Below are 107022 nucleotides of genomic sequence, written 5' to 3'. Positions count from 1 at the left end.
ACTAATCTCGTTCTTTGCATGGAGTCGTTACTGAGCAATGATTGAACAAATACTGCTCTTTTTTTTTCTCCAGCTGTTTGTTAAGTTGTGTCTTAACCACTGGCAGCTAGAGAAATCCTCTCTACCTCTGGCTAGGTGGCATGTCCCTGCCTCGAGGGCCCCAGCCTTCCCTCCAACACAGCAATTGCCCTGATTCTCTCCTGATCAATACCCTTGTCTTTCCCCCACCGTTGTTTGCTGCCTCTTTGAAGGCAAAGACTGCATTCCAGTCAATGACAGAGCCCTTGGGACATGCGGGTTGTTTCTCGAGTGCTCTTCGGATGAATGAAAGAATGACTGAACAACAGCGAGATGACTGGCAGGATGAGTGAGGTCTTGTTAGAGGCCAGCCTTGTTCTTCCTAGAGCCAAGCTGTGTCTTATTCTCCTGTCTTCCCCCAAACAGCACATAGCATGGAGTCCTGGGTACTGTTATCCCCAGGGGCCCTTATAGGCAATTTCTGGTGCCTTTCATCTTCACCTCTTTATGTGACAAAAGTGACAATTCATATGGCCACGTGCCTGGTGACTTGGGACGCTAACACAGAGAAAGGGCAGCTTGTCTTCCTTTTTCAGTTTTCTGGGTGGCAACTGGTGTTCTTTGCAACACACATGGGTGAGAGACTGAAAATTCTAAAGGGAGACTTTAGTACCTTCTTCTGCCCTAAATACGGAAGTGGTGAGCGCATATATGTGTGCGTACCCTGTGTGATGTATCTGGATGAGTGTGCGTCTGTAAGTGCGTGTGTGTGTGTGTGTATGTGTGTGCGTGCGTGCATGTGTGTGTAGAGGTGCACAGTCATCTGTGAGCTTTGGGAGTTTTATCCTAAAGGAGCAGGTATCTTTAAAGCACGTTTAACCTCTTTTACAATGATTTCCTTGAAAAAAAATAAGTTGAACAACTCAAGAGATGACGAATGAACTTACTTGCTGTAGTTTGTTATAAAACACTTTTAAAAATTTTAAGAATATATAAGGCTTCGAAATAGCTCTATTACTTGAGAAAAATAACCCTAACTATTATTAGTAGGTCAATCCATAAAGAATGATATCTCACCATTTCTAACTACCATGAGTAGCAAATTCGTTTGGTTTAATTTAATATAAAACTGTGAGTCATTGTTTAGGTGGATTCAGAATCAGAACCATGTTGCACATGGCATCGAAGAAAATGAGATCTGTATTATGGGGTTCGACACAGGGCATGCCTTTCAAATAAATGAACTTCAATAGATTATAATTTGCATTCATACTGAGTGCTGTACCATTAACCTCTTGATATACTCAACGGGAATTCTGAAGTTTCATGACTAATGAGCACTTTAAACTTGGAATGCCAATTCTGTTCAGTAGGTCTAAGATGAATGCTTTGGCCACCTGAACAGATTCTAGCTGATGATCACTTAGACAATTTCCTCATTTTCTGACAACGAATAAATTTTTGATGCACATGTCTTGACCCAATAAACTAATATTGCTTTGATGCAGCGACTCAGTATTTTGTCTGTATATTGACCAAATTTGACCTGGTAGAATGTCCTTAGGACTTACCTTGGAACAAAATTGTATCCATTGAGATCACCGCTGGTGAATACACCCACCGATGCCAGCCTGCTAGGTCAAAAAGCCATATGGTAGTAACAACACACGGGAGAGTAAAATCAGCTTTTGAACTTGAAGTCACCTTCCAGGGACCAGACTGCATGTGCCACATGCATTCGTCCACCAGCCCTAACGTGTGAGTGGTTCCCAGCTGTGCTCAGACTTCCTTTGGAACCCCCCAAAAGGAAAACTGCACTCTGTCATTTAAATCTTTGATGAAGAGAACAATGACATAACCCCAACCTAGTCATGAGAAAAATACTAGACAGATTCCAAATGGCGGGCATTCCCCAAACACCTAGCCAGTACCACTGAAAACCCTCAAGGTCATCAAAAGCAAGGGACATGTGAGAAACTGTCACAGCCAAGAAGAGGCTAAGATGCTATGACTATTAAAAGTCATGTGGTACCTTGGATGGAGCCCATTAGGAATTGAAAACTAATATCCACACCAAAAACTGCACAGGAATGTTTGTTTGCAACAGCTTTCTTCATAACACCCAAAGCTTAAAGCAACTGAGATGTCCTTTAGGAGGTGAATGAATAAGGAAGTGGTGTTTCATCGAGACAGCGAACCATTACCCAGTGCTAAAAAAAGAAATGAGCTATCAAAGCTCAAAAAGACATGAAAGAACCTTAAAATCATACGCTGCATGAAAGAAGCCAGTCTGAAAAGACTGCATACTGTACGAGTCCAACCATATGACCTTCCAGAAAAGGCAAAACCATGGAGACAAGAAAAAGATGAGTGATCACCAGGGATTAGGAAAGAGGGAGGCTGGAAGGGTGGAGTGCAGGAGATCTTTAGGAAGATGAACGTACTCCGTATGAGACAGTAGTGAGGGGTATATGTCACTAGACACTTGCGAAAACGCACAGATAGCATAACACCGAGAGTGAGCTATTAGAAAAACGATGGGCTTTGGGCATGTGTGAGGCGTCAAGGAAGGCGCGCCAACCGTGAGAACTGTACCACTCTGGTGGGGGGTGGTGACAGTGTGGGCAGCTGTGCGAGTGAGCAACGGGGCACAGATGGGAATTCTCTGTACTTTCCACTCGATTTTTACGGGAACCGAAAACTGCTCTCAAAAGTCAAGTCTGTTAATGATTTAAAAAAGAACACCAGGTCAAAAGCAAGGAGGTCTAAACACAGTGTGGACTTCAGTAAGACTATCCCAACATTGGTGCCATCGTTTTAAAAGTGGCGTTATGATGTCAGAGGTTAGCAATAATGGGTCCAATATTTAAATACTAATGTTGTTTAGTATCTAAATATATACAAAAGAATGAGAAGCTAAGAGGGAGAAAGAGGAGTTTATAATTTAACAAAAATGGATACCTTACCTTGTTTCTAATAAAAATATTAGAAGCGGCCTTCATTTCATTCCGCTCTAATTGTGTGTCAGGCAGGAGCTTCGGTCACCCAAGCTCAGCTCCACATCTGTACCACGAGAATCCAGGCTGGACTTCCCTCTAGGGATTCTTGTGATAAAAGGGGTGAGTCTGGATGCAGTCAGTTCTAGGAGTCAGTGATGCCCTCGATCCTGGGGCAGAGGGGTTGGTAGAAGCCTGCTGTGGACAGTCATGCTGGGGCCCCATACCCTTTCCAGTTCCCCAGGGCCCTGGAACCCAAGTCAAGCATTTTCTCAGTATACTGAGGTGTGAAATAACGGAAGGAAACAACCGTAGCACAGGCCGGTACAAGGTAAGCACTCATCGGGGATGATAGCCCATCGCTCTCCGTGAACACCCACGAGAGGGCCAGGGGCGTAGAGAGACGATGACATTTGACCTGGGCGCTGAAGGATGAGGCAGCATGTGCTTGGCAAAGCGGGACTAGAAGAGCATCCCGAGTAAGGAGAACAGCAGGAGCGAAGGCAGGACGTGGCAGGTGCACCAAGTGATGAGAAAATGCCTTAGTGTGGCCAGATTGAAGTGCGTGCGTGCATGTGTGTGTGTGTGCGTGTGTCTGGAAATGAGTTTGGAATGACACGCTGAGCCAACAGTGAAAGGCGTAAATAGCCTGACCTAACACTATGCCCCACTGCTTGGAATAGAAAGATCAGGAAAGAAGTTGGGATGAGATCTCGTGGGATCCATATTTCCTGCCAAAGCTTAGAGAAACACTTCACAGAAAAGATCCTGGAGTCCACGTGTTTCCTTTAAATATGCTTTGTGTTCAGACCTACATTCTTCCTCCAGGGGAAAAAAAAAAATCTGGCCATGTTCTGAGGATCAAGATGAATTTCTCATTTTTTTTTTTAAAGGCAACTTTGGTCTATATCTCCCCGTGAAACAGAGCAGCTTTATCTTGCCTATGTCCAAATAATTTCCTGAAATGCCACATTGTGAGTGCCTGTTTATGGAGGTTGTGGTTCTCTAAGGCAGGGATCAGGACGATGGGGATGGATCTCTTTATGAGGCAGTTTTATAGGAAGCCTACAGTTTGGGGAAATGGACGTCTCCGATGGAATTCATGAAAGATCCTTTGAACCTTTGAGTGAACCAGTCAATATCCATAGCTCTGCCACCTTGAAACAGATAGATCTCGAATGGAATCCAACCACAGCTGTGACTTTTGGTGTCTTTCCCGTGGGCCAGGACAGAATTTCTAGAAAATTTAAATTCGATGCCAGCCCAATTCCATATATACACATCTGGATATTGGGGCATCTCTTAAGAGTTCAAGAACTCTCCACTGATATTTTTTTTAAATGTATATACAAAAGAATTGTGAAGTCTGAAAACACTGACCCTCATGTCAACATAGTCTCAGTCGGAGTTGAGTGTTGGACCCTTCGGTGGCAGGATCCACCCAGGTTGCTACCGTCACCATTGCTTCCTTATTTTCCCAAAGGTGCGAGTCACTTGCCACTTACTACCATTCTGGTACTATTGCTTTCCGTATGGCTGAGTTAGGAAAAAATAACAATTTCTCGTGCTCAGATATGAGAAGTGCGGTAACAAAACATAGTGAGGTCCTTCTTTGTGGAAATGAGTCTCCTTTTATCTGCTTAATATGAATACACACACAAAAATGACTGTTTTTAAAGAAGACGACTTAAGTTCTGCTCTGCTTCCCTCTGTCAATAGCTCAGCCGCATGAATAATTTAGTATAAAACCCTAAATGAGGGACCGTTATTGTCAGCAATCTGCAGATGGACAAATAGAGATTCAGAGTAGTCAGGTGACAGCTCAGCGAACGCTGAACCCAGGATTTCACCTGGGTCATTCTGGGACAAGACTCTGCCCGTGGAAGGTTGACCAGAGTGAGGTTCCCACGTGTGACCGGAAGGTGAATATTTTCAGCAGAAATCCCCAGATCAGGAGCTTCTTCTCTACCAGCCTTTCAGAGCCCATGGGTTCCTCTGCCCACACAGTAATTTCATGTGCCTCAGTGAAAACAAGGACTCAAAAACCGAGATGGCTTCTCCAGCTCAGTCACTCATTCACCCAAGGCTTACTAAGAGTGGCAGATAGGAAGAGATCAGACAATGGATGTGAGGAGTCCCGGCCTTAACCTCTGGGCTCCTCACCTTCCTAGCTCTGTGACCTTGGGCAAACTCAATAGCTCCATGATCCAATCTTCCATCTGCAAAATGGGATGGATCCCAGCTTACTGCATCATGGAGAATGGAGAGCTTTAGGTAAAATGGACCTAGCACAGTCTTTGGCAGCTGTGATCATTTTTGTTTTGTTTATAACTTCCCCCACAGATGTTCCTGCCGGGGTCCTCAATCCATGAAGGAGAGTCTTTGCAAGGCTGAGCTGTCCTCCCAAACTGGCTGTAGGGGGGGGGGGGTGGCGGGGAGGGAAAAGCTTGAAGGAAGCAGCTCTAATGCTTCCCCCCACCCACAGGATTACACCAAACACCTTCCTTGCAGGAACTGGCTCCCTCCGAAAGGGCGGGGCTGGGAGGCGTGTGAACAGAGCCTCACAGACTGGTATGTGCATTATACAAACCCTGTTGGCATGGGCGCCTATAAAAAGGGCCTTTGCTGCCTTGCACTGCAGACGGGACAGCGAGACAGCGGAGAGCCTGCAAGCTCGCCCTGCCATCTGGGATTGCGCTGGACCTGCATCTTCGGGACAAGGTAAGAGCCTGGGTCTCCTAAGGGTGTCCTTGTCTGCCCCACTTCCAGCTCCCCGAAGGACCTCAGGTTCCTGGGGTCTGGATCCTGTCAGGGACATATGGAGGCTGAGTCATTCCACGGGGAACGAGTGGGTCTCCATCTGGTATACCCAGCCTCTTGTCCCTTCTTCATTCAGAAGCCCACACGCCCGTGACTGTCTACCTCGTCCTCAATGTTAATTAAAAACAAAAGGTCAAACGCCCTGGGTGGGTGGAAATGAGATCAGGGCCATTTCCTAGGCTTGCCTCTTTTTAAACAAAATTCAGTATTTTCTTTTAAAATGGAGCACTGATAACATGAATTCCTTTATCACGAATTAAGCTAAGCCAAATCCTCAGTTGTTCATAATGCTTTTTTTTTTTTTTTTTTTTTTGCCAATATTTTTGAAAAGCAGAGTAAGGGGAAGGCAAGAAGTGACCAACGAGGCGTGTCATCAAGGCCCAGACACAGAAGTTCTGGCTGCCTGTCCCAGCTTCGTCCCAGCCCATCGTGGGATCTCAAGCAATTTATTTACGGGTCTGAACCTTAACTGCCACATCCGTTACCTGGGAGAGATTTATTATTACCCGCCAGGCAGGGCTCCTGCGTGGATTAATCAGATGAGACTCAAATATTGGTCAAGTGTGTTTTTGTTGTCCACCTGAAAAAATATGGGCAGGTTAGTGTAGTATTTAAGGTCATCCTATTTAGTCAATGATTTATTTGTAAAAACACTGATTGAGGGCATTCTATATGCCCAGCACTGTGCCATGACAGTCTAAATGCTCTGGTGGGAATTAGCCCCTACCCAGCCCGGTCCACTTTGCCCAGTCGGATTGGACGTTCACGCCTTTCCTTGGGCTCTTACTGCGTCCCAAATGTCCCTTCTCACAAACCCATCCATCGCAGAGTGTGCAAACCCCATGCACGTTTCACCTTGAGTCAAACACCACTTCTCACGTCACTTGCCATGACCTTTCTCATAGTGCGGTTTTCTGAGTCCATGCAGGACTGTGCGACAGAAATCCAGCACGCTGGAACCAGAGGAGAATGAGCGATTGTCTTTTTTCAACACCTTGATTTTCAGATAAAGGAACTGAGGCCCAGAGGGTGGATAATAACTTGTTCGAGATCAAGTTGGGGTCACAATTAGGACAGACTTCTGGTCAATACTATTTAGAATCCCCAAAGAGTTGCCTCTAATGTTTAAGATGTAGGGCTTATTTACCTTGATAAATGCAACATTTAGTCTAGTGCTTGGCCTGTAGTAGGTGCTCCATAGGTGCTTGGAGTAAAGAAGCGAGTAAACGAGGAAGTAAGAGTTGGCAAGGATCAGAGAGTGGTGAAGGGATGAATGAAGAGTAGAGAGTTTTTGACACCGAAGACTCAAGTCAGGCAGAAATGTGAAGACAGGCCGCTCTTGAGTAATTCAAGAAGCAGCCGGGCTCCCGACCCCGCTCCTGAGCAGGCAGGCGCGTGCCAGGGCGGAGGGAGGATCGGCCCGCAGCCCTGCGCTGCTGAACCGCTGCCGGTGCTGACGCACCTGCCTTTTTTGTCAACCAGGTTCCTACCAATCTGAAGACATGAGAATCCATAGCCTCACCCTGCTGGCCTTCCTCCTCCTGGCTGCTCAGGCGCTCTTGGTGGGGAGCGAAAAGGAAGTAAAGAACAGACGAGTCAGCGGAGCCACCACAGATAAAACGCATACTCTGGGCAAGTCCCACATTGAGGAGGAAAGCCAGCCGCCCAAGCACCTGATCAAAGGCAAGTTTGTCGCCCAAGACCAGGCCAGCTGCAGATGGGTGGTGACTGAGAAGGAGGAGGGCGTGGTGCTGAAGGTCGAGTGCGCTCGACAGGGTGAGAAGTTTTCCTGCTTCTTTACGGGCAATCCGACCTCATGCCTGGAGTTGACCCAAAAGAGCATCTATTGGAAACAAATTGTCCGGAACCTGCGCTCTCAGAAGGTCATCTGTGGGGACTCCGAGGGCATCCTGATGACCAAAGTGTGCAGAAAGAAGTTTCCAGAATCTAATCTCAAGCTGGTGAACTCCACACTGATTAGGAAGAAACCCAGCCAGGAATCAATGGAACCCTCTCCCACAGAGCAGAGCATGGTCAACGAGGCCTCCATCACGGAGCCTAACAAGTTCAAACAGTTTGCCCCCGAAGAGAAGGTCGTGGTCAAAGACAATGCCCTCTCTGGCCCAGCAGAGGACAAGACCATGGCCGCCAACAATCCCACGCGTGTGGAGGATCCAGACATGGTAAACCAGAGGAAGGTGGCCCTGGAGTACTGGAGTACTTTCTGCGAATTCTTCATCACCCTGATTCAGGGCATTTCATGCTAATGAGGTCAAAAGGGAACAGAGTCCATTAGAAGGGGTCATGTCCAAGCCCTCCGTTGTACTAGAAAACTCTCCAAGTTCCCCGTAAGATGGGCGTTTGTGCCATGGGCATGCGGCAGAATATGTAAACAGATTTTGTAATTTTTGCTTTTGTGTTCTGGAATTTCCTTCATATTCATTCCCTTCGGTGTGATTTTCAGAGGTCGTTTGCCTCAGTGTCTCCACGGCCCGCAAAACTGTGTGTATCTGAGCAGCAACGACCAGTCTTTGGGGTGAACGAGCCAGAGGGGTGATTTCAGTGCGATACACTCTCTGCTGAATTAACAAGAATAATAAAGCTCTGTGCAATTTTCACAAATATGTTCGACCACTGTTTGCTTTCTCTAGGTCTAGTTCTAATGAAATCATAAACAAGTCCCATATGTCAGTGCGAAAAAAATAAATAAAATCTAAAGAATGACTTCTTGTGCCCCACCCATCCCAAGTCATCCCGTAAGGTGACCCACTCCAGAATCCATACCTTCATCCATTGGTCTGTGTTGTTTGGAGATTACTGAGGTGATTTCAAGTGCGACCCCTGGGCATAGCATGATTCAGACACCTGTTAGCGTCTCATGGGTAGTAGGAGGGGAGGCGGGATTTGAACTCGGGATGTCTGTAAGCCAAGTCCCCAGGTGAAACGAACACCTCCCATTGACTCAAGTCAGAGCTGGCCACTGTATGCAGGAGCCCTGACCTTGAGGAGCTCATTTCTGGCCAGGATGAGAGGGGCTGGAGTGAGCACAGTGCCCTGTGATAAAGACTCCAATGGAAAGGGTGGGAGGAGGGCAGCATGAAAAATCAGGCAGAGGAGGCAGAAACTTCCGGAAGATCTCAGGATAAGTTTCAGGAAGGAGGTGACCCTGAAGCTGGAATATGGAGAGAGCACCTTTAGGTAGGAAATGGAAGAGAACGAAGGACCATCAGGCAGATAACAGCGTGTATCAAAGCAAAGATATGAGAAAATCAGAGAAGACGGGAGAGGCCGTGTGGCTGGAATGTGGCGAGACACAGGGTGATACCGCTGTCAGTCATTTACATGTTAGTATGAAAGATCTGAAAGTGTTTTAATTCAAGAGTTGGGGAGAGAAGATGAACTACCCCCCAATGCCTTGTCACAGTTCCGCAAAGAACAAAACACGAGAGGCTACAGTTGGTAAAACCACGGTTCTTAGAGCCTCTCTAGAGCTGGCGGCAGGGAGGAAAGGGCATGGGGCGGAAGGACAGAAGTTCACGCCCGTTGTCCTGCCAGCACCTACCCTGAGCGTTGTCTGTGGCCGGTTCAGAACACGACGACCTCAGAGCACCTTCGACTGTCATCACTAACATCATCAGCACACCACCCCTCGCTCGTTACGTCCAGATACCGTGCTCACCTTTCCCCGTGGAGTATGCGTGGACTCATTCATTCTCTCATACACTTAACACATCGTTTCTTGGGCACGGACCCTGCCAGGCTCTGTTCTAGGAGCTTGGGGATACAGCGATCCACAAGAGATGGACGGATGCTCTGTCTCCGTGGAACTACTGGCCCGGAAAGTGACGATAAACTCACGAATATGCAAGTGTAAAAGAGAAAAAGTGAAGGACGAGAAGAGGATAGAAGGGATGGAGGATGCCCAGTCTTGGAAGAGATGCTTCCGGGGGCCTCTCTGTGGAGGTGACTTTTGAGTCTAGACCTAAACGAAGAGAGGAACCAAGCCAGGCGACTCTCTGGGGTAAGGATGTTCTAAACAGTGGGAGCATTCAGTGCACATGCCCTGAAATTAATTAATAAGCATTGCACTCCTACTATGTGCCAGGCATGGATTTAGGGGAAGGAAATACAGCAAACAAAAAATGGGGGGGGGGGGCGGAAATCCCTCTTTTCATGGTGCATACTTGGCATGTCCAGAAGTATCAACGATCGCAGTGTCATTGCAGGACGGGGCCCAGGACCTGACCTGCGAACCCTGCCCCCACCCCCAGAAAAACAGAACCAACATCCCAGACCCTCCTGCGGTCCCCCTGGCCACACCAAGGGAATGACATTTTCCTTTAAAGTCTGCAGAGATTGTCAGCCTTCTGCTCCCCTCCCCAACTCAGACATCTCCACTCTACACAGTCCTGGAAATAGAAAAACATTTCCAGGGACCATTAAATAATAACCCTGCCCTGGTCTGGATGGTAAATGTTGGAGAACTGACCAGACCCGACTCAATGGGAAGTCTTCTCAGGATCTCTTCCATGGAGCTGATGGTTCTTCTACGTCACTCACAGCCTCTGGCCACGGGCAGAACTGGAGGAGGTTTGTATCCTACATGGTGGAGTCAACTGGAACGGGACTGGGGGTCTGTCTGCCGCTTCTCAGCCAAGGTCTCTGGCTCAGTTATTTAACTCTTCTGAACTCCGATGGGCTCATCCTGACAATGAGGGAAATGAAACCACATTTAAGGGGTGTCATGAGATACACATTGGTCAGTAAATCTAGAGCACCTAGAGCTCCACCTAGTGCTTACATAGTAGGTGCCCGACACAAAGCCCAGAGCACCAGACCCGTTATGGAAGCTCAAAACTCTTACGTAAACTCTTTAAAGTGTGAGCGCGCGCTCTCTCTCTCTCTCTCTCTCTCTCTCTCTCTCTCTCTCTCTCTCTCTCTCTCTCTCTCATACAATAAGCAAAGAGGGACAAGCATTACTGATCACCTATTATACGCCAGGGGCTTTGCCCACTCTCCTATTTACTCCTGCCTGATAGATGTCATTGTCCTCATTTTCTAGGTAAGAAAACTGAGGCTCTGAGAAGCTGATCCACTTGCCAGGGTCACGAAGACACAAGAGGCACAGCCTGTAAGTGAGAAACCCAGGCCTGGAGGTCCCCAAGCTCTGTCTGCCTCTGAAGCTCATAATTTTCTTCATTTTGATAAGAAGAAAGTGACATTTGTAGTTTTTTGGACATGAAGCAAACCATAAGACAACGGGGTGTTCTTTGAAAGTTCCAGACGCTAAACCTGCCGTTCCTGCTCAGTCTTCTGTCATAGTCACGACCTAAGGGGATGTTTTAAGAACAAAGTAAAAATATATGTAAAGACAAAGCTGACTATATGTTAGTCACTCTCCAGTTTGGCACTCCATATTTTATCTCTCCATATTTTATCAAAATGGAGGAGCCAGCTTGTGTGCGCACGTGTGTGTGTGTGTGTGTGTGTGTGTGTGTGTGTTCTTAAGATACAATCCTCCCTTGATAGCAAGAGACAGGAAGCTCTCAGGTAGGTAAGAGGTCCTGCGGGATGGCAACTCTGCCTCTGTGGGAGCCACTCAGGAGTGGGAATGTCTCGTGTTCCTTAAACAACTACATCTCAGCAGAAGGAGGACCCCTTCCCTGCCACGGCCGGGCTCTGTGTGGTAACTCACACCCACACCAGTGCTGGCTTGAATCTCTGGAGCCCAACACATCTCGCCTGGCCTCCCTCCCATCCATCTCCTTCCCCAGCCTCCCTCCTAAATTGCTTTTGGCAGAACCACCGCAGGAGGTACACGTTTCTGGGGGCCGAAGCATCTGACTCAAATATGAAGCCCGCCATCCTCTGGGGTGTCGGCCTTCATGACACCGTCATGCTCACCTTGAAATCTCTCACTCAAAAACAGTGCATCGACAATAATGAAAGAATACCTCTAGAAGCCCTGAGGAGTGAGGGATCGGGATGTGGTGTGGGGAGAAGTATCTAGAGAAAGGCCGTTCTGGGAATCGGTGAGTTTGAGGTGGGTTATCCAGGGGGAGTTTTCATCAGATAGTTGGTATGTGGTTAATGACACAGCAAAGGCAGTCTCCGTTGGGTCTATCACGATAGCCCCGGCCCTTAGGGCACAGTCTAGCATGCAACAGATCCTCAGTAAATATCAGTGGAGTAAATAAAAGAGGAGAGAGATTATGGCAAAGATTAGGAGCTTCAGAGTAAAAGGAAAATCAACTTGAGTCTCTACTTGTATTACTTGAGACAAGCTATTTTTCTGTCAAAGCCTCAGGTTTCGCTTCTTAAAATGTGCCTAAGAGTGTCCATCCATTAAAAATTAGACATGATTAAATTAAACTCTGAAGCATGGTCCTTACACAGTGGATTCTCATCAAGATTTTGTTATAAGCGAATGAATGAATGGATGAGTCAAGCAGTTGAGAGAGCAGGTCATTTTCTAGAAAGGGGACATGAGACTCTAGACATACAGCCAGCTTTGCCAAATAAGCTACCGAATCCCTCCAAAGTCTGTGTTCGTCCTCTGTAAACACGCCATGTCCTAGGGTCCTTCTGATGGCTGGAGAAGAAGCCAGGCGCTGTGTGCACTGTCCGGAGCACAGAGGGGCTGAGGAAAGCCGACCTGTCCTCACAGGTCCCTCGGGTCGCTTCCTCTTTGCAGACTCGGTCCACTTATGACACTCACCTAGTGTTTGAGTGGGAGAGCACCCAGAGCTCCTCCGGTGACTCCGCCAGAGCCTAGGGGAGGAATTGGGCACAGTGATGGAAAGGGACGTGGCCCGAGTCACTCGCTCAATAAGAGAGAGACAAAGCAGGGCCAGGCCAAGCTCAGGGAAGGACGCGGGAGGCATGAGGCCGGGCAGCGACCTGCGGGGACGTCCGGCGTGACTGGAGAGAGACGTACTCCCCTGAGAAACAGTGAAAAACGGGTGGCTGATTGATTAAATGTCCGGTGCTTGTGCAATTCCAAGGCGGGGGAAAGAATGCGAGCCGGAATGCGTAGGGAGGAGGCTGTGTGCGCACGCTGGGCTCTGAGCGGGGCGAGAGGAGGAGCCGGAGCGGGGGGTTTATAACCAGAGGTGAGAGCGGGCGTGGCGGACGCAGGGGACGAAGAGGAAAGCCTGACCGTGGACAAGAGACGCGGTTAACTGACCTCCGCCCAGCCCCTCCGGTGGGCCTGCCGGGGCCTCCGCCCTTCCCACACCTACGGGCCACACCGTTGTTCGTTGCCATTGTTTGTCGTTGTTACCACTTTATATAGATGGAGAAATCGAGAGTCCCTGGGATTCGGCAAAGCTGGCGTTTGAAGCAGGAGTGACAGCAAAGCTCTCGTGCTTTTCGCTCCGCCTCGGTGTCTTCTCGGAGGAAGCAAGCGGGGCTGCCCTGGGGACAAGGTCTGCCCTGGGGACAAGGTCTGTCTCCGGAACCCGCGGGACCCTGGTTCCAGCCCTGCACAGCCGAACGCCCCGGGCGAGTGATGCGCGCCTCGCCCTCCCGCCCTCCTCTGCTGTGCGCAACGGCTCCTGATCCGTAGCGAGAACAGCAGTTCCTACCACGTGCCCGTCTGAGATCAGCCACTGGGGTTTCCTCCGCGGGGCTCTGGCCTCAGGAGCCCTGTCGATAGGGTCTCGTTGCCACGGCGGCCATGCAGGAAAAGGAGGACGGCAAAGCCTCGTGGGCTTCCATCCAACGACACACACGTTCATGTGCACGTCTTTGGCCAGTGCAAATCCAGTGCCCGCACTGCAGCTCAGGGGGGTGGGAAAGGGCCCTTTTCACTCTCTCCCTCAGGGGTGGACAGGGGGGGTTTCGGTGGGGGGGGGGCTCCAGTGACTTCAGGACAGACAAAGCAACAGAGGGGAGACCCGGCTAGCTTCCACTCGGCCAGACACGAAAGAGATTTGTCGCTCTTCTAGGGATGTTTTGTATCGGAAATTATAGTTATTTTTCATAAAAAATGTTTCAGTCAACATGTTGTGGGTTTATGATTGTTTTAAAACAATTGTTTTCGATTTGATCAGTTTTAATTTTGAATACAGTAAATATTGATAGCTCTAAGTGCTGTGGGTCAGAAGTTTGCCACTTGTGGGCAAGGAGTTCTTAACCTCTCTGGTCCTCAGTTTCCCCATCTATGATACTGGAATAAAAACAGCCCCTACTTCTTAGAGTTGTGAGAATGTGGCAACGTGCAGGGTTTAGGGGTCCCTTGGAGGCCGCCATCTCTGTCAGGAAACATTTATCTTTCCTTCTAAATTCACTTTCTCCCGCCCCAGGCTGACTTGGTCACCCACTTGTCTGCTGCCAGCACTTGGCCGGTACTTCACACGCTTGCCTAAAGCATCTGGCGAAGGGAGGCCCCGGGCCCGCCCATCACGCCCCTCCCACCCCTACCCCACCCGCCCACCCCACCCCCACCCCCACCCCACCCAGGGCCCGCTCCACTGCCGCCTGATGTCGCCCCATTCTCCAGGGCCAATCAGGGCAGCCGCGGCCCTCGCCAGGTACCTGGTTCACACCTGCTCCAGAGAGGAGCGCAGCCGGCAGGGAGCAGGCAGGCGCTCTCTCGCCCGGCCCCCACCTCCTCTCCCTGCGCTCTTCACCAGCCTGCTGAGCCTTGACCCCCCCCCTCCCGCCCCCCACCTTTGCCCATCCCATTCCTCCTGACAGGCCCCTCCCCTTTAAAGGCAGGTACCCTAATTCCTAAGACGGGGGAAGGGGGGACGGGAGCCAATCACATGAGGGCATTTCTCAAGGGGTTGGCCTTGGGCCAGCTTTTTATTTTTTTGTTTTTATCCTAGTTTTTTTCTGCTTCGCTGGCAAAGATTGTCACAGGGAGGCAACTGCACAGAAGACGAGATGGAAACCGGGGGGTGTGGGGACAGGGGAAGGGAGGTGGGCGTCAAGGGCCTGAGGCGTGACTGCCGGGCCACCCGGACCGACCGACCGAGTCCACCCTGAGAGTCCTCAGGGCCAGGCGCTTCATCTGACCTTGAGACCCTCCCTTAAGCTGACGTTAGGGGGAGCCGTTATGTCTCTGCGAAATATCAGTACTTAAGCAAGCTCCCCTTACTTAGAACAGGGCGAGCACCCTGCTAAAATGCTTTTGACATAATTATTCTGTTTCATCTCTCCTGAGAGGTTTCCATCATTGCCTGCAGTTTTCAGAGGAGGACATTTAGGTCCCAGGAGGCTGATTCACAGACGGCGAGGAGCAGGGGCGGGCAGCGCGGCTCCTGCTGTGACCGCTCCGCTCTGCCCCCTCCCTCCCTCCCTCCCCGGGGTATCAGCCTGCAGGAGCCGAGGGCCCGAGCAGGACATTCTAGTTTCCCTGGCGGAAGACAAAAATAAGATGAGGGATAATACCCATTTCGATGGTTAACTGTGCCTCCCATGTTACCTTCATAGAAACTCATCAGACAATCCCGTGATTTCTTTATTCACTCATTCGACAAATATGTTGTCAGCCCTTCTGTGAGCTGGGCACCCTATTAAGGCAATGATCGGACATAAATCCCCGCCCCCTCCCCCCGTGGAGCTGACGTTCTAGTGGGGTGGGGGAGGCAGGGGGAAGGGAGGTAGACAAGAAACAATCAATGTAAGAAAATAATTTCATTATATAGCAAAATGAGTGCTGTGAGAAAAAGCAGAACGTGATAGGGATTGAGGGTGTCTGAAAGACGGGGGTGTTTGCAGTTATAAATAGTGTTTTCAGGGTAGGAGTCATTGGCGAGGCAGCGAGGGGGTGCGAGCTTGCTGCTGTCTTAGGAAAGACGCTTTCTAGGAAGTGGAAAAATGGTAAGATATAAGGGCTGAAGGCGGGCAGGTCATGTCCTATAAGAGCTTGTAGGTCATTATAAAGACTGGCTTTCACTCTGGGTGCCATGGGGGGGTCGTTGGAGGAGTGACATGATCGAACTTCCATCTTATCAGGGTCACCCTACCCCCCATCCTGAGAACAGCACGCAAGGGGTCATGGGTAGAAGCAGGATACCAGGTAAGAGGCATTCGTGGCAACCTGGGTGACAGACGGTGGTGGCCAAGGACCAAGGTGGGAGCATGAAGATGAGGAGAAGGACTTGGATTTTGGGTCTCCTTCGAAGACAGAGTCAACAGGATCCAGTGATGGGCTGGCCTTGGGTCATGAACAAGGGGATTCAAGGCCACTCGAAGGTTTGATCGAACTGAAAGAACGAAGTTGCCATCACTTGAGACGGGGCATGCTGTGGAAGAAACGGTGGTGGCGAGGGTGAGTTCACGTCCGTTTCTCAGCCGTCGTGCAAACCGCACTCGATGTGGGGGCTTTTCCCCGGCCCGGCGTGCTGTTTCGCTGTGTTAGCTGGACTTCCGCGACACCAGATGCCCCCACCTTCCCTTTCTACCAGCTGGTAAATTTCTACTTATCTTTACAATCTTAGAGAAATGGCACCTTGTTATAAATCCTCTGATGACGCTAAGCGCACAGTTGTCAGGCCTCCCCGCTCTGAGCAATCTTAGCCCCTACGGTATATGCTGCCCAGCGTGACCCTTGATTATAGGCTGCCATTTGTGGTTCACTGCCCCTTAAGGTTTGCTAGCTGTCATTCTTAAAAGTCAAGGCTAACCTGTTCTCCTTTGCACCCGACACACAGAGCTTGGCTCTGAATGGGACTTGATCAGAGCTTATGGATTGAGCTATTGTGAATGATCAGTGTCACGTCAGATAAGCATCACAGATCTGGGACCGTGGAGGCAGCACTTCTCTAGTTCAAAGGTCTTGTCACCAGATGAGAAATTCGAGTCTCAGAGAGAGGAAGTGACCGGCCCAAGGTCTTTTGGGGAACTAGAGAGCCCGGGCTAGGATAGAGTCGCTCCGATTTTTAGATTGGTGCTGTTTCCCGCACATTCATAAACTGGACCTCGGGCAACTGACGTCTCCTAAAACAGACTCCGAAATGATATTCTAATCGATCAAGAGTGAATATAAAAGAAATGTTTTGAAGCAGACATTCTCACACGCTGCTGGTGATAACATCATTGCCATGGCCTCTTTGAAAAGCAATTTGGCAACATCTAATCTAACTTGTAAGTGAATAAACCCTTTAACTCAGCAAATCTATTTCTAGATATTTACTTTATAATAGACTCAGAAGTGTGGGAAATGACATCTATCCAAGATTAGTCATTTCATCAAGGTGTGATGAATAATCATTATAGCAGCAAAATCAAGAAACAGCCTGAAAATACATTAATAAGGAAAAGGTGAGATAAATCATAGTTATCCTTGTAAGGTGTGTAATTGTGAGAAGGAATACAGCAGATCTTCCGTGCTGATGCAAAATGAAGTCCCAGGGTAAAAGGCAACTGTAGAACAGTGTGTACCAGATGGTCTCATTTGTTGAAGAAAAATATGAGCAGGTCCACAGAAATGTTTGCACGTACATAATATATTTCTGGAAGGATACACAGGAAGTTGATAACAGCAATGGTTTCTGAGGAGAACTGTGGAGGGAGGCTTATCTGTTATACATATTTGAATTTTTCAGTTTTTCTATTACCCTTTTAATTAATAAAAATAGTTAACAAAATTTATTCATACAATTTAAATACTAAATGTCGTCCCCCCAATTACTAAGCCTTGTCACCCCTTTTGTTTCTTGTGGATAACCCAGATGAATAAGCCCACTGTCCCCCAAGGAAGGAAATGTATCAAGAACCATTTGCCTGAGGAAGCCCACCCATTCTGACTGTTACCTGCATGTTCGTTCTTGCTGATGACTGTTGAGAAATTGGGAAATGACTCTGAGACCTAGGTGTTCTTGAGAAGACAGAAGGGAATCAAGAAAACAAGCTTCCACCTATTTTCTCTCACCTGGAAGGCTGGGTCCCAGCCTTGGGCAAGGGTGATTCACTCACTTCTGCGTGAGGAGAGGGGGCCTAATATGGCAGCCACTGGCTGTGACCCGATCAATCAGAACCTCTGGGGCGAGGCGCTGGCAGCTATATTTTTCATCCCCTCTACCCCCACCCCACGACACAGCTTCACGAACTGCTTCCCTCTCCAATTCACATTTAAACCCCCTGGAATTTAGCTTCGCTATTTGAGGAACGGTTTCCTAACGAGACTCTTCATATGATGACCAAGTATCACCTATGAAGTTCTGGTAAGCAGGATACTGGCCCCCTAAAGATGTCCATGTTCTAATTCCTGGATTCTTTGTGTACATTTTCTTACGTGGCAAAAGGGGTTTTGCAGATTAAGGTAAGGAATTTGAGGCAGGGAGGGTACCCCGAATATCCAGGTGGGCATAATCTGATCACCTGACCCCTTAAAAGAGGAGAAACTTCAGAGGGAGAGGTGACTGCAGGCGACTGGTCAGAGAGAGGCAGTGCTGCTGGCTCTGAAGATGGAGGAGGGGGCCACAGCCAGGGAAAGGGGGCGGCCTCTGCAAGATGAAGAAAGAAACACATTCTGTTTTGGAGTTTCCAGAAAGGAATGAGGCCTTGCCAACACCTCGATTTTAGACCAGCGAGACCTGTGTTAGAATTCCGACCTCCGGAACTGTAAGAGAATAGATTCGTGTTGTTCTAAGCCTCTCGATATGTAATGATAACTTGTTAGGGAAGCCAAAAGAAACTAAATCATGAGTATTCTGGGGAAAAGTGTTTAATGTAACTCTCACCGAGTATCTGTCTGTTCTTCGTCCAGATCGCAGGAAATACAGGGACAAAAGGAGCAACTTAAATGACACCAGAATATAGGAATATAGCACGTTCTCGAAGACCAGTGGCCTAGAGGATTAAAACGCAATGTCAAAGCTAAAACATCCAGCAGAGGCAGCTTCGCATTAAAATAGGAGAAAAAGATATACACAAAAGTAAGCGTAATATTTAATGAGATCTTGGTTCAGAAAAGAGGTGGAGGAAAAGGTATAAAAGATATTTTTGAGACAAATGGAGAAGTTTTATTATAGCCCGTATATTAGATTATTATTCATAATAGTCTTAGGTGTGACAATGGAATGCAGCCAGTAAGATAATATTATTGCTGAGAAATAGTTGCCAGAATATTTAGGGGTAAAGCATCATAGTGTCTGCAGCTTAATTTCAAATAGTTCTGGGGGAAAAAAAATGAGTGAGGGAGTAAGGAAGGGGAGAAAAGTAGAGTAAAGGAAGAGAAAGAAATAATGTATATATGACAAAATGTTAACTGCCGATCAGTCTGGGTGGAGGGTTTCTGTGTACAATGAGTTAATTGTATATCTTTCCGGTGCGGGGTGGGTGCCTCTCACTGTGGTCCCAGAACTCTGCTCGGCCAGGGGCTAACAGAGAAGCCTCTCCACGTGGGGCCAGCCTTTGCCTTCTCGGTCCTGCTCAACCATCTGCTGTAATTTTGCCGGACATGAAGCCCTCTTTGTACCTTCTCATTTAAGTGAGTTCCCTTTAAACGTAATAGTTTTCCTTGAACGTGCTCCTATTTACTATGTACTAAAACGACATCTGTATCTGAAGAGACATTGGAAAACAAATACTTGGCAATCTATAGAGCCAAGTAGCCTCTGGACAAGTGAACCTAAAAGTGTTCACTTAGCCACAAGTAGTGAAATGGATGTGATATCTCACCTTTACCTGTTTAAATCACGCCTATCCATTTAAAGCAAATAGAGTGACTGCGGGACCATGCACACCCTATCAATGGTGCCTTATAATTCTAGAACCATTTCTAGAAGTCCTTTCTCAGAATTCCATCAGGATCCAGATTTTTGGCCATAGTCAGCCATTTATATGCCTGTAGAGTCTTGTCTCACTTTTCTGTTTCTTTGAGCCCAGTGTGATCACCTCTTTTCAGCAAACTGGGAATGAAACTTACAAAAGTGAAGTTCATCCAGTATGTTCAAAAGAATGAGCTAGTAGTATGTGGAATATAGTAACATATAGAAGAAAATAATTCGTAGAGAAAAAAAAAATGTACTAACCAATTCACGCCCCACTTGCTGACATATATTGACAGAATCCCACAGTGTTAACAAATAGAAAGTCCTAAGAAATAAAAGCTAAGATGGACCCGCAGCTTCTCTGGCATGTGACACGGTTCAGTGGGTGCTACAGAGGGGTTCTCAGACGCCCTGCTGGCCCCAGGCGCTCATTACTCATCCCCCAGCTGCCGGAAGTGCCAGCCGCTAATGGTTCTCAGCTGAGCACCCCTAGAATTGCTCTGGACTGCGGAGATCCAGCTCTCCCAAAGTCAAAACAACCCGCATCTAATCACTGGTCAATATTCTGGCCCTTGTCTCAAGGGGAGACCACCCAAAGGTCTGTCTCTGGGATTAGTTGAGGCCTTTGCTGAGACTACACAGCAACCTACTTTCTCTTTTTGCCCAATCCTGATTCTTTTGCCTCCTCCCCACTGAAATATGGATCTTAAGAGCACCCTGATAAACTTCTCTTTTCTCAAATCTCCTTCTCAAAGTCTGTTTCCCAGGGAATCTGACCTATGACACGCTTAGGCCTTAGACTGTTTCAAAGGAGATGATCTACCAACCTGTTTGAAGTCTTGAAAGCATTTCACTGTTTTGAAACAGAAAACTCACTTTGGCTTATAATTTTGAGGTATATATCAATAAGCTGGTTACAAGACGTCGCACGCTATGATTGCAATTAAAAACATATTTATAAGCGCATACATTTCATAATAATAAAAACTCGAGAACGTAGTCAGTGAGCTAATACTTTGTGGATGCCTGCTTTTTGCCAGGCACTAAGTTTGGCATTATACCAAAAATATGAAAATGACAATTATCTCTGGGTGATGGAATTAGAAGTGATTTTTGTTTTCTTTTTATTATTTTTACCATATTTCCCAAATTTTGTTTTGTGATTCTATATACAAAGTTATAAAAAGTGTCTTATAAGTTGACCTTACATAAATAAATTTTCACTATATCAAGTATTTTAATAAACATTTGCTCAATTTTTATGTTACATATAACCCAAAGTTCTTTCTGCTTGAAAAGCCCAAGGCCTATAAAAGTAAGATGCGCTAAGCTGGCCGAAGTTGGAAAGCAAATTTTAAATTTCAAGATTTGGGATATGCAGAATTGTCATCAATTCTCCAGTACTGAAAAAAATAGCTTAAGTATTTTCTGAATAATTTGCATTTTAAAGCTGAAAAGGGGGAATTTTGAGGTACTTCCTACTGACCTCAGATAGATTACATGACAAAAGGAACAAAGTTTTCCCAGAATTGAGTCTTGGACAGAAAGCACCCTAGACATCGAGAAAGGCAGAGTCTGAACTTGAGAGTTTGGGACCAAATCCTAAACACCCTGATATTCTTTATTACTCCAATGTAGACTCTGTCATCCTAAGATTACATCCACTATTATTATTTTGCCACATGCTTATTAGAATACATTCTTAATTAACTACATTTGGTCTTCAATTCAGAGAGAAAAATCAATATATTGTCGCTCTCAGGCTAAAAGGACAAAATGTAGGTCAAATATTTTAGAATATTACTCCTTCCTTCAAAACATTTGTTTCGCTTTTTTTATTTCTTGGCTCAAATAAGTACATTTTATGACCTCTGGCAAAAACATTTGACTGAATTTAAACATGCATACCTGAAGGTTAACTGGAATGTGGATATATTTTTACATAAACTTTTCCGGTTTCTAATGAATTTCTGCCAAGCCAAGATCAAGGGTGAGTTGTAAAGATAAATTGAGATCTTGTAAATAATTAGTCTGTCCATTGTGGTGAGTCCACGCCAAATCACATCCAGAGCGGCCCTGTCTGATCCAATTGAAAAAGGTGTAAAAGCCGGGAGAGTTAATCCCTTTAAATGGTGTTCCCAATTTTCTCTGCTCTTGGAACAAACAAAAATAAGCAAGGACTTCCGGGAATTAGCAGTATTCATCATTTTCAAGGAAATCATAGAGTATTTATTAGAAAATTGTTTAAGTTGTGTTGCTGTTATTAAAGGTGGTAATCGTTGCTATGAATTCCTGGAAGCTAGCTGGGTATCGGATGGCATGTGATAGGGAAGGGGAGGCCCTGGATGCTTTCGTCCCTCAGATCGTGAAGACAAGGAGAGGTCACCTTCTTTGATTCTAATGGGTATCTACATGGTCCTCCCTTTTATAAGGTCTATGAGGTTCCCCAGTCTATCCTACAGGCTACTTCTAGGCTAATATTTCTAAAGCAACATCCTTTTTCACACTTATTTGCTGATGGGTGACTTATTGACTCTATACTTTGAGGATCATAGAATTTTGGAGCAAGAATGATCTTAGCAATCATTTTTTTTCTAGCTCCCTCATTATAGAGATGAGAACATTGAAGCCTAGAGAAGAGAAGTGACTTACCCAAGGCAACAGAGCACTTTCTCCATCATATCTCAATGGCTTTCTGAAGGCAATCTTCACTTATCTACCACCATGCAAAGATGTCTAAAGCATCAGACTCATTTTCCTTATGGGTTGGAAATATTCCTACCATTGAAGAAATAGTATGTGGGAAGAAAAAAAAAACCCTGCGCCAGAAGGGTCCTGATGTCCCACTGGGAAGCCTGGGAACTAGTTACAGAGAGTTGGAAGACAGAACTGACTTGGCTGATCTCTTAATGAAATGTGCTTCCGGCAGATGCCTAGAGAGCCAGCGCCTGCCTGTGTGGGAGGGAGGGAGGCCGCTCTGACTGCTTTCTTTCTCTTCGAGCTTTGCAGAATGCTCTGATTCCTCATTCGCTCTGGACTCATCTTGAGATGGGGCTAACTTAGGGATCAGGTGAAAATTAACAAGGAAAAGGACCACCGAGAGTTCCCTGGGTCTGCATCCTCTCCACACCAAACCTCCTATTCCACTGCCTCGGTCTCCCAGGTGTTAAGGTCTCCCTGAGGGGAACGTAACCATGAGACAAGATGAAACAACCCAGAGGGGAAAAGAAAGGGCCAGTCTGCCCGCGCCCTTTCCCCACTAGCCCAAGATAAATTCATTCATTCACCCAGTTATTGCCCGTGATTACTTACTGAGTCCTGCTGGGTTCCAGGAAGACAGAAGTGAATGATGATGACTGTCACGATGTAATGGTTACTGTTTTCAGAGCGCTTACTCTTTCGGATGCTCTACTGAGCTTTTTCATTTTATTGTCCCCTTCGGTCCTCACAGTGGTGACTCCATGGTAAGTGCTATTAGGGCCATTTCACAGTGGAAGACACTGAGCCTCGGGGAGAGCATACCCCACAGCCAGAAAGAGGGGTTGCTGGACTTTAAAAGTCACAAAGCCTAAGTCGTGAGGCCACATTTTTAACCACTGTCCCTGCCCTTAAGGAGATCATATAGTAATGGGTACAGATGTATAAATAAATAATTCACACTTACTCCCTCATCCATGCAGAAATTCAGCGGGCACTGATCAAACACCTACTATATGCGAGGCAGTGTACTAGGCTCCACGGATACGAAATCCAGGGAGAGGCCATGGCCTCAGAGTTACAGGGGCCAGAGGCAAGGTTTGTCCTCTCTGGTTCCCTGAAGGGCTCCATTCCCAGCACTGCATTTGCCTTTCTCCCTGACTAGACTCAGCTACATGATGCCAAGGATGTGCCTCACCCGTCTCTGTCTACAGCCCCAAGCACCATGCCTGGCACACAGAAAATGCCTGGTAAATATTCACTGGACACAGTGCAGCAGAGCTTGAGATGGGGTAAGAAAACAATGCCCTGGTTCAGCAATGACCTGGGGACAGATCGTTCGCGATGCAGTCCGTGTAGAGACAATTTGGGTGACAATATCTACTTGTGGATCTGCCTGAGTATTTGCATTGGAGCTCTGGGTTCCGCAGTTGGCTCCCTTGATCCTGGAATCTGTCAGAAACGTGGGTCTTACCTTTTTCAAATAGTAGCATTAATATCCAGAACAGTAAAATATCAGAACTGGGTAAAGAGATGAATTTTGGAGTCAGACAGACTTGGGTTTGAATGTCAGCTCTGCCTCTAGTGTATAAGTTGTTTAACTTCTCAGAGCTTCGGTTTCCTCATCTGTAAAGTGGGGATAGTCACCGATTTCACTGGATCATTGTGACGATTAAATGGTGTGATGGTTAATTATATGTGTCAACTTGGCTTGGCCACAGTGCTCAGATATTTGAGCCAAACACTATTTTGGAGATTTTGAGATGATTTTTTTTTGTAAATTTGATTAACATTTAAATTAGTGGACTTAGAGTAAAGCAGATTGCTTTCCAGAATGTGGCTGAGCTTCATCCAATCAGTTGAAGGTCTGAAGAGAACAAAGACTGACCTCCCTGAGCAGGAAGGAATTTCGCCAGCAGATGACCTTCAACCTTGAACTGCATCGTCAGCAACCTTGGGTCTCAAGTTTTCTGGCACACTCTGAAGATTTTAGGCTTGCCAGCCCACACAATCACATAAGCTCAGAATACAACCAAAAGGATTTGTATATACATCCTATTGGTTTTGTTTCTCTGGAGAATCCCAGCCAATATGACAAGTACACTTGATAGGATTCATGACAAGTCCCTGACATATCACAGGTGCTCGGTGGGTATTAGCTTCATTCCCTGTTCCCCAACGCCCACTTCATGGTACAGGTAGGAAGGTGGTGGCCTAACAGGTACCAGGACTTGTTCGCTATCCCAATGTAACCTTAAGAAGTTCTGAGACGATGAACCAGATAATCGGCTTTGAGCATCACAATTTAAGAGACCATTTGGTTTTCTACATATAGTCCTTTAAGAGACTTCAGAGTTCATCTGATCCAAAAATCACAAGGCGTTGGCCTAAGGGCCACATACTGGTATATTGCGTTTTTTTTTTTTGTTTTGTGTTGTTTTGTTTTGTTTTGTTTAACTTAAGATTTGGAAAATATTACATAAGTCTGGATTCTTGGCTTTTTTTTTTTTTTTTTTTTTTTTTTGAGGACTGGACGATCAGATGACCTCAGGCCTACACACCTGCCCAGCAACATGGGACTGGAGGTGAGGTGTCGCTACCGTCCCACACAGAACACAGGCCACCCTTCGTGTTACCTGTCGACCCCTGCACACATCTGAGTCTGTGATTCCCTGTGTTCTTCCTCTCCTTCAATTCCGAGAAGTGGGTACGAAGACCCAGAGCATATTTGCGCAAGGTCGCGGAGCTGGGACTGGCAGAATTGGATCTAACTCTGGGATTTCTTGCTTCCCAGGCAACGTGGAATATCCTCTGTGCCAAATGAGTGCAAATATCTCTATGGACAAATTAGATGACTCCAAGGGGCCTTTCGTTTTCTCATAGGCTCATTTAGTTTAGTATTAGTTTAGTAGTCCGATCAAGGTCAGTGTCAGAAATGAACACAGTGTCTTAAGATGGAACGGAAAGGTTTTGTATGGACTTGTCTTATTTATCCCTGTGATTTTAAGCACAATTCTGGGGTCAGACCAAACCTGGCTCTGCCATTACCTTGGGCAAGTTCTCAACTTTTTAAAACCAGTTGTACACATCACATAGTGTGATGGCGACGGTTAAATGAAAAATTCGTGTGAAGTGCTCGATGCAGCGTCTGGAACATGCCAAGCATTCAACAAACGTTGTTGAATTAGAACATCAAAGGAATTAAAATAAACATGGCAAAGTAGATATGTAGCTAAATGATTTTGCATCTGCAAATATGTATGAGTTCATGGTGACCTTACCAGCTCACATCCTGCATCTTCTCCCACGTGAGCTCCACGGACTCATTTGGTCTAAACTACAAAACACGAAATATGTCAATACGAACTATAAATTAAAGTACCAAATTTATTTTTGGTTACTTTCACCCTTAGAGTACACCGCAATAATAGTGCATAGAGTGTTTTGTTCAAACAAGATTTGAGTTAATTCCTTGTGTCTGGATGGTCAAGTTATCGATACAATTGGGCTAATTTGCTGCTGTTTGTATTGATTTTTTTTAAGATCTGCTTTATTTCATCCTTTATGCTTTAATTTTGATCTTAAATATGTTATACTTAAGTTTCAACCAATAAGCTCTATGTTATTGGAAATTAATGAAAAAGATAGAATGCTCATCTTCAACAATCTTAGAATCAGGAAATGACAGAGGCGTGTAAACAGACCATGACTGTAAACTGTGTCCTCGAGATGTGGACTGGGAGCTAACAAAGTCCCTGCCCCCTCAGACCTTACATTCTAGTGAGGGAGACAGAAAATAAATAAGGATCTACTTAAATACTGGGTCACGTGGTCCTAAGCGGGAGGAGAGGCAGCCAGGCAGAGGCAGAAGTGGGGAGAGTCAGACTCCGCCCTGCACTAACTCAGGCACTTTGGTCAAGCTGCCCCTTGGTTTCCTCATCTATAAAATGCACATAACGATAGGGCCCGCCTCATCCGGATTTTCGTGAGAGTGGAGTGGGATAGGTTGCAAGTGCTTAGGCTCGTATTCAGCACACAGGAAGCACCATGAAAGTTCTAGATTAATAACTGTGGGGGAAAACCATGCAAAGCAGGGGCAGAAAGCTCTAAGAAGCGTGGAGGGGTACGAGGTAAGGTGGCCAGGAAAGACTCCCCAGAAAAGGAGACCCGTTAAGGCAAGCCGTGAGGAGGGACGTGAACTCATCATGCAGATATCCAGGGAGGTGTCGGGGGCCCAGGGACCAGGCGGCACAAGGCCCCGGATGGGAAAAGTCGAGCTGCGAGGAGGTCTGTGTGGCCGGAGCAGATGAACGAAGGAGGCAGAGGAGACGATAACGGCGGAGAGGCGTGGGATCCGGGCAGACCCAGCGGCCTGGCATCTGTTTTGGGCTCTTGCTCCGAGTGCACGGAGGATCCACTGGAGAGTGTTGACCTGGGGAGTGACATGGTCTGTTTTGCGTTCCAAAAACACCATTCTGGCCGCTCTGGGGAGGATGCCCCACAAAGGGGCAGAAGCAGGAAACCAGACCAGGAGGCTTGTGTAAGACGAGGGAAGTTAGGGGTTTGCCCAGGGTGGTGAGATGTGGTCAGATTCTGGATACATTTTGGGGGTTGAGCCAATGGGGTTTTCTGTTGGATGTGGGGTTGAGAGAGGGGTCGAGGAGTGCAATTAAAGAAGTCCCGGATGCCACGGAGGCATGAAAGCCTTCTGGAGAAAGCAGGCAGACGGGGAGACCCTCGGGGCAGGACTCAGGAAGGAGAAGCAGCTGAAATGTAGGGTCTGAGACAGAGGACGATTCCATTTAAATAGCAGCCCCTGCATTCAGAGTTACGAACCCCATTTTCCACGCGCGCGCTCTGCAGAGAAGGCAGGGCACGACTTGCCCACGGTTCCCGAGCGCCTCAGTAAACGCCAGAGCCGGGATTCGAACCTGGTCCCAGCGTCCACACCAGGTTCCCCCACCGCCCCCCCACACTGCTTTCGCTTTCTACCCGGACAGCTGGGCCTGAGACCTCTACAGCGCATGACTCGGAGCCCCTTCTCGAGTTTGAAACTTGGCCTTGCTTCTCCTTTCTAGGGAATCAGGTGACATCCATGTCGTAACTCAGACACATGTCTTTCTACAAATAGATTTAAACATCGATAGCTTTGCTTATAAATCCCCCCGATTTGACATTGGATGCATTAAAAACCTAAGGATTTACTACAGCCTCATAACCAAACACGAGCTACATTTATCGGCATAATCAGATGCCAGGCCTCACATTGGTTAACGCCTCAAACCACCGAGGCTCAGGATTTTTTTTTTTGGTAAGCAAGGAAAAGGAGTCCTTGAGTTACAAATATCTTATACATACACCTTATACACACAAGCAGGCCAGGCATGCACTGGGGTGGAGGGTCCCCTCTCACTGAGTGGCAGACCATTACAGTGACTGTCTGGGAGGGAGCAGTGCTTTGATACCTGAAGCCAAGGATGAGGTGGGATCCTCACAACACACCTGGGAGCCAGGCACCATGCCTTCTACTTTACCGCTGAGAAACAAACTCTGAGAAATGAAGCAACATGTTGATTTTCTCTATATATTTACATGTATTTAAATAACTCAGTAGTACAAATAATTGATTGCTTTATTTAAAAAAACTATAGAAAATATCTGGGTTAACACTACATTCATAAAACGACTTTTTAGTGACATCATACTCTGTGTTCACTCTAACATTTTACTTTATACAGTTTTCACTTGCCATATGTAACATTTGTCCAGTTCATATGATCACTTGCCTTTTCAAAAAGCCACAAAAACAGAGTCCCTCTGTACAGTCCGGCTTCTGCCTGACGCTCGAATCGCTGACTTAGGAATTTTTTTAAGGAGAAACGGGAGGCCCAGGAGGTCGGCGCTGCCCCCGCCACACCTGCTGCATCCAGGAGTGTGCAGCCGTGGGTCGAGCTTGTTCTCAGCAAGAGCTAAAGTCGCCTTCTTTAGTTCCAACCACACTTTCGTGGCGGTGAGTTTATAATCCTTATTCGAGTGGCGAGAAAACTCAAGTTCAGGGACGTTAGATATTTCCTTTGAGATCACAGCGATGCCAAAATATGAACCCATCGATGCCTGACTCCAAAATATACGCTGCTTTCAACAAACCCTGTGGGTTCCCTCGAGGAGTCTCAAATTAATGTATTAATTTTTCATTCAATGCATTTGTATTTTAAAAAACCTAGAAAACCACCAGATGTTTGAAAATTAAGCAACACATTTCTAAACAACAATTTCAGAAAATATTTTTCACTGAACGATAATGAAAAGAGACATATCAAAACTTAAGAGCTACAGCTAACGCAATACTCAGAGGAAAACTGACAGTACTAGATATAGGAAAAGGAAATGGGCTGAAAAATCAATGATCTAAATTTCCATTTCAAGAGGGTGACTTCAAAAATCCAAAGAAGTTATAAAGGAATGTCTGTATCTCTAACAATAAAGAGAACAGAAAGCAGTTAGAGGAAATCAACAAAGCTAAAAGTTGGTTCCTTGAAAGAGTAACAGAAATAATAATCCCCAAGGGAAAAAGGAGAAAATGAACCAACTGAACTCCCAGTATCAGGAACAAACACATATTGTAGCTACATACGTAAGACATTCAGACACGAGAAGCAGGAGGAAAGGGAAGAGGAGGAAAAATCTGCTTCGAAGCCATCCCGAAAAACCACATTCCAAATTCCGCTGTATTCAACTAAATCCAACATGCATTTGTTGGAAGAGAAGATAAGGCACCGTTAGTTTGGCCTAGAAAGAGTCGGACAGAGCTGACTTCGAAATGAGCCTCTGCCTTGAACTAAATGTATGATTTAGGCAAATGATGAAACGCCTCTAAGCTTCCACATCCTCGTCTAACGAATGGGAGATGATGGTATCCACCTCACAGAACTGTTAGAAGGATTAGAGGTAAAGCACCAAGTACATGGGTAGCTTCTATCTTGCAGAATATTTTTCCCAACATGACCCACAACCATGGCATTACAGTTTATATACAGGAAAGGCACAAAGTTACATCCTGAGGTCAGGTTATTCATTTGAAAATGTGCCGTTTTCTGGAAAGCTTCGGCATCTGCCATTTTCTTGACTGGCCTTTTCCAATGAGAGAGGTTTGGGTGTGACCCTTCTTCAACAGAAAATATGTGACCAACATAAAAACGCCATATGAAAACGAAAAGGAAATAACATAAAATTTTCATTTTATGCGATAATTTTTTCTTGACTATTAGGCGTTCGAAATAAAAACTATGCGAATAGCATGTCATTTCAAGACGTTAGGAGAAAAAGCTTCCGTCCTTGGCATTGACATGATGTCAGGGGATCACTCAAATCCTCAGCTTTCCACCGGTGCGTCCCCTGAGTCACGCACGGCAATCTGTATCGGAAGGGCTCAGAACTCAGGAACCACCATGCCCATTGGTTCAAATTCAACTGCAAGATGAATGCTTAGGATTTTTCACACAATGAAGAAACACGATAGGCCTATGACGAGAAAGCAAAAAGAGATTCAACCAGGCATCACACCTATGGTTGAAGTCGCCGATGAAAGAAGACCCTTTGTTAGCAGCCCCGGTGTGTGTGGACCCCTTAGCACCCACTCAAGTTCCTCTTCCAGCGGGGCTGACAACATGAAGAACGGTCAAGTCCAGGAGTGAAGGGCTTAAAGTGGGGCCCCGTTTCGTTTCGTTTCACGTGTAAAGCCATGAAAAGAAATACCGAGAAGGGACGTTCGATGATATCATGGGCAGATGAAAATGAACATTTGGCTCTGACATGGCACAGATATGGGCTCTAAGTGTCAGTTTGGCGATCAAGAAACAGCAGAAGCAGCAACTTGGGATGAGGGACCCCGATTTTCTTCAGTAGACTGGGAACACCTCCGGGTTAGGCTAGGGGGAGGAACAGAGGTCACCATAGGTCACCACCCCAGATCAGCATCAAGACCCAGGGGAAGATGCCAGCACAGGGCAGGATGGCCGTTGCTTTTCCAGGAAGAAATCTACTACTTGAGGTACTCTGGCAGGTGAATTTAATACCCCTTCTGTGTAAAATCAGTTTCAGATGTTTTATGGAGGAATCCTCGCATGAGTCCCTGGGGAAGAAAGAAGCAAGTGTTAACATAACAAGATCTCGTAAGCATTTCCCAAGGCCCTGAGTTTCTCTTAGGTAGCAGGCCTTGCACGAGGTCCTGAGAGAAGGAGGTGAAGCAGAGATCACTTCTCAGAGCTCATGGGTCGGCAGGGATGCCGAAGCTGTAAACTGGGTACATGCTCGTCGTGGAGATAAAATTGAGGTTCTGTTGGGATGCGCTGAATGTAGAGTGAGGTCCCACTGACCACCCAAGCCAGTCTTCCCTCAGTGTGGTCTTGTGCCTGTGGATTATTTTGTGGATGGATTCCTAAAATAGCCCTGAGACTACATGGGTACCAAGTAGTGACACGTACCAAGAGCTGTGAGATTTTTCTTCTTCACTGTTATGCACCACCGAGGCTTGTAGTATAGAAACCTTTCCTGGATTCAAATTATGGATTTCCACACGTCCAAAGGTGCTAAGATAGATGAGATGAAGAACATTATTAACTCCAAACTCAACCGTTGGGACATCCAGAGCCCCCCATGAGGAGCTAGCAGGTGGGGTGCCATGAGTAGGAACCCGCCCTTTTGAACCAACCCATGATTTGCATTCAGAACAGCCAAGTTTACCCTTGCAGCATGAGCCAAGATGAATAAGATCATCAAAACAAGAGTCTTGATCTGTACATTAACGTTCATTCTTCTTTAAATTTATTTATTTTAATTAGTTTCAAGTATACAGAACATTGGTTAGACATCTATATAGTTCATAAAACGATCCCCCCAATAGCTCCCTCCCTCCCCTGGCCCTCCACCTGGCCATCATATTAATGCTGACTGCATTCCCTATGCCGTGCTCCCCGTCCCCGTGACCATCTATCAACTACTAATTTATATTTCTTTAACTCTTTGCCCCATTCTCCCAGCCTCCCCCATCCCCCTTCCCTCTGTCCGTCACCAAATTGTCCACTATATTTGCGAGTCTGTTTTTGATTAGTTTGTTCTTCGCGTTCCTCGGATCGACATTAACTCTTTGTGTACTTGCTATTGCCAGAGTGGGCCTTAGACCAACATAATGACACCACCTCAGTCTCGAATTCTTCCCCAATATCTCTGACAGCTGCTGTTCCTGTTGCAAGTGGTTAGATTCCTAGTATCGGATTAGAAAATCCTGGAATGTTACCACTTTCACCCCGAAGCCCATAAGATTGAGATCAGAGGAAGACGAAAGGACAAATGCTTTGTAGAACTAAATACTGAAACAGGAGAGAGGAAATTTAACTTGGGGCACATGGGGCACATTAATATATGCTCCCTCCTCTCCGTCCAGCCTCATCCAGGGAAAGGTTGGAGGGCAAAGAACCGAAAAGATGATCCGCGCCGTAAACACTGTGAGTATGGAAGGCAATGAGGAGTGGGAGGCATTGGTGTGGCCGGATTCAGTGCTGCGCATTAAATGGGAGATCGCAGCTGAGAGTCGTCGAGCACGGTCCCCGTCGGGTGCAGCGCTCGGCATCTTTCATGCATTATTATCTCAGTTCGCCTTTATGTCACCATCACCTTTGCAGGCACAGACTACAGGGGCTCAGCGAGGCCAGGTGCCCTGCCCCGGGTCATGGCCTCGCATGCGCCACGTTTGAGCTCGACACTAAATTGCTGACGAAGCTTGCGAAGAGGTGACGAAGGTCAAGAGCAGGGCACGGCTCCTGATACTCCCAGTGGTAGTTTTACTGCTGAACTGGGATTCGTTGTTCACGGAGGACAGAGGAGTCGGGACAGATCTCCAGGGACGGTGAGGATGCAGGTAGGGAGGAGGAGGAGGGCTCCGGCCACGTGGGGGAACAGCATGAACAATGGCAGGAAATGGGCGGGATGGAGCATAATGGGAGACAGAGAGGAGGAAATTACCCCCCCCCCCCCCCGCCGGCCTCAGAAAGTCAAGAGGGAGTGCTGGAGACTGCACAGGGCCATCAGCACCTTAGGTCTCTAATGCAACAGAGAAACCAGACAAATGCACTGACTTGGGGGGGGGGGGAAATCTGTCCACGAAATACAAAAATGTTACCGTTTTTAGCACAAATCTTCAGTACCGACTTTAAACATGAGAAGTATATTTTTCTATGGATGAAATACCTCCATGCTACCACTTGCGAATAGAATGCAAAGAAACAAGTACCTGTTTTCATTAAAGATGGGACTGCGGGACGCATTGAGCATCACCTGGACTACACCGCAGGCATTTCCTGCAAACTTAAAAAAAAAGAAGCCCACAATTCCTCCACATGCAAACTTAATCGCCGCACCCCAGCAGCTCCGCCCCAAACAGCCCTGAGCCTTCGCTGGTGAAGGGGGACATAGCCTGTATGGTTCTAGCTTGGTAATGCCAGCTCTATGTGATTTCCATCCCAGACCACTGGAGGGATTATGCTTCACATGGGAGTTCTGGAAGCAGTTGCCACAACCTGTGTTTGAACGATGCCCTTCGACCTCGTTGCTGCTACGGGGGTGGCTCAGAGGTCAGAAGTCCAGATGCGTAAGAGAAACGCCGCTGGGGGAAGAGGCTGAAAGGGCTTCCTTGGTGCCGCGCAGTGTACACATGGCACATTTCATTTAGGGAGCGGGTGGGTGACTTGGGGGAAGGGACATGGGGACACCAAGAAAGGGGAAACTGGGAGAGAAGGTGATGCTGAGGTCTGTACAGACACAAAGAGAAATGAGGAATGGAAGGATGGATGGATGGATGGATGGAAGGATGGATGGATGGAAGGATGGATGGATGGAGGGATGGATGGAGGGATGGATGGATGGAGGGATGGATGGAGGGATGGATGGATGGAGGGATGGATGGATGGATGGATGGAGGGAGGGAGGGATGGATGGATGGATGGATGGATGGATGGATGGAGGGAGGGATGGAGGGAGGGATGGATGGATGGATGGATATTATTGTGCAGGGTTCTACTTCCTCATGCAACACACATTCAGCTGAATTCTTTGCTAGAAACTGAGGAGAACACAGTGAACCAAAAAAGTCACCTACCTGTTTCCTCCAGAAGGTCCATCTACTGGGACCATCTCCAGCCCCCTTCTCACATTATCCAACTATCTTATGTAATGAAGATGAGCTCAGTGTGGATTTAGCGTTGATATTAAAAGCTCTTGGAGAGCTGTGAGCCTGGCTGTCCTGCTCGTCACTCAGCCCTGGAGGCTCAAAGCTAGTGCATGGCACAGAGTGGGTGCTCAGTGAAAATCCGTGGAAGGAGGAGGGGAGGGAGAGAAGAAGCAAGAAGCCCAAGCGCTCAGTGATGGAGATTAGGAAGGAAATAGAAAAGGCATTAAGACCAGACAACAAAAGCTTAGTCTCGAAGGATGAATAGGATTTCACCTGGTAAAGGCTGAGGCAGCTACGAACAGAAAGGCCAAGGGTCCTGGGAGAACAGTGGTGTTTGGGGAAAAACTTTGGCGGCTTCTGGACTTAGATAGATTAGTTCATGGAGGGCCATGAATGCTTTGCCAAGAAATCTGGCCTTTAGTCTATAACAAGTTAGCACTTGTTAGTCACAAGTGCTAACTCAATGACATGCTTACAGGGTGGCAAGCTCTGACCTCGCGATATTATGTAATGCTTAAGAGCCCCTACAGAGGAAGTATTGGGTCAATTTGCCCAACGGGCACCTCACTCGGAAGTGAGCAAGTGAGATGGAGACTCAAACACTGTCCCTATCGTCAGAGAAAGAAGGAATGTAGGCTGATCAAAGAAGGCTGCCTACATACATACAGCTGTGAGAGTGTGGCCGGCGTCAGTCCCAGCACAGCTCACGAGGCAGGGCGCCTTCGATCGCTTGCACTGCTGTCGGCGAGGACGGTGTGGGGACCGTCTGAAACGTGACGTGGCTCTACAAGGTTTTAGCACAGCGCTGCCCAGAGCATACCAGAGAGGGATAAGGCAAAACAGAAACTTTTCTCAGAAAGGGCAAACAAAAAACAACGATGAGCAACTATACAGTGCCTTCGACTTTTCAAAGCACAGAGGAGGCGCTACTCAACAAACGCGTGTGAAAGGATTGCTTTCCGAGTCAGTTGATGGGACCGTAGCATCGTGTTTAAACACTGCAGTGACCCTGCGGGACGGGCCTTATCTCTCCCCGTTTGGCAGATGAAGAATCCGAAGATCAAGAGGGACGCTTAGAGACTCTGTCTATGTTTAAACAGTCCCCTTACTTCAAATCCCAGGCTGTTGCCTTGTGTCTTCGACAGTTAACCCGCATCTCCTTAAAGTGGGTTGTGGTCTCTCTCCCTACCAGCCCCCCTGCCCTTGAATGAGTCACTTAATCTCCTGAGTCTTTGTTTCCTCATCTGTAACCTAGGGACTTGTACCGTCTCACAAGGCCTCCTGTGAAGACTAAAGGGGGACGACATAGGTAAGGAATCTGGCCCAGGACTTGTCATAAATATGAACTTAAATGTGACTTCCCACTGCATCCAGCTCCTCGGATGTCTACATGTAATTTTTGAGAACTACAAGTAGTATAGTTTCACTTCCTCTCTCTTTTCCTTCATTTCTTTCTCCCTTCTTTTCTTTCTCTTTTTTCCAAGTCCACTTACAAAGAAGCAACTTATTAGAAAAGTAAACATGCACAAAGGCAGCTTAGAGTCAAGTCAGGAATAACAGAGAGAAGGGGGGCGGGGGAGGGGGCGGGGAGAAGAGAGTATTTCCCAGCCTGGATTCTGCATCTGGAATCAGACGACTGAGGTCAAACTCCCAGATCTGCCGCTTACTTGCTGTGTACATTTAGTGGAATGCCTGTTTACCTGCGCCTCATCTGTACAATGGGTGTGATACTCACGGTACCTACTTCATAGGGTTCTTGTGAGGACGAAGGTTTTAACCTGTATAAAAACCTGAGGACCATGCCTAGCACATAGGAAGTGGTCTGTAAATGCAGATTATTACGACTGTTCCAGGAATCTGAGACTGGTCAATACCTGGGTCAGAGGATTCGACCAAGCCAGAGATTCCCAGCAGCCAAAGCCCACAGACCCTCCATGAATGTTCTAAAATTATACATAAAAATCTTGGCGTGTGCTTAGAACCGCTTTTCTCACGAAAGATGGCCAAACTCTTGCTCCAAACGGATCTGTGATCCAGGGAGAATTAAAGCCGACCGCTGACTGGATGACCCCTTAAGTTCTCTGATCTCCGAAGTTCTAGAATGTCACGTCTGGTGCTCACCCTTTTAGACGCGGTGTCCCAGAAGATGGACATGGTGGTTCTGGCACAGTCTTTCCTCCAATCTGGGCAAGACTGATAGTTCATTTCTGAAAGACGGAGTTTATAGACAATCATCAAAGTGGAAAAGAAAGGGTCTAATTAAGCTCTGTTCTTCTCGAGTCGTTCCATCTCCACGGAGCCATTTTCCGATGGCATCGCTGCCAAGACAAAGGGTGGAGAACGGACACATCTCGACCTAATTTAACTAAGTGCCCCCTGAACCTCATCCAGGTCCTTACCTTCCCCTCCAAAGCCCAGACAGGAACACAGCGGCCAGCTGTGAGTCATCATTCTGGGAAATTACGGCAAAAGCTCATCTGACAGAGACAAGCCGCCATCATTATTCCCGCGGCCAGGAAAAGTCGGAGATGAACCTGGGTCCTCCGGGACCGCTGTCCCCAACCACCCCTCTGCTTCCTGCCAGCTCTCTTCTGTTGACGGCTTCCCTCCCGTCCCCCCAAAGTCCCCACACCCATCGGCTCCGCTGGCCTCTGAGTCTTTCTACACTCTCGCCATCAAAACAGACTCAGCCATTCATGAGAGACAACAGGATCCATACTTCCTGCGTAACTTCTTTCGAAGTTGACGTACAATTAACAAATAAGATCGTAAGATATTTAAAGTGCAAAATGTGATGATTTGCTGTGCATGTATACGTGGGGAGAAGATTCTCCCACGTGGAGTTAATTGGCACCCCCGTCACCTCACACATTTATCTTCGTGTGCGTGTGCATCTGTGAGAGGACATACAGGTTCTACTCTCAACACATTTCAATTATACGATACGGTGTTGTCAACTACAGTCACCATGTTATATTAGATTCATGCTGCAACTGAAAATTTGCACCCTTTACCCACCTCTCCCTATTTACTCCACCCCTGGCAGCTCCTTTTCTACAGTTTCTATGAGTTCAACTTTTTTTTAGATTCCACATTTAAGTGACACCATGCGGTGATTGTCTTTCCATGTCTAGCTTATTTTACTCAGCATAATGCCCTTGAGATTCATTGGCATCGTTGAAAATGACAGGATTTCCTTCTTCAAGGCTGAGTAATATTCTTCTGTGTGTATACGTGTGTGTGTGTGTGTGTGTGTATTGGTGCAGTTTCTTTATCCATTCCATTTGACTGCACAAACATTTGAGTGTTAGGTAAAGAAATAAATCCCTGCTTTCAGAGACCACATGACCAAACGTAATTAAGTAAATCACAGAAAGATCAGCTCTGGCAGGGGGTGGTGTGCCGCACCGTTATGAAAGGTTGATGTTGAGCTTGATTTTGAAGGATGAATAGGAGTCTTCAGACAGAAGGAAGGTGCTCCATGCTGAGAGACCAAGCACAAAGACACAGAGCTGTGAAACGGCTTCCTGAGTTTAGACTAGTACCAGTAGAGCAGAAGCCACGAGGAAGGGAGTGATGGAGGGTGAGGCATGTGAAGGACAGAGGCCAAGCTGTGCTAAGGAATTTAGACGGTCTTAGAGGCACAAGTGAGCTATTTAGGTTTTAGGTTAGAGACAGAAATGACCCTAACGCGCTGGCCAGAGGGCTGCTGGCCTAGAGAGGGAAGGCGTGATCAGCAAGACCTTTACAACAGTCTGGGCAAGAAGGAGGGTGAGCCAGCGTGCTGGGCTCCCGTGGAAGGAGCGTCTTGGAAAACAAAGCAGGGAAACATGGGTTGATCTAAAGAATACTATTTTATATCTGCCAGGTGACTCAGCGGCAGGTGGCACCTGGGGCTCTTCCTTCTACACTGACCTGTTTCTTAGCAGAGCTCAGGGCTCCTGCACCCCACGTGCCCCTGGACGGTCCTGAACAGCCCAGACCCTCACCGGAGGAGCCTGCGTCTCCACACCACTTGAGGCCATCAGCCATGTAACCCAGCAGCGTGTTCTCCAGGGTAAACATCTCCGGCTGGCTCTTTATGTACTGGTGCACCAACTCACCGGTGCCACTCCAAAAGAGAGTCTAAGGAAGAGTAAACACAACCTATTCAGTCAAAACAACACCACCACCACCAACGAATCCACACATTCTTTAATGAAAGACAAACATGGGAAATATTAGAGTAAATCACACAAAGTCAGGGTGTTGAGTGTCTCACGGCGTTCCGTGTGTCAGTGAGAGAGGACGCACGTGCGTGTGTGTGTGCGTGTGTGTGTGTGTGTGTTCTAGGTCACAATGTAAAAGGAACTTAATATTCTGGGTTGCAGTAAAAAAAAGTCTGAAAGCCACCGATTAGAATCTTATACTAAACAAAGGTCAGATCACGTCTGGAGAAGGCGTTAGGAAGTTACAGGATTCTGAAAGCTGTCTGCAAAATAATTTTGTCTATGTGCTATTTTGGGGGAGAAGTGTTTCTTTGCTTCTTAAAGAGCTCCATAACTTCCTTTCCCAAAACTCCCCCTAGCCCCACAAAAATAAAAATAGAAAAGAAAAGAACAAATACAGTGGGTTTTTCCAGGGTCTCTTGGAAAGGTCAAAAAGTCAAGTTTCGGAACATTCCTCTGCCCCACGGGTCTATTAATTCAGCAGCGGAGGTGACAGAGGGCGTGGCTGGCGGCCGGGCCTAGCGTCAGCCTGTTTTACGAAGCCTGGCACCACTACTTATTAGGCGCTGACGTAGGTCAGCCACAGCATCACTGAGCCTCGCTTTCCCCATCTGTAAAATGGCAACAAGAATGACCGCGAGGAACTCCTCCGATGCTGCGGAAATCAAAGGAGACAACGCAGACGAAGTGCTTAGTCCCCTGGCAGAGACACAGGCATTCATTCGCCTTGGTGGTAATTTACCAAGGGGTCCTCCTGTGTAGGACCCTGTGCTCGGTGCACCGAGAAGGAGCTCAACATAACCCCGGCTCTCATGGCGGCGTGAGAGGCTGTAACGTGGCTTAACGGGCCGCGTGAAGGTGACTGGAGGCACACCGAATCCCCACCTCGGATGCTGACTTTAGAGAAGATGGACTCCATTACAGGCTTCTCCCAGCACCATCCACGCATGAAAACCCAAGATTTCTCGGGGCCCGAATCTGGTGCCATTAACAAGTCAACCGGTCACTTTCAAGACTTGAGCAATCGCGGGTCACCTAAACGCGACTAAGCCCAGCTTTCCCAACTGGGAAATGGAGATTCTGACAGCAGCCTGCCTATTGCACAGGATGGCGGAGGGCGCCTAACAGGGTGAGGTTAAGAGAGCCCGGTGTAAGCAGACCAAGGCACTCTGTCCGCAAATGTGAATCGTCGTCGCCGTTGTTGTGACCATCGTCATCAGCCGCAGCAGTCAGAGGACAGTTCTGCGGTGAGATGAGGTTCGGGTATTTTTGTTTGGGTTGGATTTGGTCTCACGTCGGGTTTGTTTCGCCTGACTTTCGACCACGTGCCCTTTTCTCTTTCCGTATCCCCATTTCTCTCTCTTACCTCCCTTCCCCAGATGTCCCAAGTCCTAACGATATCCTGGCCCCCCCCAGTCACCCCACAGACTCCACCCCCACCAACGCGCGCCTCCATCCGAATGTCCAGAGTTTTCCTCTTCCCTCGTCCTGGTTAATATTGGGCCCTGCGACCTCTTCCCTTTCGGCCTCCATTTTAAAATAGAGACTTGACCCCGTTACCTTGTCACAAGGTACAGTTTGATCTGTCAACTTCATCAGAGGTTCATAGTCTTCCTCTGTGCTCCTGCACGGGTCCTTCGACAGCACCGCGTCCATGAACGCCTCCACTATCTTTTGGCAGTCTTTCGCACTGCGTGATAAAACATGAAAAGTAAAAGAAAGTGTGGATGATTAGATTTCAAACATATTTTTGAAGCATAATTACCCCCCCAAAAAAATCCCATGTAGGAAGAATTTCCTGAATGCCACGTCGTTCCTATTTATCGTCTCATCTAAGCATTACGACGTTCGAACGAGTGAGCGCCGCGCTCCGGGCCCTCGTGGAGCTAACTCTCTAGTTAGAGAGACAGAAACAGGACACAAATAGGACAATAAGGTAACAAAATAAGTGCAGATAAGGATCGGCGTGCCAGAAACCAACGGGGATCCTCGGGACAGCGCCAGGGTCGGGAGCTGGACTTGGAGATGTGAAGACAACGCTCCTCTTCGCTCCCTTCCTAGCCTGTCCCCCTGTCCCCTGCAGAGCCTAAGCAAAATGCATCATTCCAAAGGGTCTTCTGCCTTCCTGGCTCAGACCTGCTTCCCCCACAAGCCAAGGAATCAGAGAACACTGGCATGGCCCGGTCCCTTCCACGGACGCCACCGACTCCTCTGCTCTTTTGGGGACAGGGAACAGGGGAAAGCCACTCTGTTTAGGGTAGGGATGAAGGCCCTGAGTTGGGCTCTACCAGTTATGCTCTGTGTCCTTGGGAAAGTCACTCAAGCCCTCTCTGCCTCGTTTTCCTCATCTGCAAAGCATCACTACCACAGACGTTCTGGGATTCAACATGTTCAGATCCTTTGGAACATGGCCCAGCACAAAACAGGGGCTCTGTCGATATTGGCATCATGCCTCCTTCCTTTGTTTTGTGTCCCTTGCTCGGGCCTTCCTGGCCGCGTCGTGCATCAGCAGCAGAGGTGGGTGTGGCCCGTGCCTCAGTGGCTAACTTAGCAATGTGGCTCATCCCAGCAGTGCCCCGAAGGGCATGCATAGTCAGTATGCCCCATACCTGAGGCGGTGAGACACACAGGCGCTCAGGGTCGGATCCAGGGTGACACCCCCACTTCTTCCCTTGGCCACAGGCAATATGAGTTTCTCCTTGCTCTCAGTTTTGGATGGGCGCACACTCTCACCTTAGTAAGAATCAGCCTAGAAAATGTAACCGCTTTGACAGAAAACAATCACAGAGCAAAATTCCAGACCAGTCACCCACTAGCTAAGTGGGCCGAGTCATAATAACAACAATAATTATAACGACAATGACAGGTAGCAGTTATCGAGGGCTTACTATGTGCCTCACAGTCATGTCTCATTGACCCTCGTAACACTTCCACAAATAAGTATATCAGGATTTGAGTTAATAAGACCTAAAATAGCAGGGACTTAAATAGGATAGAATTCCGCTTCCTGCTCATACATCAATCTGGAGAGGCCAGTATTGGGGACTGGTGTGACATTCCGCATGTCAAAGTGGCTGCTCCAGGTCCGGCCATCATGACTACGTTCCAGTCTGCAGCAAAGAGCAGAGAAAAGAAAAACGAAGAGAAAGGAGAAGGAAGAGGAGAGGGGCGTGGCGGCAGCAAAGGGCCGCCTTTAAATGACAGGCAGTAGAAGATGTTCTTACTATTTGCCCTTATCTCGTGTGCCAAAAATGCAATCGCATGGCCACACCTAGCTGCAAAGGCAAGACGAGAAACATAACCTTTCATCCTGACAGCCATTACACACATGAGGTTGAGGTTTTAATTCCAGAGAAGAAGGGGCCACCCTGCAGGTAGATGCCACCATTTTCCCGTTTTACCCATGAGGGGGAAACGTTCAGGTTAGGAATTTAAGCAACTTGCATGGGGCGACGCAATCTGTAAGTGCTCAAGCAGGACTGGAGCCGAGTCCGTGAGGCCGCGGTCAGGCTCCCGACACACTGCTACAGTATCGCCTTACGAGGCGGGCTAGTCAACACCTCCGGCCTCGGTTTCCCCATCTATAAAAGGGAGGTGATACCACTTCATTCACGGCAGACTTGTGAGGATAAAATGGGGTACCACATGACATGCGCCTGGCTCCCCGGAGAGTTCCCTTCATGGATGCCCCTCCCTTCCCCAACGGGCACAGGACATTTCAACCGCGCCCTGCCTGACTTCCAAAGCTGTGCCAGAAAACCACTATCCACCTGGCTTTCTTCAAACATTAAATATTTTTTTAAAAAAAATATTTAATAGTCAGCATCTGAGGTGGAGATTCAGTGCGCCTCCCATCGCCTTTGTGCAGCCCGTCTTGGGAGGTTCGGAGAAAAGGATTTGGTGGCTATTCCACTTTAGGGGGCGAGGTTTTAATTCCAGTCGTTTAATGCAGTGAGTTTCACAGGAAGTTCCTGCTCCGGATTCCAGCTCCCTCTGAAAAGCCTTCTGCCTCGGCCCTCAGCAGCCTCTGCAGCCTCTGCAGGACTCGAGGTGGACAAAGTGTGGAGGGAAGACATCTCTCTGAGATGGAAGAACGAGAGAAATTTCCAGAACAAAAGACCTGGCAAGAAAGAGACATTCACATGCACTGATACCTACCTAACATACCAGATGCTCTCATGAGCGTATTCTCATTGAACCACCAAAAACTTGATCAAGTCTCACAGAGAACTCACAAACCTCTGACACTGTGTTCATGCCTCCTAGGTTGAGGCTCTAGTCAAGAAACATTAACTTAAGAGTTCAAGAAAACTCTTAAAAAGTGAACAGAGCTCCTTGTGTAGAAAGAGCGGAGTTCCAGAATTTTAGAGAAACAGACTTTGGAAGAGTTTGTAACTCGACTGTCTTCTCTTTCTCTGTCTTGGAGATCAGAGCCTCTCGTGTACCCCACAAATAAGAGAGAATGGGGAAAGGCAATGAGAAGTTTGGGGCAGGTTTTATGAAGGTACTTTTCATCCTCTAACTCAAAAGTAAACATTTTACCCTGAATGTGTAAGTCAGCATTTTTACTGGCATAAATATGTATGTGTGTGTGTGTACATATATACACGTATATAAGTAAATATGTACAGAGATTAGGACAGCAGTATACAGAGATGTCTGAGGTCCTCATTCATACATTTCATCACAGAAATGGGCCTCAAATTCACAAGTCTGGCTCTAAAAGCAAGAGCCCTAGATTTAGCTCTTTCCAAATCTTCATTTTTATCCCCCGGGGTAGAGCGCAGTTCCATCACATCAAAAGATCGCCAAGCAAAAGCTGTGTGGAGCACGTGGGCTGGTTTCCAGAAAACAGAGGACCTTAGGAATTCCCGTGTCCAGGAGAGACGGACGCGGACCTCTCCGACTGAAGAAGCCGCATGCTAGAAGTAAGAGATTGTTTTTCTTCACCAGTTCCTCCATTCCAAAGTTAGAGGCTGTCGAATGTCACCTGGTCCTGTGGGTCATAGTTCTGGCCACATTTGATGGCCACCTGGGAAGCTTTGGAGAAGATACTACATCTGGACTCCAGACACAGCAGGTTAGGACGGGGACAGTGGAAAGAGAGCGGAATTTTCCAAAGCTTCTGTCCCCACCCCTGCCCCCAGGCCCCCGACACTGTCCTTTTCCTTCCCGTCTCAGCGAAGGTGAGTATCTTAGCCATCTCAAGGAAGGGGAGTCTTACAGGAATTTTCTCTTTGTGACTGGCTTCTTTCGCCTAGCGTAATGTCCTCTGGGTCCTTCCGTGCCGTGGCACGTGCCGGAATGCCCTTCCTTCTGAAGGCTGAATCGCAGTCCATCATAGGTGCATACCACATGCGCGTATCCGTCCACCCATCGTGGACACCTGGGCTGCTTCCCCCACTGCTTTCTTTCCACAAATACCTACCCGGGACCTGCTAGCGCCTGACAATAGGCACAGGGCTCTACAGAGAAGTGCGCACCGTGTCTATCCTGAAGACACTCAGAATACGGGGCGGAGAGAAAACAAAATTAATTACAATCGGAGTGCTGGTGACCTGCCCAAAGCACCAAAACTTGAAAACAAATAGATGAATGTTTTCTAATTTTATACTATGGAGGAGAGAAATAGCATAAAACAAACAAACAAACAAACAAACACCACCCTGACTAAATGTCCATCAGTGTCCTCGTTTGGAAAAAGATTTTTTGTTTGTTTGCATCCCCAGTTGCTGTGACATGGAAAATCTGTCTTATGTGTATAATTGCTATGGGTTTCTACCTGACCACTTACTGGCTCTGCTTCCTCCTTCGGTGGGTTCCAGAACAATTAGAAATGTGTAGCCAATAAGAAAAGGATGTCTCCACCCAGTGGGATATAAAACAGCATGTGGGCAACGTTTGTACAGAGCTTGAAATAGCTCGGGGAATGTTTATGTGACGATAAGTGAAAAAAATAGACCTCGAACGACAGGAAATAAAAAAAAGGATGAGCATCGTCACACTGGTAACTGGGGTTGTCTCCGGGAGGAGGAATAAAGGGGAATCGTCCTACATCTTTCTGTAACTGCATCATTCTGTTTACAACAAAAATAGATTCATATATTATCTAAGTAATCTAAAAAGGGGGAGGTAACGTTTTTAATTAAAGATATAGTACGATCACAACCAATCTTTTAAAACTGAAACAACAACAAAAAAAAACCCACGGTAATCAAACCATGTTATCAAAACGGTTTTATCTGGTTGCTAGGAGTGCGAGAATTGCTTTGTGAACTTCTCTTCCATGTATTTCGAATTTTTCTATAAGAATCAGGACTATAACGAAAATTGTTTTCTTATCAAGTTGCTTGAGCAATTGGACCAAATGTCCGAGAATCGCGGAAGGCCCAGCATGGCGACGCCTCAGGCCCGAGCCCTCCTAGTCGTCACCCGTCACCCGTCATTTTCATGACCGCCCCCACCTCTCTTGGCTAAAAGTGTCTATTCTCATCCCTCCTCCCGGACAGTAACCAGGCAACACTCAGTGTCGGTGCCTCCGCCTCACTTCTCAAGGCCCAAGGATGTGCAATCAGGGGTGAATTGGGGGCAGGGGGTGGTTAGGGCCACAGACTTCTTCCATGGGGCTCTGTTCCCACTTCGAAGGCTTCCTTGCCTCCCTGAGCAAGACTGCATTGTCGAACCACACTGGAGGCATCACAGATGGTACCCGGAATCAAACTTCACGAGAAATGTCAAGGAGATGGGTAACGGAGAGGCTCGGCCAAAGCAAGGAAAGCCCGGCCCGCCCTGCGTGGCCCCCGCGGTCCTTCCTGCCGGCCTGTATGGGACACACCCTTTCTGGTCCAGAGTAATAGATAAGATCCCTAAGTGGTCTCTGGTAGGGTTCCTCATACTGCTGGAGGGATAGAAGCCAGGAAATGTCTTCATTTTATTCCCCAGAGAGCACTGCAGTTTGCATGATTTTCCAGGGCATCGGGTCTCGCAGATTCCGAATTCATTTTTTATAAGCAACCCTTTAACCAAAGACCTTCTGCTAAGGGTACCCAAGAGCTAGGTGTTTTTCTTACAGCAAATATCATTAGCGATCTACGCAGAGGTCAAGTCGACTAGGAGACTAGACCAGCTCACTTGCCTTTCTTTCTTTTCCCCGGATTATCCCTCTTCCCAGATTAAGTAAAGGCATCACAATGGTCCAGCTGCTCTCGCTCCTTCCCCGCTGGGATCTGGAGCACACAGGTGGTATGTGGAGGTGTCAATAACAAAGCAGAGAAACGCAGGCCCGGACACTCAGACTCTGTCCCGGCTCGCAGGGAGCCTTGATGTTCTTCCATTGAACATAATTCAAGGACACTGACATCATGTGACCACAATAGACCACGATGTGAGCAGACAAAAACAATGTGCAGACCACAAACAAACAAACAGACCAAACATCCTTTCATTATAACTGAGCGACCGCTGCTTCTTTACCAATTACAGTCTCATCTTTGTTTCTTCCCTCCAGCCTCGGGGGTACAATTTATTAAGACACTGTCTGTTAGAATGACCCCCAGCCCTTCTGCTTCCTGGAAGCATCCACATAAAGCCAGCCTCCATGAACCTTCCCCCAAATCCCATAAGACAAGCCCACATCCTGTAAGCCCTCTCTCGCATCTTCGAACAGGACCCTCCCCTACCCCCACGGGTCCCCAGAGTGAGTGCTCTCACTCTCCTTGCAAAGGGCCAGAAACCCGTCTTATTCAACTGCAGTGTGCTCCTGGTGGTCTCGGGTTGGGGGCTACCAACGGTAACCGGCGAGCTTGGACGAGACGTGAAGAATCAAAGGCTTGTGGAAATCGGCAAGCCTTAGTCAGTGCTCCAGCTCGCTGGCCGGAAGCTTCTGAAAGACCCAGCTTCTGAAAGTTCTGATGTTGAGCTGGAATCTTAGTCTGAGAGCAGTTTGCTGCTTGCAGTGTGGGCTGGGCACAAATGTCAGGATTCAAGGTCAATGGCATGTCCTCCCCCTTCCTACCACTCTGTTCCTTTCAAAAGATCCCAGATGGCTGCTCACTTACCCCATCTCCCACGAGTCATCCTCTCTCACTTCTCAGCCCTTTCTCCCTACCTCTGGCCTACCCAGGTGGGTTGTCTCCAGGTGCCAGAGGCAGGAAGTAGTAACGGGAGGAAGGAGGAGTGCTTGCCAGGTGCCGATGCTTAAATCTCACTCTAGACCTCTGGGGTGGGCGCTATCACCCCCATTTTAGGGATCCTGAACCTCAGAGTGTTTTGTAACTTGCCCGAAACCAATTAGCCAGTGGCAGAGCTGGTTTACACGCCTCACTGCGCTCTGTCTACTAAACAATGCTGCCCCCTGCAGGAAATATAAAATCGTGGCCCTATCCCCAGAACGAGGTTGGAACTAGCAAAAATGATGCTTCACGGGAGGTTGTCATTTCCCTGGATTGCACGAAAAGCGTTAAGGCCAGCATCGGGCATGGTTGTTCCCAGGTGACAAGATAGAGTGAATGGGGTCAGAGGGGAGGGAACAAGGCAGAAAGGGTTGCCTCATGCCATAAAGTCTTAGGCTAAGGTGAAACAGCAGATCTGTTTGGCGGTCGAATCCATTTTGCATGGGTTCAGCCCACCTCGGGGCTCACAATGCTGGGCTGTCGCTTCTCTCTAAGCCTACCCCATCCCCCCAAGTAGTCGCATTTCTAATCCCCGCCAGTAAAGCCACATCGCCTTCATAACGCGATGCTCGCCCGGGGAAGCTCCCCCACCCTACATCCTCCTTCCTAACAGCACCTGGATCTCGAGTGGTGAGTACACCTGTTCCATGCGTTTTCCCGCTGTCAAGCCCTAGAGCGCCGGGCTGCCTTGGCCCAAAGAGAATAAGCAGGTTAACTCAGTTATTTCTCAAACTTGAGGCTCCTGGAGCCTGTTCTGAAGGTGAGGAGTGCCACCTGGTGGGAGAAGTGAGCTAGGGGTGAGATTCGCTGAGGCACTTATTTTCTAAGCAGCCTTAGATTCAGAAGACTCTTCAGGCCAAAGGAAAGCTTAGGAATCATGAATTCATTACTATGGCAAATATTTATTCAGAATTTACTATGCGATAGACACATGTATGAACAGAACAAAGGTCCCTATCCTTGTGGGAGTTTAGGTTCTCTCAGGGCAAGACGAACAATACACAAAAAACAATAAATAAAGTCTAGAGCGCCCCAGGAATTTTTAAGTTTTGGGGGGCACAAAGTAAAAACGGAGTATCATAAGGGCGTCCAGAGGGATACAGAAGGAGGTGGCAATGTTCGGTGTTAAGCGGGGTGAACAGTAGGTGACATCTGAGCAAGGAAGGGAAGGAAGCAAAGGGCTTGGTCAGAGAGACAACCAAGGGAAGGGCGTTCCGGGCAGAAGGAACAGCCACAAAGGCCCTGACGCCTGACGTATCCAAGAAACGACAAAGAAGCCGATGTGATTGGAACGGACGAAAATGAGGTCAGAAAGACGACGTCAGACTGGGCGGGGCTTCATAAGCCATCGTGAGGATTTTGGCTTCTACTCATGCACTGAGGAGCTACAGAGGGTTCTGAGCACAGGAGGTACGTGATGTTACTTAAGTTTCCAAGGATTTCTCTGGTTGCTTTGTTGTATATAGTCCGAAAGGGGACAAGGATAAGGGCAGGTAGACCAGCAACCTAGGCGAGTGCTACTGGTGACCTGGACCACAGTAGTGGCCGTGGAGATGGTGAGAAGTGACAGATTTTGGATGCGCTGTAAATTTCTGAGTGTGCTGAGTGTGGAGTGTTAGAGAAATAGGGCATCCGTGATCACGTCAAGGTTTGGAGTCCGGGACGCTAGAAGGATGTGGGATGCAGAAGGCTTTGGGCGGACATGGCATCGGTCTGGGAGGCCAGTTTGGGGCATGTGGAGATAACGTCTATGAAACACGCTAGTGAAGCTGTGGAACAAACAGATGGACACATGAGTTTGAAGTTCAAGAGAAATAAAGTTATGAGATGATATGAGGTCAGCACCCAAAAGACAAAGAAGAGAAGGTGACCAAGGACTGAGCTCTGAGACAGTTGAGCTCTGACAGGTAAGAGATTGGGAGGAAGAACCAGCAAAGACCGGAATGGTATAACCCGGGACATAGGACCAAAAGCAGAAGAACAGGTCATGCTGGCTGCCAACTGAAGAAAGCAGATGACACAGGAGGAAGGGGTCAACTGTGTCACAGGCTCTTGATCAATCAAGGAATATGAAGGCTGAGAACTGGCATCGGAATTATCGCTAAGGAAGTCACATCAAGAGCTGTTTTCATTTCCAAGAGAAATGGGGAGAGGAGGGTTACCTATCTTTTTCGTTATCGATTCCTAGGTTGTTTTTTTTCTTTCATGTCAGGTAGTGTATTTTGTGAATTCGCTTAGGGAAAGATCTTGGAGAATACTGCCTCTATTTAAACATATTGTAAATATGTTGTTAAGAAAGAAATACCACGGAATTTGTCCTTTTGTGCTTCAAGCCTGAGCGCGTCTTCTCCTGTAACAGTAAGCGAGCCAGTTCCTTAATAAGCACCTATTGAAATGAAAATTATCCTGAAACTGTAAAGCAAAACGAATTGGCAAAAGAAACTTAATGCCGAGGTTCGAATCATTCCGTGACAGTTTCTAGTAAGCCCTTACTTCAACTTCTTGTACTCATTACTATCATATCCAAATGTTATAAGCATGAACTTGTAAAGGATGTTTATGTTAATAAAATATGACTTTAGAGTTTACGTTTTCATTCTTTCTTTCAATAAGTCCAGAACACATCCTATGTGCCAGGCAGAGTATTAGGTAGACTCTAAGGATACAGCAGTTAATAAGAAACACACGGTTGCCGGCCTAAGCTTTCAGTCCTCGGGGTATCAGTTACTCACGAAGCAATAACAATAATATGAATCGTGAGATAGCTAAGGGAAGGCATCACACTGGGACCCACTCCTGGGTAAGGTTGGATCCTTTTGGAGTTACAGCTAAGAAAAACATGCACATGCCTGTCACGTGATGATCATGTGATCTCGGGCTCTCTCTTACCTCAAACTGTTCCCTTCTGCTTTTGACCGGCTATGTGCAGAAACTGTCCTTCTCTCCATTCCTCAAACACATTGAGCTTGTTTCTCTCTTAAACTCGTGGACACGATATCCACATTCAAAACTTAAAACATTCCTGTACGCTGTAATATTTTTCGATTTTTTAGAAATTATATATACGCGTGAGATGAGGATAAAGGCGGGCTCTGATCCAGTATCGCTGGGGTCCAAGTGCACATCAACAGAGACATTTGGACATAGAGACAATACAGGCAGAAGGAAGACAGGGAAAGTCACTATTTAGAATTCCACTTCAGAGTTAAGCGATTTTATATTTTTTTCTGTATTTTTGTATTTCCCGCCTGGTGTTCTACAACGGGCACGTTTCACTTTTATAATGAGAAAAAAAATAAGAGACATTGAAAGGAAAAAGAATGTTTTTCTCTGGCTCTATTTATTCTTCAGATTTACAACCTCCGTTTTCATTTTCTTGTCTTCAAGAGGAAGATTCTTATTATCCCCTTGTTCCAGAGTGGATAGTTAGATATTTACCAGTGATATTTTGCTGAGAAAGGTAATCCCTATCCCCACTCAGATCAACTACAAAAACATGTGAATATAATTACTCCTCCCCTTCGAAACCGAGTCTTTAAAACACATGCACATAAGCAGAGAGAGAGAGAGAGAGAGAGAGAATCGATTCTTGATCTCATCTATCATTCAGTTTCCTGCCTTGTTCTCAGCATCCTGTATCTATTCTTTCTACCATCTTTAATTTAAAGAAAACTTTGTCTTGGTAATTTTCTGACATTTCTAAGGGATTCCTTTAATGACAAGAAAAAAAAAATGCCTGACCATTTCTAAACTCATTTATTGCAAAAAAAAAAAAAAAAAAAAAAAAAATCTCTCATGCGATCTCTGCTTACCTGAGTCACTGTGTAAACCAGCGCTCACCAATCTCTCTGCATCTGCCTGCCTTCTACATAGTGAACAGGCTACACTCTAGTATACCCAGAATCTCCCATTTCTACTAACTTGGTTACTGACCATATTTACAAATATGTTGATTTTTTAACATTATATAATTTAATTAAATTGTACATAAATAACTTGGATACATGGAAAAAGGAAAACTATTTTTATTAAGTTGAATGTCTTATAACAATGATCACGGGTGGATTACTTAAAAAATGTTACTAAATTTGACACTGGTAAACCAATTGTAGAAGACCACAAGAAACTGTAGAAATCTACAAGTATCCTTTACATAGATGACTTCTCAGCCGACTTTAAAGAAGTTGCCTCTCAAACGAGCCCCAATTTTTTCCATCTTAAAGCCCACCTTATCCATCCAGCCATTTCTGTTCTTGCCAGCAACACTCTTTGTAAGAGTTGTCTATGTACACAGTCTCCAATTCTTCTCTTCTAATTTTTTTTTCTTGAATCCATTTTGGATGGACTTTCCTTACTAGCAGTCCTCTAAAACGGATCTTGTCAAAGATGTCAGTCCTTCAGTCAATTTTTCAGTCTTCGTCTTCCTGGACTAGTCGAAATCGCTTGAAATTGCTGATTACACTTCTTCCTTGTGAAACATCGTCCCTGGAATTTCTACATGCTCTCGAATTCCACAATTTTATCTCCAGCCCATACCTCTCCCTGCCATGAGCCAATTTCCTATTCAACATCTCGATGGCAATCGACGTTGCAAAATACAAGCAAAACCAAACTGCTCATGCATTTCCCAACTTGCTTCACTCTGGTCTTTCCATTTTTTGTAAATAGCAGTTCACTTTTCTAGTAGCTCAGCCCCAAATTCTTGGAATCCTTGTTATTACTTCTTTTTCTTTCACACTGCATTCACAAGTCCATAGCAAGCCGTATGGGATCTGCCTTCCAAATGTATCCAGCATCCATCCACATCTCGCCACCATCCATCGCTATCCAAATCACAATCAGCTCCCTTCGGAATTACTACAGGAGCCTCTACATTGTCCCCATGCTTCTTTCCTCGCCTCGTTCTTAAGAATATCATGGGAAATCAAACACAGGGCGGATATTGGACAATATTAAAGAATTACTCTTAATGATGTTCAGTATGATAATGGTATTCTAGCTATGCTTCATTTATTTATTTTTATTGATTGATTGATTGATTTTGGTAGGAGATACAGACTGAAGCATCCACAGACAAAATGATATGAAATCTGGACTTTGCTTTAAAATGGAGCGGGGGGGAGGGAGTGAAGACAGAGAAGAAATAAGGGTAGCAGAATGCGGATCATTATCGAGGTCGGGTCACGCGTAAACGGGCTTGATTTATTGTCTCTAGTTTTACATACGTTTGAAAATACCCATGACAGAAGTTCTGCCCCCAGGGGCGTTCTCGCTCTTTCTCATCGCCTTGGCGCACGTCCTTCCTTTTTCCTGGAGTGCTCTTCTCCGGACAGCTCTAAGTTTCACTCTTCTTCTCTCTTCAGGTCTTTCCGAAGATGGCAGCTTTCAGGGAAGCCTTCCTGATTGTATTGCCGTACTTAAAACCCCAATCGCTCGCCAACCCTTGGCTCTGCCATCGACGCTTGCCGGCACCTGCCCCACTCTATAATTTCCCTCCTTCCCTTATCGCCTGTGCCCTCCCTAACCAGACGGCAGTTCCATACGAGCAAGAATTCAGTCCAGGTGAGCAAGAATTCAGTCTGTTTTGTTCACTCCTAGATCCCCAGGATCTAGAGGAGTCTATGGGGCATGATAGAAGCTCAATGATAATTACTAAATGAACATGTTCCAAAAATATTTAAAACTTGAGAATAAGGCAAAAATGTGGGCAGTATGTCCTTTTGATGTCATATCAGGGCATTATTTGGTTTATCCAAGAATTAATTATCTAGACGATTGTATCTTTGTTTGTCTTAGCTTTTTATTATCAAACCTTTCAAAGTTGGATGGTAACATGCAGACTTTGTCTGTTAGAGATGCAAATAATATCTGTCTGATGGAAAGACATCCCAAAGGTGTGGCTTTTCACCGCCTTGTAGATATTAACCAGTTTCACATCTAACCAATCAATATAATTCTAATGTTCCTTTTTAAATACTTCTACACAGTGCCTCCAAATGTTCTTCGAACCAATCATTTATTGACTCGTAAATCTTTGCCGTGTGTTGATTCTATATGTTTTGAAAGCCATGCTCTTAACTTCCTGACAAATAAATTCAAGTTGTGATGAGCCGTGCAAATCTGCTTGTCATTCTTGACTGTGAGCCTCTGATATTGTACGAACGGCCACACAGCACACGTCTGCTCTCCTTGCAGCGAGACCGTTCTTTTAACCAGCGGCGGACACCTGGACGCCTGTGCCATCTCCCATGGGACTTCTCCAAGCCACGCCCCCCGAGTTTCATCCAGCTTCTCATCCTGTCGCCCCCTGCTTTAGGACCCACTCCTGACAAGCATCGTGGTTCTGAAGTAGCACCACAAATCGGCATCGCCTCTTAGGACAGCCCCAACCAACTGGTGGCATCGACGCTGTGTGATTTTGAGGCTGGGCCCTGGCTCTCACACGCACGGGGCTGTGGCGAATCATAAGTGCCTCCCACGGGCACAGGATTAGGGATACGGCGTGTGCGCAACATCTTTCCTGACTCGGCTCTAAGAGGTGATGCTTCCAAAGGTCAGATCAACTACAAAGACTCTGTCCTCGCAACCAGGGCACGACATGGCATTCTGCCGCTTAGTCTTCGGAGATTTCTAACGTTCCCCTAAGTACTAAGACGAAACACTGAACTCTTGGGCCTTGCTCCCCTAAAAGGAGGGGCAAAACTCACCTTTGAGACAGACAGAAAAAGTACCAGATGCCTCCTAGAGATGACATCTAGTACACTTGGGATGGGTTGGCCCAGGCCCTGACGGCTGTTTGGTGTGCTCTTTTGAAAGCCACATAATGTGGTGGCTCCAGGCTATGCAGTCAGTTCAAAAACCTGCTCTCCCATTGACACAGCCTGGACCTTGGGGAAATCACTCTGAGCCTCTGTTTTCTCATTAGCCTAATGGGTCTGATGAGTCCAAGGAGAGAAAGAGATGAGTTTCAGTCCCCACTCTGCCATGTACTAACCTAAAAGACCTGGCTCCACGGACAGGTGACCGACGCGGTCGCACAGGGCCCTGGGCTCAGAGAGGTCGTGCGCCTGGAGCTTAATGCTCCATGGCTCCCGTCTGGAATTCCTTGCTGTATCTTTGCTTTGTGTTTTGTGAGAGAAGTCCAGTGGGACCCGAGAGGGTGCGCCGAGGCTGGAAGCCTTGGCTCCCACGTCGTCCCACCTCCAGCCGTTCCTCCGCCGCCCCGAGAAAGGTTCCCGGCCACCTAACAACCACGGCCACCAGCAGGAGCTTGAGGGCAGAGGGGTCAGGGTCACGTGCACCCTCCCCATGTGCCAAGTTGTGGCGTGCAGCCCCAGGCGAGGGTCTGCTCTGTCCCTGCGAGTTCCCCTGTGCCCACGGGAACTGGACACCAAATGACCAGGAAAAAACACCTGGCAGGTGGAGCCAAAGACGTTGGAAGGAAGGAAAAGCTCCTCCTGCTTTTTAAACAACGAGTCCTGCATTTTCATTCTGCACGAGGTCCCGGAAATCACCTCACCCACCGGCCTTACCTCACTGTGGATATCACCAAATTTTTCAACCTCTCTCAGGCTCCCTTTCTCCATCCATACGATGTGTGTCCCAAGACTCTCTTGACAGGAGTCTGATAAGGTATTAAAAGAACCAACTATATAAAGTGCCCGCACACGTGGACAAGCCATGAACGTTGATTCCCAGCCTTTCTCCCTTCGCAGTTTCTCAACGGACTTCGGCGATCGTTTTCCAAGGGATTTCCCTCTAAAGAGGAGGTGGTGCTCGTTTTCGATAAAGAACGAAAGTTTTTTTCTAGGGAAAACCTCCCTATTTCCTTCGGCTATTAATAATGACACAAGAGCAAGGGGCAGGGGCCGGACTTCAGGACATGACACCGCCAACCTTTCCGGGAAAACCATCTGAAACAAAACGCTAGGACAATGCGCGCAGAAGAAGCACCCCTCCCCCCTCTCCTCAGCTGCGGCTCGCTCAGCCATGTAATGTGCTCTCTGTTGGGGCTTCCAACCAGTCCCTCCTTCTAGACGATTCTATTGCCAGAACTACATTCTCCCAGATGTCCTGGTAGCACCCCAAGCCCCAGAGGCCCCAGACTCAGTCAATGTGCATATGCACTCCACCCCGCCTTTCCTACCACAGGTCACTAAGCTCTGGGGGCTGACTCCCCCGTTTGGACCCACAGCAGCACCCAGGCCCCACATCCTGAAGCTCTGTTTCACTTTCTCTATGTTACCTTCCATATTCGGTCATCTAAGACTCTCTGGCCACTGTCTTAGAGCCCTAGCGTGAAAGGCGGGACTGAAGGAAGCTGGCGATCACATGACCGGGCGTTGAGAACACACAGGTGAACATGAGGCTTTGCCATGCTCGAATGAAGTTCAGGGTCTAACCAGAAACAGACGTCAAGGAGGTGGACATCCCACCGCGCCAAAGGGAAAACATGCTAGAAGTCCGTCTCGCGAGTCTGGTCACCCTCACCCTCCTGTGTGTGCCGACGCAGTCCAGGTTGTGGATGGGCAAACACAAGGTCTAGGCCCTCTCACTGGTGGGACTGTCCCAAGGGCCCCCAACCCTGAAAAAGTGTTGGTGTATCGAGTGGCTGACCTTCCTCCAGGAACACCCCTGTGCTGAAATTCTGCCATAACGCGAAGGCCTCACATGCTGCTTCTTTCCCGACTCTGCCCTACCAGCTGGTAACCTCATTTGTGAATTTCTGAGGGATCGTGCTGGCACGTGGCTCACAGCAGTTCACGTATTTGCTGGTTTGATAGGCACATGAATGCATCTGCAGACTCCAGCAAAGGGCTAACAAACAGCACGGAAGCGCCCCCTCCCTCTGGCCCCCACCCCCCGTCCATGTGCAAGCCCCTTTGCTTGTTAGGGATCACGCTGCCTTGCTGTGCTATTTGAGGCCAGTACCCCCGCCCCCCTCCCCCACCTTCCCCTACAGGGCCCTGGAGACCAGGGCCAGTGTTTTCTTCCTCTTCAAACCACCCCCCGCCCAGCCCAGCACCCGGCACCCAGCAAGTCTTCACTAAGTGTTGGCTATTTTGCACATTTCGTACTAACAAATTTCACTAAGTGGAAGTTAATAAAATGCTAAAGTCATTAAAATGTGAGGCACAGGGAAGTAAAAATGTAGAACCGGCCCCAAGAAATCTCCCTGGAAACTTCGAAAAGGGAAGCAAAAAGAAATTCTGTACTGAACGTAAAAGAATCAGAAAAGACAGTCAACGTGGACACAGGACTGATCATTAGAAGACAGAGTTAAGACGGGGGGAGAATTTTCTCTGATTAAGTGTCTCACTCGATATTTGTTTCACCCAACATGGTGTGAACTCGGGTTCGACTGAGCAAGTATGTACTAAGAGACTAGCATATGATGAGCAATGTGCCAGACAAAAGGGGGCATGGAGGTGAAGAAAGCAGCCCCTGCCCTCCGGGGACCTAGCTTGGCTTGGCGGAGAGATGAAGAACTGGCACAGAACAGCCCGCTCCTCCCCACACAGCCGTCGGCTGCCGCGCACCCCTGAAGCTCAGGGGGAGGGCTGCTTTCCCCCTAGGCGAGGGGATTTGTGGAAACAGAGCCACACCATCTACCCCTAGAGCCCCACTTTACTCTGGGTGCTGGCCGTCTGTCTCTTCCTGCAGGCTCGGCCCCGCCCTTCCACCATCCCTGGGTCCTGACTGTGGCTTGGACGCCTGGCTCTCTCCCACACGGTCAACATCCCCAGCTGCCAGTGCGGACAATTTGCTGACGCTTTGGTGACTCTGGGCCAAGGAGTCTCTCGCCTGTGCCCAGGGCCTTCTGGGTCAGAAGGCAGCTCCTGTGTGTGAACCTCGAAACAAGACAGCCAGCTGTGACCTGTCCAGGAGTTTATTTTGCATTTAATGCTCCAGATTCGATTTAATAAAGGCCCAGCTGGATAACCAGAGACAAGTTTCAAAGCGAAAAGGCTGGTGGCAAGTGAGTTCTGTGAGAGTTAGAGATTTTGTAAAAGGAAAACCAAGGAAAAGAAGATAAAGTCCTACAACCCATTAAAAAATGATAAGAATAAATATATATATATATACACACACATATATATGTATATGTGTGTGTGTGTGTGTGTGTGTGTTTATCAAGAAGCTATTGACACAAAAGAAGAAAACAATCCAAATTCTGAAAATAGAGATTGACGAATTTGGGGCATAATGGTATCGAAAAGTTCATTGGGGAGATATATTAAATATGATTTTGTTTATTCCTGTTATTTATAATATACTAGCCTGTATACATTCATTTAATTCAACTTAACATTTCTGCTTACTATATTCCAGGCACTATTTTAGGTCCTCAGGATTCAGCACTCAACAAAAATTCCCTAGACTCAAGAAGCTTATATTCCAGAGGCGCATATTAGAATTTTTGCCATTTTTAAATCTAGTTAATAAAGGATAATAAAGTAGAAAGAGTAATAGATGTTAACAGAAAAAAAAAAAACGAAAAAAAAAAAGATGAGAAGGAAATAAGAATACAAACATAAGGATATATGAAGGTTAAAGCTGTCCTCAAAACGCATGTCCTCTGTCCAGGTGTAGGGCTTGTCTCCACGCCTCCTGAATCTGGGCGGAACCAGTTACTGTTTTAACCAGTAGAATGCGGCGGGAAGGACGCTGTTCCCGTATGGGTCGAACCCTTTAAGAAGGACTGCCGGGATCCACTTTTGAGGGTTTAGAAACTCTGAAGAGATCCAGCAACACCATGGAGAGATCACGTGGAGAGGCCACAAGGAGGAGCGGCCCCGAGATGACAGGGGTAGAGAGGGCTGACCACCCCGGGTGAGGCCCCGCTCCGTCCTGTAAGTACAATCTTTTGGACATTCCAGGCAAGTCCATCCCCCAGATGTCCACAGCCCCAGCTGACATCACGTGAAGCAAGCCATCCAGCTAATCTCAATCAACCCACACAATTGTGAAAGATAATAAACGACTGTTGTTTAATTCGCTACATTTTAGGGCAGTCCTCAATGCAGCAATAGTCAACCAGAACCGGAAGTGGGTCCTGGAAGCGAGGTGCTGTCTAACAAAAACCCAAAACACATGTACGATGGTTCGTTTTATGTGCCAACTTGGTAAGGCCATGGTACCCAGATATTTGCTCAAACACCTCTAGATGTCTCTGTGAAGGTATTTTTTTTAGATGAGATTAACATTTAAATCAACAGAGTTGATTTAAATGTCCATAATGTGGATAGGTTTCATTCAATCAACTAAAGGCCTTTTAAGAAAGACTGACATCCCAAAGAAAAGGAAATTCTGCAAGCACATGACCTTCAGACTTGAGCTGCAACATCAGTTCTCCCGTGGGTCTCCAGCCTGCTTGCCGTCCCTGCAGGTTTTGGGTTCATCATCTTCCACAAACACATGAGGCAATTCCTTAAAATCAATCAATCTCTCTCTCTCTCTCTCTCTCTCTCTCTCTCTCTCTCTCTCTCTCTCTCTCTCTCTTTCTCCCTCTCTCTGGAGAACCCTGGCTACTGCATGCAATGTGGCATCAGCATTGGGAAGCAGGTGTAAATAAGGCCTCAAGGACAATGTTTGTGAAGGCTGGATGGACACAGAGGAAATTGTCACTGGAGGCTAGGAAAAAGGTGACCCATGTTACATAGTAATACTGTCACCTGCACTAAAGGAGCTAACAGAAATAGATCAAAGAACTTCTTAATATGGCTAAGATTTCCGAGCAGAATGTAGAAAGTGCCAACTCATTTCTTCGGCTGTGTACAATAAGGCACAAAAGAAATTTTAAAAAAGAAAAAAAAAATGACCTAAAAAAACCATGTCCCTTTTTAAGCAAAATCGAGAGCAAATGTTTCCAAGTCAAGTATTTAACTGGGTTTGAAAATGAAACTGTTTTATCCTTCCCCATCTTTCCTGGTAAAAGAATGTCAAAGTAAGCAATGGCCTCGAGGCGCTGATCACGTGCAGGGTACTGACAGTAAAACACATTTAGAGTCAAGATTTTAAGAGTGTGACTGTTAGACTCTAAGACATGATGGAGAAAAAGAGAGACACAGCCTTTCCGGCATCCCTGGTGACATCAGATTGTCGGCTGATGCCTCCAACGCGTCATCCATGAGTGACATCTGATCCATCGTGAACAGTCTACCTTAGTCGAGCACCCAGGTGACTTCAGCCCCGGTCAGCATCGCAAGAAGCAGAAGACCCATCTAACCAAGCGCGACTGATCCACAGTCATGTACAATAATAAAATCATTTATGTTTTAAGTCACTAAGTTTTGGGGTGTTTTATTATGTAGTAATATGAAGAAAAAATCTGAATACAACTTGTGTTTGGGTGGCCAAAATCTCTTTTGTGACAAATGCTAGACATGATTGGGCATGTTATGTTTTAAATCAATCTTACAAATCCTATGACAATTTATTAAGATTTTTTAACCCAATATGTACTGAAAAACATCATGAGGCTGAAAAATTATGCAGGCAATATTCCAATGACAGCACAAAGATTGTTTAAGGATTTCAGAATTCACGTGAATAAATTATGATTCATTTAACTCAGACTGTAATCAGTCAATGTCAATACATTGAAACTGTGTTTAGCTTTTCACTGAAAAATGAAGAGAAATATTTATTGATGTGTTAAACCAGTAGGTTCATTCCACTCCAGACTACAAGAAAAGGGACCTGGTTCTCGTGAAGGTAATAGGCTCCTGAGGCTGGAGAGGAGAGCAGTTGGATATGGTGGGCACTGTTTTAAACAAGAACATGAGAAATAAAATATCTCTTCTAATATCTTCCTAGACAGCAGTTCCCACATTTAGACCATAACTGTATTTAAAATTTCTTTCCATTCATTTCCTTATTCCTAACACACTACTATTTGAGATGAAAATATAGTCTTTTTAAAAGAAAATTGCACTGGTTTTTAAATGTCAAAACATGTGACATTTCACCAGGCTTGTCAGCTAGCTCTTAGTAAACGCACAAACCACAACATCAATTATCTAGTCAATTCTTTTTCCTCTTTACCTACACAGAATACCACTTCCTGGAGATTAATCTTTCTTTCATAATTCAAGTTTAGAAGGTTGGGGGAAATTACTGGTATAGGCTATATCATCTTTACGCTGAATTTTTGTAAACATTCCTGGTATCATTCAGATTAACAAAATGTGCATGAATTGTGCTATTCAGATAAGCATTGTGACCCTATAAAACAGTAAGCCGCTGGAGGGTAACAGAAACCAACAGGCACTAAAGAAGCTAATTTATTTCTTTTAGCTCTTTCAATCTCACTGTTTTTACTCGGGATCTGGATATTCGAAAAATATTAACATGAGACATCCCTTTTAATATTTTAAATATGTATGTACACGCATACATATGCATATGTTGAATATATGTGTATATACACGTATACACACTGGTATTTAATACTGAGCAGGCGTCCCACAATCATTAAAAAGCCATGTGGTTTCTATGTGCATCCTGCTTGCTGTAAAGATGTGCTAATTTAACCATCAGTGTGACTTTAGCAAAGATGACTGAACAACAATCATCGAAAAACCATTAAAATCATCTTAAAATGGTTAAATTAAGGTGAAAATAAAAATTTCCTTTCATCGTTACCAACTGGAAATCACCCGATATAATCGATACGAAGCGTAACAACCTGGAGCAACACCACCACTCCCAGTTTCTCTGTCAATTAACTAGTTAACTGGCGAAAGGTAAAGGCCCCTGACCAACTTTGCACTTGAACGGTCTGTGCTGAAGGCCTCGGGTGTCTGCGTCCGAACCCAACGCTGCGCGCCGGCGGGACCCAGGGAGGGCGGGGCGGGGGCGTCGGAGGCAGCCGCGTGCGATCTCAGACTCACCCGATCGCAGAAAATCCATAAAATCGCGGCTGCGCCTGCCGCCTCCGGCACCGAGGACAGCTTTCTACTTCCCAGCGTATTCTACTTTGTGCACAACTTCCAAAACGAGCTCTCCGGGGGGAACCACGCCTCGGGAACAGCGGTCCAGAAAGCGGGGAGACATTAGTGGCTAGCTGGGAGCGCGCGCGAGGAAACTCTGGGACCGCGTGGTGTTTCCAGGGTCTCCACAGATTCATTGAGCTGCAGATGCACCTTACCTACCGTATGTGTCCTATCTCAGCTTTTAAAGTCGTTATTGGTCATTTTTGCCTTGTTAACGAGTTCGTCGTAACTCGTTCACGGCGCCCCGCAAGAATCTATTAATGAATGAAGCTCCTTTCAGAGGTCCGGCCCTTCTGACCCCATGCCGCCGCCCACTTACGCAGGTGTCATCTGTAACCGTCCGGTCATTTTCGGGTCACAGACTGCGAACAGAAACTCCATGCAAAGTAGAAAATGCCACCGACACCTCCCCACCCCCACCCCCGTGCGAGCGCACTCGTTTTCGGTCCCCGGGGGCGCGCATCCCTGCCCGGGGCGCGCATCCCGCCCCTCCCCGCGCGCTCAGCGCCACCGCCCGCGGCTCCTGCGAGCGGCGGGCGGAATCGCAGGACTCGTAGGCGCTGCGCAGCGGGCTCTCAGCCGGCGGGGAACAGAAGATGCTTTGTTTGGGGCCATCCGGGCCGCCCCTCTGCGCGCGCTGCCCCGCGAGGGCCCCGGGCCGCGCGCCACAAGCCGTGCGCGGTGCCTAGCGGTGCCCGCAGACGCCAGCTCACCTTCTCAGCTCGGGCTTTAAAACTTGAGTGTAGTCGTAGCATCGCTTTAGGAGTTTCTTGTGAAAATGGGGAGTGGTGCCCTCCCCGTGCCACTTCTTGAGCTGGCGCGTCTGGTGCAGCTTCAGGACTCCAAACACCACTCCGAGGGCCACGGCCGCGAGGACCAGGGCACATAGAACGACGATGACCGAGATCTTGACTTTCTTGGACATTGTGCACCAGGATTCTCCCTCCTCCTCCTCCTCTTCCTCCATCTGGGACCCGCGGCTGGGTCCAGGGTCCACTGCGGGGTCGGCGGGACGAAGTCCGTGGTCCATCGCGGGGTCGGCGGGACGAAGTCGGAGGAGAGGCCCACGCGCGCTCGGCAGGAAGCGCAGAGAGCTGCCTGCCGCGTCCAGAAACTGCAGCCTCCCGTTTGTCTTTCACTTGCTCCTTCTTGGCTTCCTTTCCCACCCCCACCCCCTTTCTTAGAAGTTCCCTGGTCAGCTGGACCAATAAGGACTTCAAGGACCTCTTCACCAATAGGGCAGAAGCAGCCACCTCAACCTGATCCTCCAGGTGCCTGAATAATACACGGTACATTTGTGCGCTTTTCCGCCAGCTCCCTTTATCAACTTTGCCACTTGACACTGCTTCCTGGACGATGTGAAGGCCGGCTGCCGGCCTCTACCTGTGCAGAGGAATGCTCGACTTCTGTTTCTCAGTGTTGACACATACCTGCTTAGCCCCGCTTCAAGGCTCCACTTAAGCCCTACCCCATCTCTCAGGTGGCCTCCTGGTTAAGCTCTGGACTCACACCCAGCTCCGCTGCCAGGGCGCCGCGGTGGAGTAAGTCACTCGAACTCTGTGCTTCAGATATAAGGTGGGGACCAAGCCAAAACCGCTTCGCGGCGTCGTCGTGGTGAGGATACAGTGAGTTCATATGCACAGTGTGTTTGGCATGCCACCTGGCGCACGGTGAGCGCTCGGTGAATGTAAATAAACGTCAGCTGTCGCTGCCTGTTCTCCGACCACGTGGAGGGGGTGCCTTCTGAAATCCACAGGTGCTGCTTAGAAAAGTGTCTGCTACGCAGTAAGCACGACAGGTGCCAGACATCCTCTGCCCCTTCTCTCAAGGTTCCTTAGCACTGGGAACCCCGGATGCGCGCCCTGGGGTGCGAGGCAGGGGGTGGGGGATGGTGGGAGCTCTGCCTGGTCACAGAGGGAAAGTGGAGAACATGGCTTTAGGGGGCTGGAAGGTGAGCGGCTATGCTCACGGTGCCACGCGGACATTGTCTTTTGGCTGCTTCTCAGTGAAATGAGGTCAGCTCCCGAGGGTGGGTGAGGTGGGGTGGGGGGAGCCTCAGAAGTGGGAAATGACAGAGGTCCTCCGGTGTCGTTAAGTGGTCAGGAAGTCAAAGAAAGGCCAGTCAGGGAGGATGTGCTTTGCCCGGCCGCCCTCCTCTGCTCCGGAGATGCAGCAGGAGCCGGCAGAGTGGAGTTTGCAGAGGCTGGGGTCTGCCTGCGTGTGACTTTGCCAGGGTCTCCGTAATAAGGCCACAAAGCCTGTTGTTGTGGCTTAAGCGGTGGTGAGTCCCTCTGAGGCCCCTGTCCCCTCTGCTTAGAGTCGACTGCCTTCTTGCTGTCCTGACGGTCTTTCCATCCATCGTGTGTCCTCACATTTGTGTCCAAATTGCCTCTTTTGAGAATGACACCAGTCATACGGACGCCACCCTAATAACCTCATCCAACCTAATTACCTCTTTAAAGGCCCTGTCTCCAACAAATCCAGTCACATTCTGAGGTGCAGGAAGTTAGGACTGCAACATGTGAATTTAGGGATGGGAATATCATTCAACCAATAACCTGGGTGGGAGCCCCCACGGTCTCGCTCATGGCCGGGACGTCCCGATAGCGTCAGAGCTGATAGAGGAGGAAGGAATATCTCCACTTGCAAATTACTCGATCCGAAACGAAACTGTTTGCGTTCTCCTTCAAACAGGAGCTTTTTCTGGTCTTTCAAATTGCAGTGAAAAGAACCCCCATCTTCCAGTTGCTCATGCTGGAAACTTCCAGGTCTCTCACCCTTCTCTGTCACCCCGTACCTTTACCTAGAAGTTGCTTCCTTCTGCCTGAACATTATTTAATATTCATCACTTTACTCACCTATACCGCCAGCCGGCTAGTCCAAGAGAAAGCCCACTCTCTTTCTTACCTGGGAAGAGCTTCCTCAACCTTTCTCCCCGAGTCCTCTTTGCCCAGCCCTCTGCCTCCATCCTCCCCCACCCCCTACAACAAGGGGTGTGGCTTTCTTTTAAACCACACTTTGTGCCGATGTAATTTCTGTAATCTAACTCTGATTCCTCACCCCTCCACTTGTTCTAGACATGGCAAGCAGGCATGTAAGCCTCCTCCTCCAGCCTCCACGGGTACCTCTCTCCTCAACTCCCCAAGCTAGTCCAGTCCTGGCAGCCTTATTTCTGTCCCCAGCCAGACCAAGCTCTTCCCTGGCACTGGGCCTGCCTGCACAGGTACCACTCTCCCTACCTGCCATCTTCCTGATCCTTCAAGTCGCCTTCCCTGAGACTTTTTCAGGATGCCTTTCTTGATCCCACACAGTTCTCGAACTGGGTTAGGTCTCCAAGTCTGACAATTTCTAGCTTAATATCGTAGATGCCAATACATCTCCTGGGACAATACAAATCGCAAAGGTGCTGGAATGGACCCCATGTCCAGGAATGCATCCTCTGAGAATTTCTTGGACGTTCCTTTCTCAACAAGACGAGGACTTTGCTTAGGGGTTGGGTGGGCAGCCATTGAAGTTTATTCACTTCGTATCTCGAGACTCAGGTTGGCACACACAAGTGCTTGTTGCACAAATAAGTGAATGAATGAATGAACGAATGACCGGATGGAGTTTTATTTTTAGCACCCACCATTCCACCCTGCCCAACCGGATTCATAGGGCTGTCCTCACAGTCTCGGACCTAAACAAAATAATATGAAAAATGGGATCAGAAATGGTTTTTCCTTGGGGTTCATTCCTTGATCTCTGACCTTGCTGGGTTCTCCGCCTTTCTCCACCCCTTTGCCCGAACTTCGTTTTATGTTGAAAAATGAGCAAGGTCCAAAATCAGTTACTGTGTACCAAATCTTGCCACTTGCTCCTTATCGAACTGAACCATCTGATATTAATAGCTTTCTGGTTTATGAAATGAAACATTTAAGACCTGCCTCCAAAAAAAAAATCCTTTAAAAAGGGCATTTGTTTTTGATAATAAATGTAATAAATACACACGGAGTAGAAGTCAAACAGAACAAGGTGAATGTGTACACCATCAGTCTTACCGTGTTCGTGTATGGCAGCAACCATACATGCACTTACAAACAGAGAAACGAGCCTCCATTGTTTTGTGAATATTCCTGCATATTGCCCATCCCCCTGCGCACCCGGCTGCCTTCGCATCGTGGGATACTTCAGAGAAATTTCCTGTCAGCACACATTGCTCAACCTAATTGTTTAAAAATGGCCCCTCGTGTTCTATTAATTACATATAACAGTTTATTTAGCTAGACCCAGATCGATGGACACTTAGGTTTTCCACTCCTTTTTTGGAATAAATATTCTTGTGTCAGCGTATTTTTTTTTTCCTATGTCCAAGTACATGGACTCTTAAAAGTGGACTTCCTGAATCAAAGGGCATGACTTTTTAAAAATTTGCAGGATAGTACACACTGAATTGGTTCTGGCATCTGGGGTACCAGTGGACACATCCACACTTTCAGATAAAGCTTTCCGGTTTCTTTGGTCTTAATTTCTGGTTATGAATCAGGACTGATTGGGGAACGCCACTGCTTTTAGTTTCTCTTTTCGTTCAGTGTGACAACGATGAGAAAATAAACTCTCAACCCTGTGACCTTTTGCTCTGGAGAAGTCACTTGGTTGGTGAGTGACTCACTTTGTGTTCTCTTGCTCCAAGTAAGATGTTCAGCACAAATGTCAAGCATCCTGGTATGCCCTTGGTGAAGAAGATGAGAAATGCACGGAAAACAAAACAAAACAAAACAAAACAAAACAAAAAAAACACCCTCCCTGCACACCTTCTGGCTGTGGCACGATTTGGGGCAAGTTACAGGTTTGAATTTGTTTTCTCATCTGTCACATGAGTACAGTGTCATGCTTCCTCAACAGGTTGCCATGGAGATTAAATGGGATAGTATACACGCCTAGGAGACAAGACAGGCATTCAACAAATGGTAACATTGTCATTGCGGGCTTCCTTGCACACAGCTGCAATGCACCGAGGCTTTACAATGACATGTTCTGGCATTCATTTCTTCAACACGTGTTAAGGAGCCACCATGTACCAGGCGCCATGGCAGCTTGCTGAGGGCACGGAATTAAACCGGTCTTGTAGAGGAGTTAAGAACATGGGTAAGGTAGACCTGAGTGGGCTCTGCCTCTTGGGCAAGGAACAAAACTTCTCTGAATGACCAGTTCCTCTTCTGTACAGTAGGCTTAAAAATATCGGCAGGTCTCGCTGAATTATTTTGAGGATGGGACTAGGTAATGTATATAGAGAACTTAGCGGAGAGCCTGATGCCTAGCGAGGATTCAACACACAGGCCCCAATATCCGGACAGCTGTGTGCAGACAGGAGCAATGGCAGTGAGTCAGAGTGGGTTTCAGGAAGGTTTGGCAAAGACTGTGACAGTAAATATGGCTGTTGAGGGGAAACCAAGGTTGCAAAAAGTGGGGAAAGGCATTTAGATGGAAGGAAGCGTAGGGAGAACTTCAGGGCGGGACAACAGAAATGTGACTTCCTCCCAGCCGCGCAGCGAGTTAAGTGCAAGCGCTGATTCTGAGAGGCGGGCGTCGAGTGCTCTTCTTTCTTTTGTCAATTCATTAGTCATTTTTAAATTGTTCGAGTGATACAATCGCATTTTAAAGACTGGAAATGGAGAAAGGGAGAAAAATGTCCCCCCTCCCCCGCCCCCAGTCCAAAACCCTCACCCGACTACCACGAGCATTTTGATGTTGATCCCTCCAGACGCTTTTTATCATCTCGAGAGCTTTCAAGGTAGTAATAATACATACCATTTGTGCAAGCACATGTGTGTGTGTGCGATTAATCTCTTTCCTCCTTCAACAATAATAGCCGAGAGTGTCAAATACTGCGTGTACAGTACAACATTGCCATCATACAAACACTTTGTTGCTCCCATATTACAGGCGAGGAATCAGAGACTCAGAAAGGTAAGCAATTTGGCCAAAGTTAGTTAATCAAAAAGGATTTCGAACCCAGTCTTAATTTCAGACCTGTCCAACTAACCTACCTCTGTGCCATGAGGCAGCAGATAGTTTATGCACACCCACTACGCACCGGCCCAGAGTTTGTAAACCCAAACTCTTCCTGCAGAGTATTTATGGTCTAACGTGGCGACTTTTGGAAATATGTTCTTGTGTGTGAGTCCCCAGCAGCCAGCCTCGCTCTGAACACCTCTAGGAAGCTGGGGGTGGACTTATTTTTCTCAGGAACGTGTTTGTCTCTCAACGCTTTTACCTCCTCAAAACATCAGAGGACCGTCACCAGAGGGAGGCGGAAGAGGTGTCGAACGTATAAAATGACAGAAAAGCACACTCTTTGATGTCAAATAGCTCACAGCCCGCGCGCTGGCTTTTTTTTCTAGCCGTCTTGTGGAAAGGAAAAGGTGCATGGTTTCTCCTCCCACATCCTGAGACTGAGCAGAGCTGAATGGTGTTTTCACTCCTTATTCTGTATTTTCAATGAAAGGAGACTGAGAACCTGGCAGAATGCCTCGCAGCACTCTGAGTGCCCTTGGGCTGCCTACTCATCCCTGAGGTTGTTTATCAGCCCGGGGAGATTGCTGAGCGCCTGAGACCTTCTCAACCACGTCCTGTTATGGCTAACCTCAGCCTCACAGAGTGGGTGACCTCGAAGCTCTCCTCACTCCTCACCCTGCCCTAACTATTCTCTGTGCTCCCCTTTTTCGCCGCTCCCTTCTCCCTAACAATAACTGATCTTTCTACTCCCTCCCTAGTTTTGCTTTTCCAGAATGTCCTATAATCAGAATCGTGCCATATGCCACCTTCGGACTGGCTTCTTTCACTTAGTCATATGCATTTAGGTCCCCTCCGTGCCTTTTCATGACGCGATAGCTCATTTCAGCACCGAGTAACATTCTTTTATCTTAATGTGCGACAGTTTACGTATCCATTCACTTACTAAAAGACCCCTTGGTTATTTGGTTCTGTTTTCTGAGACTACATTTTTTTCAACCCAATAAATTTTAAATTTCTGCTTGCTTTGCTAACTAATTTGTAGTCAAAGCAAAGTTCAAATTTATATTTTAGAAAGATATCTTTCTTACAAAGTAACAGGTGTACAAATAATTTGTTCAAATTATAATGGTAATTTTGTGCTCATATGCGATTTTGAAAATTAAGAAGCATACAAAGAAGAAAATGAAATTATTCATAACTTCATCACTCAGAAATAAATGTCAATATTTAAAATTTGGTGTAATATATATTATATGTATATGTGATTTTCCCAGAATTGATATCTCGGGATTTTAATTTACATTATATAATAGATATTTTACCTTCTTTTAAATATTTTTTTAAAAATATTATTTGTAATAATGCATAATTCTCTATAATATTGTTATACCATAGTTATTTGATCATTATTCTGAATTCAAATATTTCCAATATTTTGCTGTGCTATGACAGCATTCTAAAAAAAAATCTCTTATGTTTTCTTATAATAAATTTCTAAAATTTGAATGAAAATATTATTATTAATGTTAAAAGAAGAAAACAAAATCAAAGGAAACTAGAAATTAAAACATATGCCAAAGCTATGATCACTAAAATTCAGGCAGAAAAAAAGTAGCTCAGCTCTCCAAGTTACATTATTATAAAGAATCTAGAAATAAGTCATTCTTTTTTCTTTTTAAAAATTGCATTTAGCGTATTTTTCCCTGATCAAAATTGCAATACAAGTCTTTTGCAAAATAACTTGAAAATATACAAAATTACAAATATACAAAATGTAGGAAATTTACAAACTTGTATTATACTGATCCTTCCAATCACATATATATATATATACACATATAGACATACCATATGTATATAGCGCTATACATGCACTATATAAATGCATAGCTTAGAATTAAGTTCTTAAAATTATCTGCAAAAAAAAAAAAGGCCTGTAAGCACCAAAAAAATGTCACAGAAGTTCATTCATTTATTCACATACACATTACAAAACCGTGTATCGAGCCTGCACTACGAGCCCAGCTGTGGGCTGGATTCCAGATATAGAAAAGACCTTCAAGACAAGGTGTCTGCCCTGGATAAGTCAACAGTCTGTTCTGGAGACGGAATTCTTGTCAACTAAGGATGACCGGTTGTCGTGCACGCCACAGCACAAGCTTCCGGGCAGAAGTGCTCTAACAGGAGTGAGGGAATGGCGAATGAATTAAAATTAGAACTTCACGTGGGTCCTCATTCATGAATTAGCTTCTCATATTTTACATACAGTCCCAAAGCTTGGAAGATAAGAGTCAAGAAATGCCTTCCTTTTTTTTTAGCAACTGAATGTGTACCCGAATGTTCCTGTCCACGTTATTATCATATGCGATATGATCTCATTTGAATTTTACATTCAGTTTCACATTCAGTTCATTGGGACACAGGACACCACAAAAATATCTCTTTTTTTCCCAGGATTACACAAGCCAGAGGAGAATTTCAAAATCTCATCTTGAATAAGCATCGGTTACCAACAAGAGAAATATTTAATGTTCAAACGTCATATTTAATGTTCAAACAAAAATATTTTATGCATGTTTACACATATGAGGAAAAATTACATATTCACCAGATGACTATATTTATTTATTCAATTTGTTTAATTAACATTTATATTGAGTTCATCATATGCCAACATTGTATCAGCATTGAACAAACCAGATGAAAATCCTGTCTGAACCACTTTGGAAAACAATCTGTCACTTATTCAAAATGCTAAACGGAGTTGACATATGACTAGAAATTCCAATTCTATGCATTTACCCAAGAGAGAAGAAAACATACATCTACACAAAAATGTAATAACCAAAACATGGAAACAACCCAAGTGTCCATCAATGAATGAATGGATAAACTGTGGTCTACCCACACAGTGGAATATTATTCAGCCATGAAAAGGAACGAGGTACTAACACACGCTGGAACACGGGTGAACCCTGAAAACATTATGCTAAGTGAAGGAAGCCAGTCACAAAAGACCATGTGTTGTATTATTCTGTTTACATGAAATGTACAGAACAGGAACATCTATAGAGGCAGAGAGCACTGGTCGCCGGGGTCTGCACGTGGAGGAACGAGACGTGACTGCGGGTGGGTAAGGGGGTTCCTTTTGGGGTTGATGAAAATGTTCTGAACTTAAATGACGTGGCGGTTGCGAAATTGTAGATGTACTAAAACCCACTGAATTGTGCACTTCAAAAGTTATGGTATGTGAATTATACAGATGTACATGATGTATGTATATAGATGTGTGGTATGTGACCTTAGGATATGTGAATTATACAGAGTTAAACAACAAAGATGTTTTTTAAAAACCCCTACCCTCGTGGAGTTTACGTTCTCTAGTGCAGCTAGCCGTCTTCTGTTTCCCCTGGATCGGATATAAAAACAGCCCATTCTATAGTCGATGTTCCTGGGGAAATACTGGGAGGTAAAAGGGAGAACAGTGAGAGACACATTTAGGATGTATTAGTTTGTGATGCTATCCAACCGAATGGGGACTTATTTGGCTCCGGACCTCATTGACTCCTGCTGGCCCCAGAAACAGGGAAACTTATTTCCACCGGCAGAAGCGTTCGTACGCTGCTTCTTATCACTTAAGAGGAGGAGAGAAAGGGGAAGAGAAAGAGAGGGAAGGAGGGAAAAATTAAAAAGGAAGTGGCAAAGCAAAGGAAGGAGGAAGAGGAGGGAATGAAGAGGAAATATGAAGCGAGCGTGTACTATGTGCCAAACACTATACCGGCCTCCCTCTGTATGATGTTATTAAATCTTCGGAGTAACTCCATGAGGTAGGTGCTATTACTGTACCCATTCTGTAGATTCGGAAACTGAATAGGGTGGGCTTCCAATTTTAAGAGGTCAAGAAATATTGTGTGATTTCGAGGACCGAGATAAATTTTTAGACACTGCTTTTGGAACCCTAGGGTCATTCTATTAACTGGCGCAGTACTCGCCCTGGTGGAGAGATTCGGGCCTCTCAGATTGCGCTACCATTGTTCCCGCAAGCCTTTGAACCTCTGGAATTTAGAAATAATTAAGAAACTTGTTTCTTTGGAAGTGGGGTGGGGTGTATATATGCAGTAACGATCAGATGGCTAGAGTGTCTTGAACTTGATTCTCAGAGTCCCCCTGCAAGCACACACTCAGGCACACATCAAACACTCAGATGTTCCCTGGTGGGGGCCAGGACTCCACATTGACAGATGGTTCCATCTGGACTCTGAGTTGATTTTTCTCTTTAGGGCTTTTTACCCAGATACTACGTGATAGCTAGACTGTCATGGCTAGACTGCAGAGGTCCAGCAAAGAATCAATATCTCTGTACATCAATGTGACAAATGCATTTACTCTTTGACCCACTGACCCCGTTTCTAGGACCTTATCCTACAAACATCCCTGCCCACATAAGAAACGATGGATACATCAGATTACTCATTGCAATGTTGTTTATGAGAAGAAAAAAAAATGATTGCAAACTAACCAAATGATGTTGCAACAGGGGACAGGTTAAACAAATTATATAACATCTCTCTCATGGACTACTACGAAGCTGTAAAAAAAAAAAAAAGTGAGGAATCTCTCTAGGATGCATTAGTAACCGGGAAAACACAAGTATTCGATAGAAAGCATTGTGTATAAAATGTACCTTTTGGTGTGAGAAAAGTTAGGGTGCAATTATATTTATTCATAAGTACTTGTATTGTCACAAAAGAAAAAAGCGGTCATCAGGGTGGCGGGGAGGGGACAGGAAGTTTGACAGCTGTGGGAGTGAGGCTGTTTATACGGCTTTGACTTTTGACTCGTGTGCATGTATCGCCTTTTCAGAAATAACACAGTAATCACCAAATGTAATCTAAAACAAAAATAAGCACCTATATTACCAAAAAAAAGACCATTGGGGTCCGCGCATTATGCCACCTCTGATCGGGTAACGCTTGTCGAAATTACCCTCCAGTTTAAAATAACAAAATTAAGTGTGCGTGCAGCTGCATCCTTTGTTATGTCTTCACGTGATTTAAAACCACAGAGAACGGATGAGAACACCCTTCCTCTCGGCGAGCCCTGCAGTCAGCTGAGGACAGCCCAGGGGTCCTGAGGACAGAGCCGGCAGACGGGGGGCGCACGCAGTTATCATACAGCCCTTAGAGAGAAGCGCTCGTAGCTACGTGCAAGCCTAAGAGAAGACGTTTGGAAATTCAGAAATATTTCCAAGCTAAAGAAGTCTACTTCCTTGAGTCCTTTTTGACCAGAGTTCATGACGGGGGTCACCAAAACCCCAACGAGCCCTGTTTCGTGGTTTGTGAAGCCTTTACTCAGGGAGTAGTTCATCTCCGGTCTCCAAGGTTGCCCACAGCCCTGTGGCTTCTCTCAGGATTTTTCTTTCTTGCTCAATCCCTGCTAATGACGCGTTAGAGGCGGCAGCCTGTGCAGTCCCCCATGCGGCCCTCTAGAATCTCTGTTCTTCTCCATCCTGCTCTCTGGCCCGGATCCTGTCCCATCAGGTCCCCCAGAGGGCGGGAGGCTGGCGAGGCCGGGTTAGTTATTTCCTGTCTTTTTCCACTTGGGCTGCTATAACAAAACACCAGACATTGGGTAGTGTATAAACCGCAGAAATTGCTTTCTCACGGTTCTAGAGGCGAGCAGGTCCCAGAGCAAGGCGCCAGCATGGCCGCGTTTCGGTGAGACGCTTCTTCCTGGTTCATAGCCGGCACCTTCTTGCTGCGTCTTCACTCACACGGTAGAAGCCGGGAGGGAGATCTGTGGGGTCTCTTTCTTAAGAGCGGGAATTCCATTCGTGGGGATTAAGTCACCCACCCCGATGACTAAGCGACTCCCATAGGCCCCACGGGGAGTTAGGATTTCAACATATGAATTTGGGGGACACACAAACATTCAGACAATGGCATTTCCTCAGCTGGCTCCTTCCTTGCAGGGCTGCCTCATGCCTGCTGGAGCCCTGGATGAAGGTCACTGTGCCTCTGCAGGTCGCCCGTCTATGACCCTCCCTCCTTCGGATTCCTGCAGCCGCTCCGCCCGCGTGGCCCTCGGGCCCTGGCGCGTCCAGCACACTGTCAGCACCTTAGTAAACGGTCCTTTGTTAAACGCTCCTCAGGTTCTCCTGAGTTGACTCTGTCATCTATATCTTGCTAGAATCCTGACCAATAGAAACTGGCCCTACCTACAGGACAGTTCGATTTTGTCCTGTAGAAGTTAATAAAGATAGTAGCCACACACACACCCGCCCCCCGCCCTGCATCTAAGAAATTATGGAACCAGGACTCAAACTTGCACAAGTGACTTTAGAACTTACACTCTTAACCAGCATGCTGGACCATCTGTACCGTTACTATTCACTAGAATCATTATCATCATCACCATCATCAAATATCATCCTCCTCCTCCTCCTCCTCCTCCTCCTCCTCCTCCTCCTCATCATCATCATCATTATCATCTTCTGTATGCAAGGTCTAATTAACATGTCTTCTTTCATTACAGAAAGTTAAGAAATATATTAAGGGAAAGTCCTGTTGTCACATTTTATTCCCTAGAGGTAACGGATGTGCACGTGGTACATATTCTTCTAGACCTTTTTTTCTGTTTATTCGCAGCGTACATCTGAGTGGTTACCAGGTGCGGAGCAGAGTTCTAAGTGTTTTACACGTATAAACTCATTCAAACCCCACAACGTATGTTGACTGTAGGGACGGAGGCCCGAGATTTTCCAAAGTCAGCATTAATCCTGGCCAGAAACCTCTGCTGGGGTTCAAGGGCGCACCGCAGCCCTGGCGGACTCCTCTTGCTGTGGGCTCCCACAGCCCCTACAGTCCCTCTAGGAACCCCAAGGAGACCTAGCAGCCGTGTGTCCTCAGCCTCTGATCCTCAGTTTCAGGAGCTTCCTTCCTGGCAGTGAAGACCGCCCTACCCAGGTGAATAACTCACCTGAGAAACCACATGGCGTATTTCCTCGTGCTGACCCTGGCCAGAGACTCTGGGAGGAGCATCTGACCAGTGACAGAGATGTTCTCCTTGACCTTACTCTCTTCAGGATCCTTCGACCACTCCAGGACCCAACCTTGGGCTCTGTCCTTTTTTTTGTTTTGTCCAGTTTTAGCAAACATTCTCACAAAGCAGAATCCTGTTGGGTCCATTAAAAAATAAATCCCCATCCTTGAGAGATGATCGAGTTCCTCGGCCACCCCCTACCCATATCTTGTCACCCTAGCCTGTGATGGGGAGCACAATGTCACCCCAAAATACGCCTCTTGGGCATAGGCATTGCTCTGAGTCGATCATTTTTGAGAAACAGCAGGCATAGGAGAAGCTTTGAAAACTGAAGATGAGTCATCTTTCCTAAAGAGAAATTTACATCTGTAAAAGAAACCTCCACTCGTGAGGGTATCCGCTTCTCGGTACCAGAAAGAGAAGGATTATAAGGTTTACACTGGATTTAAGAGAAAAAGGATACATTTTCTTTTTTAAAAAAAGAGTTTAGTACTGCCAAGAATATTTGCTACTTGCCCTGCTGAAATCTGATATTTGAAAGGATTAAAAAAAAAAAACAAACAAGAGCTCTACGGTCAGAAGCTGGACTCATTGGAAGCTGATTTTTTTTTTTTTTTTGACACCAGTAACATCTTGAAATACTCTCTTTTATTCTAAGATCCAGCTGACCATCTCTTTTCCTCCTGGAATTACTCTCTGTACTCCTTTTATTTCTAGCCGTGATGTTTTCCCTACTCATTCAGCCATATTTTATTTTTTTTTTTCCATTTAGAAGAAGAGAATCAGTTTCTCACAATAATGGACTTGCTGGTCCAGGAAGGGAGGGATGCCGGATAGAATAAATAATGCATGTACACGACACTCACTGTCCCTTAGTTTACATGCAGGCTATGATTTTACATGTAGGATGCAATTTAAAAGCAAAATAACAGGTACGAGTAATTTAAAATTTTTTATTATTTAATTACGATTAATAGTCAACATTATATTCAAGTGTACAGCATAGTGGTTAGACATTTATATAATTTACGATTGATCTTCCCAATAGGTCTTCATCCACCTGATACCATGTATAATTATTACAATATTACTGACTACATTCTCTGTGCTGTACTTTACATTCCCATGACTACTTGGTAATTGCCAATTCATACCTCTTAATCCCTTCATCTTTTACGCCCATCCTCCCAAATCCCCACCCACCTAGTGACCATCACTTTGTTTTCTATATCCATGAGGTTCTTTCTGTTTTGTTTGTTCATTTATTTTGTTTTTTGGATTCCACATATAAGTGAAATCATATGGTATTCGTCTTTCTCTGTCTGACTTATCTCACTTAGCATAATACACCCTCTAGGTGCATCCATGTTGTCACGAATAAGATTTCATTCCTTTTTATGACCGAGTAATATTCCATTGTGTATAGATACCATGTCTCCTTTATCCATTCATCTTTCAATTAGATCATTTAATCTATTTACAGTCAAAGTAATTATTGATAGGTATGTACTTATTGCCATTTTATTAATTCCTTTCTGATTGCTTTCATATATCTTCTCTGTACCTTTCTTCATCTCTTGCTCTCTCTTCTTGTATGTTGATGACTTTCTGTTGTGTTGTGTTTGGATTCCTTTCTCTTTATTTCTTGTATTCCCCTTGTAGATTTTGGGGTTGTGTTTACCATGTGCTTCATGTATACAGAGCTATGTTTACAGCAGTATGTTTTAAGTTGATGGTCACTTAATTTCAAGTGCATTCCAAAATCACCACCATTTTTACTCACCGCCTCCACGTTTGTTTTTGTCGTTACTTTTTACTTCTTTGTGTGTGTGCGTGTGTGTGTGTGTGTGTGTATCTATTAATTTACTGTTATGATTATACATGACCTTCAACTTTTGCCTTTAACTTTTACACTAGCTTTAGTGTTGGTCGATCCACTGCTTTTGTTATGTATTTGCCATTTTCAGTGAAAATTTTTTTCTTCGTGATATTTTCTTATTCACATTTTTTTTCCGTCTCTTCTTTAAAAAGTCCTTTTAACATTTCTTCTAATTCTGGTTTAGTGGTGATAAAGTCCTTCGGCTTTGCCTTGTCTGGGAAGCTCTTTATCTATCCTTCAATTCCGGATGATAGCTTTGCTGGGTAGAGTAATCTTGGTTGTAGGTCCTTGCCTTTCATTGCTTTGAATATTTTGTGCCAATTCCTTCTGCTCTGCAAAGTTTCTGTTGAGCATTCAGCTGGCAGTCATAGGAACTCCCTTGTAGGTAGCTAACTGCATTTCTCTTGCTGCTTTTAAGAATCTCCCTTTGTCGTTAACCTTCGGCATTTTAATTACGATGTGTCTTACTTAGCGTGGGCCTGTTTGAGTTCATCTTGTTTGGGACTTTCTGTGCTTCCTGGGCTTGTATGTCTATTTCCGTGACCAGGTTAAGGAAGTTTTCAGTCATTATTTCTTCAAATAGGTTTTCAGTTCCTCTCTTATCCTTCTGGTATTTCTATGATGCAAATGTTGGTATGCTCGATGTTGTCCCAGAGGCTCCTTAAACTACCCTCAACTTTTTTAGATTCTTTTTTATGTTGCTATTCTGATCGGGTGTTTTCTGCCATCTTATCCTCTAAATGGCTGATTCGGTCATCTGCTTTGTCTAATCTACTATTGATGCCTCCTACGGTATTCTCCACTTCAGTTATTGCATTCTTCATTTCTGACTGGTTCTTTTTTTCATGGTTCTACCTCCATTTTTATGCTTTTTAGCTCTTTGTTAAAGTTCTCACTGAGTTCGCCTACTCTTCTCCTAAGTTCATTGAGCGTCTGTTTTGAACTCTGCATCTGGTAGATTGCTTATCTCCATTTTATTTAGTTCTTTTTCTGGAGTTCTGTTGTTTTTTCATTCGGGGTATGTTTCTTTGTCTCATTTTAGCTGGCTCCCTGTGTTTGTTTCTATGTATTACATAGAACTGCTACACCTCCCAGTGTCAGCCGGGTGGCCTTACGTGATAAGTATCCTGTGCGGCTCACTGACCATGGGCCTGAAATTTTTCTGGGTTCTTTATGCACATGAATTCACTTCATTAAAATCAGATTCGGTGTTGATTCTTTCACATCTCAAATGCTCGCTGGGTCATGGTTGGTCAGGGCGAAGCACTGTGACAGACACAAAGACATACGGATAAAGTTGCTGTCCTCAAGGGAGACGTAAAAAATAAATGCATTCGAAACTGCAACAAAGTGAGGCTTCAAGGAGGAAGTAATAAGCAAAGTATCAAATCTAGAAGCTTATGCTGAGAATGGAGAACTGAGAGGAGGTACCCGGGAACGCGGAAGGTCTCTGGGACCACGAGACGGAGAAGGCAGTGTGGGGGTAGGTGGAAAGATCTCGAATGCCAGATTTAAAATTATGGAGTCTCTTTTGCATTGATGATTTCGAACTGGGTGAGGGGCTGCCGCAATCAAGACCTTGGCGTAGGATGTTTGCTCAAACGGTGTTGTAGAAGTCAGGCTCGCGGGGAATCAGCTAAGAAGCAGGAGACCAGTTAGGAGCCGAGTCTGTGCCGAAATCAGCATCTAACGTGTAAAAAGCCTCGGACCCGCATTTTAATGATCCTGTCCTAGATTGCATTCCCGATGTCAAACATAGCCTCGTGTGTTTAAAACTACAACTATGTGTCTGACTACGCATAGAGAAGAGTCTGCTGCTTTGCGCGTAGCGTGACAGAGGGGACGTGTTGCCTTCTTCTTGGTTTTTCTGTGTTGCTGAAAGTTTTTCAAGTGAGCAGGTGTTATTTTTATATTCAGGAAAAAAAAAAGTCATTTTTATTGCTTTAAAAAGAATGCCTTTTGGTTTTTTTTTTCCCCCTCAGAACTCAAAAGGCCAGCATCTAAGTAAGTCTCAGGCCAGCATGCTGTCCATGGCTGTGTAAGCCAGCCGGTCACCCAGCAACCTGAAGGCGGTGGACACTGTGTTCTCCAGGCCTGGCCTGCGAGACGCCCTTGACGGAGCCGTCTGCAGCGTCAGCCTGAGGAGCTGGCCGCCTTGAGACAAACTGTGAACCGCCAGTCAATCGGGGCCTTTTCTGTTCCTTCCTGGGCATCCCACGCCCTCGTTCCTCCCTCCCGGCTCTCCTCGCTCTTACTGCTGATACATCGCGCATTCCAAGCATTTTATTGAAATACGGCATAAATACAGAAAGTATCGCACGTTCCAAGACTGGGCACAGTTAGAGCCTCGCCCCCACCCCCACCCACTCCATCATCCTGTCTCTTATACATTGCACGGGGCGGCCTAAGACAAAACGAATGTTTTGGAATGTTTTACTTCCACTCGGGACCAGCTGCGTAATTTTCAAGGCTCAGTAAAAAGCGAAAATGCTGAGCTCCATGTCTGAAAATGCAGAATTTAAAGACAAAGACAGAAGAGATTGAGACCGAGCCGGGCCCTCTGACCCCAAGCCTGCGTGGCTGCACAGATTAGTTGTCACTGAAGCTGCCTCTGTGTCCTCTTTCCTCTAGTTGGCCAGTGGCATTTATTTGGTTTGAACACCTGTCTGATCTACTGTTATTTGATATGGAGAGAAGAGGTGAGAATTCAAGTAATATCCTCAATCACAAGATATCTGATCAGGTCTGGATCCCCCTGGAAACCTGTCAGAGCTAGTATCCACGCGGAGAGGAAGAAATGCAGCAATGCCAAGGCGGAACAGAGAACAAAAGTTGCCTTGGCGAGCTCATTCATCCTGCCTCTCCTTATGATGTCTGACTGTTTGTCATGGGATGGTGAGTAAACTGGGGCAGGGGTGCGAAATGTTACAGAGCAGGTCTGTCTGTCTGTCTTTTTTCTCTTTCTTTCTTTCTCTTTCTCTTTCTTTCTTTCTTTCTTTCTTTCTTTCTTTCTTTTCTTTTTTTCTTTCCTTCCTTCCTTCCTTCCTTCCTTCCTTCCTTCCTTCCTTCCTTCTTTTTCTTTCTTTCTTTCTTTCTTTCTTCCTTTGTTCTCGCTTACTTGCTTGCTTACTTGATTTCCTTTCTTATATAAACCTTGGTCAGATGCATTCTTTAAAGTGGAAGTAAGACATCCATAGCCTGATATTGCATGCCAAAGGGTACACATGTCCAACATTTATAAAAAAAGAACATCCCAAGATTCGACAGTCTATATGAGGCTTCTCCAAAGATCCATGGAGCCTCAGCTATGAAAAGGAATCTCAGAACTGGTAATACCCCATGCTCGTCCCCGCCACCTGGAAGGGTTCTAGTTGCCCATGCCGCCGGAGGTCTGACTCCCACCTACGGTGGTCTGGCGGTTTGGGTAGGACTATGACAGTGTCTGCCTTTGGAAGGTGAGATGGAAAGCACGTTACCCCGACAGGTGGCCTTAAATGTGCGGGGGGCGCGGAGGGAGGACGCGGTGCGGGCAACAGGAAAGTCCAGCCTGCGAGCGAGAGAGACTCTTTCTTATGTCAAAGTGCAGCGGAGAAGCAAAAACGCAAACGGTACGTGAATGACAGAGCTGCAAACCTAAGAAGACTGGCGAAATGGGAAGAGGAAGGAGTGAGGGCTCAGGTGGTTCTGGAACCAAACCCAGAGGCTCTTAACACGCCTGTGTCCAGCTCGGCAGAGGCCAGCATGCCCCAGCCCCGGACTTAGTCAAATGTCCCCTCCATTTACTAGCTGTGTGACCTTGAAGTGACTTGACCTCATCGAGACTCCATTTTCTCATCTGCCAAATGAAGATGAGAAATGTACGAATGATTAAATCATTTATTCATCATTTTTAACAGTGCCTGGTTCGTGAACTCCATACATACCAGCCATGGTCATGACAGCGGTAAAGATGGTGACGATGGTGAAGCTGGCTTCTCTCCAGAGCATAGAACCCTGGAGTAGGCACCCTGGGGAGGGCCGACAAGCGTGTGGGTCCCACGAGAGAGGGGAGGAGAGGAGGAACCAGGAGAGCAAGAGACAGAAGGCACGCAGCCAGTCGGGAGGCCTTTGCGTCATTCCCAGTGAGACGAACCAATGCCTGCCCAGGGCAGTGTCTGGAATGGTCTCTAGATAGCCATGAGATTGAATCGTAAACACATCGTACACAGCGATCATCAAACTGTACCACTTCCCAGCTCGACAGTGAATATTTGGTCGGGCGTCCATGCAAGCCACGCGGAGGCCCCAGCGGGAGGACCCCACCTGGAGAAGGGGGGGGCAGTGGGCTCGGGGAGAAAGAGCTCGCTGCTCAGAGCCGCACGTTTGGGGAGCGGCTCTGCTGATGGACAAACCTCTTCCCTGCACAGGTAGGCAGGGCCCGCGGGATGCCGGCACATTCCCACGTCCACTGGCGGGTCCCGAGGGATCAGAGTCTGAGCCTGCTCGTTTCTGAACGACCCCGCACGGGCTTTACGTAAGAAAAGAGGTAAGAAGAAAAGGGAAGTATCTGTGAGGAGCATTCGGTTTTGTTTTTCTTTTCTGGAAATGTGTTGTGCTGCGGCAAATTGCCACACATATGTGATGTGCGTGTGTGTGTGTGTAAATGGGTCTGTACTTCTCTTTTGCTGACTGTAAAAGTAATGCGTATCGTTAGAGAAAAACTGGAAAACACAAAAAGTCGAAAGCTGAAGATAGAAATCAGTGATTAGACCACTATCCAGAAATAATTGCTCTGCCTTTTGATTTGCTCCCTTTCCTTTGATTGATTTACGATGTGTAGATCATACAAAGCGCACATATATAATAGATCTGTCAAATTTATATTTTATTCAGGCAATTGGATCATATGGCAAACCATTTTACATCCTATCCATTGCAGTCATTGTTGATGTTTTTCCATGATTAGATGTTCTTTGGACACATTTCATCTACAGACAGTGAAATTGACTCTGTGATGTACCTGAGTGTTGACGAATACGTAGATTCACGTTACCACGGCCACAGTCAAGGTACAGAACAGTTCTGTCGCTGCCCCCTAAATTCCCTCCCGCCGTTCCTTCTTGGCCCCCCTCCCGCGCCCTGACCCCGGGCGACTACGGATCTGTTCTCCGCTCCTGTAATCTTCTCATTTCCAGACCGTCATGTCGATAGAATCGCACAGTGGGCAGCCCTTTGATCTGGCGTCTTCCTCTTAGCACGATGCGCGTGTGTTTCATCCAGGCTGCTGCATGTGCCGGCAGCTGGTTGTGTTTTATTGCTGCATAGTCAGTTCATCTAGCCCCCAGGTGAAGGACATTTGGGTGGGTAAACATGACTTCTACTATTTGAATGGTATTCCATCCTGCATATACACCAAACCATATGTAAACGGTTCTGTATTGTTACACATTTCGAGTATTACCCTGTTATACCCATTTTAAATGAACATCCTTATACATAGATCTCTGCCTTCCCAATATACACGTATACCTTCATATAGTGTATATATATCTTAAGCTGTCCACAAACACAGTGTGCCCTGCTGGGGGTATAGAAAAATATAGAAAAAAATAAAAAAAATACAGTTCTATTAGAACTTTCTGAAAATCTTTGATTATATAATACACAGGTGGGGTCTTAATGCTTTGTACCATCGCAAAAATAGAAAATAATAACTCACTTTAATTCTAACGCAGCAGTTTTAACTTGTCTCTCGGTTCTGAAATCCTAAGCATATATGTCATTAAAAGCCCATTTCCCAGCAGGCAAATGAAACCTTGACGTGCACAGGACGAGAAGGATGACTGTGGGAGGGTAGGTTTCAGGGCCGGTGGGGGCGGGTAGGGCAGCACAGATGAGTTTTTAGTTACATTTGAGCACCTGCAGCCAAGGCCACTAGGAGAGGAATGACAAGGCTGGCGCCGTGTCCTGCGTAAAGCGATGGGACTTCTCTTAGAGTAGATGCTGCTGCCCTGGGAATTAAACCAGAAATAGAAAAAAATGTCAGCGTTGCTATGTGACACCTGCTTTCAAAAATATGCATGCACATTGTAGAAAAATGTAAATGGTACGGAAAGTTATCGAGTGAAAGCAAACGTCCCATACTCTCTCCATTCCCACTGTCCACAGAGAATCGTCCTTGATAGTTTGAGTTGTCCTTCTGGGAATGTGATACACACACACACACACACACACACACACACTCTTTACCTAAGCACAAATGAAATCTGTGACTTGCTTTCCTCACCAGACATTATATTGTAGACATACTTCCATACTGTAAATATAGAGTTACTTCATTCTTCCTCATGGATGAATTCTTATCGTAGGGATGCACCGTAAAACTAGTCATTACATCATCAGAGTCTAACTGGTGAGGAAAAACTCGTCTTGACGCCGATTGAGAATCTGGACAAAATACGGACCCCGGTAATAACAAATGGGGTCTGACCACTGAATTTTTAAAAACAAAAATTACTGAATTTTTTTAAATGAGTTAAAAGACAAATTTTAAAAATTTGTCTATTAACCAATCTGATGTTGGCTTAAAAATGTATTCTTTGGCTCTCCATTAGAGTCCAGGGTTTTTAAAGTTCTTTACTTGATTTGAGTACTGGTCACCCCTTTTTTGCAAAAGTAATCTCCAGGACCCATAAACCTATATTAGGGCTCCACCCGCTGGACATTTTCTGCAATTGCACTTCTGATTCAGTTAATGTCCCAAACTTGATTCACTCAAAATTAAGGGTTTTTTTGTTTTTTGTTTTTAGATAATTAATTTATACAATGTTTATTTTTACTTTTAATAAAATAAATAATACCAAACTAAATGCAGTAATGACGAGTCTCTTCATCTTTTTCTAGTTCTCACTCCCTTCCCTACAAGTAACCACTGTTAGCAATTGGAGTTGATCTTCCGAGATATATTTCTATCGTTTACACCCATTCTTGTGCACAAACAGAAACATGGTTTTGTTGTCCATGTCTGAGTCCACGTTCTCTGAACCTCCGCCTCCCTGGGAATCGAACTGCCCGCCTTCCAGGCATGCGGTTGAAACGAAACACAATGAGGCCCCCAGAGTTGGGGGCTGGAAGCCCGACACACCCAGCATGCCCAGTAGCACCTGAGGACAGGTGAGGAGAGCCGCCCTCGTTCACGTTACACATCCTGCAGGGGAGGTAAACAGGCACGGTGCCAGAGTGGTACCACTTGCCCGTTTCAAGAATAGCAGTGTGTAAGGTGCAATGGGTTTTGCAAAAAGGAAGTTTACATGGTCCGTATCCGCATAAAGTTGACGGTCTGTTCAAGGAGATGAGGAGAAAAGCCATAGACTTAACTTACACCGTGACAGCAGGACCAGCCATCCCATTAAACCCTCCCGATAACCTTATTCCCCGTTTTCCCACCTGCCTGAGCCAGACACGAACTCAGTTTTTTTGCAGTCGAAACCTGGAATTTATGCATATGCTACCATTGGACACGTCTCCAACTTTGTAGGACACGTGTCATTTCTTTTGGCTGCCTAGCACCTCTATGCCTCCCCAGGGTAAAAACCAATCATTTGTTCATCCATCCATTCATTCATTCATTCCTAAGTGCCTATCAGGTCGAAGGTTCCGTTCTAGGTTCTTGGGACACTTCCACCAGCGAACGAAACAGGTAAAAGTCCCCGCCTGCCTGGAGCTTGTGTTCTAACAGGTGGGAGACGCGCAATAAAGAATAAACTGAGAAAGTCAGACAATGATTATAACTGATTTAAAAAAAAAAAAAAGAGCAACACAAAGACTTTGCAGAGCCCGTTGATGGTGCAGGCGGTAATTCTAAGTGCCGAAGGGCAGGCAGCCTCGGGGAGGTGACACAGGGCAAACACCTACAGGGGTGAGAGAGGCGGCCACGCGGCCGGCTCGGGGAGCAAAGGGCAAGGGAAAAGCCCCCGAGGCGGGGACGTGCCCGGCGTGTTCCAGGAGGCCACCGCGGCTGAGCTCGGCGAGGGGGAGGGGAGTCAGACAACACAGCGGAGACGCGGGGCCAGGGCAGGACGCTGGGTCCCGACTCTGAGCGACTGCGGGGCGGTGAGCACATGGGCGCCAGGGCCGAATGTTTCGAGGAATATTCTCTACACTTTGTGCGTGTTCGAACATGTCTCTAATTTTAAAAAAAGTGAAAATAAAAAGCTAACTCTAGTAGCCGTGTTTCAAAGAGGCCTGGGGGTGGGGAGGAGGTATGGGGCAAAGTGGAAGCAGGTCTGTGGCCATAATCCAGGTGACAGAGGATAGTGGCTCAGCCCAGACTGGTCACAGCAGATGACCAGATTTTTCATCAACTTTGTAAGTCAAACCAACAGAATTTTCTGATGAGGGGTGAGAGAAGGGGAGGAGTCAAGGACAGCTCAAGGACGGCATCTGGGGATGTTCGGGAAGGCTGCGGGTAGACAAAGTTTAGGGATGCGTTAGTTCCTGTTGCTGTTGTAACAAAGTTAGTGACTTAAAACAACACCAGCTCATCTCTTATGGTCCTGGAGGCCGTAAGTAGGAAAGCAGTTTCACCGAGCTGAAGTCGAGGTGTCTGTGGGGCTGGTTCTTTCTGGGGAGTCTCCTGAGGAAAGAATCCGTGCGCTTGCCTTTTCTCTCCCTTCGAAGTCCCACACTCCGACCCCTGCTCCTATCATCACACTGCCGAGGTCTCCTCCTCGCCCACATCCATCTCCCCCGGCCTCCTTCCTACGAGGACCCTTAGGGTTACGCTGAGGGTCTACCTGGACAATCCAGGACCAACCCCCATCTCGAGATCCTTAACTTAATCGCATCTGCAGAGTCCCTTTTGTAACATAGCGTAAAATTCGCTGGTTTCAGGAATTAGGACCTAGATATCTTTGGATGCCGCAGTGGGTAAATTCAGTTCAGTTTGGGATGTGTAGAGTTTGAAATGTCTATTAAGCATCCAAGGGGGAAACAGTGGGTAGACTGCTCTCGGGAGGACTTAGACTAAGGATTTTCATTTTGGAGTCACCAGCATACAGATGAGATTTAAATGCATGAGACTGAATTTGAAGCAGACACTCAGTTTCCTATATCTGTCAACCAGATGTACAGATCTGGATACATCTGTGAGCACAATGGATTCAAACGGCAAGTGCTACCTGGGGTCCATTCTAGCCATGGGGACGCCCAAGGCCCCAGATTTCCGAGGCAGCAGTGGCAGAGATTCTAGAAGCATCCGGGTGTGTGTGTCCTGACAGGCTGCAGCAGGGTCCCCTCTGGGGCAGTTCTGGGTGCATTTTGGCATGGCCTCTAGCCCTGCCTCTCTGGCTCTCCCAGGAAGAGGCTGTGAGCGACCTAAAATCCTTTCATGCACCCCGTTTCTGCTGAACTACCTGGAGCTGCTGTGTGACACTTGCAATTAAGAGTTTCGACCGATGCACTCCCAACGTGAACTATGAGGACCAGAACGCTGTCCCCAGCCCAGGCTCTGGGGACTCTCTCCGGCGTCCTGTGTGGAGAGGAGCTCGGTCAGCTCCACACGTGCTGTTTTATTCCATCTTCACGACAGACCTGCGAGGCAGTTTCCATTCTTTTTAGTTTGTAGATGAGAAAGCAGCCAGATCAGGTCCTCGGACTCCAACCACAGTGCTCTCACCATCGCCCAAAAGGTCAGTGTCCTCAGGCTGCGGGCCGGAGAGCACAGGTGTCCTCGGGGAACTGGATCACAACGAGCCTGAAACGGCAGCTCCCAGTGAGGACGGCCCGCACGGCCGGGCTCGAAGCCTGCTGCCGGCGGCGGGGGACCGCAGAGTTGAGATGGTGGGTTTCACTGTCAGGTGAGGGCTATTCTTCACCTCCCGTGAGCGGAGTCCAAAAAAATGCGTGTCGAATTCACCGGGAAAGCGCAGCAGAGCGTGGGAGGGGACGTAAACGCGCCAGCCACCCGCGCGACCGCAGCTCCGAGTCCCCGTGCTGCTGATGGTGGGCCTGTCACCCCCGCTCCCAGTCACAGAGCAGGACAGCTGCCAGAGTGACGTCTGGAAACCGCGTGGCTTTGCTCTGGCCCTGCCCCCTGCCGGGCGGCCTCCGGGAGGGGAGTCCTTCATTAGCTTCTCCGGACCACAGCGCCTACCCGCATGGGTCCACACACACAGGTTTGGCTGCTGTCGAAATGGCCCAAAGCCCCAGTGGCTTAGACAAGGTAGATGTTTGTTTCTCTCTCTGTAACTGTCCAGGCTGGCATGGTGGCTCCGGCCCCATCCAGGGGGACACCCAGCCTCCCTCTGTTGTACTCCTCTGCCACGCCCAGCTGGAGGAGGGTTTTTTACTCATAGGCACTGGAAATTACACAGCTCACCTGGGGCCGCGCGGTGACCTTGTGGGGAGAGTGAGCGAGCACATATGAGCCTAGGAGTCAAGGGCGGGGGACCCTAGGTTGTTGCAGGCTCACTCCACTCTTCATTGGCGAATTTAAAGCATAAGAGCGGGAATTTGAAGCCGAAGGAGAGAAAAAACAAGGGGCCCAAAGGGTCAGTTATGGAAATCGACCCACATCTCTGAAACAAAGGCGTCTCCGTGCGGGGAGGCGGCCCAGCTCTTCCGTCTGTTTATGGGAGGTAGTTGTCACTGAAGCAGATTCCTCCGCAATCGAAGCTTAGGTCAGCCTCCCACGTTACAAAAAAGAAAGAGAAAACACCGGAGGTCAGGGCTCGCACGACGTCAGCGTCGGCAAGGGAGGGGAGAACGGGTACCCGCCAGAGACTTCGGCAGGAGCGGACGGACCCCGCTGCAGCCCTTCAGAGGACACGCATCCCTGGACCCGGCAATCTACGCCACACAAACACGGGCCAAAGAGCTCAGAGGGTTTAATCAAGGATTACAGCTCAGAATCGTTTACGACAACAAACCAGCAACAAGCACGACCAAGCCGGGATCTGATTAGAAAACGGCGACGTGAACGGCAGAGTGGCCGGCCCGCACGGCACGCTCTGCGGCCACCGCGAGACGGGGTCAGGCCGTTGTGAACGGACTTCAAGGGAGGCCCTGGTACAGCAGGTGGAAAAAAAGCCCACAGCAAAACCCTATGTCTAGCATGATCACTTTTTGCTCAGAACAAAGGCAAATAACTAAATGAAAAAAAGACCAAACCAAAACCAAACAAACAAACAAACTTACATCTGTATCTGGTAAGACGCATGTGCACTTGAGCACCAAGGACGTGTGGGAGGAGATGGACCAACACGTTAAAGGAAATGACCTTGAGGAAATGGAAGTAGAGGGGAAAGAAACCCTCTTACTCCTTGTTGATGACGACGAAATATTGGGCCCAATCCAAATGTCCACCGTGTAACGGGTTAAATAAATCATGACACGTGCATACGACGGAACACCACAGAGCCGTTAAAAAAAAAAAATGGGGTGGCTTTCTCTAGAGATGGAAATAGTACTAAAGCACAGTGTTATGGGAAAAAGTAAGTTGTAGAATCCTATGGACACTATCATTCACGTGAATAGTGTGAGAGAACTATGCCTCTGCGTACGTGTGTGTGTGTGTGTGTGTGTGTGGTCAAAGGCACAGAATATTCTAAAAGAACATGCAAGAAACTAGAAATTATTGTACCCTCCGGGGAAGGAAATTGGGTGACTAGGACCAGAGGAAGAAAGATGGTTCAATTTCTCAGCCCTTTTGTAACTCTCAAACGCACCCTATGCATGTATGGCCGGCTCTTCCGTCTGCTTATTGGAGATAGCTGTCCCGAAGCGGATTCAAAAATATGCATATATTTTTTTCAAAAAAATATAGATATATAATTTTTTAAAATATTAGGATTAAGAAATTCACTTTAAAAGGTCTCCCCGCCGCCCCGCTCCTAGAGCGTCTGCTGAAGCAAGTCGGGCTGGAGCAGAGGCTGCGTCGGGGCGGGTACGATGCTCGCCAGACCCGCACCGGCCCGGCCACTCAGGCTGGGAGAAGCAAGTGCAGAAGGACGGACGTCGCCCGGCAGCCGAGCATTCCGCCCTCCGTCATCGTCTGTCACTAGGAAGGACCGGTCACCGTGGGGGAAGCGAGGTGGCCGGGTTACGCTCTTTACTCACGCGTGTAGGGCGCAGTCAGCGTGCGTACTGTGGTCCACACACTTTAAGAGCTTCACTGGCCTGTAGAATGGAAAGAAATGATGTTTTAGGGATTCTTTAAATGGCTTTCATTCATCAGACATTGATGGTGTGCCTCTACGGTCCTGGGGACAGTCTCTAATCTGGGGACGGTCTCAAAGAACAGAGTTTCTTTAAAAAAAAAAAAAAAAATTAGCCAGCATTTATTAAATGCTATGAATCAAGGATCGATTATGTATTTTACCTAAGTTATGTCATTTATTCCTCACGACAACCATGCGGAATGAGTCCTATCATTATTTCCAATTCACAGTTGAGGAGGTTGGCTGAGTTCTCACAATAGCAACTTGTAGGGCTGAGCTTGAACCCTGCAGGCTCGTGTTAGAACCCGAGCACGGCTTTGCTCCAGTGTGGGTGTACGAGTTTGCTTGGGAAAATCCCTTGATAATTACTTTGGGCAGAAGGTTGGTCTCAAAGCTGCTGCCCAGGGTCTTCGGAAGAACAGGAAATACATTGTTCACTCTGTGGCATGCTACGTGACCCCTTCCTAGGACTCATCTACTTTTCAGGAAAATCTACGCTACACAGCCATATTTTACCAGAGTGGTTCGTGATTGTGTTAAGCATCATCCTCAAAAAAAAAAAAAAAAAAAAAAAAAATGCATCTAGTTCCCCTGAGTCTGGTTGAATACGGTGCTTAAGCAGAAACCAACCAGGAGGCAGGAGAGGCTAAGGACAAATGAGACCTGGCCAAAACTTACAAGAATCTTGGGGAGAACTTCCGAATGCCACGCCACAGAGGCCAGTGTCGCTTGCCTTTTTGAGAGACGAGAGGTTCTCACTCACATCCGGCTTGGAGTTTGATTCGTTGACCTTTGCGCTCTCCCGTGTTAAAGCTATCATCACCTCCTCCGCGCTCCCAGGAGGAGTACAAAGCCCCACCTCCACACACAAAGAGCGCCGGGCAGTAAAGAAACGGGCAGTAAAGAAACAGAAGCCGGGGGAGCAGGGCCGGCTCGCGCGGGAACAGCCCGAGGCCAGCTCTCGTGGGGGCAACTCGAGAGCGCTAGAAGCAGGCTGAGGCCCCGAGACTCTGGGCCTCCACACCTGGCCCCACGATTTCAAAGAAGACAGCCTCAGGGGAGCTCCTGGACCAAAGCGAAGTGGTTACAAATGTGAGAGTTTTAGCCACAACTTTCTCCATCGTGGAGCTGTTTTAGAGTGAAAATTAACTTTCTTAGGATTTACTAAAATCTGGTGCTTCGAAAAAGGAAGGGTCCTATAGTAGAAAGAAATGCGCATGCTTCAAGGCCACACACAATGCAGGGGTCGAAACAGGTCTGTCACTGAGTGGTGACCTTGGGAAGCTTACGAAACCTCTCTGACCCTTAATCTACCCGTCCATACGAAGGGGATATTTCTATAAAGCTTAAAAACAGACAAAACTAATGTATGACCTTACAAGTCTGGAGAGTGGTCAGCGTCGGGGGCGGGGCCGGGGGTTGGGGAGAGACCGAAAGGGAGGCCAAGGGCGACTGCTATGTCTGTTTCTCGTTCTAGGGGCTGGTGGCACGTTATGCTGAACTCCTAAAAATTCATTCTACTGGATACTTATGGTACGTGCATTTTACTGTACATAGGTTATATTTCCAAGAGTATTAGCTTTCTTTTGTCTTTAAAAGAGGGTGATAAAGACACCAAACTTCTGAGTTTCCCAGGAGCATTCGCAATAATAGACGAGTACAATGGTCCAGCTTCAAGCTGGGGAAAAAGAGATCAGCTCTGAGGGCTCTCATGGGGTGGCGTGAGTCAGAGAGACCCACACTTCCAGGGGGCTTTGCTCACACGGGTGGGTTCCTTAGCCCACCAGGGGTCTGAGAAGGCAGAGGGCAGCAGAGCCAGCTGCATGGTCACGGGTGCTGGACCGGACTGCAGAAGTAACCTGCACCCCGCCACACCCCCGAACGTTCAGGAAAGCCACCGACTCCTTGCAGGTTGGACTCTAGCCTCTGGGGACCCAGACAGACCCGAAGACTTAGGCAATGATGCAGAGAGGAGCAGGAAGCAGCAGGGTGAGAAATCCCCCAGTCAAGGGCGTTCTCAACCGTCCTGGGCTACGAGCCAAATTTACCTGCATTTCCAAGCATGAGGATGGCCCTCGGATGATACCTGACTATGAGAGTATAAAGTGCCTGGCCCACAGTGTGCTCAGTAAATGGTAGCCGATACTATTTTCCAATTGGCAAACGGTCAGGATGTACCCACCTGTAAGTAACTCAAACAAACCCCACCTTAGCACCTGCCACGGGCAAGGGCGCCACCGGCAGCATGGCACCCAAAGGTGCAGGCAGCACGGTTCCTGTTTGCAGGGTACTCACCATGCTGTCACTAAGCGAGGAGGAGACTGGACATGCCCTGTCTGTCCTTTAAGCTCGCGAAAAACGGCTCTGGACAGACGTGGCGGGGCCAGGCAGAACCCTGGCCGGAAGGCACTCTGAGTCCCTAGCCTTTGGAGCTGACTCCCGCAAAACCCTTTCAAATCACTGCCCGCCTCTGAACGTACGCATCGGTTATAATATACCACCTACAGGTAATCATTAATGCAGCTGTACTGAAAACCCATTTCCTTCAGTCTCTCTTCCAGGATTTTCACAGTTCCTTCTCCACAGGATTCCCTGAAACACACAAAAACATAACGAGAAAAATAAAAGAAGAGGATGGATTCGAATTTATTTTGACTACACGCTCCTGGGGTAGTCTCTTCTCTGAAGAACTACCTGGGAAAGTCTCTGGACCCAAAAACAACGCTTGCTGTGGGGCCATGGTGCCTGAGAAGGGGCCACCCCGGGCACCTGGTCCAAAGTCTGCAGGTCAAGGGCCCCGGGAGGGCTCGTGCAGGTGCGTGGGCACCGTGCCACAGGGCATGTCACGGCCCCACCCTCCAGCACGTCCCTGCGGTCACAGGCAGCGCAGTGCGACTTGCAGGCTGTTTGACCCGCAGTGTACTAAGTTACGCTTTCGATGGCAACGAAAACACACAAGTCAAAACATACTAGAAAGTGCAAATAAACGAAAGGAAAAGAACACCCCACACCTCACATCGCTGCAGGGACAACCACCGCTAACATTTTGATGTGTCTCATTCTAGGCTTTTTGAATATGTTCGGTCCCATGGGACCTCGAAAACATAGCCGTGGGATTCTGCTGTCCAGCGCGTTCCGTTTTCCGCTCTCGCCCATGTCTGTGTATGGACACATACACCTCTCTGCCAGCTTTTAAAATTCTTGCTTGCTCCCCCTTCCATGATCGGAACAAAATTCACAAAACCAGCATCCTCTTGTTAAAGACCAAGGTGCGTTCCTATATTTTAATGTCATCGACGCTACAACGAACCTTGATGAAGCTTTGTTTTCATATATACGCTTAATTATTTGTAGAAATTTATTAAAACAGGTTTTCTGGCACCAGACATTTGAATGCATGTAAAGGCTCTTGATAGGTGCTGCCCTACTGGACGCCACGCTGACCACACCAAAGGGTAGGAGATGGCCATTTCCCCACCTCCTCATCAGCGGGGATCCTTGTCCCCCTGACGGTCGTCCTGACGGTCGTAATTAAGCGGGGGAGGGGGTATGAAGGCGACCACTGCCAGCTGCGGTTAGTAGGCATGGCATTCGCACCAAGGGCAGGGCCCTGTCCCGGCGTGTGTGTGGAACAGGAAGGTAAACGGCGTCCCCACCATAAAAGTAAGAGGGAGGGAGGCACAGGGAGGAAGCGAGCGGCTGGAGGACGCTTTCCCAGAAAAAGTGGAATTCCAGACCTTACGCGAGGGAAGAGGAGGGCAAGGCGTCGAGAGACATGTTTGTGAACCTTGCCAAAACCTGGCGCGGCGTCCTTCTCTGGGCCAAGCTCATTGCTCAGAAATTTTTAGTGAAACAATGGCATGGAGGGTTCAGGACTCCTAGCCACAGAGCTTAGTCAATGGGTTATTTTACTATTTTTTTTTTTTTAATAAAGGCAGCCAAAGCAATGCTAAACACAATGAGGTATCAACATGCTGTTTCGAACTCTCTATGGTTTTTTTCCCCCCTAAAATCTCATTAGTTCAAGACACCCCCTTTCTCCGCTCACGACCTGCAGCTCCGCCCTGTGGCACAAATGTACAGCCCTGTGTTCTGACCCCTCTGCCATCTCTCCTGCAGGAGAAGCGCCAGGCTGAGATGACATTCGATGGCAATTTCCTTGTCTCATTAAAGGCCGGTCCAAAGGACAAGCTTTCTCTGATACACACGAACATAACGAGCAAGCGTAATTTCTAGACAAAGCGCAAGTTCTTGAGGAAATAGAAAAATAATACACATTGTTTTTCATGCAACGGTAAATATAATTTGTCTCCTGGAAAGAGAAACGCAGAGAAAAAAAAAAAATACCACTCGTCATCTGGTGAGTCTTAGAGGATCCTGGGAGCCTGAAATGGGGAATTTGCCACGTTTCTTCCAGAACATAATTTCAATAACACATCCACTCGCTGGGGTTGGCCATACTTGCCTCCACGCAACATCAGGGCTCTGAAGGCCAAGGCCCCGGCCTGCCCGTGAAGGACCAGCCTAGCTGCACGGCTTCAGCGCGGCTTGGCCTTGTCGGTTTGCCTCTGAACCAACTGCGTTTTACATTTTTTTACCTACAGTTTTGCCGGCAGTGCCCGTCACCAATGAGAAGGAGGAGTTCAAGCTTATCTTTATATAAACTCAAGTGGTTTCTCAGAAAAGATGAGTCTTAAAGGTTTCCTTGGCCAGTCATGTGAGACCCAGTTGTGGACTCGATTGCTCTCTGAGAATAAAATCTTCATTACGCAGTCTTTGGGTTATTTCGTAAAACTTCTGGCCAGAGTTTTTGGGCTTTCAAAAAGAAATCAGCTTTGACTCTCACAAATGCATGAGGGACTCCCCAATCCGAAGCTGCCCAGGTCACTCAGAAAGGAATGTGACTTTCCTTTGCTAAGAAGAGAATCTGGACAAAGGAGGTTTTCTCTCTGGGCTTGGGACTGGCTAGTGGCATTTCCAGTCAAGGCTCTGCCTTTCTCTGCCTGCCACATTAGAAACAGAGAAGGCCATTGTTTCTCCAAAAATAAAAATGTAAAACAGACTCGAGCATAACACATCCACGAAAAGCATGTTTGCACAATTACCCTCATCAATAGCACTATGACTTACAGGTTGGGTCCCCCGATTTCATGCATAACCCAGATCTCAATTCGTGTGATTTTATCCTTCTGGAAGTAGGGAACCTCGAACTCTGCAAAAAAACTGCAAAACAGGAAAGACTTTTTTTTTTTTTTTTAAGTTCTAAAGCAATATGATACTCTTCCCATTTCATTGTTAGTTGATTTACACATTATTTTTGTTTTAAAGTTCCTGGGGGTTATTTTTTCATCTTAAATTTTTAGGTTACTTATTCCATTCATGCATTCATCAGCCGTTAATGGTATATTTGTAGAGACATGTCTCTGATTTCCAGGTCATTCGATTGTTTTGCTCTACCCAAACTTAAAAAAAGCAAGCATTAGGTTAGGAATTAGGTTTCTCTTAAGCCTCCATTCGGAACGACTAGATAATCATTTTGGCATCTCTGTCGTACTCGTTGGTGTGGGTGTTCTTACCCTTTCACGGGATAGGCTCCTGTCGGCACTGAACCATTCAGCATGATGTGGAGCTCCCCAGAACTATCCGTGGAATACTGTAAAAAGACACGAGCGTTCTGAGTAAATGAAGGCATGTCCTGTTTCAGCTATGCAAAGGCCAATTTTTTTTAATTGACAATTCTCAATACTGGCAAGGAAGGGTATGATAAATTTGATATTTTACACAGCTAAAAGGGATACAAAGTGTTACATTTTGGAAAGAGAATTGCTTTGAAATATCAAAAAAACTCAGTAATTCCATGCCTGGGAATTTACCCTAAGAAAATAATGCGACATAGTACCAGATTCCAGCATTGCGTCAGCTGGATGTTATGCTGCCGTTATAAACAACCTCGCTATCGCGGTGGCTTTAAACAACTAAGTTTTAGCTCGTGCTCACACTACATGTTTATCACAGGTCCACTGGAGTTTTGTTCCGCATGTCCTCACTCTGGCACCCCGACCGATGAGGTCTCCTCCACATCTGCAAAGTGGCTAGTTACTGAGAAGCGTGCAGGGGGAAACGGCAAATCACAGACCAGTTCTAAAAGGCTTCCTCCCTCCTGGAAGTCACCGTCACTCCGGCTCACGGCTCATTGGCTAGTGCAAGTCGCTCATAAATTCCTTCAGGAGGCGGAGGAGGACAAAGCAGGGGCTCAGAAGCTGAGCCGGAAATGCTTGGCGAATAGCACGAAGGACCACCTGGCGTGCAGAGCCGGGCACTGGAGCAGGGCGTGTGACCCACCTAAACGGCCAACAGCGAGGGAGGGGCAATTAAACCATGGCGCCTACAGTCTGAAACATTTGCTCAGCCGTTAGCATAAAGTCTACCAAAGATGCGCCCCCCCGCACGGAAGCGCTTACATTCAAAGTGAAGTGCAGGATCAGGCAGGTGGAGCACAAGCTCTGTTATGTTAAAAACAAACAGGCAGAAGTCTGGGAATGTTAGTCGGCCCCGGAAATTCGGAAATTCGCAAGTGAGAAATGCCCAGAGATGCTCCCCAATCTCCAGTTCAGGAGCTGCTGATGAAATGTTTACTCTAGAGTGGGGGAGGGGTGGGGGTAGGGGTCGGAGTACGGATGGGGGTGGGGGGGCCTTATGCAGCGCCGGGCTTACTCTCCCGCACGGTGACGGTGACAGTGACGGCCAGGGCCAGCGCCCACGCACGTCACGTCTCACGCTGCTTGCCAACAGCGCTAATGGTCACGGTGAAATCCTCAGGCGTCGAGGGCTGACGGGCACTGTGGTGAGGGGGTGCCTTTAGGTAGTAGGAATTACGAATGACGAATTCTCTTATTTACATCTTTTACCATTCGTCGTTCTTCTATCATGAGCTGCTGTTCCAGTGATGATGGGGGGAAACTTTAATAAAACAATGCATGCAGATGCCACGAGGCAGTGCGAGGCGGTGGCCGAAGATTTGGTCTCCAGCTCCCCCACTTAGCTCTGAATAAGTCTGGCTACGTTTGCCGACATCTCCATGTCCCATTTTTTCTATACGTAAAACAAGGCTAATAAGACTGCCTACCTCATAGGGCTGTTGTAAAGACCAAACCACTTAAAATAATAACCATCAAGATTTACTGCATTTCTGCTGTGATTCAGACGCTCTCCTCACCATTCTGCTAACCCCCCCTCGTGCTCGGACGATCCAGCATATTCTGAGGACTCATAAAATGCAGGCACGATTATTAGATCGCCAATATAGGACTGGAGGAAGGAAGTGTAAGACGGTGGTTTAGAGCACACACTTCAAAGTCAGGCGGATGCCCGAGAAAATATGCCTCCTTCACGTGCAATGCCGACATCACCCCTGAGCCGCTGTGATGATCCACGTTCGGGTGATGACGCAGCCACAGCCTCTCGTTCCTCAGTGAGGGGCTCAGGCAGCCCACTGCCAACTGACCGTGGACTGCACGCAAAACGGAACCTGTGGGCAGTGGGTGCAAATGGGGTGTCCCCACTGGAGCAGGAAGGAGAGCACAGGAATAAACGGAAAGCCTCCTGTCTGGAGCAAGCCCTCTGCTTAGCTCCCAACTGCAGCCAAAGTCCCTCTCACCCTAATTAACGACAGACGGACCCAGTGGACACCTCGGGAGCCAGAGGTGGAAAGGGGATCGAAAGAGACACGGATAGCCCTGAAAGAGGGTTGGTGGCGGTAGGCGGAGGACCCTGGAATCCATGGGCTGACCAGTCAGCATAGCTAACATTTAACCTTAGACGGTTCTTTGCGGAACATTGAGCTAAAGACGTAACCCTCTTTATTTCTAATCTTTGTTCTAAGCCTGGTGATGGGAATTGTAAGCTGTACTCACTGGCGTTTCGTAGCTACTGATAGCTATCATCCACTTGGGGACGACCCTGTCTGAGGAATAGATTTACCATAAGGGGATCATCTGTGCGTCTACAGTTCGTCCTCAGGCACCTACCACGCTCCTCTGTCTCCCCATGACAGCAGCCTTGTAGACCTTTCGGATTCCCACATCTGGGGCTCAGTGCCCTCCAGGACCTCCCAGAAAGCAGGGGCTACCTCGTTTTCTATAGCAATAAAAATCACATTGATTCGAAATACCAACACGTAAGAGTAACCGCAACAGCTATTTAATATCCTCATCCATGACTCCCATCCACTGAACGTTTCCTGTGCGCCAGGCACTGCGCTAAGTGTGTTAGCGCCTTGACCCCTCACGACGTGTGGGGCAGAGAGAAGGAATCGGCAGGTTGCAAAGGTGGAAAGCGAGAGGCCCCGAGATGTTAAGTAAGACCCTGGCAGCGGGGTCTCTGAAGCCCTGTGCCACGTTCACCCACGCCCTGCCACCCAGTCGTCCACCCGGGATTACCTGCATGGACGCCCTTTTCCAGAAAGAATCCACGGCATTGTTTTCACAATCTTCCGATGTAGGGCAGGACTGGTAATCGAGCTCTAAGGGAAAAATGCACAGATGTGTTTCATTTCAAAGGTCGCGTAGGGAAGAATTAATTAAAAATATCGGCCGCATGTAGTATATTTTAGCCTGTGTTCTGCACAACGTGCCCGACTCAAATACTCACAGCTCTGCCCTCCCAATCACGAGGAGCCCGGTGAGCGACCCCTCAATCCATGATACGGAGACACATGTCACCTGGCTCGGCACAAACGTGAGGAAGGCGGAGAGCTAAGCACTTGGCGGATGAGGGAGCCTGGCTGACCGCCGAGCATCGGCATATCAGCCGGGTTATTTCTCTACTGGATCTTTAGTAAAAGGATTTAAAAAAAAAAACAGAAACAAAAAACTTTACACTCCTGGGAGAAGCACCTTCTCCAATTAGCACTGGTCTTAGAAGTAAATACAAGAAAAATAAATCAAAAAAGTGATTGTTCGCAGCCAGAAAATAGATATTTTATAACGGTTAAATTATGTAAAATGTTCAAATATATTAAATTAAAAAAATTTTACAGTAGATACGTGTGGCATTTGTTCACTATTCACTCTATAAAACACGATGAAAATGCCAGTTAACAAGTGGTTCCAGGGAGAACCAAACGGGACCAAACGTGTACCGCCTGAAGGGACGCGAATCACGGCTGCTGCCCAGTTGGCGGTCACCCCCCACCCCCCACCCTGGCAAAGTCCACAGCAAACGGAAGAGAAGTCTGCTCTTAACACTGCTTAAGACCGTGGTAATTGCTCCTCGGATCACATACATACTCCAGCTCCGAGGCTGGTTCGGGTTATCATCTCTGCGGGCCCACGGCCCAATTTCTCAGAGATCTACAAAGCCCAGAGAGGCCCCACGGGTGGCACATGACACGGAGGGCCAGAATCTCACTCTCCAGCTTCCCGGGGCTCCTTCCTCCATCCCTGACAGCCAGGGCCTCGGAGGGGTGTCCGTCCCAAGAATAATTTCTGTATTCACCTGTTTAATACTTTCTTGTTCTTGGACTACCAACAACTGGTGAGCATTATTAATGGTCATTTACCTAGTCGAAGAAGGGTCGTCTTTAAAAATATTTTATCCTCACGAGTAACATATTGAAATTACGAAAGCAAAAAAGATAGTAAATATAGACACACGAAAAAAGTACGACCTCATATTCCCAGAAAGAACTGCTGTTAAGAGTTCAGATTTGCTATCTTCTTGACTTTGTTCACATGTATATTTTCATATATGTATTGTGCATGATTTTGTTTAAATTAACTTGATTTTTCACTTAAAAAATGTATCACAAACGCCCTTCCAAATACAACGCCCGATCCTCACTGTTCATGCCCCCACAGGATTCTAGGGTAGAAACGTACCACCATTCCGCTGACCGTGACCTCTGGACTTCACCTCCTTTTTAGACAAAGACCCCGAGAGAATGACATTGAAAGAAACGGGTTTTCTGAGACACTTTCTCTGAGCTGTTTTACTCACGTTTCTGACAACAATGCGTGGTTTTGGTTTTGGTTTTGTTTCCCCCATAACGATCAGTTCTCTAAACCCTCCAGGCAGCAGCTGGGTGTCCTATGATTCAACGCAATTCTGACACTAACTACGCAGAGTTAGCACACACCCCACAGGTAAAGAAAGGGCTCAGTCCCACAGGACTGTCCTCACTTCAGAAACCAGCTGCAAGGTGACACCTGTACTTCCAACCACCCGGCGGTAAATTGAGGCGTTTCCACTCCCCCTCCACAGGCTCCATCATTTGCTAGAAGGGCAGGAAGATACCTTATTTGCTGTTACTGGTTTATCGTAGAGAATACACCTCAAGAACAGCCAAATGGAAGAGAGGCACAGGCCTGGGTTGGGGGACAGGTGCACGGAGCAGCTCTGACCTTGGTGGGCACACTGCCGTCCTGGCAGCTCAGTATGTCCCCCGACTCGTAATCTCTCCAGACCCCACCATTTAGGGATTTTTAATGGTGATTTCACTATGTAGCCATGGTTGAGTAAATCATTGGCTATTGGTGATTGGCTCGATCTCCAGCCCTTCTCCCCTTCCTGGAGGATGGAGGATGGGGCTGAAAGTCCCAACTCTCTAACCACACCTTGGTCTTTCTAGCGGTCAACCCTCATCTGAAGCTATGGGCCCCCAACCACGAGTCATCTCATTGCCGACAAAAGTCACGTTGTCACTCCTCAGATTCCAAGGGTTTTGAGAGCTGTGCGCCAGGAACTGGGAGGCAAAGACCAAATATTTATTTTGCTTTATACCCCTCACTCCCTCTCCTCATCCTCTCTCCATCATGTCCCTCTGCCATTGTCCCTCGCCCCCTGAGGCTCCCTGGTCACCGATCGCTTCCTGGTCCACTGTACCTTGCAGGGCTTCCCATCTCACTCTCGGTGAAAGCCGAGGTCCTTGCGATGTCCTGGCTGTCTGGGCCTCCTTGAATCTCCAGCCTCACAGCCTGCTACTTGCCTCTTTCCTTACCGCTCTCCTTTCCATTCCTTAAATGTGCCGGCCACGCTCCCGGCTCAGGGCCTTTGCGCCTGCTGCTCCCGCTATCGGGAAACGCTCTTCCTCATCTCCTTTGGGTCTTTGCTCAAATATCGGCCCCTTGGTGAGGCTCTCCCTGGGCCTGTGCAGAACTGCAATACTTTCCTCTTCCCTCCACTCCAGGCCAGAACTTCCTATCCCCTTTCCCTGCTCTGCTTTTCTCTACAGCTCTTATAATCTTGCGGCAGACGACATATGTTACTTGCCTGTTTATTGTCTTATCTCTCCCTTCTCTAATGTAGGAATTGGTATTTTTTTCCTGTTTTATTCTCTGCTGTGTGCCCAGTACCTAGAAGAGGAAGGCCTGGCACATAGTAGGCACTCTACGAATTTTAGTTGGATGGAGATGAACGGAAGAGAATAAACAGAACTGAGCTGAGGTTAACTTCTAAAGCGACTCCGCTACCCAAGGAGAAAGAATCTCCAAGGAGAAAGAAAGAACCCCTCCCCTCACCGCCTGTCTTTGCTGGCCTCACTCCCGCTTATCCTTCGAGACTCATCCAGAGCCACAAGGCACCAGCAGACTTCCCGGAGGCCCTGGGCAAGGCCGCCGTCCCACTCTGCTCTACCTCAGTGCCTAGTCCTTCCCGCATTGGGAGCACACGAATGAAGGAGCAAATGTCCCTCGCAAGGCTGTGGGCTCCCCGAGGGTGGCGACACCTCATTGCCAGCTCCCAGCGCGGGAGTGAGATGAAGGAGGAGATTCGTCACCACCATCAGGTCAGTCCTTGTGACTTTGACTTTCACTGTGATTTTACTCTCGAAATATCTGCTGGCGCCCTGGAGTGGCTTTTACGAGCGGGGGCTTTGGCTCCGTCGGAAGAGGGTTGAATCCTGGCCTCTGTCTCTTCGAGCGATTTAACCTCCCTCAGCTTCAGGTTCCCGTCTGGAAAATGAGGACAGTGAGACAGAGCTGGGAGCATGTGCGCTGGGGTCAGACCATCCAGCTCTGCTATTGACTAGCTATGCGCCCTTGAGCGAGTTTCTTAACCTCGCCGTGCCTCAGTTTCTCCATTTGTCAAACTAGGAATTAGGATCAGATCTATCCCAGGGGCTGTCACGGAGATTACATCAGTTAACGCATGTGAAGTTCTTAGAAAGTACCTAGCAAAAGGCAAGTGCTATCTATTATTGTTGCTGTTATTATTATTATTATTATTATTATTATTACCACCTACCTCAGAGGATGGGGGGGGGGCGGACATCAAATGAGATAAGTGCACCTGAAAGCGCTTAGCACGAATGGAAATGCACGGCAAACAGGAACTCTTATTTTTCTAGAGTCTTGGGCGGGATGCTCACCGGAGGCGTGTTCCTGCCGACACCATCGCAGGAGATCAGTGACCCTGCCGTACAGGACGTCCCGCAGGGGCATGAAGCGACGCGTGTTCTCTGCGTAGCTAGTAACAAGGAACTGATTATTTTCCCAGAACAGGGACTAAGGGAAAACAAACACAAAATTAAACTACGGCACCAAATCAACACCGATTTTTTTTTTCAGGTACGACATCGTCAAGGCAAGTCAGGCATCCGTTTCCTATTCCACTCTGGCTTGCCTCGCAACTGCCCTTTATTTTCTTTGTCTTAATTTACCTATTCCGAGAGTGTTATCACTGCTCTTCCCTTTATTCCAAGGGTATTGGGCAAATGTTAATGGGATATTTTCCCAGTGGTACAATGTAGAGTGTGTGTGTGTGTATGTGTGTGTGAGTGTGTGTGTATGTGTGTGTGTGTGTGTGTGTGTGTGGAGATCCCTGGATTTAAAAGATCAAGGGGCCTGGGTTTGAATCCTGACTTGGTGATACACTAGATGTGTGACCTTGACCAGGGCATGTAATCTCCCTGTGCCTCAGTTTCCACATCTGGAAAATGGAGAGCAAGAGTCCTTTTTCTCCTTCCACAGCTGTGGTTGGGATGATATGCAATCACAAAAGGCACTTTCTAAAGTGCAAAGAGCCTCAACAATGGCCCACTTTTAGATTATACTTTATAGTCCCCTTTATAAAGTCATAGTGTTCGCACATAACAATAACACAATTAGCAATGCCCGCCCACTCGTTATCTCATCAGATCCTGGGCATCCAATCCAGCTCTGTCTAGACTGGAAGCTCCCGAGGGCAGGGAACATTTTGTCCTCCACCCCACCCCACCCGTGGCATCCTCAACCCTCGGCACAATGCCTGGCACGTGGAAGCAGCTTAGTAAGTATTTACTGAGTTCAACTAGAACCAAAATCTGTGAGAGAAGAGAACAAAATTTATGGCTCCCCCTTTTACTGGCAAGAAGGCCGTAAGGTTCCAAATGCAACATATACTTAAAAATCATGTTTTCAATCTAGTATATCTCTGAAACTTCAGCTCCATTTACTTGCACTTACAAGAGGAAAAAAAATCAATGTTAAGATTTTACAATGAAAAAATCAGGCTGAGAATTATTATATCCGAAAAATTAAAATGCTACTTAATGTTCTTTATTCTCAAGGTACTGTTCTGACCAAGCATTGTACATAGATTTTTCTCATGTATTTTCATTTCGTTAGAATTTAGAGCACAGACAGAAAACAGATATGTGGTTTTCTTATCGATACTGAATAGATATAATCGTATGGCCCATTAAAGGGAGAACTTGGTTTTCTGGGAGGACGCTTGAGTGTGAGTGCTTTCCGAATTACTCAAGGTCCAAGCCTTGAGGGTCGGTTAGAACAGAATTGGCCAGGGGTGGAGGCCCAGTGTGAACGTGTGGCACTGTCCTGAAGTCCTCTTGCTTCTTGCACTGACTTATTGACAGGAAATTTCCTTCTGTTGGGACAGGCAGGAGGCCCAGGATCACTGACAGAAGAGGGAGCCCCCTTCCCACCGCAGGAGCAGACGCATTGTGAGTTCAAGGCTGGATATTTCGGTAATGCTGCAGGGTTGCTGGAGGCAGCTACCTGACACCACTCTAAAGACAGAAAGCAGAGTTTTACAGGGCGTGGAGCTGAAGAGTTACCTTGTCCTGGGGAATGGAGTGCCTGGAGAGATTTATGAAAAGGTCGTAGTCTGAGGGAAGCACAGAGCAGGGCTCCTTATCCAGCACCGCTCGAAAGGCTTCCCAGATGGCTGTGCAGTTGTTGTCCCTGTGCAAAAGGACAAGTTTATAAAAGAAAACACACACACACATTACAGTGTGATTGATGTCTTTTCATTTCGCCCACTGTACTCCAAAAGCTTTACAAGCCATTTTGTCATACAAGCCATTTTGTCATACATCGGCTCTGCTGAAATAAGCATACAAAAAAGACAGGAAATCATCATGGCTCAAGCATTAACCCCGATCCAGAAGAGGACAAAAAAAATAACTTAGGGGATGGATTTAGAAATCTGGCAGTGGAAGTGTCTCTCAGAAGGTGCTACGCATAATTTTCAGAGCTAAGGAACAGTCTTGCCCCAGACTCAGGTGAGCAGAAGAGCCACCAAGCTAGAAAGTGACGTCTCCAACAAGTCATAGCAAGCTCCCCACTCCTTCCTTTAGACAGTTAGGTCCACTGTGGGGCTGCGGCCAGGTGAGGGCAGGCCAGCGTTCAGGACCTTATAAAATCCGGAGTGACAGCCAGGTGTTGAGCAAGGCTGTGGCACCCCCTGGAACCTGGAATGCAGCAAGGATGGCCTCCAGGGCCAGCCGCACCTCTTGACCCCTAGTCCAGCTTTCCGGAAGCGTTTCCCACTGCACTCGCAATGTTTTCTCTTCCATGTTGGGTGGTGAGTAACATGGCTGTTCCTTGTGTGATCCTTGGTTTTTTGTTTTTTATTTTTATTTATTTTTTGCCTTAAATGTGTCACATTAAAAACAACTGGCCCAAGAAAGGAACTATGGAAACAAAAAACGTGGGTCCAAAGAAGGAGCAAAAATTAGCACAGTGCGGGCCAAGAGCCTCGAACTTAAAAAGTCCTCTCTAGATTGGATCTGAAATGTGAATCCCCAAAGTTCCCGGACTCACGGAATTCCTGGGTCTGCCAGTTCTGGGCTGTCATCCAAACTCGCCTCTCCCTAATCCTCACCTCTAGACTGACACCGCACAGCCTCCTTCATTGACACACACGTACACACAAATACATCCCTCGCCTGCAGTCACCCCCACACACCGGCCCCTCCCCTCGAGGTTCCCCGCGCTCCACACTTGGCTCCCGTGACCTTTAGAACCCCATCCGAACCACCCCCCCCCCACCACCACCACACGCATCCCTCAAGACCCCGTATTTCCCCCACTTTGGACCCCATTGCCCTCCCCCCACACCCTCCGCACCCCCTGACGGCCCGCTTTTCCCGCCCTCCGTATTTTTCTCCCCGCCCCGCCCCCACTTCATTTCCCCTCCTCGCGTCCAGGCTCCTCCGCCCCGCGCCCCGCGCCCGCCCGCTGCGCTCACCTGAGCTGGGGGCGCAGCAGCTCGCGGTACTCCGCGCAGCGGCCCAGGAAGATGCTCTGCAGGTGCGGGCTGGTCCCGCGCCCGGCCCACCGCGCGCCCGCGCCGCCCGCTGCCAGCAGCAGCAGCAGCAGCGCGGGGAGCGGCAGCCGCGGCCCGGCGCCCCCCGGCGCAGCCATCGCGGGGCCTGCGGGGAGCCTCCTGGACGTGCTTCCCCTTTTCGCACTCAGGTGGCTCCCCGGAGAGGCGCTGGGACAAAAACTTGTGTTTTTCCGAGTTGCTGACTCACACCGAGTGGCTGGATGTTTAGATGAGGTCTCGATAAGGACTCGCGTTCCCGCCGTACGTTCCCGCCTTGCTTAGCTGGAGCACCCCGTAAAATAATCCTCTAGAAGTCAGCCCTCCAAAGGCAGTGACCTCCGCCCCAGGTAACACGTGCTCGCTACCCTGATCTCTATCTCCTGCTGGCTCTGGACCTGGGACAAAGGACTGTCTTTCCCCTGCTCCTTGTACCCTGCGCCCGACCCCACCCCCACCCCGCCCCCCCCCACCCCGCCGCAACACCGCTAAGATCTGTGAGTAATAAATACTCCCTCCGTGTGGGAGTACTGAAACTGCGCCGTCAATCAAAAGGCCCCAAGGGCTTCGCTTTTCCAAGTGTGACCTCGACGCTTAGGGAACTACTTGCCCAGCGTGTGGGTGGCCTGTGCACCTTCATTCAGCGGGACGTAATCTGCATATGCTTAATGCAGTACGCCAGCTGCTCCCGCTTCCCCACACGCCACCCTCGGGGGGGGGGCTCGCTTCCTGCCCGCCTCCCCCCCCCCCCCCCAACCGCCTTCTGCTTCAATTCCAGGACTGAGTCGGGACATCACCAGGGGCAGAACTCTTGCTCTGGGCTAAGTTTGGCCTGAGTCCGGAGGGAGGGAGCCCCAAAGCAGAAGAGAGGTTCAGAATAGGAGGGGAGAGTTCAGTCAGCAGGAGGAAGATGTTTCTGACAAACTATGACAACTTTGACGGACGCGCTCTTTTCTGCTTGGCCAGTGATGAGTGGGTTGTGTGTTTTCAGGAAATAACTACGGGGACTAATATTTCCTGAGCTGTTCAATGTGCCGAGTTCCCTGCAAGCGCAGTTCTCGTTTACTTTTCACAAGGTCCTCTGAGCTAGGTGTGTCATCCCCATTGGCCAGATGAGGAAACCCAGGAAGTTAAACGAGTCTAAGTCGCCATCTCCCTTCCCAGGGACAAATCACTTTATGGAGCCAGGATGCCAGGATTAACGGAATTCCACGTGGAGGGCCTAGCTCCCAGTTTTTCCAGTAATGATAGCTATGAACTCTGAGTGGCTGACAGGCGTTTGATAAATATGAGAGGTCAGGGAGAGGCAGGTCTGGAGGGTTGTATAACATTTTATTCGAAGCTCTTGCTTTCTAGTTTTAAAGTTTATAACCAAATCCCACATTCTCCTGTCCAGCCCCTGTCCACATTTCTAAATCACATGCCTCTATGCTGTTCTGTGATGTTTCTATCTTGGATATTATACTTTCTCACTTCCTAGTATGGAAAAGGAAGCTTTATCTTAAACCCCACACATCCTCAGAAGGCATCCTTCTGTACTTGTCATCATGCCAGCAAAGCTATACCACAGGCTTTAAATCAATAATCGGCATTTACGTGATTATGAGTTTATGAATATTCGTGGCTGAGCTTATTGTATTCTGTGACTATCTCCTTTTGTGTAAACTTCTTGCTTACCCTAGAGGGAATAATTGTCTCCCTTCCCCCATGCCCTGGCTTGTTTCTTTGCTTAGTGTTTTGTGTACTTATGATTATGGTTAAACTCTCTGCAGGACATGTAAATCTCTCAATGCATTCAAATGTAACAGTCAATAGTTCCAGGATGTCTCTCTCCTCCCCGTCGCCCCACACCTCCCGCCCTCCTTCCCTCCCTCTCCCTTTTCTTTCTTGGAAACACTCTTCCTAGAGCCCGTCAGTTTCCCGTCCCAGTCTGAGCTTGTTGGGTTCTCGACTTGCCATAGTTGCCATCCTGGCTTCCCTCCCCCTGGGTGACGCTTGTTTCCTAGAACTGATGCTCTCCTTCTTGCTCCATGGAGTACATCTTTCGACAGCTTGAGAAGCTATTGAGGCTACATTTTTTTACGACTTTTACATAACGCAAAATGCTATTATTTTACCCTCATACTTGATTAAGATTTTAGAGAGAATTTTAAGTTGGAAATCATTTTCCCTCAAATTTTGAAGGCAGTGTTCCATTGTTTTCTGCTTTCTATGTTGTTGTTGAAAAATCTAAAGCCATTTTCCCAATCCTGTTTATTTGACTTGGTTTTCTCCCCCTCTGGAAGATTTTGGGATTCCTTTTTATCTTCAACAGTATGAAATTTCAGAGATGAACTTGGGGGTGAGTAGTTTCCAGTAATTGTGCTGACAGCTCTAGAAATGATGTTTCCAAGAAAAAGAAAAAGAAAAAGAAAAAGGAGGCAATTATTACTTCTAAAGGAAGTTGAGGTTAAGAAAAAAAACAATCATAGAATACTGTAAGCACAGCCATGAATAATATTCATGTCATAATAATGTAAATGCTGATTACTGATTTAAAGCTTATATCCGAAGTGTAGAAAAAAAACTGCAACAACTCGAAAATAAAAAACAACCCAAATTTTAAAATGGAAAGAGTTTAAAAGCTACCATAGCAAAGAAGATATTCTGCTATTTACCAAAGGTGAAACTATGTCTACCCAAATATTTGTGCTTGAAATGTTCATAGGAGCTTAATTCATAATAGCTTCTAAATTCAGCAATCTAAACGTCCAGCAAGAGAATAACTTGTGATCCAATCATACAATGGAATCCTACTCAACAATACAAAGGACCAAACTACCAATACACTAAACAATCTAAAAATATATGTATTCAATGAAGGAAGCTAGGTATAAAAGAATAAACTTTTTTTTTTTTTTATGCCTCACATGAACTTCTAGAAGGAACAGGATGCTGGCATATAGCGTTGAGGGGGAAAAGATTTCAGATGGAACCAATTTCCTGAGCAAAGGCAGAATGATGGGAAAGTATGCAGCTTCTCCTGAGAAAGGTCAAACATTTCATTTGACTGGTAGATCGGGTGCAGGTTGAGACTTGACAGGAAAGTTAGTCTATGAATATAATAGTCTATGATTTGAACTTTGTTCTCCTAAACATTAAGAGATTTGAATAATTCATTAACTTCCTTGTTGGAAACCTTGTCTCGTTTGTCGTTTGGAAGTCTTGGTTGCTAGAGGATGAAATGAGAGATCATGCATTTAGAAGTCTTAGAATAGCATGTTTTAGTGTTTTCTCAACGAATGTTTTGAATACTTATCATTACCTTATTTGTTCCTGTATTTTCTGTTGCAGTAGCCTAAATAATGGCCCCACAAAGGTATCACATCCTAGACCCCTAGAACCTGTGACTACATTACTTTACATAGAGGGACTTTATAAATGTGATAAGGATCTTGAGATAGAGAGATTATAGTGGATTGTCTGGTCTGATGTAATCATAAGGGTCCTTATAAGAGGGAGATGGATGAATCAGAGACACAGAGAAGACAATGCGACGATGGAAGTAGAGAGATATTTGAAGTGCTAGCTGGTGGATTTGAAGATGAACAAAGAGGCCACGACACAGGAATGCAGGCACTCTAGATGCTCAAAAAGGTAAAGAAACAGATTCTTCCCTGGAGTCTCCAGAAGGAATGAGCCCTGCTGACACCTGGCCTTAGACCAGTGAGATTATCATTGGACTCCTGACCTCGAAAAGATAATAAATTTGCGTTGTTTTAAACCACTAAATTTGTGGCAATCTGTTACAGCAGCTAAAGGTAACTAATACAGATTTTAGTATCTGGAAGTATCCCTCTTTCTGCCTCCCTTTTTTCTTTAGTTCCAAGACTGAGTTTGAGACATCACCAGGGACAAGACTCTTGGCTAATCTTGGCCAGAGTCTGCAAGGAGGTGGGGGGCGGGGGGAAGGAGGGGCAGGGCTCCAAAGAAAAGGTGAGATTGGAGAATAGGCAAGGCTAGTTCAGTCATCAGAACAAAGTTTTTTTGGCTCCAAGCTATGGCAACTATGCTTTAATAAATTCTAAAAATACGGCAGTGTTTGGAATTGGGTAATGGATAGAGGCTGGAAGAATTCTGAGGACCAATAGAAAAAGCTTAGACTGTTAGTAGAAATATGGGTGTTAAAGACACTGCTGGTGAAGTCTCAGAAGGAAGTGGAGCGTGGTAGAGAAAACCTAAATGGTCTTCAAGAATACCTAAGTCATAAACGGTAGAAAAATGGATGTTAAAAGCACTGAAGGAAAAGAAGACTGTTTCTGGAAACTGCAGGAATGGTGGTTCTGTCATATAATGGTAGACAGTTTAGATGAACGGTGTCCTATAATTATGTAGAAAACAGAACTTGTAAGCAACGAACTTGGAAATTTAGTTCAGATTTCCAAGCAAAGGATTAAAGGTGTGACCTAGTTTCTTCCTGTTACTTTTAGGATAATGTGAAAGAGAGAAACTGAGAGAACTGTTGCAAAAAAAG

The 107022-nt window shown here is 47.0% G+C and overlaps 3 protein-coding genes and 2 long non-coding RNA genes across 14 annotated transcripts; 3 read left to right on the top strand and 2 right to left on the bottom strand.

The window, feature by feature from the left end:
* Nucleotides 1-5595: 5595 nt before the first annotated feature.
* On the top strand, nucleotides 5596-8448 carry FGFBP1 (fibroblast growth factor binding protein 1). 2 transcript variants are annotated; one of them, XM_016138417.2, is made up of 2 exons: nucleotides 5596-5735; nucleotides 7317-8447. In XM_016138417.2, the coding sequence occupies exon 2, from the start codon at nucleotides 7337-7339 to the stop codon at nucleotides 8099-8101; it is 765 nt and encodes a 254-aa protein (XP_015993903.2). In that variant the 5' UTR covers nucleotides 5596-5735; nucleotides 7317-7336; the 3' UTR covers nucleotides 8102-8447. The 2 variants fall into 2 exon arrangements, with proteins under 2 accessions (XP_015993903.2, XP_015993904.2); XM_016138418.2 differs by lacking the exon at nucleotides 5596-5735 and adding an exon at nucleotides 6171-6290 and having other exon boundaries at nucleotides 7317-8448.
* A 21821-nt stretch (nucleotides 8449-30269) lies between these two features.
* CD38 (CD38 molecule) lies at nucleotides 30270-61873 on the bottom strand. Of its 6 annotated transcripts, XM_036227531.1 has the most exons (6): nucleotides 60569-61861; nucleotides 39248-39377; nucleotides 37469-37604; nucleotides 35601-35686; nucleotides 30739-30843; nucleotides 30270-30386 (listed from the first exon to the last, which is right to left on the bottom strand). In XM_036227531.1, exons 1-5 carry the CDS (start codon nucleotides 60883-60885, stop codon nucleotides 30817-30819), a joined length of 696 nt encoding a protein of 231 aa, XP_036083424.1. In that variant the 5' UTR covers nucleotides 60886-61861; the 3' UTR covers nucleotides 30270-30386; nucleotides 30739-30816. The 6 variants fall into 6 exon arrangements, with proteins under 6 accessions (XP_036083424.1, XP_036083427.1, XP_036083422.1 ...); XM_036227534.1 differs by lacking the exon at nucleotides 35601-35686 and having other exon boundaries at nucleotides 60569-61862; XM_036227529.1 differs by lacking the exons at nucleotides 30270-30386; nucleotides 30739-30843 and adding an exon at nucleotides 31986-32617 and having other exon boundaries at nucleotides 60569-61873.
* Nucleotides 61874-75764: 13891 nt separating this feature from the next.
* LOC107507354 lies at nucleotides 75765-79820 on the top strand. Of its 2 annotated transcripts, none has more exons than XR_004953042.1 (4): nucleotides 75765-76255; nucleotides 76755-77667; nucleotides 79179-79297; nucleotides 79718-79820. It is a non-coding gene; the product is annotated as an uncharacterized LOC107507354 (long non-coding RNA). The 2 variants fall into 2 exon arrangements; XR_001596149.2 differs by having other exon boundaries at nucleotides 78359-79297.
* On the bottom strand, nucleotides 79616-102945 carry BST1 (bone marrow stromal cell antigen 1). Of its 3 annotated transcripts, XM_036227526.1 has the most exons (10): nucleotides 102435-102945; nucleotides 101020-101146; nucleotides 99334-99469; nucleotides 95408-95490; nucleotides 92546-92622; nucleotides 92100-92192; nucleotides 89475-89561; nucleotides 86869-86928; nucleotides 80671-80762; nucleotides 79616-80152 (listed from the first exon to the last, which is right to left on the bottom strand). In XM_036227526.1, the coding sequence occupies exons 1-10, from the start codon at nucleotides 102608-102610 to the stop codon at nucleotides 80082-80084; spliced, it is 1002 nt and encodes a 333-aa protein (XP_036083419.1). In that variant the 5' UTR covers nucleotides 102611-102945; the 3' UTR covers nucleotides 79616-80081. The 3 variants fall into 3 exon arrangements, with proteins under 3 accessions (XP_036083419.1, XP_036083420.1, XP_015993902.1); XM_036227527.1 differs by having other exon boundaries at nucleotides 79616-85269; XM_016138416.2 differs by having other exon boundaries at nucleotides 79616-80762.
* Nucleotides 81816-89166, top strand: LOC107507353. Its single transcript, XR_004953043.1, has 3 exons — nucleotides 81816-81924; nucleotides 88447-88502; nucleotides 88881-89166. It is a non-coding gene; the product is annotated as an uncharacterized LOC107507353 (long non-coding RNA).
* Nucleotides 102946-107022: the final 4077 nt, after the last annotated feature.

Source organism: Rousettus aegyptiacus, unplaced genomic scaffold (genome assembly GCF_014176215.1).
Source record: "Rousettus aegyptiacus isolate mRouAeg1 unplaced genomic scaffold, mRouAeg1.p scaffold_m13_p_10, whole genome shotgun sequence".
Lineage (NCBI taxonomy): Eukaryota > Metazoa > Chordata > Mammalia > Chiroptera > Pteropodidae > Rousettus > Rousettus aegyptiacus.
This window is presented reverse-complemented; position numbering and strand designations above follow the sequence as displayed.

Excerpts from the sequence above, each read along its gene's own strand:
- FGFBP1 (XM_016138418.2), top strand. The coding sequence starts at position 7,337 with ATGAGAATCCATAGCCTCACCCTGCTGGCCTTCCTCCTCCTGGCTGCT.
- CD38 (XM_036227529.1), bottom strand. The coding sequence starts at position 60,885 with ATGGACCACGGACTTCGTCCCGCCGACCCCGCAGTGGACCCTGGACCC. Across the intron at positions 37,605-39,247 it reads AAACTGTACCTTGTGACAAG|ACTCTCTTTTGGAGTGGCAC; the intron begins GTAACGGGGTCA and ends ACTCTTCCTTAG. Across the intron at positions 35,687-37,468 it reads TGGAGACGCAGGCTCCTCCG|AAATGAACTATCAGTCTTGC; the intron begins GTGAGGGTCTGG and ends TCCGTCTTTCAG.
- BST1 (XM_036227526.1), bottom strand. The coding sequence starts at position 102,610 with ATGGCTGCGCCGGGGGGCGCCGGGCCGCGGCTGCCGCTCCCCGCGCTG. Across the intron at positions 101,147-102,434 it reads CTGCTGCGCCCCCAGCTCAG|GGACAACAACTGCACAGCCA; the intron begins GTGAGCGCAGCG and ends CCTTTTGCACAG. Across the intron at positions 89,562-92,099 it reads GAAATCGGGGGACCCAACCT|GGAATCCTGTGGAGAAGGAA; the intron begins GTAAGTCATAGT and ends TGTGTGTTTCAG.